This window comes from Monodon monoceros, unplaced genomic scaffold, assembly GCF_005190385.1.
Source record: "Monodon monoceros isolate NGI ecotype Baffin Bay Population unplaced genomic scaffold, NGI_Narwhal_1 Super_Scaffold_13, whole genome shotgun sequence".
Classification (NCBI taxonomy): Eukaryota; Metazoa; Chordata; class Mammalia; order Artiodactyla; family Monodontidae; genus Monodon; species Monodon monoceros.
The window spans coordinates 47,255,673-47,397,434 of NW_021703769.1; the positions used below are offsets into that span (position 1 = coordinate 47,255,673).

The following is a 141,762-nucleotide window of genomic DNA, read 5'->3' on the forward strand; positions in this document are numbered from 1 at the left end:
AAACAAGCAAATGCAAATATTTTCCCTCCTTTTTATCAAAAAAGCAGCATAATATATGCACTGAAATAGCTTTTAATTATCTCATGTCTAATGATGTCATTTTTCCTGTTCTTGATGTGTTTGTAGGAATTTTAATAAGTTCTTACATAGTCATATGTAGTTCATTTAATTCTTGTGTTATTATTTAATCTGCCACACCAGTAGATCTCTTCATTCCTGTCTTTTTTTTTGGCTGCCTTTGATCTTTGTTGCTGTGAGCGGGCTTTCTCTAGTTGTGGCAAGAGGGGGCTACTCTTTGTTGCTGTGCGCAGGCTTCTCATTGCAGTGGCTTCTCTTGTTGCAGAGCACAGGCTCTGGGTGCATGGGCTCAGTAGTTGTGGCATGCGGGCTCAATTGTTGTGGCACATGGGCTCTAGAGTGCAAGCTCAGTAGCTGTGGTGCACAGGCTTAGTTGCTCCGTGGCACGTGGGATCTTCCTGGACCAGGGCTCGAACCTGTGTCCCCTGGATTGGCAGACAGATTCTTAACCACTGCTCCACCAGGGAAGTCCCTCCTGTTGTATTTTAAACTACTGGAGGTGAAAGCTGTGTATTATTTGTCTCTGACAGTGCTTTATCTATTACAGTGCTTCCCGCATGGTCAGTAAAAGTGAGCTAAAGTGAAAAAGATGATGAACAGATCTTTGTGGAATAAATGAGTTAATATTAGGAAAACATGTGCAACGCCTATCCTTTTCCAATAGTAACCAATTTCATATTCATTGTACTTTTAAAATAGTTAAAGACATGTACAGTTTTCTCAGTTTCTTTCTGTTTGGAATGGGTTTTTGTTGTTGTTTTATTTTGTTGTTGTTTTGCATTTTAAGGATAGGCTGATAGTATTTGGGAACTTGGAAAAAGATAAGTATAAAAGTCATATCAGGGCTTCCCTGGTGGCACAGTGGTTAAGAATCCGCCTGCCAATGCAGAGGACACGGGTTCAACCCCTGGTCCGGGAAGATCCCACATGCTGTGGAGCAACTAAGCCTGTGCACTACAACTACTGAGCCTGTGCTCTAGAGCCCGCAAGCCACAACCACTGAGCTCACGTGCCACAACTACTACAGCCCGCGCCTAGAGCCCTGCTCCACAACAAAGAGAAGCCACCGCAATGAGAAGCCCACGCACTGCAAAGAAGAGTAGACCCCACTCTCCACAACTAGAGAAAGCCCGTGTGCAGCAACGAAGACCCAACGCAGCCAAAAATAAAATAAATAAAATAAATAAAATTTTAAAATTATAAATAAATAAATAAAATAAAAATACCATACACTTAAATAAAATAAATTTATTAAAAAAATCATATCAGAACATCATTCAAACCTAACATATATAAATAGCTTCCTCAAAAAAATGAGTCAAGGTTTAGTATATTTCTTACAAGGAACGGGCTTACATTCTTATTTGGGAACTTTTTGTGAGGAACACGAAGGCATAAGGCAAAGAGAGCATAAATCAAACCAACGTGGGGACAAAAGAAAGAATGAGATGTCCCCAGGAAGTCTGTTAGAAGCTAAATGGCACACAGAGCTCCTGCTTCACGATGGCTCCGGTATGAATTTTAATCTGTGCTCTTTACAGTCCATGGTAAGGTTTTCCTTTAGGAGTGGTCTGCAGTAAGGAAGGTCTAATCCCTTCCCAATGCCATGAGGGGGTTATAGGTCCTTTTAAAAACCTTTTTCCTCTTGGGGAAAACAGTCGCTTGTTCTTCTCATGCAGCTGCATTTTCACCAAGCAGGACAAAACGCAATCCTGAATTTGGTGGATTCCAAACATCATCACCCCCTTTATTATCAACAGCAAATATTTATCTAGGGCAGGGACCTCATCTTTGCTCTCGTGCCCCTGGAGCCTAGCACCGTGTCCTGTCTGTGTTTGTCGAGCCAAGATAAGAAACCTGCTTCCAAGGAACCAACAGTTGACGGTGAACCTTAGCTCCTTGTACACCATTATACAAATCAGATTAAAATAATTTTAAAATCTTAAGCATTTTAAAACATGGGGGTATTACACAAGTAAAAGTGCAAATCTTAAGTTAGCAGCTTAATGAACTTTTACAAATGAATGCATTTGCAAAGCCACCACCCAGATCAGAACAGAGCACATTTCTAACACCCCAGAGGCCTTCTTTATGTCGCCCCAAGAGGATATGACTTGTATCCTCTTAGATTAATCTTGCCTGTTTTTTGAACACTATAGAAATGGAATTTTACAATGTATTCTCTTTTGGGTCCTGCCTCTTTCACTTACCACTCTGTGAGCTTCATCTTTGCCATTGCATGTACCAGTACTTAGTGCTTTTTCAGTGCTGAGTAGTTTTCCATAGTACGAACATACTGCAATTTACACACCCATTCTCCTGAGCGGGCACTTGGGAAGCTCCCAGTTTAGGCTGTCATAAATAAAGAATGTTATGAACATTCTCATACATATCTTTTTTAAAAATTCTGTTTATTTATTTGATGACTTTTTTGTGTGTTTGTACCATTTTATGAATCTTAACATGTGTGTAGATTTATACAACCACAATACAGTCCCATCACCCCAAAGAACTCTGTGCTACCCCTCACCTCTCAACCCTGACAGCCACTGATTTAGTCTCCACCACTACAGTTGTGTCCATTTGAGAATGTCATATAGATGGAATTACATAGTACGGAACCACTGGAGACCGGCTTCTTTCACTCACGTAATTACTTTGATATCCATCAACAGTACATCCCTTTTCATTTGCTGACAGGTTACATGCCTTTTGATGGACATCAACACTCAATTCTACTGGGTATATTTGCAGGAGTGGAATGGCTTGATCAGATTTTCTTCCTATGTTGAACTTTAGTAGGTACAGCTAAATATTTTTCCAAAGTGGTGGAGCCAGCAACGCAGGCGATTCCAATTGCTCCCTGTCTTCACCAGCTTGTGGGAACATTCTGCTTAGTCTGATTGTACGCGTTAGCCATTCTTGTAGGTGGGAATGTAAATTAGGTTTTACAGTTTGTCCTAAATCATAGAAAGATTTAGTCATCTTCTGTAGCAGATGCTCTTGGTGCCCTGCCCCAGTCTCCTGGGATCCCTGTTACTGTCCCCCTGCTGCTGCAGGTGCTGTTGCTAAAGGTTCATACCTGCAACTTTATCCAGGGCTTGCCCTTGGACCATGAGAGCTGCCACGCAGTTTTCATCCGCCCCCCACCCCCGACCACGCCTCCACCCCAAACACACATACACTCTGGGGTGGTCGCAGCCAGGGGTGCAAAAGGCCGGTTCCCTTGCCGCAAGGATTCCCAATGTTGCAGTTTATACTTCAGTGCTCCGCACAGGATCGGGCTGAGACTGACTTCACCTGAAACCACGTTCATGTTTGTGTCTCCTGCTCCCCTCACCGCCTTACAGGCTTGTCCTCTGAGCACTCCCAATAAAGCACACGGACAAGAACCCTCCATTTTCAGCTCTGCTTCTGCTTCTAGGGACCCTGACCCAAGACAGCTTTGCAGTGGTTATTTCTCCGTCCTCTGCCCCCAAAGGGTCTGCTTTCTGTTTTACTGTCTTCTTAGAAAAACTGGACATTTGATTACAACTGATAGAAAAACCGGATAAGCAGTAGCTTAAACAAACAAGTGTTTGTCTGTTTATTTTCTCAAGCATCAATGTGACAAGTGCCAGTTAAGCTGCATGTTTCCACGCAGAACTATGAGAAAAATGAAATTACCCTTGACCATCTCACTTGCTCTCCAGGACCCCCTGCCCGTGTGGGTCCCTCCTTCTACTTGCTTTCCCTCCGTGAGTCCCCATGATCTCTGAACGTTCACTCCATTTTCAAACAGTACCCCCTGAGAATTTTCAGGTTCTTGGGGTGCTTCAAAGACTTTGCACACAAGAATTACTATCTTATGCCAAACAATTGAATTTTTTAAAATCCTGAAATCGTTATCAGGAGGTAAATTAATAACTAGTCAGTTAATTTCATTAAACTGTTCACAACATCCATCTAGCTCTTTCTCTTTGTAGGAAGTGATTAAAGAAATTCATCCATACTCAGGTGTTAATGACATTCACTAATTCAATTAGTGTTTGTAGGGGGCCTGATCCATGCTCTAAACTAGGTGGGGCGGTTACAAAATGAACAATATATTGGCCTCTCTTCTAAAGACCCTGCATGCACATGTTTCATTACATTTTTCACTCTACTGTAATTGTCAGTTTGCTGGTTTATCTCGCCCATTAGATTGTATGCTTCTTGAGGGCAAAGACTGTGTTTATCTCTGTGTTTCTATAACTAGCGTAGTGCCTGGAACATCCCATACACATGTGCCAAAAGCAGAGTCACAGAGAAGGATGAGGGGGGACAGAGAAAGAGAGGCAAGAAGGGGCAGGGTGGGTTAAAGATGGCCACCCATTCTTTGCAGTTTTCCCACTGAGACCCTCAAATCCCCTTTTCACATGAGGTGGTCTTGTGACGTGCTTGTACCAATAAAATGGGGCATACGTGATGCAATTCCAGGCCTAAGTTCTAAGAAGGTCAGGCAGCTTCTGCTTTTGCTGCCTGTGGGAAGTTAGCCCCCTGTTAGAAGTCCAACTATCCTGAGGCTACCATGCTGTCAGGAAGCCCAAGATAACCTCATGGAGAGGCCACGCAGAGCAGAATGGAGGGAACCCAGCCAAGAACAAGGACTGAAGTCTAGACTTTACGACCTCAGATTTTTTTTTTTTTTTCGGTACGCGGGCCTCTCACTGTTGTGGCCTCTCCCGTTGCGGAGCACAGGCTCCGGACGCGCAGGCTCAGCGGCCATGGCTCACGGGCCCAGCCGCTCCGCGGCATGTGGAATCCTCCCGGACCGGGGCACGAACCCGTGTCCCCTGCATCGGCAGGCGGACTCTCAACCACTGCGCCACCAGGGAAGCCCATCCAGGTGAAGCCCCAGATATCACAGAACACAGACGAGCTGTTCCCACTGTGCTGCCATCAAGTTCCTGACCCACAAAATCGTGTTCAAGCAAAATGGTGTCTTAAGCCCCTAAGTGTGGGGATGGTTTGTTGCACAGCAAAAGATACCTGAAACGGGAAGTATTCACCAGCAAAAGGACAATTTATTGCTTCATCATTCTCAGTAGCTTTTACTCGATTCAAGATATGCCTGTGAAAAGAGAGCAATTCTTAGTACAAAGTAAAAGTTGTAATAGTGGAGATGTTTTCGGGCAGAGAAGAATTTTCTGACACATTCCTCGTATCCTATGAAGGGTAAGGCGTGCCTTAGTTGGTCATATTGGATGCCTTGATCAGGGCTAGGAGGGAAGCTGGGGAGCCCCCTGCACGTGTTGAAACTCAGTTACCTACCCCCGTCGGTCGGGGAGCTCAGGTCAACGAATGACGCAGGTCAGTGACAGCAGGTAGGGAACAGTGGGAACAGTGGACTGGGAACCACCTGCACTCAACTCCAGCCAATCATGGTCTTGAAGGAACATGGTCTTGAAGATCCTGCGTTGCTGGATCTTCCATTTTTCCCCAAAGCAAAATAGCCAGATTTTTATATGAAATCTCCAGATTTTATATCTGGGCTATAAAATATGTTGGGCTTTCCACTTGAGCTCCCCAGTCCAGTGAATGAGAGCACTGGATGAGGTGCCAAACTCATCATACATTGCACATGTGTCTCTCCAGGCATCCTATGACTTTTGAGAATGAAAAGTGGTCTATGTGCTTCTCAGCAAAGTCCAACTGGATCAGAATCAGTGCTTGAAGTTCTAAGTGTTGGTGAGACATGGAGCAACCACATCTAATGGGTATGTGAACTGGTACAACCACTTTGGAGAACGGTTTGGCAATAAATACTAAGACTGAGCTTGTACCTGCCCCATCCCTGTGGCCTAGCAATGCCACTCCAGGGTAAACACCCAAGAGAAATGCAATATATGTTCACCAAGAGACGTGTATAGAAATGTGCACAGAAGCACTATTGGTAGTAGTCAAATACTGGAAACAAATAGTGTCCATCAATGCTAGGATGGATAAACAAAGCATTGATCAAGAAAGTATTACAGGGCTTCCCTGGTGGCGCAGTGGTTGAGAGTCTGCCTGCCGATGCAGGGGACACCGGTTCGTGCCCCGGTCCGGGAAGATCCCACATACCGCGGAGTGGCTGGGCCCGTGAGCCATGGCCACTGAGCCTGCGCGTCCGGAGCCTGTGCTCTGCAACGGGAGAGGCCGCAGCAGTGAGAGGCCCGCGTACCACAAAAAAACAAAAAAAAAAAAAAAGAGAGAGAGAGTATTACACAACAATGCAAACACACACACACACACACACACACACATACACAAATACCCACATACAATAGAAATGTATTGCATGTTCACTGCATGAAAAAAACATAGATAAATCTCACAAACAAAATGTTGAGTGAAAGAATTAGACATGGAAGAAACCATACAGTATGGTATACATTATATGAGGGTTCTGGTTTCCCCACATTTCCACCAACACTTGTCATATAAAGTTCAAAAATAGGCAAAATTAATCTATGATTTAGGCTGATAGAGGTTACTCTTGACAGGACTGAGTGTAAGGGGGCTTCTGGTGCCCTGGTCATGTTTTGTTACTTGTCTATGAGCTGGATACATGGATGTATTCAATTTGTAAAAAATTCACTGAGCTATACATTTTTGATTTGTACACTTTTCTATATGTATGTTGTATTTCAATCAAATTTTTAAAAAGCAAGATTTGAAAAATGTAGCACTTCTCTTTTGATCTGGGGCAAGCCTCTAGCTACCTGGCCTGGACACGTAGCGTGAGAGAACCTTTGTTTTCTTAAGTATCTAGAAAATACTGCCGTGCTCTGGGACGGCTGCTAACTGTCCTCTCTGATTTCTTCTCCGTCGTCCTGGATACAGGGCAGCCTAACTGGCCTCTCATTTCCCAGTCTCTCATCCTGGGCCAGTCGGAAGTCGGCAGATGTGAAGGATGTGAGCAGCTTTCTAGTTACCTACAGCTTACAACGAGCAACATGCTGTGGCTTTCTCAGGTGCCTCAATGTGGAGATGGCAAGGATCCACCTTTGACCATACAGACAAAAAAGAAAAAGAAAAAGAAAAAACCCAGGGGATGGTGGAGCCACAGAATGGAAAGCAAGCAGGTCTCTGATGTCCACGTGACTCAGAATCACCCTGTCATCCTGCATGAGCTGGAATGTTGACTTGGGAGAAATGAGCCTCTTTTTCTCTTAAGTTCCTGTATTTGGGGATCACTTTGTTACAGCAGCTAATCCTCTGTCCTTTCCCAGACATTTCACAGGGCAGCTGTCCTCACATCCCCACAGGCAGCAGGGTCTTAGGGCTCAGGGGTGCAGCTGTGGAACAGCTGAATACGCCGAAGTCAGTCAGAATTACCGTGTACTCTGGGTCCTTTGAAGCCATAACCGTGGGAAGGCATTGAAAGAAATGTTGAGTGTGGATATGAGAGGTTAGAGCACTGATTCTCAAAGCAAGGCCCCCGGAACAGCAGCCACCACATCACCGGGAGCTCGTTAGAAATGCAAATTCTTGGGTCCCACCCAGATGGAATGAATCAGAGGCTCGGGGATGGGGCTCAGCAATGTATGCGTTGGTAAGCCTGCCAGGGGTTCTAATGCCCACTCCAGTTCGTGAACTACTGGTTTAGAGGGGTCAGGAAACTTTTTCTGGAAAGGGCCAGATAGTAAATATCTTAGGCTCTACAGGCCACACAGTCTCCGTGGCAGTGATTTGGCTCTGCCAGGACAGGGTGGAAGCAGCCACAGACCACATGGAAATGGGCCTTAGAGAATCAGCTAAATGCAGGACAACGTGATCTTATTTTTGAGGAAGAGAATGTCCCCCGAGTCTCCGTCTCCCCTGTGGTCAGTCTTAAAGTCTATACCAGGCACCCTCAGGGCTCCCAATTCTGAGTCCCTTATCCTCTGTGGCTGAGCCTCCACTCCAGGTTCCCTGCCTCACCCCCACCCACACCTCTAAAATCTGCTGTCTGTGAAATTCTATTACTATTATTAAAGTCTGATAGCTAAGAGCGCCACCTCTCCCAGAGGCCTTTGCATATTGACTTGGGACACCTGCTGGTGGTGGCAGGGGGGAGTCTTGTGTCCAGCGTTGGCCTGGGCTCATCTATGGGCAGGTGTTTACAGAGTACGGGAAGGCTTCCTGTCCTCGTGAAGGTGACTTCAGGGGACAGACTCCGCTTTCATGTAAATCCTGCTCTGTCTGTTTTGGGCTCAGATATTCCTGGAAGAAAAGTGGAAATCTACTGCCTTTTAAGGGTTTAGATTGTGGTGTTCAGCGGAGCTGCTGGCATCTTGTTCTGTCCTGGGTTCAGAGAACCTGCAGGGAGGAGCCCCAGTGGGACATCCTGGCCATCTCTCCTGGGCTGGGGGTGCCTGGCCTCGCAGGGATCAGGCAGGTTTTCCCTCCTGTGGAGGCAGAGAACTGTCCCCCTGACCCCCATGTCTCTCTACATAAACCTGCTAACAGCCTAGGGCCACGGGAGGCAAACATCCCCTCTCTCTCAGGAAGCTGACCTAGGGAGACCCCTTTTCTCCCCCATCTGATATCCCTGAGGAATCTTAGTCGCAAGTCAAATTGGGTTTAAACTAAATAGGGGATTCCTAGCTTATTTAAGTGAAAACATGAGGAGTAATTCTGCCTTGAAGCACAGTTTGGTTCAGGGGCTCAGATGTCACCACAGGGCCTGGCTCTTCATTCAGCCTCTGGAAGCCTCTCTGTGGGCTCTCTTTTCAGATGGCCTGGCAAGATGGCTCCAGCAAATCCAGGCTTCATCCTTGTATTGGTCAAGGTTCTCGGAAAATCAGAACCAGAACCAAGAGGATATCTACCCAGAACCAAGAGGATATCTACCCACCTATCTACACACATATGCACATCTATCTATCTATCTATCTATCCTTTTGAAACTTTAAAAGGAGAACTTATACTTCTTTTGCTTGACTCAGTGGGGTTTTTGTTTGCTTGGTTTTTTAAAATTAATTTATTTAATTAATTAATTTTTGGCTGCATTGGGTCTTCTTTGCTGCGCTCGGGCTTTCTCTAGTGGCGGCGAGCAGGGGTTACTCTTCGTTGCGGTGCATGGGCTTCTCATTGCAGTGTCTTCTCTTGTTGCAGAGCACGGGCTCTTAGGCACGTGGGCTTCAGTAGTTGTGGCACACGGGCTCAGTAGTTGTGGCTCACAGGCTCTAGAGCGCAGGCTCAGTAGTTGTGGCACACGGGCTCAGTTGCTCTGTGGCATGTGGGATCTTCCCAGACCACGGGTTGAACCTGTGTCCTCTGTATTGGCAGGCAGATTATTAACCACTGCGCCACCAGGGAAGCCCCTGTTTACTTGGTTTTTAAAACTATTTTACTATGATCTGTTTACTTTGTGGTGTCTGGATCTTCTGATTTTTTTGGTGCAGGGGCTTCAGAAATTTTTCCTTCTTTGCTTTTCTTTCTTTTTTCATAGAGTAATTTGTATAACATGGGAATTAGCTGATCTTTATGACTTAGACGCTTGAAGGATTTCACTGGTAAATTATTTGGTCCTAAGTGTTTTTTTCAAAGTATTTAAACTTTTTAAAAAGTTTTCAAAGTAGTTTTAAAGTATTTAAACTTTAAAAAAATTTTATTATAAATGTGTCTTTTTGTAAGGAGTTTGTAATTGAGTTAGAAATAGAGTACTTGTCTTTAAAGGGGAGGGGCTTACATTTTCTTATTTTAAAACATAATCTTTATTCTTCAGAGCAGTTTTGGGTTTACAGGAAAATTACAGAGATAGTACAAAGACCTCCCGTATACCCCAAGCCCAGTTTTCCTTATTATTAGTGTTGTATATGTGTGATATATTTGTTACAATTAATTAACCAATACTGATACATTATTGTTAATTAAAGTTAATATTTTATTCAGATTTCCTTGGTTTTTATGTAATGTCTTCTTTTTTTCCTTTTCCATTATGGTTATTACAGGATATTGAATATAGTTCCCTGTGCTATACAGTAGGACCTTGTTGTTTATCTATTTTATATATAGTAGTTTGTATCTGTTAATCCCAAACTCCTAATTTATCCTTCCTTCACTCCCTTTCCCCTTTGGTAACTGTAAGTTTGTTTTCTGTTTGTGAGTCTGTTTCTGTTTTGTAAATAAGTTCATTTGTATCATATTTTAGATTCCACATATAAGTGATATTATATAGTATTTGTCTCTGTCTGACTTACTTCACTTAGTATGAGAATCTCTAGGTCCATCCACATTGCTGCAAATGGCATTATTTCATTCTTTTTTATGGCTGAGTAATATTCCATTGTATGTATGTACTACATCTTCTTATCCATTCCTCTGTCGATGGATATTTATGTTGCTTCCATGTCTTCGCTATTGGAAATAGTGCTGCTATGAACATTGGGGTGCATTAGAGTTTCCTCTGGGTATATGCCCAGTAGTGGGATTGCTGGATCATACAGTAAGTCTCTTTTTAGTTTTTTAAGGAACCTCCATACTGTTCTCCATAGTGGTTGCATCAATTTACATTCCTACCAACAGTGTAGGAGGGTTCCCTTTTCTCCACACCCTCTCCAGCATTTATTATTTGTAGACTTTTTAATGATGGCCACATAATGTCCTATTTCTGTCCCAGGATCCTACCTAGGACACCACGTTGCATTCAGTTATTAGGTCTCCTTAAGCTCCTCTTGACTGTGACAGTTTCTCAGATTTTCCTTGTTTTGTGGTGCTATTGTCAGTTTTGAGGACTACAAGCAAGTATTTTGTAGAATGTTTCTTAATTGGAATTTATCTGAGGTTTTTCTCATGGTGAGGCTGGGGTTATAAGTTTTGGGGGAGGTGAAGTGCCATTTTCCTCACGTCTTATCAAGAGTGCGTATTATGCACCTGACTTATCACATTTGATGTCGATCTTGATCACCTGGATGAGATAGTGTTTATCAGGTTTCTCCACTAAAGTTACTCTTGTTTTCCTTTCTGTACTGTCCTCTTTGGGAAAAAAAAGTCACTGTGCACCCCACACTTGAGGATGGAGAGTCAGGCTTCACTTCTCTGAGGACGGTGCAGTAGCACAATACTGCCCTCCCCCCAGCTGCCCACGCCCTAGTCCCTGGAACCTGTCAATATGTCTCAGACAGCAAAGAGGAATTAAGGATGCAGAGGGGCGGAGAGAGAAAGGAGGGATCAAGGATTCTTCCTCTGGGGCTGCTGAATGAATGCCATTTATTGACATAGGGAAGGCTGGGGCAGGGACGGGGGCGGGGGGGCGGGGGAGGAGAAATTTCGAGGAAACCGTCAAGACTTTTTCAGACTTACTGTGATGGTCAGGAGACACTCAGATGGAGATACCAAATAAACAGCTGATCTGGGGGAATCTGGAACTCTAAGGAAGGTGTGGGTTGTACCTATGACTTTGAAGGTCAAGAGATTTAACAATAAGGAATGGGTGAGATCTCCTTGGGAAAGAATGCAGGTAGGGAGGTGAAAGGAGTCAGCACCAAGCTCTGAGGAAGAGTTGAGAACAAAAGCCAAGCTGGAGGGGGTTCACGGGAGGAAGAGTGAAGAGAGAGTGAAAAAGTGTAGGTACGTATTGTAGAGAACGTAGTGTGGTTCTCAAACCCAGAGGATTAGCAGAATCACCTGGAGGGCTTCTAAAGCCCAGATTCCTGGGCCCAGAGGTCTTGGGTGTCGCCTGGTGATTTGCATTTCTAACAAATTCATGGATCATGCTGATGCTGCTAGCCTGAGGACGACAGCTTGAGACCCACAGGCAAAATAAACACTTTTGATATGAATGGGCATCAGAAAACTGGAGGGCAGGAGGGATAAAGGAAGAATTTTTAAAGATTGAAGATGAAGGGTATTTGCTTGCTGATGGGAGTGATTGATAGGGTGAGAGAGATGGACGATACAGAAAAAAAGGGATAAATGAAGGGGCAAAGTCCTTGATTCTGCAAATGGGGCTGGATTTGGAGCATCATAGGGGCTTTGGCCTCTGGTAGGAGCTGGACTTTTACCCCATGGTAGCAAGTGTGCATAGGTTTGGAGGATTAGACGTGGAACATTGAGCAAGCTTGTACCAGGGAGCTTCCATAACCGCCGTAAAGAATGAAGAGTGCGTCTGGAAGCTTTTGTATTCTGTATTCTCAGGGAAGAATGAAAGCAGAGTGGAGAAGATGATGGAGGAGGTTTGAGGCAAGGGGACAATGTATGAACCTGTTGTCTTAGGGAACAAAAAGTCAATTTCCTGGACCAGCCTAATAGAACTTTCTGAAATCAGAAAAATGTTCTATAATCTGTGCTGTCCAGTATGGTACCCACTAGCCACATAAGACAACTTATATTTAACTTAATTTAAATTAAATAAAAGTAGAGATTTAGTTCCTTAACTCACTAGGCACATCTCATGCCTCAGTGGCGCATTCTTAGAGAAACAGATTTGGGCTGTGGAACTGAGTTGAAGGTGGGGCTGGGGTTTGTGAAACCAGCCGGCCCTGGTTGGTCATTTTTCTTCAGCAACGCTCACCAGTTCAGGGCCAGGGCCAGAGAAGGGGGATGATACAGGACTTTCAGGGTGGAGTTTTTCAGATTTGTAGGACAAAGGGAGAGAGGACCAAAGCATCAAGGGTACTGGGGATGGAGTGGTTACAATGCAGGAGTGTAGAGTGTCTGGTGCAGGATGTGAACAAGAAGAACACTGAAGACAAGAGGACTGTCAAATGTGTCCTCACTGTGGACAGAATAAAGCATTTATCTTACTTTATCTGTAAACTGTATCTCAGGGATACATTTTTGACATGGGGAGGCTTCTCATTATGCAACATTCCAGCTAATAAAGAAGGGATGATAGAATTAGAGGATAACAATCTATAACTCCCTAATGAAATAACAGATATAGGCGATGCTCACCAATGGCTGCTAAAACCACAAAAACGAGGGACAAGATATTTTATGCTGCTTGATGGAAGAATTCAAATGCAGTCTTGCCAAAAAACCAGCTCTGAGTCTGACCTGGCTTCTAGATCCAACAACCCCTTCACAGAACATGTTAGCTCCAGGGGGATAGAATCAGCACATCTAAATTGTGGGAAATTCTACCAGATACATGACTTGGCTTCTTGAACAAATTAATTGCAAGGGGGGAAAAAGAGATGGAGAAGAAATCTAAAAGAGATTTGTGAGACACGTCAGTAATAACTGATTGTGGTTATGTTGTTTACGATCCTTATATTTTAAGAATATGGACTAAAATACTCACAGGTGAAATTATATATCTGGGATACATTTCCAAATGAGCCCAATGGTGGGGGCATAAATAAAGGAAGAGGGGCCACTGGAGGATTAGTGGTAGCTGATGAGGGGTACTGGGGGCTTCATTATACTATTCTTTCTTTTTTTTTAATTTATTTATATTTTGGCTGTGTTGGGTCTTCATTGCTGCATGTGGGCTTTCTCTAGTTCCGGAGAACGGAGGCTACTTTTCATTGCAGTGCGTGGGTTTCTCATTGCGGTGGCTTCTCTTGTTGCAGAGCAAGAGCTCCAGGCGCTCGGGCTTCAGTTGTTGTGGCACAGAGGCTCAGTAGTAGTGGCTTGCAGGCTCTAGAGTGCAGGATCAGTAGTTGTGGTGCACGGGCTTAGTTGTTCCCCGGCATGTGGGATCTTCCCGGATCAGGGCTCGAACCAGTGTCCCCTTCATTGGCAGGCAGATTCCTAACCACTGCACTACCAGGGAAGTCCCTATACTATTCTTTCTACTTTCTGTATATTTGAAATTTTCTATCATGAAAAGGTTAAATAAAATAATCCCTCCTACACTGGATGCTCTTCCCAGATATGAACTTGTCTCTCTCCTTCCTTTCACAGCCAAGCATCTTGAAGGAATTGTCTCTGCTGTTTCTTCACATCCTTAGTTTCTGCTCACGCCTTGCACCATGCAGTCTGGATCTGCCCGTGTTCCTTTCTCAGACCTGCTCAGCCTAAGATCCTCCAAAACAGGGAACGCTCTTCTGCCCTCACTTCCCTGACACTATTGGTCACATCTTTCTTTTCAAGTTCTCCAAACCAGGACAACTAGAGTCAGACAACAAGAGCTCGTATCAGATTGGCCACATCTTGGCTTGATCTTACTGGAGAAGCGCTCTCATTCTCCATCTCCCCAACTCAAAAAATGATGATAATAATAGTGTCTGCCTGTCCTGGGTACTTACTGCCGTGTAACAATCCACCCCCAAACTGAGGAGCTTGAAACACTATTTATGATCTCCTACAGTTCTGGGGGTTAGCGGTCTCAGTCGGGCAGCGGTAGTCAGATGGTGCCCAGGGCTTAGGTTGCCTTCACTCACATGCCTGGCCCCAGATTGGAGTGGCTGGAGCAGCTGGACTTGGCCGGGCATCTCGCTTTCCCCGTGTGACCTCTCTCCATAGGTAGCTCGGGCTTCCTCTCAGGATACTTGGACTTTTTACATGCCAGCTAGCTTCCCCCAGAGTGAGCATTCAATGAGACAGGAAATAAAACTTCTCAGTCTGGAATCTGGCACAACCTCACTTCCACCATATCTATTGGTCAAAGTTATTGCAGGGCCTGCTAGGATTCCAAAGCAGGGGACTTGGTGAAGTACCAAGGAGAAAGTCTCAAAGTCATTCAGCTGTGAAACAAACCTACTCTTTATTATAAATAGACTCTCTTCCCCACGCCCTTTCTCTTTCTCTCTCTCTTAGCAGTGGCTTAAACAATACAGGGTATTTTTCTCTCATTATAAAGAATATGAAAATGAACAGTTGCAGGCATTCCTTCAGCTGCTCAAGGATTCCTTCAAAGGCCCATGCTCTTTCTTTCTGCTCTGCCAACATTGGCACATGGGCTTTCATCATTATGCTGCCGTCCTCATGGTCACAAGATGGCTGCCACACCTCCAGACATCATATCCAAGCCGAGTTCTGCTTGGGACTCCTTGGATGAAAGTATGTCACATGGCCATAACTAGCTGAAAGGGAGGCTGGGAAAGAGAGTGGAGCTTGGTACGTTACTATGCCACATGAAACTGGAGGTCTGTCACCAAGGAAAAAATGGAGAATGGATATCTAGTAGGCCACATTGTGTCAGCCATGTTTCCCTAAGTAGCTCACTGCTTGGCACTTGGTAGGTCGTAAATATGCAACAATGATGGACTGTGGCCACTGTGGATTAGAAATCAGGACTCCAGGTCACCTCCTCTAAGGGAGAGTCCCTACCCTTCACCCTGAGACAGAATTAACTACATCCTCTGCCCAGGAATATCCAGGACAGGCTTTTATCAAAGCATGTGAAAGACTTAGGACTCATTTTAAATTTACATTTCTGTCTCCTTCTTCTCGATGTGACTCTTTGAGGTCAGGAGTCCAGATTTGTTCCCCTTTGGGTCCCCATCACCTAGCAGGATGGGGAAATTAATGTGTTATTGACTTCCAGGTTTGGGGACTTTTGATAATAGACGGTCTACTTAGGAAAAGTGAAGGAAATCAGAAGACGAGAAAACAAAACAGAAGAAACATTCAGAGCCAGTCACAAAATTCTCTTGAAAATAGACTTATAAGGTGCATTAATTAGCAAGTAAAATTACTCATGCTGATTCAGTAAAAAGAAGAGTAAAACCAAAAAAAAAAAAGAAAAACCAACAACAAAAAAACCCAAAAACAACAACAACAAAAAACAAATCCAGAAGGTGGTTAAAGAGAATAGAAATTAGGAGGAAAAAGCACAAAAGAAAGGGAGAAAAGAAAGGAGAGGAGGAAAGAAGGAAGGGAAGGTGGATGTTGGTTTCCTGGGGCTGTTATAACAAATTACTACAAACTTGGTGGCTTAAACAACAGAAATGTATTCTTTCTTTCTTTCTTTTTTTAAAAAATATCTATTTATTTGGCTGTGCTGGGTCTTAGTTACTGCTCGGGGGATCTTCGTTGCTGCATCCAAACACTTAGTTGCGGCATGTGGGATCTAGTTCCCTGACCAGGGATCGAACCCAGGCCACCTGCACTGCAAGCGTGGAGTCTTAGCCACTGGACCACCAGGGAAGTCCCCAAAATATATTCTTTCACAGTTGTAGAAGCCAGAAATCTGAAATCAGTATCCCTGGGCTGAAATCAAGGTGTCAGCAAGGCCGTCCTCCCTCTGGAGTCTCCAGAGGAGACTTCTCCTGCCTCTTGCAGGTCTGGGGGCAGCTGGCGTTCCTTAGCTTGTGGCCGCATCACTCCAGTCTCTGCATCCGTGCGCGCATGGTCTCCTCCTCTGTCCGTGTGATGCCCCGCTCTGTCTCCTCTTACAGGGACACTTGTCATGGCATTTACCCTCCCCCCAGCAGATAATCCCGGATAACCTCCTCATCTGAAGATCTTTAACCTAATCACCTCTGCAGAGACCCCTTTTCCAAATAATATCACATTCCTGGTTTCTGGGGCATTTTTCAGCCGAGGAGAGGACATGGATGCGTCAGCTCCCCCACTTGAAAAGCCGCCTCCCTTTAGAACTACATTGGCCCCAAATCATTCTTTCCAACACCAGCCTGCGGTATCTTAGCTCTATGTATGCACCATCATTCCATCACATGGTGGCTGTGAGAACATGCCTCTCCTGTCCCCACCTGCGGGAGTGTGACTGGCCCTGGACCTCAGCTGCTGCTCTGAAGCAGGGGCTGCTCCAGCCGGTGACTGAGCACAGCAGGGATACTGAGGCTACCGCCGACCCCCGGGAGGCCCCTCTGAGAGGTGACTTTGGCTGAGGACTCCCTGAAGGCCTTGCTGGCTAGGCCTTAGAATTTCATGGCTGTCTAAGACCATCCACCCAGCCTCCCTCCCTCCCACTCTCTGTCACTGGGGTCCGGACTGGAGCCTGGTTGGACAGTTCTCCAAATTTTCCCAGTCCCCTCTCTTGTTTTGTTTTGTTTTGTTTTTGTTTTTTTGGCCGTACTACATGGCTGGCAGCATCTTAGTTGCCCCACCAGGGATTGAACCCAGGACCACAGGCAATGAAAGTGCCATGTCCTAACCCCTGGACCACAGGGGAATTCCCTCCTTTCCGTTTTCTCCCAGGCATATACCCTAATAAACTTTTTGCACATTTAATTCCTTCTTGGTATCTGCTTCTTAGATAATCTAGATGAACACATATTACCTACCTAATACTTATCTTTAAGTAATTCATCATTAAATAAATGTATTTAAAAAGGATATTTTAGGGCTTCCCTGGTGGCACAGTGGTTAAGAATCTGCCTGCCAAGGCAGAGGACACAGGTTCGAGCCCTGGTCTGGGAAGATCCCACATGCCGTGGAGCAACTAAGTCCATGCGCCACAACTACTGAGCCTGCGCTCTAGAGCCCACGAGCCACAATTACTGAGCCCACGTGCCACAACTACTGAAGCCTGCGTGCCTAGAGCCCGTGCTCTGCAACAAGAGAAGCCACGGCAATGAGAAGCCCGCACACCGCAACTAGAGAAAGCCCACGTGCAGCAACGAAGACCAAACGTGGCCAAAAATAAATAAATAAAATAAAATGTAAAAATAGATAAATAAATAAAAAGGAAATTTTAACTCAGCCATAAAAAAGAATGAAATTCTGCCATTTGCAACAACGTGGATGAACCTAGAGGGCATCATGCTTAGTGAAATAGGTCAGACAGAGAAAGACAAACACTGCACAATCTCACTTACATGTGGAATCTAAAAAATGAAATAAATGAATGAATATAACAAAACAGAAACAGACTCACAGATATAGAGAAGAAACTTGTGGTTACCAAGAGGGGAGGGGGAAGCAGGAAGGGGCAAGAGAGGGATAGGGGATTAAGGACTACAAACTAATATGTATATAATAGATAAGTAACAAGGGTATATTGTACAGCACAGGGAATTATAGACATCATCTTTTTTTTAAATTTAATTTAATTTTTTTACACAGCACGTTCTTATTAGTTATCTATTTTATACATATTAGTGTATATATGTCAATCCCAATCTCCCAGTTCATCCCACCACCACCCCCTTCCCTGCTTTCCCCTGGCCATCATCTTGTAATAACTTTTAATGGAGTAGAATTTGTAAAAATACTGAATCAGTATGCTGTATGCCTGAAACGAATATAACACTGTAAATCAACTATACTTCAATTTCAAAAATTAAATAAAATAATCTAATAGAATATAAAGATAAATAAATAAATAGGACATTTCACACCACTACAAGAAATAGAAAGCCAATGTCACTTGCCATAAACAGGGGGAAGGCTGAAAATATAGATAGCAATATAGACCAACAGAAGGATGCTGTTAAAGTTTAACCAGGTACCCATTGCTTGCCTGACAGAGGATCAAAGCCTGAGGTTGGCTTGCTCCTTACAGGGGAGTCTTGCCAGTACTAGAAAGGAGTTAAAGACCTATTAGCACCAAGCTGAGACTTTCTCCTGGACCTAATCAGAAAGGTCAAAGAGAATTAAAAAGAAAACAACTTTCTCACCTGGGGCTTCCATGTTCGTGTTTACCTGAGACCTGTAAATACGCCTCAAACAGTCACAGAGCCTTGCCTTGTTGAGTTCATTGCTGGGAAGCCTTGTGGTGGGAAAATTATTGAGATATTAACTTTTATTATGTTCAAGTAGTAATTTTTCCTCCATCAGTACCAATCGGGTAGATGTTCCTTGATGCTTTCTAGTCCTTGGGGAGGTCTGGCTTGAAAAAGCAAAGGCTTTTGAGGCATCTCTCTTGCAGTCTTTAAAGAAAACCTAAACTCACAAGTTGGGGGGAGAGGTGTGGATCGAGGGAGAGCAGGGAGGTTGGATCCCAGGATCCAGAAGCAATGAGGACCCTCATGCCCCTCACTGGGGACAGGCTCTAGAAGAAAAGGTAGAGAAAGTGGCTTCATGGCAAACCCACCACATTGGGATGGGAGCTTGGAGTCAGGTAAAAGAAAATAAAATTGTGACGTTGTCCCTATACCTGAGTTGTGAATCTGGATTCGTACACACCTGTAAGCATCTTAGAAGATTAGATCAGTAACTCACAATGATAATCAACTCACTCCCAAGCCATTTATCTATTTATATTTATATGGTGCCCAAATGATGGAGATTTGTTGTTTCTCATGTACATCCTTAATTTACAGAAGCATGCCCTCTGTCTCATAGGAGTAAGCTAAGAAGTCATTGTGGTCTGGTGGCCTTTGGAGACCCAGCTTGTGGTTCATGGGGAAGGGACACACTGTCTTTTCCATGAATCACAGGACAGCAGAGAAGCGAACAAGTGTCATTTTTATTAGGTATTTAGTTGAAACTCTTGGTAGAAAGTGAGAAAGCACAACTCCCACTGGCTTGAGCAAAAATACGAAAGAGAGAATTTATTCAACGTTTCCAGGGGTAGATTTGCTTCAGGCTGTCATGAGGACTCAGTCTGGCTCTCTCCATCTTTTGGCTTTGCTTTCCTCTGTGTTGGCAGCATTCTCAGGCAGCTGCTGGTGGCAAAGGTGATTGCCTGCCCCGGGCTTGTGTCGCATGCTCTCTCAATCTCAAGGGAATCAGAGTCTCAGCAACAGCTCCTGTCCAGCACTGGTTCAGTTTGGATCTCTGCCCTGTGGCCAAGTTGAAGGTTCTAATTAGCCGAGTTAAGCACCCGCCTCCCGCAGGAGGCGTAGAGTCAGCCTGTCCAGAACCGTATGTTCAGTTACTGGAAGACAGGGGAATGGATGCCCAGGGGGCAGGTGGAAACACCAGGTGGCCTCCACAGGTAGACATTGCCCTTCCCCAGACACAGGTGCGCCCAGGAGCAGGGAGAGCTCGTTAGTGTGGAAGAGACACCGAGACCCTGTTCTTGGAAGATTCTGAGTGTGTTTACAGACAGAGTAACCCTCAGGCGAGGGGGGTCCCCCGCATGGCACATCCCAGGCTAGCTGGGGACCCTGATGGACACACTGCTGGTTTCTGCTGAGCGTAGGATGGATGTTCTCGGCACCTGGTGCTTTTCTAACGAGGGGCTCGAGAGAAGGGGTCCTTGACCTTTCTAAACCTTTGCTTTCTCACTTGTGAAGTGGGTATAAAAAGAGTTTTTCTCTCCCACAGATGGTTGCTTAGTGAAACAACGTGGCTAGTGCATATTACCCAGCGTCTGGATTAGAGAAGGCATTCGATTAACATTGGTCATTGGCATTTAAACAATAGGAAAATGCTTCCTACAGGCACGTTCACAAATATAACCCCACTTTATACTCACAGTAACTGTGTGAAGTAGGTAAGAGACATGTTATCGTCCCATTTTAGGGATGAACACACTGAGGTTCAGAGAACTGAAATGACTTTGCTATGTCCCTGGAGTGTGTCAGTGGCAGAGCCATGGTCCAATGCCAAGTCCTGGTCTCTCAATGCGACCTCCCTCTCACACCCCAAATCACAATGCTGACCAGGAACACGTGGGGATGCTGAAGGACAGCCTTCCAGAACAGCATAGGCTCCTCATGCTGGTCATTAATAGTCTAGACCAGCACTGTCAGATGGAATTACATCTCGAACCACAGATGTCACGTTAAATTTTCAAGTAGCCACATTAAAAAGTAAAAAACAAAACAAAAAACCCTGAACTCTATTTTAATAATACATTTTATTTAATGCAATATATCCAAAATATTATCATTTCAACATATAAATTAATATACAAAACTATTGATGAAATATTTTGCAGTCTTTTTTTTTTTTTCCAGTAGTGTCTTCAAAGTCCAATGTGTATTTTACACTTAGAGCACATCTCAGTTCAGACCAACCACCTTTCAGGTGCTCAGCAGCCGCATATGACAAGCTGGTGGTTCTCGTTTTGGACAGTGCAGGACTAGAGGCAGATTAGGTGTCAGTTTAGGGCACCAGAAAAGCAAGAGCATGAGAGGGGCTGAGAGAAGAGAGAGAGAAGTTTCACATCCAGGAGTTTAACCAGAACCTTTCAAATTATTCTAGAAAGCAAAGATTTAAAATAAGGATACATATTTTGTGGTTCGTGTTGTTTTTATTTTGAGTTATAGTAGCGTGGGAATGAGACTTCATAATCTTGTCATTGATTGGAAGACAACCTAATGAGGTCCTGGAGACAACGCCAGTTGCAGAATAGATGACCCAAGATGTGGCAACAGACTCCACTCTAGCTTGTTTAATGCGAAAAGGAATTTATGGAAGCTTGTTAGGTAGCTCGTGGAATCTCCAGGAGACCATAGAATCAGTCTCCGAAGCGAGCCGCCAGAAACGATGCTCAGACTGCAGTTCCGGGCGTCTCCAGTAGGGGCTCTGTCGCCGTGGTCCGCGTGCCCGGGGTCCCATCCTCGCTGAGCACAGGACGGGCCTCCAGGACTCTGACCCCCGCTCCTTGTGCTAAACCCAGTGTGTGTGTGAACCCCCGGTCATGGATCCCGGGTCACAGGCTTGCACCCAGCAGCGAGAGAGTCTGAGAAAGCAATCTTCTGGCTCCCTTGTGAGGAAGTGAGACTCCTAAGGGAAAATTACCCAAAAGGGAAGGTGTGCCAAGTTACTAGCTTTCCTCAAGCAGGGCTCATGCGCGCTACATCAGCTGGTTTGGATTTTTAGTTTTAAAAATATTGTCAAACATATTACATAGACAAGAGTGTGTATAATATGTATACATGGTTAAATAACAACAACAATTATTCTCACTTCCCAGGTTGAGAAATACAGTATTACCAGTACTTTGGAATGCCTGCCCCACTCCCTGTTTATCCCACCCTAATTTCAGACCCGTTCCTCTCTCCAAGTGAGCAGCATTCACCTGACTTTTGTATCGATCATTTTCTTGCTTTGCCTACCGTTTTTTAAAATTGAGATATAACTGACATATAACATTCTATCAGTTTTAGGTGTACAATGCAGATTTGATATATGTATGTATTGCAAAATGATTGCCACAATAAATTTAGTTAACATCCATCATTACACATACTTACAGTTTTTTTCCTTGTGATCAAAACTTTTAAGATCAACTCTCTTAGCAACTTTCAATTTTTTTTAATTAAACTTTTAATTTTGAGATAATGCAGATTCACATGCAGTGGTGTACCCTTCATCCAGTTTCCCCAATGGTAAATTTTACAGAACGAGAGAGGGTGTTATCAGCAGGATATTGACACTGAGACAACCCACAGGTCTTATCCAGATCTACCCAGTTTTACCTGTACTCACTGGTGTGTGAGTGTATGTGTGTGTGTGTGTGTCTGATTCTAAACAATTGTATCACAGGTGCAGATTCGTGTATCAGCTACTACAGACACTGAGCAGTCCCATCACACAAGGATCCCTTGCTTGACCTTTTACAAATCCTTAACTCTTGACAACCAATCTTTTCTCCATTTTTATGATGCTGTCATTTCAAGAATGTTATGGGGGGCTTCCCTGGTGGTGCAGTGGTTAAGAATCCACCTGCCAGTGCAGGGGACACGGGTTCAAACCTGGCCCGGGAAGATCCCACATGCTGCGGAGCAACTAAGCCCGTGCACCACAACTACTGAGCCTGCACTCTAGAGCCCACGAGCCACAACTACTGAGCCCACATGCCACGCAACTGAAGCCCTTGTGCCTAGCGCCCATGCTCCTCAACAAGAGAAGCCACTGCAATGAGAAGCCCACACACCACAACGAAGAGTAGACCTCACTCACTGCAACTGGAGAAAGCTCGTGAACAGCAACAAAGACCCAACACAGCCAAAAATAAAAATTAATAAAATAAATAAATTTATATTAAAAAAAGTATAGGGCAAAAAATAAAAGATTTACCAAAAAAAAAAGAATGTTATGGAGCCCTAGCAAAATAATACAAAATATATAAGTAATATAAAGATGGAAAATTAATTTTTTTAAAGAGAAAATAACTAATTTCAGAGGGATCAGAGACTGAAGGGAGATTGCCCTAAATCCTTATTTTCCCATGTAAGATATTAAAAGATAATGCACTAAACTCAAATATACATAGGTATCACTGTGAGCATATTTAGTTTCTAAACTAAACAAACAAGCATAACCAGAAAAGATTTTGTTGCCTCTAAGAAACTGTCAAGGGTTACAATGGCCTTTTGGTAAGCCTGTTAGAACAACTGAAATTTTATCTTCCTGCGTTTCTTTACTACAAATAAAAATGGAATAAAAATTTTTAAAATAAAAAGTAAACAATAAGAAGAATGTTATATAAATGGAATTATACAATGGGTAACCTTTGGGATTACTTTTTTTTTCTTTTCTTTTCCCCAGCCGGGCCACACGGCATGCGGGAATCTTAGTTCCCGAACTGGGGGCCGAACCCCTGTCCCCTACAGTGGAAGCATAGAGTCTTAACAACTGGACTGCCAGTGAAGTCCCTGGGATTCCTTTTTAACTCAGCATAGTCTCTAGAGATTCTTCCAAGTCGTTGCTTGTTGCCTAATGGTTTTAACAAGTGTCTGTATTCCTAAACAATATATTGTTTACATTGATGTTTTTAAAAATCATTTGAATCTTATAGTACAATTCTTCTGTAACTTGCTTTTTTCTTTCAACAATATGCTTTTGAGATTTACTTTTGTTAATGTGTGTGTCTGTGAGCCATTCCTTTCCACTGTACAGATTTATCACCATGTGTTAATCCAATCAGTTATTGATTGTCATTTGGATTGTGTTGAGGTTTTTATTTTTTTTGAGTATGACGAATGATGCTATGATGAATATTCTTGTCTGTGACTCTTGGTGCAAAAGTGCAAGACTTTTTCTAGATTACAAAACCTGAAGTGGAATTTCTGGGTCATTTAATATGTGTATGTCCAATTTAACTAGGTAAAGTCAAACTCTTTTCCAAAATGTTTGAATCAATGTACATACACATTAGCAACGTTTGAACAATTTCATTGGTCCATATCCTCACCAACACTTAGTATTGTCAAACTTTAAAATTTTGCCAGCCTGGTAAACATAAAATTGCATTTCACTGTCATTTTAATTTGTATTTTCTTGTTTACTAATGAGATTGAGTATTTTTTATATGTTGATGAGCCATTCATGTTTTCTCTTCTGGGAGATGTCTATCCAAGTCTTTTGACATTTTTCTGTTGAGTTTGTCTTTGCATATTCATTTGTAAGAGTTCTTTATATATTCTGGATCCTAAGCATTTGTAAGATAAATGTGTTGCAAAAGTTCTCTCAGTATGTTGTTTAGCTTATTCTCTTTATTGTGCCTGTTGGTACCTTCAAAATTTTTCGGCAGTCAGACTTATCAAATTTTTTATGGTCTGTTTTTCGTTTCTTAAGAAATTCTTCTCTACCCTATATCATAAATATATTCTTTTACATTATCTAGCTCTCTATTGGGTTGGCCAAAAAGTTCGTTCGGATTTTTCCCAAACGAACTTTTTGGTCAAACCAATATATATGTATAATTATACACATATAGTTCAATGTTTAATCCACTGGAAATTGTTCTGTGTGTGTGTTAGTCAATTTCCTTTATTTTTCCCCAAATGGATAACCAAAGTTCCAGTTCCACCTATTGAATGACTCATCTTTTCCCACTGCTCTGCCATGCCTTTTCTCATAAATCAAATTTCCACATATGTGTGGGTCTGTTTCTGAACTCTCTGTTCTGTAATGGTGGTCAGCCTGTGCACCAATGTCTATCTGTGCACCAATGCACACTATTTTAATTACTACTGATGTCTGATAGAGCAAATCTATACACCTTGGTTTTTTTTCGGGAGTGTGTTGCTTATTCTTTCATATAAACTTCAGAATAATTTTGTCAGGCCCCACAAAAAGATCTTTTTCCCCCCAAGTATTTTTAAGAATTGTATTAAATCTGCAGATGAATTTGGGGATTTTTGACCTCTTTTTGACTCGGAGTCTTCCAATCCATTAGTATGGTAAATCTTTCCATTGATTAGTATCTTTTTTAATGTCTTCCAATAAAAAGTTTTCTAATTTTATCCACAAGGAACTTGCACAATATTTTTAAAAAATTTACTTCAAGGCACTTTTATTTTGGTTGCTGTTGTAAGTCAATTTTTTTATTAGACTTTTAATTTTTCTGTTACTGCCATATGGAAATGCAATTGACACAACACATATCCACTCTCACAGGCACACACATACAGATTTTATACACAACAACCTTGCTAAACTCTCTTTTTTTTTTTTTTCGGTACGCGGGCCTCTCACTGTTGTGGTCTCTCCCATTGCAGAGCACAGGCTCCGGATGCGCAGGCTCAGTGGCCATGGCTCACGGGCCCAGCCGCTCTGCGGCACGTGGAATCTTCCCGGACCGGGGCACGAACCCGTGTCCCCTGCATCGGCAGGCGGACTCTCAACTACTGCACCACCAGGGAAGCCCTAAACTCTCTTATTAATTTTAATAATTTATCTGAGGATTCTTTTGAGTTTTCCACATAGACAATCATACTGACTACAAATCATGTTGGTTTGTTATTTCCTTTATAATCCTTATACATTTATTTCTTCTTTTTTGCCTTATTGAACCTATAAGGAAGCTGGTCTAATGTTGAATGGAATGTTGAGAGCCGGCAGCTTTGTCTTGTTCTGGGATGCTGGTTCAAAGGTGAATTTGGTTTGTGAAAATTTATCTGGCTGTGGACTTATGATCTGTGCATTTTTTCTAACACTGTGTTATACTTCAATAAAATGTTTTTTAAAAATTTAAGGAATATTTTCCTGACATCCTAACCTCTCCTCGTAACTGTCTGCTCCAAGGATGCCACTGAGCAGGTTTGTACCTGTCTATTTCAATCTCACCATACATTACTGGAGAAAAGAAGTCTTAACTGAGAACACCCATGGTGCTTGCATGCTTTAGAGGAACTATCAGGGGGAGGGGGCTCAGCAGCCCCTGAGGGCAGAATGGGGAGGGTAGATGGAAATGCAGGGAAACAGATTTCCATATAGCAGAAGGAAAAGCTTTCAAGATCAGTGTTGTCTAACCAGAGAATAGGCTGCTTTTTGGAAAAATGAGCTCTCCGGCACTGGAAGTATTCAGGCAGGGCTGGCGACACACCTATCAAGGGCACTCTGCCGGGACCACCTCCTCCCCGCAATACTGGGTGAGCTCTGGACCATAGCGTGTCTTCCGTCTCTTCCAACTCCAAACTTTTGAGATTTTTAAAAAGAATTGGCTTCATTTCTTTCTTTCTTCTTTTTTTTTTTTTTTTTTTACCATTTCTTATCCTAGTTTTAGGCAATACTCTATCAATACCTCTCATAATACTTAGAAATCTGACCTTACACTAGAGAAAAGTCAACAAAGGCAAAACTGTTTCTTTGAAAATGTTAATACTGTTGATAAACCTATCTCAAGTCTGATCACACACACAAAAAAGAAAGATAACACATTAGATTTCCCTTCTTCCAAAGAAATATCCAGCAAATATCAGAATAGGCAGGCATACAACAATTGGTTGAATAAAAGTGTAATTATACCTGTTATTTTCACCTCCAATCCTCTGAAGGTTGTGTTGCATTTTGAGGTTTCTATTCTTAGATCCTATCATTCTATAATATTTCCAAATAATGGACAAAGTGTCTCAGGCACTCGGTGATCTGAAATCCAGTGAAAGGTGAAGAAGAAGAAAAAAAAGCTCTGTTAATGGGGTTTTTTTTTGTAAAATAAGGAATTTTGAATGAAGTGAAGTTTTTAAGCTTTTTATGAGATGGGACATACTTCCGTGATTTCACAGTTTTACTCTATTTTTACTTTCATTCAGCCAAGCTCTCTCTTTCTAGCAAGGCTCCAGTTTGTTGGCGGATAAAAATACATTCGCAGTCTCTCCCAGAAGCTGCGCCATCAGCCTCGTGGACGAGAAAGAAGCCTGGTCTCCTTGTGCCGCTATGGAAATGTCTTCCTCCTCCTCCCCTGGCTCACCCGGCGCAAAGTCTTTTTCCTTCTTTGTTTGTCGTTCTCAGAGAAAATCTGGAGTCCGGACAGGGAAGAGTCCAGAGAGGGTGACCCCTTGAGGGCAGCTCCGGAGGCGGGGCGCGTCTGCACCCTGAGCAGTCTGGGCCGAGCTGCGCCCCGTCTCCGAGCGCGGGGAGAGTATTCCAGCCGAGCCAAGAAATCCGTTACCAGGCTGCTGTGTCCCCAAAGGCCATTCCAGGGCGGAAGAGGACGGGGAAAACCGCTGTGTTGATCCTCCCGCCCTGTGGGCTGGGCGCGCAACGGGTCAGGTTACAGACAGGTGAGTCGGGCGGATGGGCGAGCTGCTGGCGCCAGGGCACCCCTGGCCGGCCGCGTCCCCGCAGCCCCCGGAGCTGGCACACGTCTGATCACCCCGGGAAGGGGGTGGCCGCCACGGCCGTGGAGGCGGTGCTATGCGTCCCTGGGCACACCGAGCAGAGGCCGTAGGACCCGCAGCGCGCCCCCCAAATCCCGCAACGCGGGTACAGCTGCTCTTAGAAACTTGGCATCTTTCTTTTACCAGCTCCCCTTCCTTCTCTACCCTCTCCCCCATCCTCGGCCCTCCAGGTATAAAGGTAGATGAAAACAAACAAACAAGCAAAAAACCCCAAACCCAAAATAAATACCAAGCTCTCCAGCCACCTCCCCAGTAGGGGCAGTGAGGGGATATGTAGCCCATCTTCACTGGCTTCTTGGAAAGTATTTCTCAGTCTCAGAATTTGGGGAGCAAACGGTTAGGGGAGGCAATAATGGGAGTGGGCGAGGATAAGAAATTTGTTTCAAAGCTGTGTTTGCATAGCCAGCCCTTGGCTTTTTTTCCATCGTGTTTATTTGGGGTAAGGCGACTCTTGGGGTGGAACAAGCGGACTTGTTTTTCTTAGATTGTATGGCACAAAATAACGTTCTAAAGATGCATGAATTTTAACATTTAATTTTACTGTGTTTATTTGGGGGACTGTTGTTTATGAGGGGGAGCTGAAGCTCCCAAGTTCCCTCTTTACCAGATCAGAATCCTGGGGAGTCTCCCGCGGCCTCCCCCTTCCGCACACCGAGATTTCAACAAACCCCGGGAATGATCCACAAAGTCCAGAGGAACTGAGCCATTTTCTGGCTTGCTTGTCGGAGGCGAATCCACTGGGCCGGGGTGGGGGGGGCGGGGGAGGGGGCGACTCCCGGGGGCTCCAGCTCTAGGGGGGACGCCCGGGGAGCGGACTTGGTGCTTTCCTCAAAGAGTTCGCCCTGCGGTGCCTGTGATGGGGAATGGGGCAGGGGGCTGAGAGAAAAACGTTCTTCCCTTTTTAAGAAGGGGAGGGGGGAAAGACTGAGACGTTAAATTCTTTTGCAAACATTCGTGCCGAAGGAAGGGCTGGAACAGGCAGCCCCGGCCGCCGGAACCGGTCGGACAGGTAGCGAGCTTGTTGACACCGTTATGTTGCAGGGCGCATGCTCACTCCCAAGTTTCCTGGTGCCTTTTCTATTCCACCTTATGAAACTTTTTCCTCGGCGTGGTCTCACCCGCGATTTAAGGCATAGGTGTCGCCGAGCCGGGAGGCTGGGAGTCGCCGGGCGTGCGGGGGAGAGGCCGGGCCGCGCCGCGGCGGGGGGCGGAGGGAGAGGGCCGGCCGGGCGGGAAGGTGGGCTCTGGCCGCGGGGAACCGGGGACCGAGCCGCCGCCGCCCCTAGAGGGGAGCAGCCGGGACGAGGGGCCGCAGTCCGGGGAGGGGGCCCCACGATGCCCAAAGTCTTCCTGGTGAAGAGGAGGAGCCCGGGGGTCTCGGTCCGCAGCTGGGATGAGCTCCCGGACGAGGAGAGGGCAGACACCTACATCCCAGGTGAGCGCCGCGCCGGGGCCGGGCCTGGGCGCCGGGTTCCTGGGGTGTGGGCAAGGGTGGCCGGGTCCCCTCTGCTCTACGGCCGAGGCTGGACTCTCCCCCTCCCCCATGTCCCTCTTTCAAGGGGAGGAGGAAGTCACTGAGGTGCGGGAGGACCGAGAGTGAGAGGCTGGGAACCTGGGACGCCCTGCGCCCCCTTCCCCCTAGTGGGCGCCTCTAATTGCCCGGCGGCGGGACCGTTGGCTGCAGCGCGGGCCGGGGTGGCCCGGGAAGGGGGCTAGGGGCCAGTAGGGGCAACCCTCAGTCCCACGTCCTCGTGGGGTTGCACAGGGATGGGTCAACCTTTCCGGGAATGGGTGGGTCGAGGTCAGGACCCCCGCCCCCATCCCAGGGAGAGGAAATTTGGCGCGCGGGTTCCCAGCCGCGCTGGGCCCTCTGTTCCTCGTGGGCGCTGTAACTGGGACTGAGGAGCGGCTCCCAGAACCCCGAGATCGCTCAGGAGGCCGAGTCCGGGGCTCTCTCGCCCACCCCCGCGGCGTTGCCCACTTGGCGAGGTGCCCAGGTCCGGGGCGGGGCGGCGGCGGCACCGCCCGCAGGTCAAACTGCCGCGGGCGCCCGGGCCTGACGCCGCGTGTCTGTGTGTCGGGGCGCGGCCCTCCCCTGCAGTGGGCCTGGGCCGTCTGCTCCACGACCCTCCCGAGGACTGCCGCAGCGACGGCGGCAGCAGCAGCGGCGGCGGCAGCAACAGCGCGGGGGAGCCCGGAGGCGCGGAGAGCAGCTCGTCCCCGCGCGCCCCCGAGCGCGAAACCCCCGAGCCTGGCGATGGCGAGGTCCCCGGTGGACACCTGGCGGCGAAGCACCGCCCGGTCGCCAGATCGAAAATCAAGGTACGATGTCGACTCTGCCCCCGCCGCCACCTGCACCACGCCCTGGCGTCGGGCTCCCAGGGCCGGCGCCTCTCCCTGTCGCGCCCGCCCGCGCGCCCCGGCACCCGAGCACCCAGCGCGCCCGCAGCGCAGCTCCTGCACCTGCCCCTGGGTCGCGGCCAGGGCGCCTCCCCGCGTCCTCCCGCCTGCCAGGTAGCCGGCCGCCCGCGCTGCTGCATCCCGGAGACTGGCTTCCCGCGCGGGCACAGGCCGCCCGCGTGGCCGCCGGAGCTGCCTAAAGGCTCAGGCACAGCTTCCTCCCCCCAGCAGTCCATTCTGTGCGCAGGGCCTGAGGAACACCCTGGCCGTCGGAGTTCCTGGGGTGGGAAAGAAGGGACCCCAGGCCCCGGGCTCCCCTCCTCTGAGGTGCAGTTCCTACAGCTTTGTGAATTCTGAGTTTCGCCCCCTTCCTCGAGTTCTGGAGGCAGTGGTGGTAGCTTGGCACACAGTGGGTCTTTCACAATCACAACTATTCCCCGTGCCAATTATGAAGTGCCCGTTAGACACGAGGTCTGTGCCGGGCACTTTAAACTTGTGTTTGTCAAATCTTCTTGAATTATGTTCACGGATGAACGGATTCAACTGCAAATTGGCCTACTGCCCCGCCCCCAGTGGGTTGGAGTGTTTGTTTCCCTCTATTTTCGCGCTTCAACCCCCACCCCCACCCAGCCTCCTGGAATTGTAGGCCACAGCTTATCCGGACGCCCATCTGCGCTTTCCTGTGTGGAACTGCCATGATTGCTTGCTCAAAGGTATCCGCTACCTCTAAGACTAAGCTGTCCCATTCCACTGACTCACGGGCGAAGGGAGCCTGGGAGTGGTGTTTTAGGAATCACATAACCCCAGTTCCTAGCCAGGTGGGCCTTAGTGTGAGCCTTTTCGGGCTCCAGGCCCTTGGTGTAGGTGTTAATTCTTGGGCGCTCCAGGGTGGTCCCGAAGCCCCCTGCCCAGGCACCGGGATGGGGCGGAAGCCCTAGGGTTCGCTGTGGATTGCGAAAGCCTCCTCCGTTACTTTTCCTGGGAGAGGTCTTCCCTCCCTTGTGCATATTCCTGGCTCCAGGGGCTTGGCTCCGTGGTGGGCTGGCGTGCATTTGGTTATGAATTGAGGCTAGAGGCTGGAGCTTGGAATCCTTAAGAAAGACACCTTTAAAGGATGCTGGGACTGGGTGTAGGCATCCTGCTTAGTGTTAAGTGCGCTGACGAGGTTCAAAGTCAGCTGATGGGAGGCTTTTCTGGGCCAGATGGGGTTAACTGGGAGGGACAATTTGCCTGAGGCCTGTAGCTCTGCCCTCCAGGAAATGCTACCAAGTATCCACTTGCATATTTATCATCTGGCGGAAGGACACTTTGCAACATTGTGTTCAGGTGGTCTATAGATACTTCACCCCTCTGTCCCCCAGCTGCCCAGATTGCCCTGGAGACAAGGTGGCACAGGAAAAATGTCCAGCCCCTTAACCACCATTTTAGGAGATCTCTGCCACCCCAGGCAAACAGCTCCACTGGGGCCCTGGATTAAGGGAATGAATAAACCAATCTTATTCCCAGGATCCTTGTTTTGGTGCTGACGCCAGGGGTGGGGGGGAGGGCATAGAGTTTGCTCCTCAACCCTTAACAAGGTTTCCAGAGGAGTTTTTGTTTGTTTACTGAGGCCGAAGTTCAGGTTCCCTCTCCCTCTCAGCTTCCACAAGAACTCCTGGGGTTAAGATGCTCCAAGCCTACAGAATTATCAGCTGTGGTATTGGCCATTTTCAAATGACTGGTCCAATTGCCTGTGAATTAGCACGTTGTGTAACTGTAGAGTTCTATGCCAAGTATGCTGAACTGTCTAAGAATTAGTTTCCTGACCATAAGAGGGGGAAGCCACTCAGGCATGATGCATGTTTTTCAGTGACTTGAAGACACTTACTGGACAGTTGGTTCTTAGGACCAGAGAAGGGCAGAGAGAAGCTACATCCCATCCAACAGTATGTAGTGCCTGCTGTGCACAAGGCAGCCAGGAGATAAAGATGCTGCCACCCTGGTGTTCCAGAATCTTCTGACAGTAACGGTTAGGGCTCTAGGCTCTGGTTTAGTCCCTCTGGGCCTCAGTTTCCTCGCCTGTAAAAATGGGGATAGTAATGAAACAAGTAATGAAACCTCATAGAGTTGTGAGGATAAATGAGTCAAGCGTGAAACATGGTAGGTGTCCAATAACTCTAGCTAGAATTATTTGGGTTGGTGGAGAGACACAAATACTAAATTAATTATTAACCCTATTACAGGAAAGTGAATGCTCAACTAGAAGCACAAGCAAAGATGCAGTACATTCTGAGCAGAGGAAGGTTTCTTGGTGTGGATTTGAGGGCTGTGAGAGAAGGGGGAGAGGCACGCTTTAGGGTAGTATGGGCTGAGCCCAAAGCTTGAGTAAGGACAGGACTCAGAGCTGGAGGGAGGATGGGAAATGGGCCTGGGGTCAGGGAGAGGAAGGACATGGTGAGGAACTGGACATGTAGCCAGGACAGGCTGTGATGGTAAAGGGGCCAAGCCGAGAAGTGTGGGTGCTCCCGTGGGGGCAGAGGAGGGGCTCTGGAAGGTTTTTGAGAAGGAAAACCTCATTTGGGTCCATCTCACCAGCTGTGGTTGGGGATACATTATCTGTTCTGAGCCTCAGTTCTCTGATCTGCAAAATAGAGAAATAAGCGAATCGGCCTCTCCAAAGCATTGGGCAGATTACATGAAACAATGGAGGCAACACGCTGAGCAATTTCGTGTGTGTGTGTAAACTGCCCAGTGGGGAGTTAGCCTACAGTGACTCATAGCAAGTTTTGTTAATGTCCAATACTTTGTTGCCTACAGCAGGGACAAGGGATTTACCAACTGGATTGGCTGGATTTAAGTATTTTTAAAAAACCCACCCATTTGATATTTGGAAGGTAACATAAGCCCCATCCCTAATTCCCTGCCTGTTGACTTCAGTCTCCCAAGACAGAACTGGATGTCCCAATTCCCCCCACCAGTCTTGTAACTCACTGACCATCTCCTTGGCTGACCAGACTTTTCTTCTTGACTCTAGACCCACCAAAGGCAGGGAGCATTCCTGCTGAGCTTGTATTTTCAGCACCCGGTGCAGTAATGCCTGACTCATAAGAGGACATAAGTCAACATAGAAGAGGAATACAGGCAGGGAAGGAGTCAATAGCATCTGGGGGGAAATAGGAAGCAAGACAAAAGGGGAAAATGCTTGGAATGGATGCTTGAAAAAGCTTAAATTAATTTAAAGGGGGAAAAAGGAATAGGAGAACAATGCAAGTGTTAACTGCAGCCAGCTTTTAACTGGAATATAGGTGAAGTCGGTTTTTGTGGTTGGAAGGGTCTGAATGGATTTGTTGCAGAAACAGAATCCACTGTAGCTCACTTAAGCAGACAGTGGTTAATTATGGGGTACTAAATGGGCTAAAGAGAGACCAGGCTGAGCTCCCAGGAGTGACTCCCAGAGCCACACTACAGAACTGGGCTACCTAGGGAACTGCAGCCGTGGCCTCTTTGGCTGCTGTCGTGCATCACGATGCTTCTGCTAATGCAGGGTGTGAAACAATTGCCACATACCTGCCTCGGCTCAATTAACTCAGGCCCGAAGTCAAATCTCCTGATGGTGCATGTAACTGGTGGTACCCAAGTCACATCTAAAGACCACAGATGCAAGGGATTCTGGGAAATGTAGTGTCTAGCTTTTGTAGTCTCTGCTGTACAGGAAGGCCCACCAGAGGAGCAGGAATAGAGGCTGAGCGTGTCCACCCACAGGATCTACTTCAGGGACCCTTATGTGGTCCAATCTCCTCATTTTTGTGGGGAGAAAGGTAAAGCCAGAGAGGTTTTGTTGAGTTCGTCACAGGTACTAGTGGCAAAGCCCAACCCAAGGCTCCTTATTCTTTAGCGTTGTTGTATTGCATTGTGGAAGCCACCTTTGACGCCTTAGCCATTAGCACTGACAGCCTGACATGAAGGAATTTAAGCAGTTTCTCACAGTGACATGAGACAAAACCACAGGGCTCACCCTTGCCTCTCCCACACGTCATGCCCAGACCCATGGGCCTGTCCCGGGGAAGTGCAGGCACACGTTTTGCAGACAACAAGCCCCATCAGAATCTCGGTGTGGGCACCTACAAGCCCTGTGGCCACAGGCGGGTTTCAGGTATTTGAATCTGTTTCTTCTGGATGATTAGGATATGTTCCCTTCAGCATCTCTGCATTTGGGAAGGTTCTGCATTCTGCCATGTAGTGGAGTTGTGAAGCTTAAGGAAGTAGTACATAGGAGCAGGAGGGGAATTTTTATCCTGAAGGAGCTGGGGAAATACGCTTAGCATGTTTTGAGCGCTCAGGCATAAGCACATGTGTCACTGGAAATCTCGTCTGCGCGGCCACCGGAAGGTAGCCTGCACTCACGGTAGCCTCCCACAGGAAATAGGACCATTAATTTAAGGAACTTGTCTGGTGGAAGCATCCACAGAAAATAAAGGATTTTTTTTTTTTTTTTCCTTTAGAAGTTGACAGGTAAGTGACCTTAGCCAGCTTTTGAAGTTGGTCAGAGGGCCAGCCCAGGTCCCTACCTCCCTAGATGCTCCTGAAGCCTTCAGCAGCTCTGATACAATGATGGGTTTGTTTCTGCTGCACAGGCCTGTTTTTAGAAGAACTAGAGGGGAACTTTGTGTGTTTTTTAAAATGAAAGCCGAGATCCTGCAGAAAACAGGACAGCAAATAAGAAAGCGCCAAGCTTCAGGGTTGGGGAACTGCTATCTCTCTTCATCTTTCTTGCCCTGAATTAATCTCCAGTTAGTTAATTAATCTCCAGACTGATGTCACCTCCCATCCTCGTGGTAGCTTCCTCACTTCAGTAATAAGCCTTTTGGAGAGTTAATTTTGGATTAAGGATGAGACTGTTAAGCTTTTTCTGAGTATAACAGTGTCTGGAGCGGTATACTGTAATTGAACACATTAATACTTTCCATATCAGAACACGAATATTGACACCAAATGGGTAGCTTCCACTTTTGTTGCCAAGGGAGATAGGAGCGAATGTTGGTTTTCAGAGCTATTTGGATTTCAGAGTCGCAGGTGAAGGACTAGGGGCTAGTGACTCACACTGAAGGTTGGTTCCCTTTTTCTTCCATCAGTGAGAGAAAAACTCAAAAGACAAATGGAGAAACAATGGGTTTTGACCAATTACCTTTTATTTAGGATCACAGGACTCTGGAGCTTGTCGAACTCTAAAGAGTTAGCATTTACTACAGCAACCAGTCTTTTTGTTTTTTCTTTTTTGGCTGTACCTCACAGCTTGCAAGAATCTTAGTTCCCTGACCAGGGATCGGCCCCATGCCCCCTGCAGTGGCAGTGCGGAGTCCTAACCACTGGACTGCCAGGGAAGTCCCTAGCACCCAGTCTTTTTAAAGTAGCTTTTCTTATTTAATTCCTTAACAGTCCCAAGAGGCAAGTATCATTATTGTCCACATTTTATGGGTGATGAAATTACGGCTTAGAGAGGTTGAGTAATAACTTGCCTACTTCCCAGACTGTAGGTGGTAGAGCAGGATTTGAACTTAGGAAAAGAGCTCATCTAATCCCATTTTATTATTTTTACATGTGGGAAAGTATGGCCCAGGGATATTAAATGACATCACACAGCCATCCAGGTCTAGGTTTTTATTTGATCCTCAGCATTTCTTGTCTCTCCACCCCACTCATTTTGTGACCAGGTGACAAAGATGTAACTAGTTTTGGTCTACCCCTTGCAGAGTAACAAGGTAGTTGGTTAACCCTCTTTTGGACTTCTAGGAAGTAGAGTGGTAGGTGTAAGCCTGTGTAAACATAATAAAGATGGCCCAGTGAGCAGACAGGTGACCCGAGGAGAGATTGCCGGTCCTCCAGCACATGGGGCATCATTTCAGGAATCGGGGGTGTCTTCTGTATCATGCTGCCCATCCTGGGAGAGAACACGCAGAAATGTGGCAGCTCTGGTGTTCTAGAGAGAATGTGATACATCTCTCACCGTTCCAGTGTTCTGTTGCTGCTTCACAAACAACCCCAAGTTTAGCAGCTTATAACACTTTATTATGACGTCTTCTAGTTCTGCGGATTGGCTGGCCTCAGCTGGGTGGGTCTTGCCTGGGGTTTCTCTTGTGGATGCGGTCAGATGACAGTGGGGTTGGAGTCTCCTGGGGGCTTGAACATCCAGGAGGGCTCACTCATGTGACTGGCAGTTGGTACTCTTGTCCTTTTCTAGCTACTTTATTATATGGTTATACCATCTTTTTTTTAACAAGTCCCTATTGATGGGCATATAGGTAGTTTCCAGCTTTTTGCTATCGCAGACCAAATTTCAAGGCACATGTGAAGTACACTCTGTGGATAAATTTCATGTTTAGGAATTTATCCTCCAAATATTTTTCTGAGGAATTTCTCCTTTTTTTAAAAAAAAATTGATGTGTAGTTGATTTACAATGTTGTGTTAGTTTCAGGTGTACAGCAAAGTGATTCAGTTATACATATGTCTATATACATATATGTATATGTGTGTATATATATTTTCAGATTCTTTTCCATTATAGGTTACTACAAGATATTGAATATAATTCCCTGTGCTATACAGTAAATCTTGGTTGTTTATTTTATATATAGTGGTATCTGTTAATCCCATACTCCTAATTTATCCCTCCCCCCATTCTTTCCCCTTTGGTAGCCATGTTTGTTCTCTTTGTCTTTGAGTCTGTTCCTGTTTTGTAAATAAGTTCATTTGTATTATTTTTTAGATTCCACATATAAGTGAAATATAGTATTTGTCTTTCCCTGTCTGACTTACTTCAGTTAGTATGATCATTTCTGAGTCCATCCATGTTGCTGCAAATGGCATGATTTCATTCTTTTTTATGGCTGAATAATAAGGACTCTCACCTTTCTAACGAAGGAAGTTTTCCTTCCCCTGAAAAGTGAACAAGTCTGGCAGAAGCTGGCTTCGTCAGCCATGATCTTTTTGCTGTTGAATTAACCCTCCATCTTCTTTTGAAAAGGCCCTCTTCAGACGTTCTGGATATAATTCATAAACGTCTGGAGTCTGGATTGGTCAGAAATACGTTTATAGTTGGCGAACAACCCTTCATGGGCTGGAGGGTGCACCTTATGGCAATTCTCTACATGAGCATTTTGTGTTGACTCAGTTTTCCATGTTGTGAAAAGTGGAGAAATGGGAACACTGCGTTTGCTGAGGCAATTGGAGATCTTTTATTTTTGCTCTGAGAAAACCAGAGGGAAGTTCCCCAGAGAATGGGGTGCCCTCCCTCTCCAGTCCCCTCGCCTCATTCCCTCTTTCTCCCCTGTGTTAAAAAGCTTTCTGTATCTCTCTCAGTCAGATGATCCACTGACCCTGAACTCCCTTAAATTGTCACTGATCTCCACCCCCTCTGCCCTCAAAATTTTTATTCTTTTCAAACCAAATAATGCCAGTGATTTGAGATTTCCATCCTGGACTGTAATAGGAGGTATTCATGTTACATGCTGAGCATTTTAAAAATAGGAGTTTACCAAAAGGATTAAAGTAAACAAGGGTTCAGGTTGGTACCATAGTTGGCGAGTCCTCGGGCACATGGTGCAAGACTTTCAGAAGACAGTTCTAACTTTCTTCACGTTTTTCATCAGAATTACCAGGTTCATGTGCCTCTGTTCTATCTCATTAGCCGCACTACCTCTCAAATGACCTTTATCCTGTGTAGACTTGGCCTTCAGAAGCTCACGGCATTTTGTTTGCCAAGACCTGGGCCATATTTAGTCTCTTCACATCCCTTCAAGAGAGGCAGCGACTAGAATGGGGACTGTGGATTAGCAGGAGACCATGACCTGTCCTGTGATAGGAGAGCCTTGGGCACAGCTGGGTCTCCCTCAGGCCCTGCCAGGCCCCACCCCTTCGGGGGGCAGAGGTGGGGTATGAGGCAGGAGGGTCATCAGACTCAAGCCCTGTGGTTGTCCTCCTGTATCTTCCAATGTGCCCACCCTCCCCCCGCCCTCTGACAGTCGTTGGGGGCCCTGCCCTTCTCTCCTCCCTCAGCTCTGTTTGTCAGCTACTCTCCAGGGCTCAGGCTGGCCAGGCTGGACTACACACAGTCCCCCTTTTCCCAGTGCCCTCTCTGGGATATTCCTTGCCCTTCCCCCATCTTCTTCATCGTGGCCTGGCTGAGATGTTCACCTCTCTGGGTACACTTTCCCGTGCGCCCACTGTCTGGGCTAGGCTCCCCTCCCAGCCATCCCTTGCACCTGGGGCTTCCCAGATGGCAGTGGCCTGTTGCCCGGTCTGCTCTCCGACTAGACTGGCAGCTTCTTGGGGACAAGCCATCCTGGTGCTCTGAGCACAGGCCCTGTCTCGGATCAGGCACACATCAGTGTCGGCTGAGACTAAGATGGAGCAGTGAGAATGAACTGGTGGAGGGGGCTGACTGGAAAGCCCTGTTCTGGGGTCTTCGCCTCTTGCCACCTGTGAGCCATTGCCCACCAACACTTTCTGACCATGCAGGGCCCTCATCTGCGCTTGGGGCATGGGCGGGGGAGGGCAGGAGCCTGCGCGAATGCTTGCTGGCTTCCACAAGGCGTTTAGTTGAGGAAACGTTCGTGCCTGATGGAAGCCTCTGGAATGAGTTGGAATAAAGTCCTGAACCGTGTGAGGGCCAGCCCCTCACATCTCAGGTGTGGTCCATGGACTGCACGGTGGCATCTCCTGGGAGCTGTCTAGCAATGCAGCATCCAGACTCCACAAGCCCTCCTGAATCAGAATCTGCACTTTTTTAAAAAAAATTTATTTATTTATTTTCGAATTTTATTTTATTTATTTTTATACAGCAGGTCCTTATTAGTCATCCATTTTATACACATCAGTGTATACATGTCAATCCCAATCGCCCAATTCATCACACCACCACCCCCACCCCCGCCGCTTTCCCCCCTTGGTGTCCATACGTTTGTTCTCTACATCTGTGTCTCTATTTCTGCCCTGCAAACTGGTTCATCTGTACCATTTTTCTAGGTTCCACATACATGCGTTAATATATGATATTTGTTTTTCTCTTTCTGACTGACTTCACTCTGTATGACAGTCTCTAGATCCATCCACGTCTCTACAAATGACCCAATTTCGTTCCTTTTTATGGCTGAGTAATATTCCATTGTATATATGTACCACATCTTCTTTATCCATTCGTCTGTCGACGGGCATTTAGGTTGCTTCCGTGACCTGGCTATTGTAAACAGTGCTGCAATGAACATTGGGGTGCATGTGTCTTTTTGAATTATGGTTTTCTCTGGGTATATGCCCAGTAGTGGTATTGCTGGGTGGTATGGTAGTTCTATTTTTAGTTTTTTAAGGAACCTCCATACTTTTCTCCATAGTGGTTGTATCAATTTACATTCCCACCAACAGTGCAAGAGAGAACCTGCATTTTAACAAGACCCCCAGAGGATTTGTGTGTGCACTGAGGTTTGAGAGGCACTGGTCTTAGGGGTACACAGACCAGTTTGGGCAGGGGCTGCAGTGGCTGTAGAAGCTCATCAGGGAGGGAACAGGTGAGCTGAGGCTTGGCAGAAGGCAGTAAGTACCCCAGTGGATGAAAGGAGGGTGTTTGAGACAAGGAAGGTGTTAAGCCAGGAAAAGACCAACTCTTCTTGCTAATAATGTTTGTCTGAAAATTAAGTTTTTTAGGTCCTTTTATGAATAGAATTTTGGCAGAACGGTTGGATCCATCTTCTAAAGGTTCTGATAACTAGGAAACCTTTAATGAATATATCAGATCTCGTGTTTTTCTTCACACAGTTAGAGATTCTGTTTTCTTCCTTTGAGGCAGCAAACACGGTTGAGAGAATGAACCAGGCAGTCCAGAACCTGGGATTTGGTTATAGTTTTTCTGATAACAAAGCTGTGGGATCCTGACCAAGTCACTTCCCAAGATGACCGTCTTATTTGTTCATGATTCTGGGTCAGGAACTGGGGCACGGCTGGGCTAGGCAGTTTTCCTCTGGGCCGGGTTTGTTCACTCAGCCGGTGGCAGCCCTGGCTGGGCTGGAAGGTCCAGTGAGTCTTTATTCATACCTGGCACCTCATTGCTCCTCTGCATGGCTGCTTGGGCTTCCCCACAGTATGGTGGGCTCAGGCTTCCTCATGGCTGCTGGCTTCCAAGAGGGAGGATGCAGAAGAGCTGTACCGTTTCTTAAGATCTGGAACTGACACAGGCCCTGCCCAGATCCAGGGGGAGAGGAGACAGTCTCTTGGTGGATGCTGGCCGGGAGGAAGGAATTGACTGTGGCTGTCTTTGCGGGCTCTGTGATGTTATCAGACCTAGACTCCTCTTTCCTTTCTGCTCTTCCATCCTCAGCACTGGCTTCCGCCTTGGGTCCGAGGTGGCTGTTGCTCTCCCGAGCAGGAAGGAGTAAATCAGGGGAGAGGGCACCATCCTTCCCTTTAGAGAGTGTATCTCACCAGCCAGGTGGTCCCACCCGCAGGACTTGCTGTGAGGCTGGGAAACGTAGGCGCGTAGCTGGGGGCGGGGTGCCCAGCTGGTAATCAGAGGTCTGTCCCGAGGACCAAGGGGAGCATGGGTGTGGGGGGGGTGCGGGAGCCCGAGTCAGGTCCAGCCTAGACGCACCAGGCGGTGGGCGCGCCGCCCCCACACGGGTCCTCACCCCTCTCTCTGTCCCAGTTCACCACAGGCACCTGCGGCGGCGACGCGGCGATTCACACCTGCGACCTGTGCGGCAAGGCCTTCCGCCTGCAGCGCATGCTCAACCGGCACCTCAAGTGCCACAGCCAGGTGAAGAGGCACCTGTGCAGTTTCTGCGGCAAGGGCTTCAACGACACCTTCGACCTCAAGAGGCACGTGCGCACGCACACAGGTGAGGGAGGGACGCAGCCAAGAGCCCCTGGACTTTCCCCGCAAGGAACCCAGTCGGGAGCCTGGGGCAGAGTTATGTTTCCGGAAGAATCGCGGGGCGGGGTGTTTGGGGTGGGCCGCCCGGCTCTGCCACCTGCCATTGGTGTCCCCTGGGGCCCGTGCGCCGCTCTCAGCCTGTTCTCGCCTCGGTGAGATGGGCGGCGCATCACTGGCCGGAAGTGTCCTGGGAGCTGTGATGCCCACTCGGTGCAGCCCTCGGGCCGGGCTGAGGGATGGAATGTGGTCCCCCTGGTCCCTCTGCTGGTATTTTGTGCTCCTTTCTCGGGAAGTGAGTCTGTCTCAAAATAGCATCACGTGGCTTCCTCCTGAGAGCTCAGAAAGAGAACACGCAACTGACTTAGCGCCGCCCGAGCCTCCTGCGGGGGCGGGTGGGCAAGTGTCACCCCCACCCTGAGCTTTACTCAGCGCGGGTCTGGGTCCTCACCAGCTCCCTTCCACAGACAGCCCTGGGGTGCCGGTTGGCCGCCCTCCCGCCCCCTCTGGCTGTTCGTAGACTCGGTAGTTTTGTCTAGGAAACACCTGGCCTCCAGGCTGCTCCTTGAGGGCCACACCTGTGCCAGAGCGATCCCTGGAGGAGAATTCTAAGATGCCATTTCCTTGCTAAAAAAACCTTCTCCAGGGCTTCCCTGGTGGCGCAGTGGTTAAGAGTCTGCCTGCAGATGCAGGGGACACGGGTTCGTGCCCCGGTCCGGGAAGATCCCACATGCCACGGAGCGGCTGGGCCCGTGAGCCATGGCCGCTGAGCCTGCGCGTTCCCGCAACGGGAGAGGCCACAACAGTGAGAGGCCCGCATACCGCAAAAACAAAACAAAACAAAACAAAAAAACCTTCTCCAGCTCTGGGCAGGACAGAATCCAAACTCCCCATCTTGATGGGCTCCATGTAAAGCCCCTCACAGTCTGGGTCCCATCTTCAAATCCCCATCCTGTCCCAGCCCCTCCCACCCCATCCCACTCCATCTTTTCATCCCACCCATTTCATCTCATCTAAATCCATCCCATCCTAACCATTCAGTCTTGCCCTGGTGCCACGCACTCTCCCTACAACCTCATAGAATTTACTAATTATAGTCCCGCTGATCCCATCAAGCCCTTTCCGGGTTTAGGGTTTCCCTCAGCATTTTGGGGGTGGGGTGGGAAAATGACCACTCCTCTCTCCCAGGGGGCCTCTTAGGTCCCCAGCCGCCACACAGGGCCCTTCTCAGATCCTCTGTATTCAGATTTCCTTTAAGCCCTTATCACACTTCTTTGTTCTTAGAGTGCTGGCCATGAGCTTCCTCCCTGGCCTCAGAAGGGTGTCCTCCACCCTAGAGAGTGGACTGGCATACTAAAAGGTTTTTCTTTTTCCTTTAAAAAAAACTTTTCTTAAGTGAAGTTTTCATTTAAATGTAACATACATCCAGCAAAGCACACAAATCATAAGTGCATAGTTTGAGAATGTAGGACTTTTTACAAAGCGAACACAAGCATATAACTGGCTGGAGTATTTCCAGCCCCCATAAGACACTGGCCCCTCCCTCCTGCCCCCTCTGGTCACTGTCACCTTCCCTCCAAGAGGCACCAGTAGCCTGACTTCAGTAAAAGTTTGACCTCTGTGTGGCCAGGCTGACACCTGGGTTGGGGCAGGGAGAGTGCTTAGGGAGACTGATGGTCCTGTGTGATTAGGGAGGGTCCTATAGAGGGTGAAGCGTCCTGTAGGTGGTGGAGGGTCCTGTGGGTAGTAGAGGGTCCTGTGAAGGGTGGGGGTCCTGTGGGTGATGGGGGGACCCCTGGTTATCAATGGACCCATTACGTGACTGCAAAGCTGGGCTTCTAGGCAACTAGAGGCAAAGCTGGAGGAAATTGGGGACCACTCATGCCGTCATTTGTCGTTGGTTGTCCTGGAGAGTTTCTCAGCTTTTCCTCTCTATCTGAGGGTGTCCTTGAGGACATGGCCTATTTCTTCTGCAACTCCTCACCTGGTGGGCTCTGTGGTCACTCCCCCACAGAGTGAAGGGGGCTTGGGGAGCATTGTGGGCTGTTGGTACCTTCAGTTGGAGTAAACATGGAGCTTCCTCATCTGTGACTGAGTTAATTCTCCACTAGTAGAAATATTAGGGACTGACTGCTCTCAGGGAAGAGTTTGTAAGAGCTTGCACTGTTGGTCACACAGTGGTTAAGCACTCTGGATCTGAGCTAGCTGATTCTGCAACCTTGTCGAAATTACTTATCTTTTTGCCTTAGTGTGTCCATCTCTAAAATGGGCAAGGATTTATTACCTATCACCTAAGTGATGGCTGCGAGGTTTCAGGGCAATAATGGCATATAAAGTGCTTCACAAATTGTAAGCACTTAGTAATTATGAGCTATTAGTGGTGGTAAATGTTGAAATAGTTGGCAGAGTTTTCCTGGGGCCCTGCGGTGTGGCAGGCTTGAAGACTCACCTCTGTGCTTGTGGAGAGCTCAGCCAACATAGGGAGAAAGAACCCAAACCCCTGACTGTGACCCAAGGAAACCAGCAGGTGTGCCAGACAGAAGAAAAAGTGGCGAATGCTGGTGGGGAGGCCCGGAAGTTGCATTGTTGCTGTTAGGGGCACCAGGGAGGCTTCTCAGAGGAGGTGTCCTTTTGGCTGAGCCTTGAAGAGTGAGCAGGATTTTCACAGTTGGACGGGGAGGGAAGGGCATTGCAGATGGGGAATGTCTTAGTTTGGGTTCCCCCAGAAACAGACCCTGACACGAGGATTTGGGTGAAGCCGTTTATTTGGGAGATGGTCCCAGGGGCACAGTGAGGGGATGAGGAGAGGAGACAGAGGGAAGGAGACTCAGTGAGAGCTAGTTACTTACTGAGTGGGTTACCACTGGGAGCAACTGGGGCTCAAGCCCCCTGGGGGTCCTCTGAATGCACACAGTGCACCCCAGAATTGCTCCAGGGGCAGGAAGTGGGGTATTTATCCATCAACTCCCATCCTTCCTTGTTTGGGGGTCCATTCTGGGACCCTTTGCTCCTAGGCACTTCCTCCCCGAAGCCCCTTGCAGACCTCACGTTTCCGGGGAGCAACATCGGGCAGGAGCGGCAGGAAGCCACTGGCCTCCTGGGACTGTCCGAGCCGGCCTGGTGGGAGGCTGAGGGGTTCGGTGTGGGGGGGTAGCAGTGTCTGCCAGGGAGAACAAGGCTTAGCGGTGGGGGGGCGTGGGGGGGGTCGTTGGCAGAGACGGGAGAGCCTGTGGAGGCTTGCACAGCTTCCTCAGGTGGTAGCGAGCTCAGAATGGTGGCTTTTCTGCAGGCCAGGCCCTCGGCTTTATCCTGTTGTGTCCAACAGCCCCGAGGAGCCCCGAGCCCTTGTTACCCGCAGTTCACAGGTGAGGAGCTGGGGACGGCTGGCCTTCCTGAGTCCAGGTCCCCCGCTTTCCACAGGCCCCTTCTCTGTCTCCGCCCCTCAGTACTGTGCTCACTCAGCATCCTTCCCGAGGCTGGGCCTTACCAGCCGCCCCGGTTCAGTTTCTAGAAGCCAGCTTGCTCTGCAAGAGGCGAGATAGAGAGGAACTCGGGCCGGGCACAAACCGCACCCTCCAGCCTGGGCGTTATAGTGGGTTGCTGAGGAGTCTGAGCATGTGTTCAGTGGTGCCAGCATGTCCTCTGGCCACAGAGTGAGCAGAAAGGGGGTGGCCTGCACCCCGCCCCACCCCCACCCCCAAGGCCCTGGGCTCCTTCATCTCCTACTCCTCAAAGATGAAACTTCTAGTGACTCTTAAAGGAGGGGCTGAAAATCACCGGGTTGCTGAATAAAAATGCCTTCCACCTGATGCTTCCCCAAAGGGCATCATGCACTTTATCCCGTGAGGGGCGAGGCTGGCACTCAGGAGTCATTTAGGACTGGAACCCTGCAGCCTCTCTGCGCACGGGGAGCTCTGGGTCCGCGGAAGGTGGCTGGTCCGATTGAGATGTGTGGTTACGTGTAAAACAGACCCTAGATTTCAAAGGCTTAATGCAAAATAAGAACGTAATATATATCAATTTTTAATGTTGATTTCATGTTGAAGTGGTAATATTTTGAATATATTGGGTTAAACAAAAGGTATCCTTAAAATAATTTCACCTGTTTCTACTTATTTTAATGAGGCTACTGGACATTTTAAAATTACAAAATGGCTTGCATTTTAATCTCTGTTGGATAGCTCTAAGGTCATTGAATCTACAGTTAATGATTTAAAAATTTTTTTATTATAATTTTGACTCTTAAAGTGACCAACAAATAGCATTATGGAAATGTCTTGAACCTATTTTCCCTCTGGTTCATTTTATTTATTTAATTGGCCGTGCCTCCAGGCATGTGGGATCTTAGTTCCCCGACCAAGGATCGAACCCGTGCCCCCTGCAGTGGAAGTGGGGAGCCCTAACAATTTGAACAGTCAGGGAATTCCCTGTTTCGTTTTTGTCTTGTTTTGGTTTGTTTGGAGTATAATTGCTTTACAATGTTGTGTTAGTTTCTGCTGTACAATGAGGTGAATCAGCTCTATGTATACCTATATCCCCTCCCTCTTGGACCTCCCTCCCACCACCCCCCATCCCACCCATCTAGGTCGTCACAGAGCACCGAGCTGAGCTCCCTGTGCTTTATAGCAGGTTCCCACTGGCTATCTATTCTACACGTTGGTAGTGTATATAAGTCAATTCTAATCTCCCAACTGTAGAGATGTGGATGGACCTAGCGTCTGTCATACAGAGTGAAGTGAGCCGGAAAGAGAAACAAATATCGTATATTAATGCAGATATGTGGAATCTGGAAAAATGGTACAGATGAACCTATTTGCAGGGCAGGAATAGAGATGCAGATGTAGAGAACGGAGATGTGGACGCGGGAGGAAGGGGAGGGTGGGACGAATTCCCTGGTTTATTTTCTGATGGAGATGTGCCTCCAGGTAATAATGACCAGGAAGAGGAGTCAAAACATTGCTGACAAACTGGCTGGTGGCAAACGGAAAAAAGGGGCCCCAGCTCTGGGGATGCCCCTCTGCGGGAGCTGGAGGGACAGGCCTGGCCTCCTGGCGCCAGAGGCCTGCCCTGCAAGCTCTGAGCTCGATAATCAGTAAAAAGAGCAAAAATCTGGGCTCCTCAGACCTTTCTGTAGTTCATGTGTACCACCTCACTGGCTCCAAAAGATCTCACCAGAATTCTGGGAATTCAGTTTTGCCTTTGATGGAGACGTGAATGTTGGCTTTTGGCTCTTGACAATTACAAGTAAATGTTGTGTTTGGACCAGAAGCAAAGATGTGGACAGTGTTCTCACAACTACAGTAGGCAGATGAGTGAAGGTTATGGTTGCTCCCAGTCCGGTTGGGCCAGACCATGACTAATTTGAAGACTTACCTGGGATCCCAGGACCCTTCTTTTGAGAACTGCAGCGACAGTGTTGATGAGGTGGGCAAAGACGTGGGACCGGGGATCGGGATTAATCCCCTCCCCCACGTCTCCTCCTGAGAGAGTGGGGCCTCTAAGGAAAGACTCAGAACACAAGGAAACTTCTTGGAAAAGGTCCAGGGAAACCGGAGCCTGGAAATGTCTTACCTTAATATTCAAGCAGATGAAAGAAAAGATTAAGACTTCTTTTCTGGATATGACTTCACCAAGGAAAGAGTAGATCAGAGAGGTGTGTGTGTGTGTGTGTGTGTGTGTGTGTGTGTGTGTGTGTGTGTGCGTGCGCGCCCGTTCCAGTGCCCGTTCCTCGGAGAAGGGGGCATCCAGGAACTGTTAGCTGCCAACATAGGTGACAGCTGGGGAGTGAAGTACTGGCCCAGAAAAGGGGGTCCTGATGGGGGACCAAGAGGGTCCACTGCACACATAATAGAGGGAATTGCTCTATTTAAGTGGAGTTGACAGGGTCACTTAGGCCAATGTGTGAAATTACGGCTGTTGACCCACCTCAGGACAAAATAGAGACGGGGGGTGGGAGGGATGAGCTTTCAAGACAGGATTGTATATTCAGTTCATAGCCCGTGAAAAACGTCACGGGCCTGGTTTTACAGAATATTCTTCTGGATTTGTTCACGTGTTTTAGGTTGAGCCAGCTGGCCATCCAGGGAAGGAGAGAGTTTGCTGGGGGCAGGGTGTGGGTGGGGGAAATCTGTCATTTAGATTCCAACAACCAGCAGGTGCCAAACTCAGCACTGAGTGTCTCCCCCCTCGCTGCCCAGGGACCCCGGCGCCAGTGGCACCTGGGGGCGTGGTGAACGTTTACTGTGGTGTCAGGTGTAGTCTGGGCGTTGTTCGCCACCGTGACCAGGTGTGCCAGGCTCATCAGACAAGTACAGCTTGCATTGAATGCATTTTATTTTTCTCGTATGTAAAGCGACTACTTATTTTGTAAAAGACTTCAGTCAATATACAGACTACAGAGGAGAAAGCCTGCGCTGCTGTAACCAGTCGAAAAGGGCACACATACGTGCGGGGTCCCCCGCTCGGTTTGTGAGGGCTCCAGGGGGGCATAACTCGGGTTGGTGATAACTTTACGACCCTGACTAGAGTAAAGGAGTTGGTTCGAGGTGCGCCTGCTATTCCTACGGAAGCTTCTGAGTTCCACGGAGGGAGGCTGAGGAATTCAGATCTGAGGTCCGGGCAGTGGGGAGGGGGCTCTGGCCGGAGCGCAGGGTCTGCCCTGCCCCCCTTGGTGGGGCCCTCGGGCCTTATCTTCCATCTGGGCCACATTGAGAAGGAGGAGAAGGCAAACAAATCCCATCTTGATTGAAGAAGAGGAAACAATGGTGTCTGTTTGGAGCCTACGGGGAAGGGTTGATTGGACTGGGAAAAATGCAGGCTGGGAGAAGTTTGGAGCGGGGCGGGTGGGAGAAAAGAATAGAGTTACCTCCACCCCGAGGGAGCTGAATGCTGCCTTGTAGGGTGGCCTCCTTCACTCACCAAACTCTCCCCTCTTTTATATTGACTGACTTTTTAGCTACAAAAAATAATATTGAAAGGGAAGAATGAAAGAAAGAAAAAAAGAAGCCTCCTCTCCACGCCAAGCCCTAGTTCCACTCCTGAAAGCAAGGCACCACTTAATTTTTTTTCCCCAGAAGTTTTTAACACACATTGCTTTTTTCGTGCACTATCTATCCTGGAGATTGTTTCCCATCTGCAGAGGTAGACATACATCACTCTTTTGAATAGTTGTTAGAGCGTTTCTTAATATGAGATTATGACGTAATTTCAAATATGGAGGCACTGTCATTTTTTTCTCTTGCCCCAAATGATGACACTTATTTACATTTTCAGGGTCGGTTTTTTTCTTTCCTCCTTCCCTCCTTGCCTCCTTCCCTCCCTCCCTCCCTCCCTTCCTTCCTTCCTTCCTCTCTTTCTCTGTCTCTCTCTTTTAATTTTAGACAAGACTACCACAGATATTCTTGTAAATCCTTTGCCTACTTGTGTGAGTCTTTCTGCAGATAATTTCCCTGAAGTGGGCCAAAGGGTAGACCCATTATGATGTTTATGGGGTGGTCACATTGCCTCCCGAAGAGTTTGTCCTAAATGTCCAGTCCCACAAGGAGGCCTGCAGAGAGCTGTCCATGTTTGGATAAAGTTCAGTAAAGGAGACTTAGCTACAGCAAGCAGAGAGCGCCAATGACAAAGACTTTTCTTTGGGGATGAGTGACATGAAGCTTGATTTGGTAGTAGGAATAGAACATTTGAAAAGAAGAGACTCTTTGTGATAACCCAACACACAGTATTTTCTGCTCGAGGTGATACAGACCCGCAGCACGGTAGTCTGGAGGGTGGACGGGGAAGGAAGTCTGTCCCCTCCTCTCTCCACCAGCTGCCTAGGAACGACATTTTAAAAAATTAGCCTTTAAAAAAATTATTTTTTTAAGTTGAAGTATAGTTGATTTACAGTGTTGTGTTAGTTTCTGGCGTACAGCAAAGTGATTCAGTTATACATATGTGTATATATATTCTTTTCCATGCTCTTTTCCATTATGATTTATTATAGGAAAAATTATCCTTTTTTATTGTAAAATAGATAATGAACAAAGAGGTGTACATATAGATACAGTTTAAAGACAGATACTAAATATTCACATACCCACCAGCCAGCCAGCTTCTGAATAGAGCGTATTTGCGTTCTGTTGACCTGGACTGTAAGCTGTTGGAGCTGCATCCTGTTGAGTATTCAGTGTGCGCTGCATCCTTTGCTTGTGAGATCTCGGTTAATCCTCAGAGCAGCCTTACAAGGGGTATCAATTATTATCCCCATTTTACAGGTGTGGAAACTGAGGTGTGGACTGAGTTAATGCGTGGCTGATGGGTGGTGCCTGGGTTTCCAGTGGCCTTGGACTCTGTTACTGTGTAGGTGTCAGTAGGTTAATGATGCTGGTGCGGGGATGGTTCCGGGATCCCACTCCAGGCTCGGACAAGATTGGCTTTTGCTCGAGAGCGCCCACGTCCAGGACAGGTGAGGCCCAATGTCAGGGAGGCCTTGGTATCTGTCCCCCTCATCTGGGGCTCCTCCCTGGCCCCCTTCATCCCCTGCTCCCCGAGTTTGGGGGAGAGGAGGACTCCAGGAGGGAGGGACTTGTTCCCCAGCCCAGAAAGAGTCACCAAGAGACAGCTGCTGGGTGACCATGTCTGCCTGCACCAGCGAGCGAGGGATGAATGTGGTGTTTGCAGAGCGGGGTGGGGAGGGTAGGTTTGCAAAAGTCAGAATTAACTGCCATAACTGGAGGTGTGGGGACCTCCTGTCTACCCTGCTCCACCCCCCGCAGTCATCCTCATCCTAGCCGTCATCTGCACGGCGCAGGGCTCTGAAACCCTCTAGCCCTGGCTATCCAGGCTTTGCTGGGTGCTGTGCCCGTAGGATTCGGCTGAGCTGCGGAATGAAGAGAGGAAGGAGACGTGACCGTGCGAGTGGACTTGGCCCTGGCCCGATGCCCTCCGCAAGGGGCAGGGCTCAGGCAAAGCCATGCAGCCCTGTCCGCATCACCTTCTCAGGTCACCGTTGGGAGTGGGGACCCCCAGGAGCAGGATTTGAAGCGTCCACTTCCAGAATCCAGGTTAAAGCCTGGTGTCAGTGTGCTGGTTTCCCCACCGGTTGAGTTTGGATGTTTTAAAATAGTCGAGGGCTGTTTCCAGTCACCCTTGAAAGGAGCAGCTGACCTCTGGGTGAATTTCTGTCTTGATGAGCTTCGGGTCTGAAGTCGGGTTGCTGCTTGATCAGCCAGAGGTGGTGGGAACCAGCTGCCATGTGGACGCAGAGGCCTGGTTAACACAAAGCCCCTTGTGGCCCAGACATGCAACCTACGTGGTGTATTCCTTTGGAGAGGCCTCACGGCCCCTACGTTTGTAGAAAACTAGCCCCAAGATGTGACCTTTCTTTTCCTGGGCCAGTAGGATTCATTCATTCATTCATTCAAAAATTATTTACTGAGCACCTATTAGGAATTCTCTGCTGGTACAGTGGTTAAGGCTCCACGCTTCCACTGCCGAGCGCCCAGGTTCGATCCCTGGTCAGAGAACTAAGATCCCACGAGCCACGTGGTGTGGCCAAAAACAAAATAATAAAATAAAAAATAAAAATGATTTACTGAGCACCTATTATGCGCCAAGTGCTGAGGATTATAAAGGAGTTTCTTTTAGCAGTTTTTCTGAAACATGTGGAATATAATACAGGCCTGCTTTCTGCGTGGGTGGGCTGGAGGAACACCCCACCACGGCATTGAGCTAACACAATTCTTTTCACATGAACGTTAGAGGAAAGGATGGGAGCTTCTGGATGTGGACAGGAAGAAAAGTGGAAGCGACTCGATTTTTTCAGGTGGTTGAACGAGGGTGGGGGGAGTATTTTTTTCCATTTTGACTTCCTTTGTCATCTGTGTACTTAAAAAACTTCATGAACAGACATAGGTCTCCCGGCCCCCCACCACGCGCCACCAGTGAGGAACTGGGGACGTTTAACCTTGAAGAGAGGACTTGGGGGGGCCTGGCTGCCTCAGACACCCCAAGTGCCGTCCTAAGTCTTTACCACGCGTTGCTTCAGACCTGTGACTCCAGCATGAGCAGCCTCGGCAGCACTTGGGAACCTGTGAGAAATGCAGATTCTCATCCCCACCCCGGAACCAGATCCGCCAGCAGGGGGGCCCGGAATCTGTGTTTTGACAAGCCCTCTAGGTGGTTCTGTTTCGGGCTCACATTTGAGAAACACTGCTTTCGCTTGGATCAGGACGTCTGGCGTGGGGCCCGAGGCTCTGCGCTTCCAACGAGCTCCTAGGTGATGTGATGTGAGGTGGACGACACCTTAGTACCAGGTCGTACAAGGCAGCATCATGTGATGGGAGGGTGTGGGCTGGAGCAGGGCTTCCTCAGTCTCTACAGTTTTTAAAAGATGGGATTTGGGTGCAGCTGTACAACAAAACACCACGGTGCTCTTAAAAAGGAATGAGACCAAGCTGTAAGCACCAATATGGGAAAATCTCCAGGAATATTTATTTCTTGAAGTATAGTTGATTTACAATGTTGTGTTAATTTCTGTTGTACAGCAAAGTGATTCAGTTATTTATATATATATATATATATATATATATATATATATATATACATTCTTTTTTTGATATTCTTTTCCATTATGGTTTATCATAGGGTATTGAATATAGTTCTCTGTGCTATACAGTAGGACCTTGTTTTTTACCCATCTTATATATAATAGCTTACATCTGCTGACCCCAACCTCCCACTCCATCCCTCCCCCAACCCCCTCCGCCTTGGCAACCACCAGTCTGTTCTCTATGTCTGTGATTCTGTTTCTGTTTCATGGATAGGTTCATTTGTGTCATATTTTAGATTCCACATATAAGTGATATCATACGATATTTGTTTCTCTGTCTGGCTTACTTCACTTAGTATGATAATCTCTGTGTCCATCCATGTTGCTGCAAATGGCATCATTTCATTCTTTTTTATGCCTGCGTGATATTCCATTGTATATATGCACCACATCTTCTTTACCCATTCATCTGTCGATGGACATTTAGGCTGCTTCCATGTCTTGGCTATTGTGCATAATGCTACTATGAACATAGGGGTACATGTATCTTTTTAAATTATAGTTTTGTCTGGATGTATGCCCAAGAGTGGGATTGCTGGATCACGTGGTAATTTTATTTTTCGTTTCCTGAGGAACCTCCATACTGTTCTCCACAGTGGCTGCACCAACTTACGTTCCCACCAACAGTGCAGGAGGTTCCGTTTTCTCCACACCCTCTCCGGCATTTATTGTTTGTAGACTTTTAAATGATGGCCATTCTGATCAGTGTGTTACGGTGCACCAGGAATATTGTTAAGCGAGAAAAGTAGATTTTGAAAATATCTTTTGATAATAGCTTGCTTCCGTTAAAGCCAGGATAGTAAAATCATGATAAAACCCATTATTGCATAAATAAACTAAGCATTTTAGAATGTGAATTTTAATACACCTGTTTTTCAATTTTTCACTATTCTTTCAGCAACTCGAACGTTCTTGGGGAAAAAAAATTAACCGTTAAAAAAACAAATAAAAACGTCTACATGGGGATGCACATTTTCCCTTTCGCCTCAAGCTCCAACATGACTCCATGCAGCCCTGGTGGATCCTGTCCTTACTTAAATTTTTGATAACTTGTTCATCATGGATTTTTTTGTATGTATTTTAATTTTGAAAATATTTATCTTGATTGATGTTTTCACATACTCTTAAATTTTGAGCCTAAAGCTTTGGGGATTACTGCGGGCAGTGGACCTCTTGGCCTCTGGGCTCTGAGATGCTCTGAGAGCTGGCAGCCCGCTCTGTTCCACGGACCCCGAACACAGCATTCACCCTCTCTGGGCTTCCGTGCTCATGGGACACTATATGCTTCCTTGAATCCCCCCCGACTTTAGAGCCTGAGATACACCTACTGAGGTCTCCTTACCTAAGTTCCCGTCTCACACTGTCGGGTGCCCACGGTGGGCATGGGCATGACTGTGGTTTGATTGGCTGAGCTCCCTGCTCATATGGTACCTGTGGCCTCTCCATCTGGAAGGCAGGCCCCACTCATGGTAGCTCACTTTTAAAGCCAGCAGGAGATCTAGGTTGGAAATGGTTTCCTAACTGTAGCCGACGCCATCAGTGTCCTGTGACCCCTGCCATTTCTGGGCACACCCGTCCATGTCGTGGCTGCCCACACCTGCAGCCCAGCCTGAGGGTGTCCTTGCTGGAGGCCACTCTACCCCAAGGCAGGCTGTACATGCTGGGGAGAGAGAACCTGTCCCACCCAGGGTGCTCTCCGCGGTGCTACTGGAGCAGGCGAACAAAGACTCCAGCTCCCGAGGGCCAGGGTAACTGGGAGGTGTGTGTTGCTCTGTCCCGCACCTTGTCTGGCCACGTGGACTCTGGATGCCCACAGTGGTGACTGGCTGGATGACCCCTCTCCCCCTTGTCATCATCATCTTCCCTCCCCTGCAGCTGGGGAGTCACCTCCCACTTTTCATGGGGTCACCGTTCCTGAGGGCAACCTCCCAAATAACTCCTTTTCCAGTGAAACCCAAACTAAAATGAAAACAAGGTTTACTCTGCCCGCTTTGAAACCCAGACATTAAGGCAGGCGAGTGGTCGTGTTTTGCTGTATGCATCCTTTTTTATTATGTTTGCTCTGTGGACAGTTTTGTCTCCTGCCTTAACATTTTCCTCATGTTTCTCATCCTTGGGCATGATGATTTTTTTTTTTCCCCTCAGCCCCTGGCAATGATTTTTCTATTGTTTCTGAGAGTTTGACTTTTCTGTATCTAAGTGACACCACGCACTATTCGTCTTTCTCTGTCTGGCTTATCTCACTGAACATAATGTCCTCAAGGTCCATCCATGTTGTTGCAAATGGTAGGATTTCCTCTTTCTCCTGGCTGAATAATAATCCATTGTAGATATATACCACACCTCTTTTATCCATTCATTTGTTGGTGGACACTTAAGTTGTTTCCATGTCCTGGCGATGGTGAATAGTGCCACAGTGGACATGGCTGTGGAGATATCTCTCTGAGATCCTGTTTTTATTTCCTTTGGATAAATACTCACAGTGGGATTGCTCGATCCTACAGAAAGGTCTGTCTTTAAGTTTTCGAGGAACCTCCGTACTGTTTGCCACAGTGGCTGCACCAATTTACATTCCCACCAACAGTGCACAAGGGTCCCCTTTTCTCCACACCCTCGCCCGCATTTGTTACCTTTTGTCTATTTGATAATGGCCATTCTGACAGGTGTGAGGTGATCTCTCCTTTCTATGTGGTTGTGATTTGCATTTTTCTGATGATTGGTGATGGTGAACATCTTCTCATGTGTCTGTCGGCCCTTTGTACATCTTTGGAAAAATGCCTGTTCGGTTCCTCTGCCCATTTTTGAATTGTGTTGTTGGTTTTTTGCCGTTGGGTGGTGCAGGATGACTTTTAATGGCTTCATAGTGGGAGGCTCTGGCTGGGCTGTGACCGACCGTTGCTGTGTCTGCCCCTCACCCTGCAGGCATTCGCCCCTACAAATGTGACGTCTGCCACAAAGCCTTCACCCAGCGTTGCTCCTTGGAATCCCACCTGAAGAAGATCCATGGGGTGCAGCAGCAGTATGCCTACAAGCAGCGCCGGGACAAGCTGTACGTCTGCGAAGACTGTGGCTACACGGGCCCCACCCAGGAGGACCTGTACCTGCATGTGAATGGTGCCCACCCGGGCAGCGCGTTCCTCAAAAAGACATCCAAGAAACTGGCAGCCCTCTTGCAAAACAAGCTGACATCCACGCTCCAGGGCAATGCCAACCTGAGCGAGGAGGAGGAGAAGTAGGAGAGGGCGTGGATGCCAATGCTGCCACGTGTCCACAGATTCCCAGTCTTGAGGGCCCCCTGACCCACGGGCTCTTTCTAAGTCCAAGTGTTCCGTCCATCTCTCTGTCCTCTGGGGGCCTTGATGGGGGGCTCCGTTCCAAGGCTCTCAGTGATAACAGTGGCTTCAGACCCCCCGTAACCCGTATCCTCAGGAACACTGTCACATGAATGAAAGCTTGTGGATGGTTATGATCACCGTCTGGGGTTTGGGTTTTTTTTTTTGTTTGTTTTGTTTTGTTTTTTTTAGGATTTTCACACATGGAGGCAGGGGTGTTCTTAAGAGACACCCCTTGGACAGATTGATATGGTGCCTTGAAATAAAAGTACTTCCACTTGAAATGCTCCTCCAGCAGGGAAAATGAATCCTATTATTCTGAAAGAGTTAGCAGGAATTATTTTAATAAAGGAAACGTCCTGGTGACATTTTCCTGATCAGAATGAAACAGGAGAGCGTTGACCTGTAGCTCCCTGTCCAGGGCATATCGTGGGACCTTCGACTTCAGGTTATTTGGGGGTTGATGTTTTGTACTAGTGGGTGGGTTTGAAGAAGGGCATGTTGAGCGTTGGGTAAAGGTAAACAGACAGCTGGTGACAAGACAGCCCCACACGTGGCTGCCAGGCAGAGGCGCTGGGCTCAGCTTGGCAGGCGGCTCACAGATGCTCTTTGGGCCAGGGTGTTGCTGCAGAGATGCTCTGGCCTCCAGGACCGGGCCTGCTGGCTGAAGGCCATCCCCCCTCCGTGAGTCCAGCACCAGGGACATCGTGGACATCGCGGGGCCGAGGCTGGAGCATGAGGAGACCCTGGGGGCCCTCAGTGCCCCTGCAGGGGGGCGGGGGGGGAGGTGATGGCGGCGTCAGCATCTCCTTCCGGGCATGTGACTGCTGCGCGAGGTGACCTTTGGCCACCTGCACCTTCTCGTGTGGGAGGTTAACAATAAAGCCGACGGGGGGATGGGGCGAGTGTGTGAGGTGGTCTCCAGGGTCTTTCTGTGCCTGCAGGGGCTGGAGGAAGGACCTAGAACTCTCAGGAGCCTCTGTGGCCGGGAGGGATTGAATTGTAGGAGGTGTGGATCAGCTGTGCTTGGGCGCTGACGGGGCGGTGCGCGCGGGCTCATTTCCACTCTGAAAGTCAAGGAAGTCTTTCTTTGGGAACGTTTGGATGGTGAGGCCATTTTCTTTCTTATTTCCTCCCTCCCATCCGCTATCCTCCCTTGCTCCTCTCCTCCCCTGCCCCCTTCCTTCCCACCTTCTCTCCCTACTTCTCCCCCCTGCCCCCTCCCCTGCCACCACTGTGGGCAGGGCCTCATGTCAGGATCCGGGCAGTTTAAGTGGTACATCCCGTATAACTCAACATTTCTTTGCTGAGTCAGCACTTTTCTTTCGGAAGGAAGGAAGGGAGAGAGGGAGGAAATAAACCCTCTTTCCGAGCACCTACGATGCACCGGGCACTGAACCAGGCACCCCTCGCTGCATGATGTCCTCTAGAGCACTCCTGGGGGGTCAGCATTCCTGTGCCAGGTGGTTGGGGGCAGGGGAGGCAACCACAGAGGCCGTCGGCCGGGCTGGCCGCTGGAGGAAGGGTCCTGGGCCCCTAAGTCTGGTCAGAACTCCTTTTTCCCTCCCTTTCCCCACCCTCCCTTCAAAAAGGAAAGACAAGGCCTCAGGTCCAGCGTTGGCTACACAAGAGGCAAACGTGAGACTAGGGCAGGCTTTGGGGGATCCTCACCCCTCCGGCTTCTCTGAAGGTAAGACTCAGTGCTGCGGGCCAGCCTGAGGGGCCACCATGGGTCCTGCTCTGCTGCATCTGAAGGTCTGGATGTTTGGGCCGAGGCTGCAGTTCCACGCGGTCTAAATGGCCACGTTCGAGCATCAGCGGTGGCAGGGTTGCCCTTGGGACCCACAGTGGCATGTGGGGTGTGGTGGTTGCCCAGTGCAGCCTCAAGGGACACAGCCAGTGCTGAGGGCTCAGCCCTGGTCCAGTGGGCAAACTGGGTTGTGTCTCAGCAGTTGATAGAGGGGAGAGAGGCTAGAAGGTGGCTGATTTGCCTTCCTCAGTTACCTGGCATTCCTGTAAAGGAATATCTCAATGACTGGCTGGGCCAGCTGGCCTGTGGCCGGTTTTGCATAGGGAATTGTGAACTAGCTGACGTGGTGTTCTCTTTAGGGTCAGATTTTTATTAAACAGAACTCTTCTGGTGGCATGTGACAGAAACTCAGTTTAAAATGACTTTAACAGAAGAAAAGAATGTATTAGTTGTAACGTCTAGGGTTTTTCCAGCTTCAGGGGTGGCTGGATCTAGGTGCTTAAATCATATCCTTTATCTTTCTGTCTTTTATCCAGTTTTCCTCCAGGTGGCTTCTTTCTCAGGCAGATTCAAGTGGGGGCTGGATGGCCATCCACTGCTCTGGACGTCTGTGCAGCAGCCAGCAGAAGGGGGGTTTATCTTTTAGCCAAAGATCCTGGGCTGATGCTTCCTGTGTCTGACTGGCCCCGTCTGTCTCTTGTCATCATCTCTCCCCTCCAACCCTAGCCAATCACTGTGCTCTGCTGGCCCAGGCCTGAGCCACGTGCTCCTGCCTCCTCCGAAGCAGGGCTGGAGAGAGCAGGCTGGCTACACCTCTGGCTTGGGAGGGATGGGAAAGTGCTTCCCCGGCAGAAAGCAGGGTGCAGTGCCCAGGGAGGAAATGGAGGTTGGGTAGGTGTACCAGCTAAGACAAGGCACAGCTGCTGGAACAAAGACTCCCAGCATGTGGTATGGCTTAAAGAAGAGAGAAGGGTGTTTCTTCCTCACCTAGCGGCTCTGGGTTGGCAGGTAGTTCTCCTCCATACAATCACTCAGGGACTGGGACCTCTTTTTTTTTTTTTTTTAATAAATGTATTTATTTATTTTTGGCTGCTTTGGGTCTTCGTTGCTGCACGCGGGCTCTCTCTAGTTGCGGTGAGCGGGGGCTACTCTTCGTTGCGGTGCACGGGCTTCTCGTGGCGGTGGCTTCTCTTGTTGGGGAGCACAGGCTCTAGGCGTGCAGGCTTCTGTAGTTGTGGCACGGGCTCAGTAGTTGTGGCTCGTGGGCTCTAGAGTGCAGGCTCAGTAGTTGTGGCGCACGGGCTTAGTTGCTTCGCGGTATGTGGGATCTTCCTGGACCAGGGCTCGAACCCGTGTGCCCTACGTTGGCAGGCAGATGCTTAACCACTGTGCCACCAGGGAAGTCCTGGAACCTCTTTCATCTGTTGCCCTGGGACCTTGTGAACATGTGCATGGTTGGAGCTGGGGTTCTGGTTTTCAGCCAGTAAGAATTGTTCTGGTTTGGTTTCCTCCAGAAGCTGCTTCTGAGTCAAGAGTTCAAGTTCAAGTTGCTGGCTTAGCAGGTGATCCCAGAAAGCAACAGATGTAGGGAGGTGGGGAAGTGGGACAGGAAGAGAAAGACAACGAATGCAAGGGCTGTAACCGGAGAAGTTACTGATGTGGGCAGTTGGAGCTTAATCCAAGAGGGGATTGCTGGGAGACTGTTCCCCCACAGGAGGGGCATAGCAAGCCATGGTCCACTAGCTCCCCATGCCTGGGGGTTTGGTTGAGGGTGCTGGCACTAGAGGCATTCCTTTCTGGGCGCTTCCAACCTGCCCTGTGCACTGGCCAGGCATGCTTCCTGTGCCAGGAAAAGCCCTCAGGCAGAGTTCAAGGGCTTGGCCGTGAGCAATCTTATGTACCAGCCACATACAGCAGATGCCGAGGGGACATGGATGGGGCAGCCCTGGGTCTGGTACAGGTGTGGACGCGTCACACGCACCCTCTGAAGCTGCTGCCCGGACGTGGCACACAGCCCTTCCACTCACATTCCAGGGTGAGGATTTTGCCATGTTACCTGGCGGACAGAAAAATGCAGCTTCTCAGCCACAGGCTCTTGTATGCCAGAGCGGGGGACGGATTATGGGAGCAACTCTGCGGTCTCTGGTGTGGCAGGCAGAGCCAGCTGACGATCACCCGAGCCTCTGACCCCCTCCTCCTCCCAACCCTGTTTGTTTGTCCTGCTCTCAGCCAGTTGTCAGGAAATTCAGCTACAGTCTCCAGGGTCATGATTTAGGGCACTGGTTCTCAGGTTGGCAGCCCTGGAACCTTAAGTCTGTAAGTGGTGAGGGTGGAGATGGATGAGCTATTGTCAATATCTTCTGTCCCTCATTGGAAACCATCTACTAGCCAGTACCAAGTCTACCCAGCAACGTCTTTGCTTTTGGTTGGTGTTAGGTCAGCACCTAGTATGGAAACTGATTCTTGTGCTCATCAGAAGTGCCCCTGGTGGTTTGTTTCAGAGAGAGGGATCTGTTATCAACCTATGTGCTTTAGTTGGTTGATGTCTTAGGTTGGGTTCCTTGAAGCAGCAGTGATTTACTGGGGGAGGCTCTCAGGAGAAACCAATGAGGAGGTGAGGGATGCAAGTTACAACAGAGAGAAACCAGGCAAGGCTGTGGGTTCCGCTGGAGTCTAGCCTCAGCCCGATCCCAGGGGGAGCTCTGGAGTGTGAGGTGCCATAGACAGTGTCCCACCGCGAGGCCAGGGGCCGGCCGTTGGCTGTGGCTTATCCCTGGGCCGGGGAGGGGGAAGGCAGGACCACCGGCTGTTCAGCAGCCAACCCTTTTGGAACCTGGGGGTGGTTCACGTGGAGGTTTCCAGGGTGAGGGAGGGAGAAATCACAGGAGTGGATTCTTAGGGCTGAAGGAGATTTGAGGTCCAATAGCTATACTTTGATAAGGGCCCTCTTTGGGAGCTAAAGGAGTGAATCACTTACTGCAAATTATGTGGTGTTTGGGGGGGGAAATAAAAAATGTTTTTAGATGTATGCAGAGAAATGTCTTCCCCCCAGATTCGCTTCTCATCTGCCAGACCTCCTCTGCTGTCGTCATCAGCCACTCTTAGCTTCTTGTGCACCTTTCTTGAGTTTCTTTACTCACACAGAAGCAAATAGGAATATATGTATCCTTGTTCCCCACTGCTGTTTTTAAAATTAACGTATAGCATTATGCATACTCTTCGGAACCTTGCATTTTTCTTTTTTGAATTTTATTTATTTTTTATTGAAGTATAGTTCATTTACAGTGTTGTGTTGGTTTCTGGTGTACAGCAAAGTGATTCAGTTATACCTATATATTCTTTTTCATATTCTTTTCCATTACAGTTCATTAAAAGATATTGAATATAGTTCCCTGTGCTATACAATAGGACCGTGTTGTTTATCTATTTTATATATAGTAGTTTGTATCTGCTAATCCCAAACCCCTAATTTATCCTTCCGCCCTCCATTTTTCTTTTAATAATACATCTAGTAGCTCTTTCCATAGTAGTACAAAAAAGTGATCTCATTCTTCTTTATAGCTATCTGTTATTGTATTGTATGGATGTACCATAACTTAGGTTATCTGTCTTCTACTGATGGACATTTATGTTGTTTCCAAAGTTTTGCTACTACGAAGAATGCTACAGTGAGTAACTCTGTACATTTGTGATTTCACATATGTGCAGACATATATCTGTGGGATAAATTCCCAGAAATGCAACTGTTAGGGCTAAGGGTGGACCTGCCATAACATTGATCAATATGGCCCAATTGCCCAGCATGGAGACATACCAATTTGATTAGCAGTCCCACCAACAAAGTGTGAGACGGCCCTTCTCCCCACCACCCTGCTGACCTTATATTGCCATGGTTTGGGATTTGGACCAATCTGATAGGGAGAAATAGTTTCTCAGTGTAATTTTGTTTTACGTTTTTCTTATTCTGTGTGAAAGAGGTTACATAGCTTTTCACATGATTAAGGGCTGTTTGTAGTTCCTTTTCCTGGGAGCTGCCCAAATGCCCAGTTTTCTGTGGGGTGGTTGGTCTTTTTTTCTGCCCAACCTGTAGGAATTTGTTTGTTTTGAATATATCGGGAAGTTTTGTTCTTTGTGGTCGAAGTTGCTGGTTTTCTCCCTGATCATCGTCATTTATTCTTCAATTTTGCTCATGCTGTTTTTTTTGTTTTGTTTTTTGTTTTTGGGCCAAGCAGAAGTTTTGTGATGTTTATGTAGTTTGAATTGATCCACCTTTTTCTTTTATGGCTGCTGGAGACCGAGTCATACTTAGAAAGGCCTTCCCACTCCAAGGTTGTACCGGAATCCTGTCATGCTTTTTTCTAGGACTTTAACGGTTTCATTTTATCACGTATAAATCTTTGATCCATTTGGACTATTTCCTGGCGTATAGTGGGAGGTATGGATCCAACTTTATCATTTTCCAGATGGCTGACAAGAGATATTTTTTAACAGGGAGCTGGTCCAAAACACACCAGAAAACGCTGTCTTCAGGAAAAGGTCTTATGCCTCAGCAGAAGGTATTGCAAATTATAGTGAGGAGCAGTTTTCTTTAATTAGCAGAGATTCATTTGTTCAGCGAGTATTAACTGAGCGCCCACTGTGTGTTCGGTACTTTTCTAAATACTGAGGCTGGAAGAAATGGACCCAAGTCCTTGCTCTCCGGGAGCGCCTATTCTACTGGGGGGAGACAGATAAGAAATAAGCAAATATAGACTGTGTTATTTTGTTTTCTGATTTTTTTGGGTTTTTTGGCTGCACTGTGCAGCTTGTGGGATCTTAGTTCCCCGACCAGGGGTTGGATCCAGGCCCAGGGCAGTGAAAGCACCAAGTCCTAACCACTGGACCGCCAGGGAATTCCCCTATGTTAACTAGTATAGAAAAAATAAAATTTGGTGTTCCAGTTACTATGGCTATAAAAACTGTGTCAAAACTTCGGGGCTCTCTGGGGCAGGCATTGGGACAGGGTACAGCACAGGGGCAAAGGGGATGGCTCTCCTCTGCTCCAGGGCGTCTGGGCCCGTGGACTGTCTGAGGGCTTGTTCACTCGTGCATCTGGGGGCCGATGCTGGCTGTCACCTGGGGTCTGGATTCCCCTCGCTGTGGGCCTCTCCTTACAGGGTCTCTCTGTGGGTTTCCTCCAACGTGGTGGGTTCCCAGGGGCGTGTTCTGAAGCCTCCGGAGTCCTGCAGGGTCACTTCTGCCGCATTTTATGTCAGAAGCGAGTCCCTAAGGCTGGTTCACATTGAGGGGAGGGAAATGAGTCTCCCTTTTGATGGGAGGAGTGGTTCTAGAAGAGCTTATGGGAACCATCCATGTTGCTACGGCCCTTTTTAGAAAATGGAATCTGCCACCTACAGCAAGGAGGCTGGGACCAGGATGGACAGGCGATGTTGGTGGGGAGTGTTGGTGTTTTGTTTTTGGGGGGCAGGGACGTGTGGCCTGGAAGAGGTGAGGACAGAGGGAAGAGCAAAGGCCGAGGCCGGGAAGCAGGAGCACGTGCAGCCTGCCTGAGAGCAGGGGGTGAGGAGAGCTGGGGCGAGTGTTGACAGGTCAGGGAGGTTGGGGGCAGCAGGCAGCCACTGCAGGTGGTCTGAAGACATCAGCTTTTCTTCTGAATGAATCAGGAAACCATTGAGAGCTTTGAGCTGAAGAGTAACGATCTCACTTAGGTTTGAGCGGACTGGCTGTGGCTGCTGTGGGAACAGATTTGGAGGTGGGAGGCCTGGGTGGAGGTGGGGAGGCCAGCTAGGAGGCCACTGCAGAAATGCATTACACAAGGAACGTTTGGACCAGGGTGATGGTGGAGGGAGGTGGCAGGAATGTCCAGATGCCAGATATGTTTTTTTTTTTCGGTTCGCGGGCCTCTCACTGTTGTGGCCTTTCCCGTTGCGGAGCACAGGCTCCGGATGCACAAGCTCAGCGGCCATGGATCACGGGCCCAGCCGCTCCGCGGCATGTGGGATCTTCCCGGACCAGGGCACGAACCCGTGTCCCCTGCATTGGCAGGCGGACTCTCAACCACTGCGCCACCGGAAGCCCCGGATGTGTTTTTGAAAGTAGTGCTAATGGGGTTTATTGATGAGTTGGACGTGGGTTATCGACAGACCATACAGCTTTCTTTGTCTGGGGCAGTTCCAGCATATATATGAACGACACGATCATCACCCTGGTGATGAGAAAGAGAGAGGAGTCAAGGATGGCTCCAGAGTTTTTGTGCAAGCGTCGCAGTGCCACTTACTGAGGTGGGGCCGACCAAGCGAGAGGAGCTGGGTTGGGGAAGGGTGGGGTCAGGAGTTCTGGTTTTGAGCTTTTCAAGCTGCTGGTGAGCCATCCACGTTGCCTGGGAAGGTGGGAGCTCCCTCCTGAGGTCGGAGGTGGAGATGGGAACCTGAGCCTCGCTGGAGCAGAGAGCGAGAAGCCACAAGGCTGGATGCTGTCCTTCCAGCGAAGAGAAGCACCGCGGGCACGTGGGCACGCCGGCGTGGAGGTTAGGGAGTGAAGGGGGGACCCAGTGATGGGGACTTAAAAGGAGCTGTCATCGGACAGGAGGGACGCGGTGGAGGCAGTGGGGCGGGTGCACCTTCACAGGTGTTTTCCGTCACCGGTGGGCACCTGCTCATCCCTTTGAACGAAAATCTTTCTCAGTTGTGTGTATTTCCTCATCTTCAACGAAGGACTGTGAACACAATCCGATCTGTTACGAGTGACCTGGTCACTTTATAAACGTCGCCTGTGGTCACACCGTTTGTGTGCAAGCCTTGGCGAGGCGCCGTGGCCCACCGGCTGCTTGTTCCCGTGCCCTGCAGCCCAGGCCGTCCCACCTGCCGCTGCTCGAAGCATCTGCCCTCCCCCGGCCGTCACTTTCTCCTTGTCCTCTCACCGCGCCTCTTGCTTTCATCCAGGACTTGTCTGATGACCGGCTCGTGGGGCACCCTGGAATCACAGGTGACGCGGGGGCTGTCCTGTGACCTTTGGTCCCTGTTTAGGCTGCTTTCCTTACCTCTTTATTTTCCCTGGATAATTGCTTCCTGGAACGTGACTTTTGGATAAGCGGAGTGAACTGTAAAAGTTATTCTGATTCACCTGGTTATACAGCAGCAACTAACATAACAGTGTAAAGCAATTATACCTCAATAACGATGTTAAAAAAAAAGTTATTCTGCTGCCAACTTAATTATGTTGTTCACTGTTTACTAGGCAGCCCCACCCCACGTGTCTCAAATGTCGTGTTAGACCCGGGGTGGGGGGCTGCAGGGAGTGACCCATCAGTTCACTCGTACAAGTATTAGTCATGGGCCTACAGACAAAGCAGGCAAAAAACCCTACCTGTCTGTTTACAGTACATTTTGATTTACAGAAGGTAGGACATAGATAAATTAGTGAAACATGGAGCGTGTAGGGGGCGCTCAGTGCTGTGGAGTCACACAGCAGAGAAGGTGCCTGCGAGAGCCGGGTGGTGGGGGGCTGTGGGTGAAACAGGTGGTCCTGGGCCTTGGTGGGAAGGTGACGGGGAGTCTGCACCCAAAAGCTTGGGATCCAGTAGCATCGAGATCACATGACTGTTGTGGGCCACGGCATGTCTGGTGCTTCCCGTCACGCTGAGGTCAACTCCCTGCTCCCCTTCCATGGCCCGCAGGCCTCCCCCTGACCCCGTGGCCCAGAGCTCAGCTCCAGCCTCGGTGACTTTGCTTTCCTCTCACACCCCAGGCACAGTCCTGCCTCAGGACATTTGCACGCCCTTGACTGCAACATGCCTCTCCTTCACTTTATTCTGGTCTCTGCTCGAATGTTGCACAATCGATGAGGCCTTCTGGGTGGCCGGCCCCCAGTGCTCTGCCCCCTGTGCAGCCCCCTCCCACGCCGAATCTGTGTTGACCCCGTGACACTAACTAACACTGTGTCAGACGTGATGCTGTGCTACTCCAGGCCTAAGCCTAAAGATGGCCTGGCAGCTTCTGCTTTTGAATTTGGGGAGCCTTGAGCTGCCACGTAAGATGTCCGACTACCCTGCTGGAAAGGCTGTGGGAAAGGCCACATGGACAGGCCACCCAGAGAGGGAACAGCCCTGAGCCTGCATGGAGAGAGGGGCCCAGTTCTCCCGATATCCCAGCAGAGCCCTGGCTTCTCGCCATCCTGCCAGGACACAGATGTGTGAATGAATCACCCTGGTTGTTCCCACCCAGGGAAGCCTCAGATGACTGTAGCCCCAGCGAAACTCCACGGGGTGGGGGGTGGGGGAGGGGGCAGAAGAACCACCCAGCTGAGCCCAGTCAGTCCACAGAATCTTTTTTTTTTTTTTTAACATCTTTATTGGGGTATAATTGCTTTACAATGGTGTGTTAGTTTCTGCTTTATAACAAAGTGAATCAGTTATACATATGTTCCCATATCTCTTCCCTCTTGCGTCTCCCTCCCTCCCACCCTCCCTATCCCACCCCTCCAGGCGGTCACAAAGCACCGAGCTGATATCCCTGAGTCCACAGAATCTTGAACGATAATAAATTGATTGTTTTCATCACTTAGTTTTGATGAGGCTGCAAATAACTGGAACCCTGCCCCTGGCCACCCACTCAAATTGCAGCCTCTGTCTCTATTTCCTTTCTTCTGCATTATTTTTCTTCACAGCCCTTAAATTTCCTGACATTTATACATGCATTTGTTTACTATCCATCTCTCCCACTGCCCTGCAATCTCCATGAGGTGGGAATTTTGTTCGTTCTGCTCACTGCTTTATCCCTGGAGCTGAGGACAGTGGCTGGTTCATAACAAGCCCTCCATACATACTTATTGAATGGATGAGTGGATTAGTATCCCCTCTTCTGAGATCAAAATGGCCTTGGTTTTAGAATGACCCTTTTCCTCTAAGAAAAAAAATCCAATCCCCAGCTCATAAGGGCACACACTGTTCTGTGAGTACCTCCTGTAACTGACCTTAGGCATGAGAATCTGCACATTTTTATTGAACTCCTGCTACATGGAAGACTGCTTGGAAAACTAACATATAAACATTTAAAAATAAAACAGCAACTTTAAACGAATCCAGTTGTGTGTTTGGAGAATCCCCTGTGTTCCCAAAGGGGACAAGAAGCAGTAGGTGATGGGAAGCCAGCCAGAGGAAGGGGCGGAGGTACCAGGCACCACGTACCAGGTAGGAGATGCATGGAGGGCTGCTCATGCCTCCCAGGGCCCGCCCTGCACACCCCGCCACGGAATAATCCCCCGGAGAGGCCTCTCGGGCCCCAGAGTCCGGCCTCCTCTGCAGAGGGCCTGAGTCCTGCGGCTGCCACCACGGTCCACACAGTTGCTATTTCGGGTCTCTCCTTGGTTCCATCCGCCTGACGTTTTCTCATCGGATTCCAAGCCCAGTGCACCATTTTAGCTGACGTGGGGGAGTGTTTCGTGGGGACAGCAGATGGATGGGATGACAGCTAGCAGGCTGGTGAGGACAGCTGGGAAGTGCTCCTCCTGTGCCCGAGCTGTTGGCTGTGCACGTGCCCATTGGAGTCTGGCTGTGCCTTGGGAGCAGCAGCCTGTGCTGGGGACGCCGTGCGAGCTGCTTCCATGTCCTGTACTGCTAAGCATGCTCGTCCATTCATCCAGTCGACCAACTAACTTACGGATTGACCCAGCAGCACACCTGAGACAGTGGCTTATTTGCCCCCAGGAAGTGTGAGGTGGTTGTGGGGAAGTGAAACATAAGAGAAGAAAGCCCGGGGTTAACCGGGAGCAGGTTACCGCTGTGGGCAACCGGGCCTCAGCCCCACTGCGGGGCTCAGGGCACCCCAAGGGGTGGGGAAGCTGGGCTCTTCACCCACCACCTCCTATGCTTCACTGGCTGAGGGTGGACCCCCGGGCGTTACCCTCGTGGAATTCGGTCTGCCTGCAGCCCAACGAAACCTCCAGGCAGAAGTTCTCAGGTTCTTACTAAGATGCCTTAGTCAGCTTGGGCTGGTACAACAAAGTACCATAAATAGGGTAGCTTAGAAACAACAGAGATGTATTTCTCACAGTTCTGGAGGCTGCAAGTCCAAGATCAGCGTGGTAGCATGGTTGGGTTCTAGTGAGGGTCCTTTTCCGGGTTGTAGACAAATTCTCGCCAAATTCTTGTGTCCTCACATGGCAGGAAGAAAGCAAGCCAGCTCTTCTTCCTGTAAGGCCACTAATTCCATCATGAGGGCTCCACCCTCATGACCTAATCACCTGCCAAAGGCCTCACTTCCAAACAACATCGCTTTGGGATTGAGGCTTCAACATACGAGTTTGAGGGGACACGGCCCATGCACCCTGGTTTCGAACAGCGAGCGCTGAGGGGACGCGGACAGGGCGAGGCGGGGTTTGCTACACCGACCAGCACTGCCTGCGCGTCCGCTGCACGTGAGGTGTGGTGCCAGACCTGGGGGTAGAAGAAACACAAACCGTCTAGTGGGGGCAGTGGCTGTATGAGCAGATGAGGTGGACACTAACGCAGAGGCCTGGTTCAGACACCACGGGAGGCAGACCACACTGAGGGCCGCGAGGAGCTTCGCAGGGCAGGGGACGTGAGCCACCTCTTGACAGCCGCATGAAGTTCAGGGTCATGTGCGTGTGGTCAGCCGCTCACAGCGTCTCTGCCTCACGTGGCGGCTGCCTTCTGTGAGGCTGGACGGCTGGGATACTTGCTCCCCCAGGCATTCAGCAAAGGGGGCTGGACTCAGGCAGCCCCACATCCCAGGGTGACACCTTTGGTGCCAGGTGGGGAGGGACAGCAGCCCAGTGGCCCTGGTGACCAATCAGAGGGTCCTGGCATTGGAAGTGGTCGGAGAGGCCCCTGGCCCTGCCTCCTTGCCCAAGTCGTGTCTGGCTAGCTCCTTGCTTTTAAGACCACACGGGTGGGGAGTGTGCCCACGCTTTGTCACCTGTGCCAGTGATTAAGGAGCAGACCATCCCTTCCTTGTGCCCACTTTTTCATGCCTGGCCTCAGGGAATATCCTTATGACCTGCTCTGTTTACACAGTAGCTTACAGATTAAGAAGCAAAGTGACATACACGCTCATGATCGGTTCTTACAGCCACTCCGTAAGGCAGGTAAGAAGTTATTAGCTTTGGGAAATCAAGGTTTCCCAAATGCCAACGGATGGGCCCGAGGTGACGTAGCCAGGACGTGGCAGGTCCAGGAGGCACACCCGGGTCCTTGTCCCATGTGTCTCCCTCGTTTTAGAGCCCCCCAGAGGCCCAAGGGCCGTCACGAGGGTGGGAGGGGGCTAAACAGGCCATTCTCTCCCTCTGGTCTCTGGTCGGGCCTCAGCATTTCCCAGATGGCTTGAGACCATATTGTGTGCTGCCCATGTGCTGCTCTAAATAACACGAGCACGCAGTGAAAAAGGCCTCTTTTCTCTCCGTATTGAGAAGAAAACCGCTGTAGGCTGTACCTTTTGGCCCTTCTTTTGCTCGAATACCTTCTTTAACCAAGAGAAAGCAGGCCTCAGATTTGGCCTTCGGAAAGCAAGGGAACTGAGTTAGAATGAATAGCACTGTTTTGTTTTTCTTGTATTTATTATATGGCTGCCTTCTGTTTACAGCAAGTCATAGCTGTTTTTCAAGGTGGTAGTGAGATACAGTTTGCTTTTGAAATAAATTTCTTTAAATAAGAAGGGTGAACCTGTTGAAAGAAAAACATCGTGTAAATAATTGTCTAAGTGGGGACCTCCCTGGTGGCACAGTGGTTAAGAGTCCGCCTGCCAATGCAGGGGACACGGGTTCGAGCCCTGGCCCGGGAAGATCCCATATGCTGTGGAGCAACTAAGCCTGCGCACCGCAATGAAGAGTAGCCCCCGCTCGCTGCAACTAGAGAAAGCCTGCGCACAGCGCCAAAGACCCAACGCAGCCAAAGATAAATAAATACAATAAATAAATTTATTTTTAAAAAATTGTCTAATGGCCCTCACATATGGTAAAAGACCTGGTGGTGGCACAGGAGTGACTGAAGTTTAGGAAATACTCGTATCCAATAGAGATTAAACGTCTTCATTATTCATAACAATAAAACAGCTACTACTGAGTATCGGTTATATGCCAGGGACTTTAAATTTGTTATTTCTAATCTTTATAAAAACCCTATGAAGTAGTTATTTTTTTAAATAATCTTTTACTTTTCATTTTTTATTTTATTTTTTGGCTGCATTGGGTCTTTGTTGCTGAGCATGGGCTTTTTCTAGTTTCAGCAAGTGGGGGCTACTCTTCGTTGCAGTGCGCAGGCTTCTCATTGTGGTGGCTTCTCTTGTTGCAGAGCATGGGCTCTAGGCACGCGGGCTTCAGTAGTTGTGGCGTGTGGGCTCAGTAGTTGTGGAGCGTGGGCTCTAGAGTGTGTGCAGACTCAGTAGTTGTGGCACACAGGCTTCATTGCTCCGCAGCATGTGGGATCTTCCCAGACCAGGGATCGAACCCATGATTCCTTGCATTGGCAGGTGGATTCTTAACCACTGGACCACCAGGGAAGTCCTAGACTTTGTTTTCTTTTTTTAACTTTCACTATCCCATTCATTTAGTGACAGTACTGACTTAAAGACATGTTATATGACATTTCAGCAACACTGCTTTTTTGACACCCTTAATCTTCCGTGGAACATTTCTGTACAGATCCATTAACAGGTATCTCTGTCTTTGATGAACAGTATCTAACATTTTCGTGCACTCATCTTCCTCAGCTGTGATCTTAGAACTCTTCACAGCAGACAGTCCAAGGCCCTGGCTTGGAAGGACGTTTCACTGGGGCTCAGCTCAGCCCTCGGAGGCAGTTTGCGGGCGCATCTCTGACGCCTACCTGCTCCTGAGCCTTCTCCCCTGGAGGATGAGGGTCGCTCAAGGAAAGCCTGCCCGGCTGGAGCCACAGAATCCCGCCACTTTATAAACAGCCTCGTTCCTAATCTACCTCCCTGCTCCTTTCTGAGCCAGCGACCCAGTCCACTGGCTGGAAGATTCTGTCCAGAACTGTGCAGACGGGTCTCCATGCCGCTGCACCAGGAAAAGTGAGGACAAAATCACAAGCTGCCTCAAAAGGGGAGAAGAGAAGAACTCTCACGCAGTTGCTTCAATTCAAACCAGCTGTGAGTGACTAAAATGCCCAGTTTATCCCAAGGTATACGTGGGTCCACTCACATTTGGCTCTAGGCCCCCAACTGCAGTCCACTTCTCCCACCACTAGATGGCAATCCCGTTTTTTAAAATTAATTAATTTATTTATGTATTTATTTTTGGCTGCGTTGGGTCTTCGCTGCTGCGTGCGGGCCTTCTTTAATTGCGTCCAGCGGGGGCTGCTCTTCGTTGCGGTGCGCGGGCTTCTTATTGCAGTGGCTTTTCGTTGCAGAGCACGGGCTCCAGGTGTGCAGGCTTCAGTAGTTGTGGCACGCAGGCTCAGTAGTTGTGGTGCACGGGCTTAGTTGCTCCGCGGCATGTGGGATCTTCCTGGAGCAGGGCTCGAACCCGTGTCCCCTGCATTGGCAGGCGGGTTCTTAACCACTGTGCCACCAGGGAAGCCCGGCAATCGTGGGTTTTTTTTTGGTTTTGTTTTTGGTTTTGCGGTACGCGGGCCTCTCACCGTTGTGGACTCTCCCGTTGCGGCCTCTCCCGTTGCGGAGCGCAGGCTCCAGACGCGCAGGCTCAGCAGTCATGGCTCACGGGCCTAGCCGCTCCATGGTATGTGGGATCTTCCTGGAGCGGGGCACGAACCTGTGTCCCCTGCATCGGCAGGCGGACTCCCAACCACTGCGCCACCAGGGAAGCCTGTCGGCAATCGTGTTTTAAAGCAGATTTTATTCAAGCAATAACACTGTTGAAGTTAAAAAGTAAAAAATAACTGTTTTCACCCCATTATGTTGGAATAAGTCTTAAACCCTTTTGTGAGTGAAGATGAGGGAAAGCAGGACGTTTCAGCAGCCACTGGTGGGCGCGTGAGCTGACATCGCACTTGTCGGGGGACTGGGCAGTGATGCTCACGCCCTGCACGTCCTGGGACCTGGCAGACATGGCAGGTCTCACCCTTGATAAGGACGAGGATGGCCAACATGTACTGTGTTCCTGCTGTGTGCCAGGCACGAAGCCTCATTTAATCCCCACAACTCTAAGAAGTACTATTATTTCCCCTCAATTTACAAATGAGGAAGTCAGCCGCAGAAAGGTCAGGTAACTCGCCCAAGGTCACAGAGCTCGCAAGTGGCAGAGCCACAATCCACACCCTGCTTCCACTGCGCTGCACACGGCTCGTGTTCCAGGAAACAGGTACACCTGGGGGTGCTCACTGAAGCACTGTCTGCAGCAGGGAAACACTGTTGATCTAACAGCCCACGGGCGAGACCGTAAAGCACAAGGGGACAAGGCAGGGTGCTTGGGAGCCGTGCGCTAGATTTAGTGGCGGTCAACCTGGATGATCTCAGAGACTGATGTTGAGACACAGCAGTAAAAACCAAACACAGAAATTAGAGCTGTGTTATTCATGACGACCAGCACAGGTATAAGTAGTAAGACTATAAAAGGATACGCTCGAAATAGCGCACCCCGTTTATGATGGTGTTTGTCTCAGGGGAGAGGCAAGTGGGATTAGGGAAAACGGCTTTTATCTGTAGTGTCTATTATCTTTTTTCTCTCTCTCTTCCTCCCTCCCTCTTGAGCAAAAAGGAAAAAACTCAAACCCTACTCTAACTCAGAAAAGCATTTTATGATTGATCTTCACAAACACATTTCTTTTTTAAAATATTTATTTGGCTGCGCCGCGTCTTAACTGTGGCATGCAGGGTCTTAGTTGCGGCATGCAGGGTCTTAGTTAAGGCATGTGGGATCTAGTTCCTCGACCAGGGATTTAACCCGGGCCCCCTGCACTGGGAGCGTGGAGTCTTACTCACTGGACTGCAGGGAAGTCCCCACAAACGCAATTCTTACACCTGACAGCTGTGACTGTCAAGGCAACAGGTGAGCCTTTGCTCAGGCAGGGTATCTCCCCAGAGATTCCCTCAGGCTCCCTCCTCGGGTGTAAATAGCTCATGAGTTCAGCAGGTTAGGCCTCCAGCCACAGCACATCTTTGTTAACCTGGAAAAGAAGGATGGAGGGAAAGGAAGGGAGCCCGGGAGTCAGTTCTGCCTTTTACTTAGTAATTGGTTTGCTTTAAGACAGTGCTTCTCTTTAGGACACCAGCTCCAAACAACTGAAGTGTTTCTTTAAACATAAAAGTTCCAACTGTTCCCTTGCTTCGCTTTTTGTGTGTAGGAGGAGGGTAGGGTAGGTTACAATCAAATGTTTAATTGCTCAGGTGGAAAGGTCAGTGATTAAAACAAATTTCCCCCCTCCAACTTCTTCTAAAGCTGTAGGCAAATTGGTTACCTAGAAACACAATGACTTATGACTAACCGGCCTCCTGTATTGACCAGGGTCAACACATATGAAACCATAGGTCATTCGTTGACAAGTTTTCCTAGAACTCTGAAAGGTTTATAGAGGTTAATGTTCCCAGATTAACGGGGGCTAATGGCTCTGAACAAGAAGCCAGGTCTGAGGGGAAAAAAATCGAAAACTGGTTTTTAGTGCCAGCATGGAGCTTTTGCCAGCTGCCAAATGCATTAATAAGAATGTGTAGGGAATTCCCTGGTGGTCCAGTGGTTAGGACTCTGCACTTTCACTGCTGGGGCCTGGGTTCAATCCCTAGTCGGGGAACTAAGATCCCACGAGCCACACAGCCGGGGGGCGGGGGGGTGGCAGGGCGGGGAAGAAGTGTAGAATTGCAGAGGAAAGGTGGAATAGCTTGGCGTGCAGATTAGCTTTGACTCTAACGGATTGCCTCACAGCTCAGGACAGTAAGGCTCTGTTCTGCACTTCTGTGAGGAGGCCTCAGAAAAGCAATCTATACTTCCTTTTACAAATACTCTAATTATCCTGTTGCAAATCCTGTTTCCCTTCCCTGGAGTTTAATATGCCACATCGCTTAGGGGAACAAATGGTTCCAAGTATTAGGAACACCCACGATAGTTCTGGAAGAGCTGTGACTCCGTGAGAAACTTCCTCTTCTGCCGTAGTAGCGAGACAAGCTCTTTTCAGTTGACCTCCCCCGCTCAGGGGACTGAGAGCCTCCTTCACTGGTGAGCCTGAGGCGTGTGGTGGATGCAGGGAGGAACCGGTGCAGTTCCGGAGGCCTTAACTGTTTTCACTCCCACCACACCTTCCCGGTCGGTTGGACTGAGGGTCTTTCATGGAACAATTCGCGCCACCTCAGCTTGGGAGACTTGGGACAGAGTGACAGGTCCGAGGTGTGTTTATCTTAAGCCGAGAGAACCTGCTGGGTCTGGGCTCCCCAACTCTAGGGTGAGGCTTGGTGGAGCAGTGGTCACACCTGCTGGGACAACTCCGAATGCTCTCACTTGGTTTCTGACTTTGGAAATTACAGGCTACAGGAATATACGCTGCTTGAAAAATATGTGAGGTGTGTGGAGTCAACACCAGGTCTCCCTCAATCCTCCCCCCTCCTACCCGAAGCTTACTTTCCGTGTGAGGTGACCGTGGTCAAGGGCACCTCCTTCGTGTGTGCATGTACATACAACACACCCCAGAGCTACTGGGTCAATGGTAAAATTCTGAATTTAGAAACAAAATCTAAACAATTCCAGGTTTGTGAAATCACTCTAAATGCACAAATTTAAATGAAAAGCAAAACCAAAAGCCTCATTCCTTAATCACATCTTATATTTTATTTCTTATAATTAATGGCTAACGAAGGAAAAAAGTGTTTGTAGCACCCTACTATTTTAAGACAGCAACTGTAACTTAAATGCTAATCTACTCCATAAAACAGGGAGCCTTCCCCCAGGGCTGTAGTGGGCGTTTATTAAGTCTCCCGAACCCAGGGGCAACTAGTCAGTTTTATTACTTATTAAACATAGGAAAAAATTACATGTTATTATTGTTTCCCATAGCTGGAAAATTCCACAAACAATACATTTTCTACATGTACACAATCCCTTGACTCAAACCAGAAGCTAGCTACCAAAATACCTACAATTACGATTCTCAGACTGGAGCCTGGCTGCTTCTGAGGGTTATTTGGTGGGATGCCAAGGGGCATTGCCCACGATAATGTGAGTGTGCTCCATCTGTCCAGAGAGCAATGTCTACTTGAGGCTAAGGAATCATGTTTATTTTTCAAAAATGTCAAATGGAAGCTTTTTCCCCCAAATTAAATACAGGGAACCACATACATAAAACAAGTTTTAGGAGCCGGCACTGGCAGCAGTAGTTGGCTGATACAAATTCTCACTGCACACATACCCCAGGGGTGCGCACAGCCCTCCCCCCCCGGCGTACCCAGGGGAAATGCTTGGCACACCAAGCCTCACCGCCCTGAATCTCTCAGTTCAAAGACTGGGCGCCCTGCCTGGGACACAGAAAGGTCTATGGGGGTCCAAGAGCCGCCAACATTGTGCCAGTGTTGCTTGCCTTTTTTTCGGGTAAATGCTAGTCAGAGGTAGCAGAGCTGGTCTTTTATGTGCTAAAGTCCAGCTCTTTAAATTTAACTTTTCTGGCTTTGCCTTTTTGGTTGCAATAAATTTCAACAAATTACTAGTTCTGCTTGTGTTACTGCAGCTCTCAGACCCTGTGGCACCTCGTTCCAGATCACAGGAAACAGCGATACATGTTCCCAAACTCTGAGAAAGCCCTGAACGTTCCCACACAGCTTCCTGCCCTTTAATCTAGTTTCTGAATATTCTGGTTCTTTTCCTTCTTTGTATATTCTTCTAGTCGAAGAAGCCACTTTGCCCAGTACTGGGAGCAGAGCTCTGCGTCCATGAAATGTGGGTGGGCAGGGGACCCGTCTTTGTAGGCAACCACGATCAAGCCGCACTGAACCTAGGAAGGAACACAGGGCAATTCCAGCATCTCCACCGTAGCAAGAGAGTTGAGGTCCATTTCCTTCTTACTCCAGGGTACACTCAGAACAAAACAATCTACAGTAACAGCTCCTAACTCAATTTCTAAGGCGGGTTGATGAAAGACTGGCCCAGGATACACAAGAACACAAAGATGACAGTTAAGATGCTAAAGAATGGACTGTGATCGTTAAAGATTAACAACAACAAAAAGCCCAGGAAGAGGGGGAAAGTGCTTTCTGAAGTGGTAGAAGGACAGCAACAGAGTAAGCAGTGGGTTACAAACAGAATAAAACCCTAAGGAGGGAAGGAGCTATAACCCAGCATCGAGCAAAGCTTTAAGTAAGCAGAGGCTCCGCATCCTGACCTGAAAGCTGTAGTTGATGTCATGGTTTATGGCACCAACATACGCCACGACTTGCAGCGGGTTGTCAAATGTATTTTGGATGAAAGGCTTTCGCTTCTCCGATGTCTTCCAATCAATCACACACAGCTTGCCCCTAAAGAGAAACCAAAGGAAGCCCTTGAAGGTAACAGTGCACACTAAAACGCTATTAGGCTAAGCCTCTTCTTACACATAGTTTGCTACTTGTCACCCAACGACTTGCTTCTATTCCCCACATTCCAAGAAGTCAGCTCTCCTGAGCTTTACTTAGGGTTGAAGAGGTGTGACGTTCTCTTTCCTTTGAGCCCCTCATTCAGGTCAGCCACGAGGTATGACGGAAGATGCTTCCTAAGTGCACCCATGGGAGCTGCAGGTGCGGGCCCCGGTGCGAGTGCTGGGAAACAACTTCTCCAGCACAAGCTTCTAAACTTTCTAGACGTTTCTTTGGACCTCCATGGTTTAACAGTTGACAAGGGAATTGAAACTATTATTACCTTAGTTAATTTGGCTTCAAACGTCTATCAGAACGAACCACAACAGACCAGTAGCAAAGTCCCCATCGTTAAAGGACTAAGCATCGTGGTGCCTCAGAAACCAAAGCTGGAGTTCAAACCCATCAACACTTAACAGGCACCAACTATATGCAGAAATATAAATAAGAAGACCTGGTCCCTGTCCTAAAAGTTTACACACAGGGTAGGGATATTCCTATTAGGGATATTGGGAAAATAGAAAAATTCCTGCCACTTTTTTTTAGTTAAATAACCAGTACATCCCCCACCCCCACCCCATCCCGGTGGACTTTTACACTTGCCAAGCACAGATGTCAAAAGGGCCGCAGGGTGGGTGCACTGAGAACCGGTGATTCTCACAGGGCTCTATCTGCTCACTTCAGCTTCAAAACCAGCAGTGTAGAGGGAGATCTGTACAGAGTTACCTTCCTGTCACCGTAGCACTAGATTACAACTTATGCAAGGTATTTATAAAATCTATAAAGTCTAGAATAGCACCGTCTAAAGAAATAAAATGCGAGCTACACACATTATTTACAATTTTCTAGTAGCTACATCCAAAAAGAAAAAAAAAAGTGAAATTTTAATATTTTATTTACCCCAACATATCCAAAATATCATTTCAATATATAATTAATATTAAAAAGTTATTAATGAGATATTTTACATTCTCTTTTGTACAAAGTCATTGAAATCTAGTTTGTATATTTACAGCATACCTCTGTTTGGACTGGCCACAGTCACGTGCTTAATGATGGCCTTTTATGGCTAAAGGCTACTCTACTGGACGGTGCAGGTATAGAGGTAACATGTCATCTTTATAACTGTTTTCTATTGCTGTAGAGCTTGACAATCTATGCAAATGAAGAGAGGGCCCCAGCATCCCCACGGCACTACCATTCCCAGTTCTCTCTCTTGAAAAAAATCAAAATAACCCTACAGTAAAGACTTCTGCCACGTACCACTGTTTCTAGCAATGTACTATAACTTGTAGAACTTAATAACATGGAAAAAAACTTAGTAGTATAAACCCAAATTAAAATTGTAATGAGACTGTCCACAAATAGCTCTTTAACAAATAAAAAGAGCTAATTTATTTTGCTCAGCCTAATTTATTTTGAAATGCAGGCTGAAATGACAAAACAGTGTTAAAACGCGTGTTCCCTGTGGCCCCGCAATTTCCCTTTTAGGTCTGTACCATAGAGCAACGGTTTGCTATCCTGGGTGCAAGTGACACATGCCTGGAAAATTTAAGAAGTATTCACGCCCAGGCCTACTTCAGATCAACGGAATTTATCCAAACCTCACATATCATTCACCAAAACAAACAAACCAACGAACCCGTGCGCCTGCAGAGAGAAACTCACGACAGAATAGGAAGAGACACGGTCATTGCTGTAGTTTGTAACTGAAAAACTAGAATAACCTGAGTGCTCCCAACAGGGAACTGGATATGGTTCATTCATACCCAACAGCAGTTAAAAAGAGAGAATAGGATCAAGAGAGAATAGGATCAAAATGATGTTGCTAACATTTACTGAGTAGATAGTGTGCATTTTAAGTACCATACAGGGAATGTCTCATTTAACGTCTATAACAAACCTATGAGGTAGGTACTATTATTTGCCCTATTTTACAGATAAACAAATTGAGGTACAGAGAAGCCAAAGCCAAGTAAGTAGCCCAGGGTTAAGAAGAAAAGCCAGAAACCAAACTCAGGCAGCCTGTCTCCAGAGCCCAGTAACTTTTAACTAGAGTTCCAAGGGTTTCACTCACAGATTTTCCCCTTATCCTGTTGTATCGCTCATATGCTTTTTTCTTTCCTTTTTTTGGGAATAGGGGTATCTGCAGGTTATATCTACCCTTGAAATCTGGAGTAAGTGGTGAAAACAGTAACAGAGCAGCAATAAAAGCCACGGGAAGCTTTATTAAGCTCAGAGTTCCTATCCATGTCAAACATGGCCTGGAAGCCAGGCAAAGAGTTGATTTTCAGGGCCAACAGATCAAGGTGCTATTTTTAGGGAAACAGGAAGGAGAATGCAGGAATCAAATTGGATCTCATGGCTGGTACTTTGCTAGGGGTGGGTGGGGGGAGGGGAGGAGAACATGCTGGAAAAAAGGCCATCCTAGGGATACTGGAAAGTTGTTACCTTTTCTCCACGAAACACTTTGACTTCGGAATGTAGATTTACAAGGATGAGATGGCTCTTACCTGATGTGACTTTATAGAGGCCACACCTTGAAGCAGGAATTAAAAGGAAAAACTAGCATTGGAAGGGAACCATGTGTCCCACCCAGAATGAATTCACCTCCACACTTGATGTAAAAAATTGAATACTTACTGATAATCAGCTACACAGTCCAGCAGACCTACATACTTTAGGGTCTCATGTTTAACAGCGCTTTCCAGAGCCTGCACTCCACTGACATCTCTCAGAACATGCTGGATACTTTGGATGTAGCCAGATTTGAGGAGATTTTCATCAGGCTCTTTTAAGTTCCTCTGGGGTGACAGTATGCTTTCCAAGGCTTCATGAAACCGTTTCCCTTGTAAAAACATGTCTGAAAAGAAAATCAGGGGAAAAGGAAAACAACAGCAATAACAAAAAAACCCCAAACAAAGCTAATACTAACGAACAGATACTCTATAAAACTCTCAACGATCAAATTAAAAATTACATGAATTACCTTTAAGTGACAACCCCTAAGACACCGTATTTCAGCCTCTTGTGAAATACACTAAGAATGCACTTTGAAAACAAAAGGGACTAGTAGAGCTTAGATAATAAAATAGATTAAAATGAAGTATTTCTAGTAGCATTAGGTCAAAGCTAGAATTGAAGATCTGGGCTTATAGGACCACACCTAGTGAATTCACACAGAATTTAAGAGTGAATTTAAGTGTCCGTTTAATTTAGGTAACCAGTAAGTTAACTAGCTGTGATAAATATTAGGGAACTGTGCTTGTTTACAGTTCTTTTTACAACCAAATCTTAATTATGAACATAGGTGGAGGCATCCTTTTACCAACAGGCTTAGTGACTGGCAAAGAGTGAAAATCAAGGCACACACAAATTAATGTTGTAGGATTTGGGGCAGAGGGGAGGAAAATATATGACGTTCTTCTCCTGCACTTTCTTTTAGGGCAAGAACAGCCTACGACAGTGGCTCTGTCCTGAATTTTTTTTTCCTCGTACACTTTTTTTTTTTTTTTGGCCTTCATGTAGCATGTGGGTTCTTGGTTCCCTGACCAGCGATCAAACCCGTGCCCCTTGCAATGGAAGCGTGGAGTCTTAACCACTGGACCACCAGGGAAGTCCCTTCTCATACACTTTTAAGAAAAGAGGACACAAACATATTCAACAAATGCAAGAAACACTACATATTCACTTGACTTTTGATAAGGGAAGGAGAGAAAGAAAGAAAAAGAGGGTATTGCTATGCTAAGCAGTGGCCTTGGTGCTTTCAAACTGTTAACTTTCAAACACAACAACCTGGCAAGATAAGGATCATCACCCCCATTTTAATGAAGAAGGCCTAGGCAGTGCTGTTAATCTGCCTCAAAGCAAAATGCTGGCCTGGGGCCTGGCACCAGAGCCTAAGGTCATTCTGGTCCCTCACACAGCAGAGTGAGAGATGAAAAATCAGGGACCATCAGGAAGATACACACAGAAACAGAGCAGGAGATATACATGCTTGGAGACAGACCCACAGAAAATGAGGAAAACCATCTCATCTAATGAGGTAATATCAAACCATATTACCTTTGTCAAGTATTTTTTACAAAGATTTTGAAAGGTCAGTTCTACCATTGGCAAAAAGTGGAATTGCTTCAGGGAGATTACTTGGAAAGTGAAGTGAAATTCAACTGAGGAAATAAGTTATTCTACTCCAAATTTACTTGGCTTAATTGGACTTATTAGCACATAAAAGGCCTACAAATTTAAGACTTATGGAATTAAAACCTAGGGAAAAGAAGAGCAGTATTTATCTACAGACTAGTTTTACTGAAGCAGAACACAAACATATTAAAAACATGAAGGAAAAAAATTTGTTTATCAACAGCCAAGCAAATAGACAACTCATTCCCCACTGCAGTCTTAACCCCAGGGAGGTCTTCATATTTAAGGGGCAACAAACATGGGATCTGGGTTACAGAATCCCTTAGGATTGTAAAGCTGAGAACATTAAACGTGATTAAACTTGTGAAAATAAATCTTAAAAGATTCAAGAGTTATCGCAGATAGCATCAAGTCAGAGTATTCACTCAATAAATTAAAGGAATAAAAGTGAAATGTTTTCAAGTCCCAGTAAATAAACCGTATTAAAAAAAAAACAAACATGAGTTTCCTATATTCTGACTGACAGCGTGGATATTTTAGAATTTAAAAAGTCAGTGTAGGACTTCCCTGGTGGCGCAGTGGTTAAGAATTCGCCTGCCAACGCAGGGAACACAGGTTCGAGCCCTGGCCGGGGAAGATCCCACATGCTGTGGAGCAACGAAGCCCGTGCGCCACAACTACTGAGCCTTTGCTCTAGAGCCCTCAAGCCACAACTACTGAGCCCACGTGCTACAACTACTGAAGCCTGTGTGCCTAGAGCCCGTGATTCGCAACAAGAGAAGCCACTGCAATGAGAAGCCCGCGCACCGCAATGAAGAGTAGCCCCCGCACACCGCAACTAGAGAAAGCCCACGCGCAGCAATGAAGACCCAACGCAGCCAAAAGTAAATAAAATAAATAAATTTATATAAAAATAAAAGGTAATTAGCTCCTGCATATAGTCCTTGCCCCAGGGAGCCAAGGAATTTACATGGGGCTCCGGCCTTGACCATTTTTGCCATGTCCAAGTGCCACCTAAATACTTAATATTTTTTCTTTAAAACACGTGACCACAGGTTTAATGTGTTACGCATACACACAGGTTTTTTCTAAGATGCCTCAAAATAGTGCATTGCTCTTAAATTAAAAATTAAAGTTCTTGTGTACCACGAGGGGTACATGTACTGCTCTCTGGGAAGCATGGCCTAAGGAATGCTCAGTGTAAAACTTAGCTTCAACAACTATAATCCTGATGGGGGACCAGCTAATTCTCCTGTACCATTGGTCTTTTCTTTCATCTTGCTTTTGAATGCAATCTAGTTTAAGAAAGCTATTCTCCTCACTTGTCTAAGAAGTTAGTGAGTTAGGAGTTGAAGGCTGAAGTTTATCAATTCTCAGTTCCTAATGAAGAACGTCCGATCATCTCAATTTACTAAGACCTAAATACAGATCACATGTTCTGGCTTTTTGCCCATCTTTAAATTTATGAGTCAGTCTCTGCTGATAAGCAGAGCAAGGGGGTATTTACTAGATTCTGAACAGAATGCCTAGCAAACAACTAGAATTCCATTATGAAGCGATTGACTCTCCCATAATCAAACGAAACAGGCAATTCTAATACTTAAGTTTGTAGCTTATAAAATAAATGAATTTCATACATCTTTAGTCAAAGTACTTGATCTCTGTGCTTCAATTTTATCTGTGAAATGGGGTAATAGTATCTGTGCTTCCTAGAGTTGTCATGAGGATGAGTTAATATATAAAAAATGCTGTTAATACTAATTATCATTTGAAAGTAGTTCCTCACTAGTTAACGTTAGAAAAAGAACAACTCATCCTTTTGACACTGGTGCTCTGTATTCTGGAAAACATAATAACCATACAGAATCAGGATTAAGAAAATTACTTGAAGTATATTCTGCAAAGCCATCCTCTCCCAGTTCCAGAATCATCCGACGTTTCCACCTCTCCAAACAGGAAATCTGTTCTGAGGTCATGGTCTGCTGAAGGATTCGGGTCACACTTGGTATCGTATTCCTTTGCAAAGGGATTTTCAAAGGAATTGTAGGATCACTTGTTGCATTTGGTTTTCCGCTTTTCTCTGGATTGAAGAGAGGACACCAGTTTCGTGGAACTCCTGCTTCTTCTTGCTTTGGGGCCTTACACTTCCTCACAGGTCCGTAGAGTAAAGCATCTTCCTCAAACAAAGACTGTGGCGCCTGAGCATGGCCTCTGAATGACAAGACAGACCTTACTAAATCAGAGTACTTTTCTTGGTCCACTTCTTCATAGGGGTTCACTTTTTTCTTCCGGCCACACAAATAAGAGGAAGTGGAGAAGACCACACGGGGGGCTGGTTCTACAGAAAACCCCTTTGAACTTTTAAGCCGCCTGCAGATGGTCTGAAATACCTTCATCTTCAGATTTTTTTCACTTCCCTCTAGTCTACTTGTAATGTCGAGGACCTTTTTAATTTTCGCTTTCCTATCAAAGAGAAAAGTGGTGTTAGATATCAAATGTGTTAAATATTTGAACCATCAAAGCGAAAGCTGCAACAGTGTGATATTGCACATTAAAATTGTATTCGGTACGCTTTTTCGACATGTTTAACAGAGGAAAACAAACCTGACTCCATACTGAATCTATTACTTTAGCTCTAACCTTTGTGCCCTGTTGCAGGGGGCTTAGTTTTTTCTGCTCTGCACCTTTTGGAAAAGTACGTTGCCTATAGCCTGAAATACACAGGAGAATCCATTCTCAAGGCTCTGACCTTTAAAGGTATTAACACTTTTCCAATCACATAGAGATTAAAAAGTTGCAGAACAGAAAATAACGATCTTGTTGCAGGTATATAGGAACACTGTGACCAGACCTGCGTGGACAGCTGTAAGAACAAAGGATTCTGGCACCAAGAAGTGGGCAACAAGCAGCCACACCCCCTCCCCTTTTAGTATAAAAGAAGCCTGAACTCTAACTGGGGAAGATAGTTCTTTGGGACACAAGTCCACCATCTTCTCTGGCTGCTGGCTTTCTGAATAAGGTCTCTATACTTTGCCCTAACAGCTCATCTGTCAATTTACTGGCTTGTCCTGCAGCCGAGCTTGGACTCGGTAATACTCGGACAAAACTATTTCTAAAGGACCGGCACCTATTAAACGTGAAGTAGACAGCTTGGGGCCACATGTCCCCAGCTATGGAGCCATGTGCCGGCCACGAAGGTAGGCGTGTGTGAGACAAAGAAACACAGGACGCTCGAGGGGCGGCGACAGGCAGTTAACAGTGCCTCCACTCATCCCTAAACACCAGATTCTCTGCTACGTATCCTGCGTGGAGAGTTCTCATCTAACCCCTCACACCCTCCAAGGTGGGCACCACTGCGACCCGGCCCGCTCAAGACGCGGCACTCGCGCTCCTGAAGGGTCCCCATTGACCTGCCGGCCAGAGACCATCAGCAGGGCCCACCGCCCAATCCCCGCTCCGGCGGAGGCGCAGCCCCAGCGGGGACAGGACGGCGGCGGCCCCTCGGGCGGGCGTCAGAGTTAGGGCGGGCCAGCAGGGGAGGTACCTCGGAAGCCGGCGCGCTCTGCTAGGTCCAGGGCGCGACAATCCCGCGAGCAGTTACTTTCGTCAGTCCCGCGCTTTGCTCCAGACTTAGGCCCCGCCCCAGGCACAGCGGCCCCAGCATACACTGCGGTGCTCACGCCCCACCCCAGCCCCTCGTGCACCTCAGTGGACACTCGAGCGATCCGTGGGGAGACCCTCCCCGCACGCAGAAGCGCGGGCGCCTCCAAATCTCGCCTTCTCTCTCTCTCACGAGATTTCGTTTACGTCAGAGCTCGTCGCCATCTTGGACTCTGACTGAATAATAAATTCCCTCCCCCCAAGAGCGCGCAGCCTTTCTTGAGAAGCGCCTCGTTGGGAGAGTGTCAGGGGCACCGCGTCCTTGTGGCGGCTGGTGGTTGGCGGCTTCTGCGTGGCTCGGAGCGAGGGTAGGCCCCGCGTAGCTTCTTTGCCCGGCTCCAAGATGGACGGCAGCGGGGACGGGGGAGGCTGCCCTGGGGGAGCACGTGGGGCGCCGCTCGCCTTTCCTGGGGCTGCTGGGACGGTGGAGGAGTCGCGAGGCCTCCCGCCGCCGTCGGGCAGAGAGGCTGGCGGAGGCGGGGCCGCGGCCGCCCCCGACACGAGCCCTGGCGGCGGCGGCGGCCCAGCCTCTTCTCTCCTCGCACAGCCAGGCGGCCACGCTCGAGGCCCGCGTCGCCATGGCCGCGGTTCCCGAGTTGCTGCAGCAGCAGGAGGAGGACCGCAGCAAGGTGAGGCCCTGGCCGCCCTCGGCCCCCGGGCTGGGAGGCCCCGGCGGTCACCCAGACTCCCACGCTCCTTGCCCTGGTTCCCGGGAGGGGCTCGCGGGGCAGGGGCCGGAGACGCGGGAGCGCGCGCTCGGCGTGGAAAGTTGCTAAAACTTCTCGGGGGAGACCGCGCAGTGCACGCGTGACCCGCTTTGCAGCAAACGACGGAGCTCGAAACCGTACCCCAGCCCCTCCAAAATACTGGGGAGGTTCAGTCGAGTCAGGTATCGAGAGTGTCTCTTGCAACTTCATAAGCGCTCAGTGCACCGCTCCGGGAGGGAGTGCTGTCATTTTTAGGAGGTGCTCAAATAGTTGAACTTAAGTTTAGCTCTTAAGATTTGCGTGTTGATGTAAGGTACCCCCATGCCGCTTGGATCTTGAGGTCTAAAAGGTGACTAATGCAGTCAATTTATGTCGCCATAACCAATTGAAGATTGAGGTAAGCCTCCACTTTGATTGGTCCTTTACTTATAAGTTAGTTTGAAATATACAGGGGTTGGTATGAGCCGCAACGTTTTGTGCAGAATCGTCAACAGAAACGTTTTTCTAACAGAAAATCAAAATAACTAATCTAGAAATTCGAGGCGCTCTGACATTTAAGTAACGTGGAAGGCATTCTTAAGAAATCAAAGGCATTTTTGATCCACAGCTCTTTGGAGAGACCTTTTCATCTAGTGGTGCTAAAGGTCGCACACGGCTGCGGGATTGTTCAGCAAGGGGGTCACTGCTGTATTAGTTACTGAAATGAAGCGTGAGGATAGGGTCTTGGTTGGGGTATTTTTATTTCTTTCAAAGTGGAAAGAAGTAATTTTTTTTCCTTCCCTAAAGCCGGAAGTGGGAACTTGAGAACCATTCTTTCTAGAACATTCCAAAGGTAGTTTTCTCTCTAGACGTTTAGATGGCTGAATAGAAATTTGGGTAGATGGATTCCCCCCCACCCCATCCCCTACCTTCCATCTTCTTTCTTGGTCCAGAATTTATTTTAGACAGCTCTTTAAAACTTCAACCGATCTTCCTATTTGTTAGTATAGTATACCTGTGGTTGGTTTTTAAAATAACTTCCCCACCATCCTGATCCTTGAGCAAAAGAGGATTCTGAAGGCTCCTGGTTTTAGTGACTACAGGAAAGGATTATATAGAATTGTCTTCCTGCTTTTCTTTTAATTGCAGAAATAAGGAAATAGTAAACTTAATAAAATATTACTGTAACACGTGGCTTCATTTTTCTTCCTGGTATCTGATACTAGTCCTGGGATGTGGATCAAGTCTAGATGATTTTTACTGTTCACCAAAGGGGAGTTTGGGACAAGAGTGGAATAACAGGAGGGCAAATCTTGGGCAAACTGTTCTCTTGCTGTAATTCAACTTTGTTAGTTAACTGAAATATTTTACGTTTTTGCTGAAAATGTAAGTTTAAACTTTCTGATTGCTTTGGAATTTCCATGAGGATAGGGGTTCTTGAGGTTTAGACCTGCTAATAAGGCAGGGAACATAATTAATTCTTGAGGATTTTGAGTGCTCCTGCAGAAGTTTTGGCTGGTTCAGCAAAACAGGAGTACTGGCCTATATCCGGTAGCTTGGCACTTCCATTTAGTCATATCCTTTTGAGCTGAAGGTGTTGATTTGTCTCCTTTCCCAGAAAGCAGTTGCATGATTAATTTGTTCTTTAACTAGTCCTCTACTGATGGGAAAGATGGTGTTCTGGTCTTTAAATTTAGAAAAGTAAGGTTTTGCTAAGTCGAGCCCCTGAGAAATTTAACTGAACCTTTAACACCATTAGGCCGCATCTTCACGATAAAGAAACTGGTGTAGTGCAGTCCCCGCCTGCCTCTCGCACTGGCTGCATCAACATTCTAAGGTGTCTGGAGTTTTTAAAGGTGGGGGGGAGAAATGGAGATTATGCAGAACCTTGTTCCCATAAGGTATTTACCCAGGCTTCCTGTTTGCCAAATGGTCCTTTAAACAGTGGGCATCGCGTTTAGGCTCCCACTCACAGACTCGGTGTATGTCTATTGTGATGAGTCTTGGTCCTGTTAGTCTTGCCAACCTACGGCAAATGGAGTGTGAGTCCTGATTGTCTCCTGGGATTTTTATTCTTAACTTGTTAGTGGACTGAAGCAAATGATCACACAGGAGAATCTGTAAGGGCCCTCCCCAGCCTAGTGCTGTTACTTTCACCTTAACTTTCACTAGTTGGTTACATGGGCTTTGGGTGGACAGTGTTTCCTTCCCAGAGCCAGTCATTAATGTTTTACATTTATGCTGCTGCTCTGGTTTGCAGATTGTTAACTGGTGTGGAAGTTGTCTCTAGGGACACCACTCTCCACCAGCTTAGATGAAGAGTGTTAAAATTTATGTTAGTGTAGGAACAGTCCTGAATTTTCACCAATACTGCAGCAAGTCCAGAGTAACTGATTCGTGTGGACTGAAGTTTTGTACTATGTTTATGGCTTGACTTCTTAAATTCGGGAAGTGTGGCTTCTCAAAGCTGCCCAAGCCTTAGTTCTGGATCAGTAACTTGCAGACAGTGTCTTAAGATCCCCATTTGTGAATACTACTATAGCAGGTCATGATCTGCCCACTTTTTTTTTTTTTTTGTCTGTAGGAAGAAATGGCTTAGGGCAACTATGAGAGAATTTTCTGGATTCTGAGATCCAAATTCTCATTTGCTATGAGACATAGTAAGTGACTAACATCTAATGTAGAGCTTCAGTTTAAACCAGGGTTTCTTAACCTGAGCATTACTGATTGACATTTTGGGCTTGATAATTTTTTGTTGTGGGGAATTGTCCTTCCTGCATATTGTAGCAGTATTCCTGGCCTTTATTGGGTGACTGTAGCTCCCTTCCCTTCATCAGTGACAGTCAAAAATAAATGCAGACACTGTCAAATGTCCCTTGGTTGAGAATCACCAATTTAAACTTTCTAAAATGGTGTGATATGGGTGGGTCAGATCGTTGACTGTCTTTGGTAGAATTAGCCTTCCCCCCAGTATTGAGGAGCCTTACCAAAAAATGGTAAAGGGTTCTGGGCAGTTGAGAGTTACAAACTCTGCTGTGTTTACCATGTTGGAGTTCACTGCCCCCTTTGGACAGTGGAAACCTGAGGCTCGGATGCCACAGTACTCACAAAGCATTGTGGGGCAGAATTGAAGATCACTGAGAAATGTGCTACAGGGTGGAACTTGGTTTAAAAATCCTGCTTTTTTGCTCTGTTGTCCTGATTGCTTGAGGATATTAGGATGTACTTCTGTGGGTCAGTAGTACCACTGGCCAGTGGTGAAAGGCACATACAGTGACGTTAGGCTGTATTTAGGGAAACAACCTTTTAATGAACCCAGTTATTCAGAGAAAAGTATTTTTGGGCTTTATAAGTTCTGCCTTTTATTTTTGAAATAGCGAAGGGATAGTGGGAAATCTTGTCTTGAATGAATAGCAAATTTGTTTTTTACAGGTTCAAATTGAGAAGTTTCTCTACATCTTTACATGAGAAACTAGCTCCCCCCCCCCCAAAAGAAAAAAAAAATACTTCACCTCCAACACCTGTATATTTTTTGATTGGCCATTGAGTTAACTCTTAAGAGAGATTTCCCCCTAAAAGGGGGATATGGAATTTCTCAACTGTTTCATACCCCAAAGGCAAACTGTAAATACACAGGGAGGAGTGAAGTTGTAGTTTGAGGTTCAGGAGAGACTGAACTTTAGTTTAGAGATTGGGTTCTTGGCTTGACTCCCCCCCTTCCTTTTAGAAATTTGGTGTCACTTTTTCAGGCACTGCTATATGGTCCGGAGAGAAAAGTGTAGTTTTCTCAAAATAGTTGCTTATGTTAATCTGTGGTATGCGTTTTCTGCCAGAAGAGTTTATGGTTTACTTGTTTTTGAGGGGCAGAGCCCTAAGCCTTTGGGTCTAGTTAGTGTAAATGGTGAGGAGCACAAATGCAAATGTCACCAGCCTTAAGGCTTTCACCTGATCTTTAATGAAGAGCAGTACAAAGCTTACATGTTGTGCTAGTGGGGACCAGGTATCTGGTGAGGGATGAAGGGCTGAAATATTTATATCTGAAAGATCTGCGAAATGTGTGGTGCCTCTGACTAGCGTACAAGGAATCCCACCAGGAAGCAGGCAAGCTTTTCTTCTCTCCACGCTGCCATTTGTATCTTTAACTCATGACACAAGCTCAAGCTCAGCTCCATCCACGTTGCTGAATCATCTTTGTTGGTGAAGGTAAATTTTATTCTCAAATCTTTTTCTATTTTATCTTGGGTTGATCATAAAGTAAGACTGCTTTGTAGTAAGGAGCTGTGGACTTGATAGACCAGGAACTTTTGGAAGGGAGACTTGATGAAATCTAGTAGTAGGTGAGGGGCTTTAGCTTTGAATGGAGGAAATTAGTTTTTTGTTTGTGGCAGCTGCTTCCTCTGTAGCAGTGGTATGTTGATTCCCAATAGAATTTCTGTGCTAGATCATTATAGATCATGTGGTTCAGCGTTTCACTTTGTGAACTCCTGAAAATAATCCAGGTATCTTGCAATTAGATGGATTGTAATTAGATGAATGTCACAATGAATTTTATTTTAGCCAATAATTCAACTTAATCTCTTTCTGGTTCCATGTTGGGATTCCACTGGCTCGTGGGCTTGCAGCCTTGTGAAATGATGATTCAGTTTATCCATTCGCTGAGTGCGCTGCACTGACCTTCTTCCAAGCCTGGATTTCTGTTCTAGGAACTCTGGGCTGCGTAACCTCCAAATGCCCTGCAGTCTGCAGTGTTCTACTGTGGACAGCTTGTGTGTTGGTGGACTACCGGTAAGAGTGGTTGGTGTCAGCAGGGATGGGTCCCTGTGGGTCTCATCTCACCAAGATGAGTGGTGGAAATCTGATCACTTGCTGCAGCTCTTTATCTAGTTGTTAAGCTTGTGGCTAATTTCCATAACTATTATCTATGTTAGTAGACTGAGATCTAGAAGTCTTTGGTTCTGTTGTCCTTGAGGACTATGATATGATACTGGCAGGGCTGAATTATAGGAAGGGGGGAGCCGGGGGGGGGGGAGATGAGCACATATACCTGTAAAAGCAGCTCATGTATTGCACACAGTCAGTTCAATTGTTTTTTATGCACCAGTGCCTCAGGGATAAGTGGGATAGAACACAGACAAGTTTTGGTTACCTTCAGGGTGGGAGGAGATAGTGAGAAATAATTCAGTACCATTACAGTATTTGAGCCATAAAGAGGGGTTTGGAGAAAGATACAGTATTAGAATTTCTTACAGAGCACTTCCTTCCTGTGAGCTGAAACAGTAACAAAGTAATATGTTTCATAAGTATGTATCATGTGAGTCAGTTTTCAGAAATTACTGCAAATCCAGTGTGTCTGCCGCAGAGCATTTTTGGATTTATTTCCTCACTAGTGAGTATTGGATTAGGTAAGGTATCCGTACCTGTCTAGCTGAAATATGGCCTGGTTGTTTCTTGCCTGTTCTGGCTCCATGCTGTTTACAGACCATTCAAAGATTATTTGTCATATTGGCCCTCTCCCTGGTAGGGGTCTTTAGTACCTTAGCCATTGGGTGAAGGGAAAGCAAAGCAGAATCCTTAGGAGAGAAACAGTTTGAAGGAGAGGCACACTGATGTAGCATGTGCTGGTTAAGTACATTTCTGCTTCGGTACTGGAGAATGGAAAGTCATTTCAGTGTATACATGCAGGCTTTTCTTCTATCTGCAGTAGTTTCCTTGCAACATTCAAATTAAGATGGAAATATAGGGGCTGGCGTATTCAATTTCTTGCATGTATACAAAACTGGTTAGACTTACGTGGCTATTCACCTAGACGCTATTCTAGCAGATCAGAGTGACTGTGGAGATGATTTCTTCTCATTGTGTTTGTCATTTGGCTATATGGCAGTAATGTAAACTGGAGTCTGCAGCTGCCATAACATTTTTTATACTTTATGTATCTTCTTCTGTGGGTTCTGAATTTCTGAATCTGGCTTTCTGTGTCGTCCAGCCACAGAGGTGCTCTTTGCCATCTGTGTGCCACTTAACCTTTTGAAGAGGAGGCTTTGCAATGGCGTTAAATTAAAGTTGTGTACCAAAGTGAGTCATAAGTGAGATCTGGACCAAAAGTGGTCTTTAGCAGCTCAGAGCTTTGCAGATCTGTCCTGTGGCCAGTGTCAGGTGCCCCAGCTGGGAGGCTGATGAACAAGTGAGGGAATGCACAGGGATTGATTTAGTTTTTCTCCTTTTCAGCTCTCTTACCAAGCCTTCAGATTTCTTAAAACAGTTAAAATTTTGTTTTCTAAATGAAGCGATGCTTGTTTACCCCCTTTTCTTGTCACAAAGATCACTGTAATCCTTACTGTAAGGATTAGTCTGATAAGGAAGTATATTGGGGACTGAAACTCCATCTAAAACTTGGAGTATGTGATGTAGTGGTTTCTTTGGAAATCTACAAAAGAAAGTCTGTTTTAAAACAACATTGCACATTGGAGAGTAAATGTGTTTTAAATTTGATTCTCACTAGTGACCTAAGGGAATGGGAAAGGGAAAGTTAACGTGCCTAAGGTTAGACTCTGTTCTGAAGCCTGCCTCTCCTGCCTGCCTCTCCCCACTGCTTTAAACAGCTGTCCCAGTCATTTTGACACCTGTGGCCCAGGTCAGACAGTGTTGGCCAACAGGGCTAAGGCAGCACTCTGGGCACTTACTTAGGCTAGGGGGCAGAGATGGTGAGTGGGCGAAAGTGTATGGAGGCGTGTCACCCACTCGCTGTACCCTCCACCCTGTTGATTATTTAGCAAGTACTGTGCCATGGGGCTATGGAGTGTTGGTTCTGTTGACCAAGCAGAAAAAGGAATGCTGAGCTTTTAATCACAGTTGATACTTCCGGAGTGAGGAGACAGTGCTGACTTAGAAGCTTTAAACATTTCACAACTTTTTACTCCTTGGTGATTTATGGGCTTCATTATCTGGAGGGTTATCTTGCTGCAATACAAGAAAGTTCCTTTGACTTGTGAATAGGGATCATTTGAGTTGGTGATGGTCTGCATACTCAGAATTTTGCCACCATCCTTTTTCAGACAATTCTTTGAGGCCCAAATGCAGACTTTTTCCGTGTTATCTGTTGTGGGTTTCTTTCTTTTTTTTTTAATTGTTTTCGTGGTGGGGTGGGAGTGTTTATCATGTCAGGTGGTGGGATTGTTGAGTCCCTTCCTAGGGTGGTATATTTAGGCAAAAGTGATTACTGCTGGAGAAGCTGGGTGCTTGGCATCTTGTTATAGTGCACAGTCTTTCCAAACCTCTAGTGGTTTTTGTTATTTTGTGTTCTCATCACACTCTTAGACTAAAAAACAAAATATCTTTGCTGACAAGAAGATAGTAACACAGTGAATAACCTGGGCTGTTACTTCTGTATGGTTGGAGGTGTGGGAAAGAGGTGACATCTGATGTTCGCTGGTGAAGTCCATTGCCGCTTTGACTGGTGCTTCAATGAGCCCCGTTTACTAGATTACATTCCCCTTGGGTCTTCTAACCCTAATTCCCAAGGCAGTCCTTGTGGTGCTCACAGGCTCACTGGGCTGGGAGTGAGTTAAAATGGAATTGACAGTATGTTCAGAAATTGAGAGACTGCTGGAAACCAGGATTTGTGACCTCGTTAGGAAATGGAATCTCAGGAAACATGGCTCTTGTTGCTGAACTCAGGGAAATGCACCTTAGACACGGTCCGTGGGCCGGCCCCATCTTTCCACCAGTAACCTGACCCACTTTATTCGTGTACTGACTCTTGACGTGTACAAACATGAGATCAGTGGGGTGGCCAGTATTCTCTGCAGTCAAATTTAGTGTATATTTTGAGGTCTTTTTAAATGCTGCATTTGCCCAGTGATAAATTATCAGAAGGAAGGAAGCTTTTATCAGAAATATGTCAGAGAGTCACAGCTGTGATAAAATGAAGTATCCCTGACCTTGAAGCTTTATCTTTCTTTGCAGAGATTTCATAAATGGACATGTGAAAATTAAGCCAAACAAGCAAATATTTCATAGGAGTCATCACGAGTTCACTTGGAAGATGTATTTAGGTTGACATGTAAGGAACTGTTAAGTATATTGTGATCTTAAAATACTTGATGTTAAAAATCAAGTTCGGGTGGCAAGAACGTGAGCCTTAGTTCTTAGAGGAAAGCCATTGTTCTAAGGGCTCACTCTGGTTTTTGCAATTAAAATTTTTTTCTTGGTCACAGTGCTGAAGGAAAAAGGGAAGTACTGACAGTTTCTGAGATACTACAAAGGAGAGAGAAGTAATCCATGTGTTCTTAGAGAATATGTTTAATCTTTTCATACCTAATAGAACCAGTTTTTCTATTTTCAGAAGTTCATCAGTCTTTGGTCTTTTTATTTTGAAGAAAGGAATTCAAAGGGAAATTTAAAGGGAAATACTCAGGATTCCCTGTTCTCTCATCCTCTTAACTCCAGTCTTCACTTGGCATTTTCCTTAATAGTCTAGAGGGTTCTGGCAACTTTAGCACTAGTTTACAATTGGGGGCTGGGGGAAGGATGAGATGTTTAATCCCTGCAATCTCTTATTTGTGTCAGGCCTTCAGATCCACTGTCAGCTTGTCTGTCTTAAGAATGAAAGAAATTATCATATTTTAGATTCAGTAGGAAAGCTTTTTTTTTAAGGAAGACCATTTTAACCACTTTTTCCTAACAGTCCACTTCTTCCAAGAATTCTTTTTAAACAGTCAAAACTGGAGTTGGATATTATTTTCCTCTGAGTTTCCAACTAGCAAAAATCATTTACTTTTGTTTCCAGGGCAGTGCTCACACTTCTTCCTTATGTGTAATTGCAGTGGAATTCTGATAATTAAGGCCTGTGTTGGTTTTTACAATTCACTTCTTGTGTCTAGATTTCTCATCTCCTTGACAGTCCCTGAATATCAATAGGTCCACTCTTGAGTGGATTTTTACCTCTCCATGCAAGATCCCATACCACCTGACTGTTCTCTGTACTTCCAAGTTTTCCCAGCCTCTAACTTTCAGATATACGTACAGTCTGTTAACGCCTCTTGAATGTTCTTGTAATTTGGGTATTTATGTAAATAAGAAGTTCAAGATTTCATTTTATCCAGTTGAAGCCTTCTTATTCTTAGTACAGTTCTTCAATTATTTGGTTAAATGTATTTTTCATGTACACATAAAGTATGTAATGTACATGATATTAGAATTATATAGTTGCTTTGTTTAGATTACAGGAATTCGCTGGACCCACCCATGCATTTAAGAGCAGGTTTCCCCACAGTTTCAAATACTATCTCAACTTTGTTCTAAATAGAACAATAGAAGTCTTGTATAGACTGCTTTTTAATTACTAGCTCCCCATTTTTGGAAGGATACTTTTTAGGACTAAAATGAACTTGAGACTAATAGCCAAAAAATGTATTTCAGCTGAGATCTGTGTCAGTGGACCTGAATGTTGATCCCTCGCTTCAGATTGACATACCTGATGCACTCAGTGAGAGGGATAAAGTCAAATTTACGGTGCACACCAAGGTAAGTGACAGAATGACTTCAGTAATAAAAACAGTGCCAGGTTGCAGCCTTGTTATTCACAGTGGGTGTGAGAAGAGACCTAGTGACCTGAGTGTAGTGTGGCACTCCTGCTAAGTGAGGCCCCTCCCTCCACTTGCTCCTAGTAAGCATCAGATGAGTGCTCTTCTTACAGCATTTTCTACTGTGGTGGAGCCCTGGGGCTGTGGGCTTTGCTGGTGTTTAGTGTGGCTTGTGCTCTGCTCCGTGGGGAAGCAAACCAGACAGAGCGACAGAGCTGGAGCCACCTGCCACAGAACTCCACCTTTGTTTGTAATTTGCATGCGTGGGAAGTGCTTGCTTTTCCCATATTTACTAAGTTCTTGGCTGTCACCCCACCTATTATGATTCAGAAGAGGTTTTTTTCTTCCAGATTTTTAAAAAAATTTACTTTGAAGTATAACTGATTAATAATGTTGTGTTAATTTTTCTCCAGATTTTTAATTTGACAAAAGCAATATGCCAATCTGTGAAAAATATAGAAAGTTTAATTCCTTGGGATCTTTTCAGGAACATTTTTAGCCTCCTTTCTCCTTCCATACTAGTTAAAATATATTGAGTGCTTGTCTTATGCCAGGCACTTTTGTAAAGGGTTTACATGGGCTTAATTTTCTCTTTCTAACAATCTTATGGTATTCTGTTATCCCCATTTTACAGGTGAGGAACTGAGGTACAGGTTTAAATGAAGTAAATGGCTGAGGCACAATTTGAGTCAGGAAGTTTGAAGCTAGAGCTCTTGGTTTATGCCATCTCCAGCATAATATTGGTAATATGTTGTCTATGAGGTCCTCTCCCACGAGGTTTTCTCTGTGTACCTTGGTGGCTTGGTGGTATTAACATACCTGTCACTCAGGCATCGTGAGGCCTACGTGATTATGTCTGTTTGAGTTGACCTGAAAGGTGGAGTTTTGTGACTAGAATTCCGTAAAGAACGTGTTGAATCTTAGCTTTGTTCTTTATTGGATCTCATTAAAAAACTGGATGTTCTGTTATGCAGAATTTTCCCATAGTGCACTGCATGAAACCCAAGTCACTTTATCTGAAAATAGTAGTTAACAGTCACTTCTTTTTTCTTTACAGACCACGCTGCCCACGTTTCAGAGCCCAGAGTTTTCTGTTACAAGGCAACATGAAGACTTTGTGTGGCTACATGACACTCTTATTGAAACTACAGACTACGCTGGGCTTATTGTAAGTACATTTTGGGTAATCAGATAATTACTGAAGCCAATTTCTTCTACCTTGCTGTTCATTTTGTTTTGAGAGACTTTTACCCACTTTTTTTTATAATAGGTTGTGAAAAAAGTCTGATTTCATTTGTCAACTAGAGTATGTGTTAGCTATTACTGGTAAAATCTAAAGTATGTGAAAATAGCGTTTTAGCTGTAAGATGAAGCATAGTCTTATATTCTGTACAATAAAAGAGAGTAAGCAGTTTCATGGTGTAAAGTCTTGTCTACCTTTGGGTTTAGCATTTCTCTGGCATTTCCTTTCAGCCATCAAGTGGAATTGATCTCTGGTGGTAGTGTGTGCTGGGTTTCTCAGGTGTGTTCTGCTGAAGGCGTAAAGGGGGCAGTTGTCTTTGTGCTTGGCCCTTGAGAGTTAATGCGTGGCTCTGGGAAGAGACTTAGCTGATTTTATTTATTTTTATTTTTTGGTTGCACTGTGCAGCTCGCAGGATCTTAGTTCCCCAACCAGGGATTGAACCCGCGCCCTCGACAGTGAAAGCGCAGAGTCCTAACCGCTGGACTGCCAGGGAAGTCCCTTAGCCGATTTTAAGGGAGAGAGAAACATGGCTTTTCCTGCCAGGCCAGCTGAAGAATCTGGCCAAATAGTTAAACAAAATCAGTACTGAAGCTTTTAAGAATGTCCACACAAAATTAGAATCTTTTATCCTCTGGAATAAATTCCTTTATAAATCCAGAGATTATTACCTTCATCGTACTTCACTGGCTGCATTTTAGCATTGATTGTAATATATAAATTAAACTGACAGTTGAAGCAGGATAAACTGTCATACCTACCAACTGTCCAGTGATTAACCGAACAAATGATTACAGTCAAAGTGAGTGCCCGTTGTAGGGAACACTTCTTTTAAATGGCCGAAAGGAATAAGGTTAAGAGAAAAGTGCAAGTTGATTTTCAGGCAGCCCCACTGGGCTCCCTGCCTCCTTTGCACAGGCACTGAGTTGCACATCTCGGGGGCAAGAACCCTCATGAGTTACTGCCTTGACTGCAGATTCCGCCCGCGCCTGCAAAGCCTGACTTCGACGGCCCTCGAGAGAAGATGCAGAAACTGGGAGAGGGTGAAGGGTCTATGACCAAAGAAGAATTTGCCAAGATGAAGCAAGAGCTGGAAGCGTAAGTGCATTTTCTTGATGGGGGCTCTACCCTTTGAGAATAAAAGTGGTGATGTGTGCAGAAACGAGAATCTGACAGCTAATTTCAGTTAGTTACCTGGCTATTGTCTTCTCAAACCACATTTTCCAGAGTGTGGGTGAAGGGGCCTGGTTTTTGTACTTTAGACATTGATTCCCTGGGGACTGCTGACGCTGAGTAGATGGTGGTTCTATCTGTAGATCATGCTTGTCATGGAGTGTTGGTCTGGCATAAAGTGAAGAACTAAACGTTTGTCTTTATATATAAACAAGTCTTCAGGCTGTGATAATCTACAAAACTTTCTTCCCTGAAGTTTGTTTACTGGAAGTATAGTTGAAACTAGATGGCAGTGAGTGCTGCTACAAAGAAGCATTCTAAGAATAGCCACAGCTATGGCTCTTTTAATCTGGTTGTAATTCTTTCAAAGAAAAATGGATTCTTTATTCTGTATCATAGTTGGAGGTTTGCATACAGTTTCTTATGACGCCATCCTTGCACTTCTTTCCGTTGGCTCCCTCCCTTCTTCGGGGTCCATCTCAGCGAGTCTCTTCAGCATGCTGCCACAGGTCCATTAGCCTGGTACCCCGTGGACAGCTCTGAGGATAGAGCGCTGAACACAACAGACAAGTTCCTACTGTTGGGAAGTTTAGAGTCATCTCTAGTGTGTAGATTAAGATGAAGCCACTTAGTAGTTTCTGATGGTTCCAGGCTTTGTTAGACTCACTGCCGTGTACATGGCTGCAAAATTAAAGGGTTTTCATGGTTATAAAGAAGCCAGTGTTTTGTGCTTAAGTACACGTGGATTTGGGCTTCACAGATGTACCCTATCAACTCTGGTTATATCGCTTCCCCTTTCGGTGGCTGTTCCACAGATTCCAAAACGAGAACTGCCTTATTACCTAGTTGGATGCTACATTATACCAAGCTGCTTTGGGTCCAGTTGAGGTGTTCTGCATGGCTGCAGGAGCAGCGCAGTGAGGTCCCGGGGAGCAGTGTTGGGTGGTCAGGAGCTGAGGCCTTGTGCGCTTCTCTTCCAGTGAGTATCTCGCGGTCTTCAAGAAGACTGTGTCTTCCCATGAAGTCTTTCTTCAGCGGCTCTCCTCTCACCCTGTTCTCAGTAAAGATCGCAACTTTCACATTTTCCTGGAGTATGATCAAGATGTAAGGCATTTTTATTCCATTTCCATGATCCAGTTAAAATGTACAAAGAATATACTTGATATATTTTCTAAAAAATTGACTTTCAAGGTTGAGTTTCTTATCAACACAACAGAAACCTTTCTTAGATGCTCCTCCCCTTGCCTACCTCCCCCAGGGCAATAGATCCAACGTGTAAGGCATTTTTATAAAATGTTGCATGTAAATATTTTGACCTTTTTCCCCTCAGTTAAGCTTGGGATTATTCAAAATAATTTAAGTTGATCCACATTTGTTTTATTCATTGAAAGGGAGACATATGCTTGCTTTTTTTACAAAAATACGTTACATTTCTTGCTGTTTAATATGTATGAGGCAAGCCCTGACCTAGACATTTCCTCACAGGTCTTCTAACCAGTGAATAATCAGCATAACAGCACAGTAATTCTATCAAGAATTTAAAGGCACTAAGACTTGATATTGATACCTAGATAGTTTTTCACAATATCTCCTAAGTCACACTTTTAGAATTACAACCTGTGCTTAGATTTAGCTGTTTATTTGATATTTTAGATCTGTTGTTAACGATGGAATTAGAGGTATCTTAAGTGTATACTTATACTAGTAAACAGTTACTTGGAATGTGTTCAGGACTCGATGGGAAATATATGTACCGTTAACTGTTTTGGATTTCTCCTTAGCTAAGTGTTAGGCGGAAAAATACCAAAGAGATGTTTGGTGGCTTTTTCAAAAGTGTGGTGAAAAGTGCTGATGAAGTTCTTTTTTCAGGAGTTAAGGTAAGTGGCCTCTAGCTGTTTGAGAAAATTCTTCTCTTTGTGTGAATAGGTGACCTTTTGTTTCTTCAGAATAGATATTTGTGAAACAAATGGTATTAGCTTCTCAAAAATGTAAATAATTTTTTTCAAATTTGGTTATTTTTATCTGCTTATTGAATTTTCACTTATTTTCCAAAAATACTCTCTTCTTTCCCAGGAGAAGGGATAAGAACCTTTCCACACTTAAATCTTCATTTTCTCCTTTTCTGTAAGGAGAGGTTATTCAGTTATTTTTTAAAAAAAATAAGCTACAAAACCAGTATTTCATGCTATTCTCCCGAATTGCACTGTCCCTGGTAGCCCCAGCCTCAGGTGGCAGTAGAGCACTTGACAGATGCAGTTGGCTGGTGTAATAAAGGAACTGAATTTTATGTTTTGTTTACATGCTGGATTTCAAGGACTTGATAGGAAGAAAGAACCATAAAATATGGGTTTTACCTGTTTCTTTTTATAATGTGGTTACTACAAAAGTTTTAAGCGGCACGTGTAGCTCACATGTTTCTATTGGACAGTGCTGTTCTAGAACATCAAATAAATGTACAAGTTTCTCACTAGCCTTGTAGGTGTGGTTTATTTCTTCACTCCTCAGCGCCCCTCCCTTCTACCATAACAGTTACTGTCTGGTGTCTGACTTTGCCACTTCAGGGCTTGAGTAGGGAGCCCAGGGTGTAGGTGCTGAGAAACACAGGGCGTTGTCAGAAATGTGGAAGCTCTGGGGCTGTCTCTGGCACAGCTGAAGGTGTGCTGTCCCCACGCATTGCGGGGGCATTTGGCATCCCATGTCAGTGCCCACCAGATGCCAGCGTTGCCTCCCAGTCTGGAACCGAACACGTTTGGCAGGTGCAGGTATCCGAGGCGAGGGAGCCACCCACTGGGCGGAACCACTGCTCTAGCGGAATTGCTGGAGGTTAGAGAGGATGCTGAGTTTTACTGGGCTGTGCTAAATGGCTCTTCAAAATGGTTCTCTCTGTTGACATTTCCTGCCAGCATTTCACTTTTCCTAATCCCAGGTATAAAAAGTGCATTTCAAAAAAAAATTATTTTTATTTCCCTAGTCTTTAGGGGTTAAACTTCTTATGCATAAGGTTATTTTTTTAGTGTTTTTTTCTAATATAAAATACATATTTGTAAGAAGTTTTGCTTCTTAGACCTCTTTTTTCCTTCCCTTTAGGAAGTAGATGACTTCTTTGAGCAAGAGAAGCATTTCCTCAGTAACTATTACGATAGGATCAAGGGTTCCTGTGCAAAGGCTGACAGAATGACCAGCGCTCATAAAAGTAAATACTTTTGCCCATTAGCCCCTTAGTCTGCTAATGTGCCAGCTCTGCTCACATAAAAGGGCTATCCTTGTTCCTGCAGATGTAGCAGACGATTACATCCACACCGCAGCCTGCTTGCATAGCCTGGCTTTAGAAGAGCCCACGGTCATCAAAAAGTAAGTTTTTGTTGGAAAACATTTTCTCTAATCCCCTAATTGAAAACTGTTGGGTGGTAAAATGGGTAATGACTACACAGGTTCAGTTCCGCTCTTGAGCCAAGCCCATCTCGGGTGGACCATAGTCTCCAGCACTCACTTTATACTATACACCCTCTGAACATAAATACTTGTAAGACGTTTGTAGGGGACTCAGGGCACTTCTGTACCAAACGTGATAGTTGTTGTCAAAGCCTTTATTTCTGTCAAACTTACATGTGTCTGTTGTTGATTCTTTTGATTTTGGAATTGTCTTTGAGAGAAGTTTGCTTTGTGTTTTCTGGCAAATGGTGCTTGCGCTTTACTCGGTAATGCCCTGGGCTGACTTGAAGAGATTTGGTTAAGGTAGCCATAAGGGTAAAGTAATGACCCCAGTCTGATTTTGAGCATTTTTTTATATTAATTTTTCACAGTTTCTTCATTCTAGTTATTTCTGGTGTGAGATGGTATAGTTGGCCCCTTTCATGTCTGTGGGTTCTGCATCTACAGCTTCAAACAATTGCAGATCGAAAATACTTGTTTTTAAATTCCAGAAAGTTCCAAAAAGCAAAACTTGAATTTGCTGTGCATCAGCAACTATTTGCGTAGCATTTATGGTGTACTTACAACTATTTACATAGCATTTATGGTGTACTTACAACTATTTACATAGCATTTACATTTTACGCGTGATAAGGAATCTAGAGATGAGTTAACATATACAGGAGTGTGTGTGTGCATTATATGCAAGTACACCATATAGATAAGGGACTTGATCAACTGTGGATTTTAGTCTCTGTGCAGGGTGGGCACTGTATCCTGGAACCACCCCTCACTGTTACTGTCAAATGACTGTGTTCTACTTACACCTAGGCTTGGTCTAGGGGGCGTTAGTATTTCAGACTTGAAAATGGGAGTCAGGCTGATGGCAGAACCAAGACAAACTAGTAGCGTATTTATGGCTTAGAACCTGACCTTGGCTAACACAAGTTTAACAGCGGATAAAAACTTGGGGACACAGGTTCTGCACAGCAAGGTGGCTGAGGGGCAGCAAGAGAGACCAATGCTGGTGAGTGCGGCACTGGAAATGTGCTCGGTTTCGTAACCATCTTCTCTGCTAGTTTGGGCCACTTGTGATGAAAGCATTGCTTTGATAAGTTAATTATAAAGCGCCACAGACTAGGACTCCTGAATTTGCCCATTCATGTCTTAGAGCATTGATAAGATCATATTTCATACATGATTTAAGACTGTAAGCCAAAATCGTGTATATTTGCAGGTACCTATTGAAGGCGGCTGAGCTATTTGAAAAACTTAGGGTAAGGATTTTTATGTTGGTCTTCAAGGTATGTGTTTTATAATCTGTAGATTTCTGCTTAGATGACGGTGGCCTTTGATTTTTTAACAGAAAGTAGAGAGTCGAGTCTCCTCAGATGAAGACTTAAAGCTGACAGAGCTCCTCCGATACTACATGCTCAACATAGAGGCTGCTAAGGTGAGGGAGTTCTCCCAGAAGAGGTCTGATGATACCGATGTATTCTCTTTGTTAAAAATGAAAGAAGATGGGAATTTGTCAGGATTGTTCATGTAAGTGATGTCAGCCTAAATAAAGAAGTAAACTGAGGCAAGCTCGAGTTTCTTCAGGAGTAGCAGAGGAGTTGCATGCAGTGTGGGAAACACTGTAGCAAGCCACAGGAGAGTCCATTGAGGGTGTGGGGTGGGATGTATTTTGGGGCAAGGAGTGCAAAGAGGAAGAGTCTTTGGCAGTAAGATGGTTGGCGTGAGGGAGCTGGTCCCCAGCAGTAAGCTCATTGGCTGGTGTTCACTGGTCAGGAGGTAAGTCTGGGTCTCCTGTATATCAGGTGTTTGTGGGAAATCAGTCTCTCAGTTCTTAAGTTGTGTAGTTATATTCTGAGGGTGCGGGTGTGTATCCTCCAGTTCCGTTTTAGATTGAAATCATCTCACAGTGACGTGCCTTTTTTGTGACATTGTGTCCTTAGTTTGCATTGCTTAGGAACTTAGGGGCAGTAGGGCTGGTGCCGAGTAGACAGGTAATGGCTTGGGAGATTATATGCTGTTGGATGCAGAGATAACCGGACACATGCCAAAGGGGCTATTTCTGAGGCAGAAAAGGCTTTGGGGTTGTGATCTTTTATTGAATTGCAGTTGTCACTGCAGCCTTTGAGTCATAGAGAGCATTACTTAACCAAAAGCAAGGCGAAGTGGTCAGCAGAATGACCTTTGGGAATGGAACGTGCATTCTTCACTGTCTACACTGTCCTGAAGAAAAATGTTTAAATTATTTTTATATGAAATATACTAAACCTGGCAGCATAAAATTAGGTAAGGAAAATACCTAATGGGAAAATGTCATCAGGAAGTAGAAATTCATTCTTTCCCCCATAGTTTAGTTTTATTTTAGGTGACTTGTCTTGTGACATGTTTTCTTAGAGAAAAAAAATCCTGTAGTCGTCACTGTTTGGTTCCTTCTCTTGATCCGTATAAAGAATGCTGGAAAGGCCGTCAGCAATGCATTAAGCACTGCTATTACCAGCCTAATGTTGAGATTTAAAGCGGGGGCGGTGCAGGAGGTGGTTGATGTCTGACATTTTAGGCAGTGCCCCAAGGTACTTGTCTGTTTTTTAGAGTACTTCAGATAGTCTTCCTGTTCTGTTCTAGAGGTTTTTCGGTATTGGTTTAACTACCATGCGTCACATCTGTTAATTTTCTTCTCAGGATCTCTTATACAGACGCACTAAAGCCCTCATTGACTATGAGAATTCAAACAAGGCGTTGGATAAGGCCCGGTTAAAAAGCAAAGATGTCAAGCTGGCTGAGGCACACCAGCAGGAATGCTGCCAGAAATTTGAACAGCTTTCTGAATCTGCAAAAGAAGGTTGAGTGGGGCCACTTTTTATTTACTTTTTGCTTTTTATTAGGAAATAATCTGAAGCTTACAGAGAGAAGTTGCACAAATGGTACAGAGAACACCCATACATCCTCTGCCTTGTCACTTGCACACGTACATGTGCTCCTACTTGTGTGATTTTATAAACATATCTGGGTTTTTTTTTTTTTTTTAACCATTTGAGATTAAGTTGTATCTTTCTTAGTCGTTTTATCCCTGAAAACTTCGCTGTGTTTCTCTTACATCCCTACAGTACAGTTACCAACTTTGGTAACCTTTGATACAATACAGAGTTGTCCTCTCCCCCTCTCCTCCAGGTCAGCACTTGGTGCTGTCTGTCCTTTATTAACACAAGCCTTCCCTTCTCTCCCATATTTTTTTTTTTATCATCTTCATTAGACCCATGGATTCCTGTTTTCAAAAAGTTTTAAAATTCATGACTGTACGAAGTTATTTTGGTGTTCCTACTGTCCAGACTGAGCCAGTGAGAGCGCCCTTAAAGCTGGCATGGCCTTATGACACCCCCGTATTTTTGAGGATTAGATGTTTTGTGCTACTCTTAGACCTTTTCTACTCCAGCCATGAAAATCGCCATTTCTTCCAGGAGCCCAGATTGAGTGCTACGTGTGCTCATTTCTTCTGGGGTGCCTCTGCTTCTAGACCTTTCAGCCAACAGTGGGGAAATATCAGGATGTGTGCATACACTTATATACTCTTCAGGGATCATGAGTCTGTGATAATGACTCAGTTGTATTCCATCTCCACAGGGTTGGTTCTTGCCTTCTACCATGCCAGAGTAAGGGGCTTTTAAAATATAATTTAGGACTTCCCTGGTGGTCCAGTGATTAAGACCCTGTGCTTCCAATGCAGGGGGCACAGGTTCAATCCCTGGTCAGGGAACTAAGATCCCGCATGCCACGCAGCATGGCCAAAAAAATAAAATTGGGAGATGGTGTACCATGTCCATTGAACATGAGTGTACTCTAGATAGTCTTTTCCTTAGTGGGAATCTCCCTGCCCTGAAGTTCTTAGGGGCCATGGAACATGCCAGAGCAAAAAGTAAAGACTGTGTCTTCCAGAATGTGAATGTAAATTAGAGTGGACACTTGATTCACCCTCAAAACACCCTCCCCCTTCAAACTCAGGTTTCCATGTGGAATCCGTATCTCATTATAAGACTGTTTCCTCAGAACTTCCCCCTCCTCTGTGGCGCTGCAGTCCTGGTGTATCTGGAAACGCTCTGCTCCTTTGTCTTGGCTTCTCTCTGTTCAGGACTCCGGTGCCCTCACTGAGGGACAGGGCTTCTCTGTACGTCTTTGCAAATGGCCTGCAGACATGCTCCCATGGCTGCCCTTTGTATTCTTTCAGAGGAACCTCTTTCTCGCTGCACTGTAGTTTAAATAAAAATTCTAGCTTTTTTTAAAAAAAACAGCTAATTTAAATTTATAAGGAAAAAGAACACTTCAAAACTACTGAGTTGAAATCTTAGGTTATTATATAGGCCAGAGTTTAGTGGCTTTGAGAATTTTTTTAAAGAGAAGCCACAAAGCTTTACAATGGTGCCAGATTAGGCTTGTCTCTATTGCCCAAGGTTTGTCCCTTTGTTGTTTGATCTTACCCTCCTTATTCAAAATGTAAGCCTGGGTGTACACTATTTAAAAGTGCAGTACTCTGTAGAATAATGAGATAAATGGCTCCTAGCCTGTTTGTCTTAGGTTGAGGTTCTAAGGTTGTGGCTGAATTGATGGGAACTCTTGCAGAAGCACAGGGCAGTGGGCAGGTGTCCTGGGAGACAGATGGGTCAGTCTGGAGTTCTGGTCCTGGAGGGAAGGAGAAGAGCTTATTTTGACATCTGACAAAACCAGCCTGATGTATCCGAGTTACTATCGTTAACATCACTGTACATTTTTTGAGTTTTTATTTTTTAATGTGGCTGCTTGTATTACATTTCTGTTGGATGGTGCTGTGTAGACAGGATACAGGACTCTGAGCACCAGCTTAAGCTAAGGGAGGATTTTGATTACAGGAATGATGGTGAGAGCTGCAGGGTGGAGCCTGAGTTCACAAGTGTGTGGAAGGAATCAGAGGGAGTCTGATAGGACAGTGATCCTGAATTTTCATGATGGATATAGACACAAAGGTGGCATGTTCTGTAGAAATAGCCACAAAAAAGCAGTTTTCAAAGTTTAAAAATGATCCATAAAAAAGGTCATTGGTGCAAGTATGTGTGGCCCACTACCTCCCTAGCCCACCCTCCACAAGCACTGGTTCCTAGAGGGAAAGGGCAAGGCAGCTCAACTCAGAAACCTCCAGGTGTTCAGGGGCCATTCTTGGTGACTGGGGGTGTGTTCCAATGGCAGAGATAACAAAAATGTGAGAAAATGTGGTGTAGGGTACCAAAGCTTTGGAGATCATTTTATTTGTAAAAATGGTATTTGGAAGTTAAAGATGAAGATTGTTCTGTTTTTCTTGGTAAACTTTGCTTTGTAGAGCTAATCAATTTCAAACGAAAGAGAGTGGCAGCATTTAGGAAGAATCTGATTGAAATGTCTGAACTGGAAATAAAGCATGCCAGGGTAAGTGTTATCTTCAAACTAAGTCAACTTTGGGGGGTCTTTTTCAAGTTATTTACCAATTCACTATTCCACTGTCATCAAGCAGATGGCATTTGCTTTGTGGTTTTAATCCCCTGAGGTGTGGGTGGGAGCCACTTGTCAGAGTATTTTTTCCACTGCAAAGCAAAACTCCGTATGTCTTGATGAAATACTGCTTTTTGGGAAGAGCATTCTTGGTGGCGGTTACCCAGCTTCTCTCTTGACGTCCTTGTGGGCCACACCCTGAAGGAGTTTTTCCAGTAATTTGTGAGCATCCATCATAGCATTTATAAGCTCTTCGTTATCTGGAGTTTTCATGGAAGATTTTTTTTTTAAATAGTTTTCTAATTTGCTAAGTGTCTTCTGATATTAATTCCCTTTTGGTTTAAAAAGGAGGAAAACTTCCTCATAATGTCTGTAGCATAATTTAGCCCAGAAAAGATGGAGAACAGTGGTTCTCAGTGCTAGAGCATATTAGAATCCTACTGGGGAGCTCTTAGGGAATTTTTGTTTTTGTTTTTGTTTGTGCCCAGGCTCATTCACTCAGGGTTTCTGGGCTCTTTGGGTGGTTCCTGGGTACAGCAGATACTGAGCCTCAGGGTGCTGTCTGAGCCAGGGCAGTCAGGTCACTGTCACTGGCCATCTGTGCTGGTTAAAGCAGGAAGACTGAACGTTTGTATGTATTTTGAATTCCTTTATTTTGACCACAACAGAGATGCTTACTCACTTGCCTCTTTAAGTCCTGCTGTGTATATGACCTTTTAAATTGGAGTTTTAAAGTATCATTTATGGGTCATTTATGATAGTGTTCTGAGTATTCTAGGTTTTTTGAATTCCTTTAAAGTGAGTACTTTGTACAGTATTTCCTGCCAAGTCCTATGTGAATATTTATCATTTGTAATCTCATTTATAATCTCACCCATAACTACTTTTTAACAACTTTTTATCCAGTATTTCCAAGGCTTTCAAATACCACATTTAGGTTAAGTCACATGAGTGGGATTGGCATGATTGCAGTGGGAGCAAACCTGGGGTGTGGGGTGGAGGTGCTGAAGTGCTGACCAGCCCTTCTGAGGGTGAGGAAATCCCCAACGTGAAATTGGGATGAGGGGAATTGTGGTTCAGGGGTCATTGGATGAAAAACAAGTACCCGGCCAGATGTCTTGTGACAAGTGAAGTCGGTGGGTCTGAGGTCCATGCCTCACCAGTGCCCCGACGTCTGTCTTCTAGAACAACGTCTCCCTCCTGCAGAGCTGCATCGACTTGTTCAAGAACAACTGAACGAAGGACGTGAATGTGAAGAAAGCCCGCATCACTTGCACTCAGATCATTACCACGGAAGATTTATTACCTTTGGTTTTAGTTTAAAATTATGTGAATAAATATTTTGATTTCTAAAGATCTTAACACTTAACCATGTTGGTTCAAAAATATTTCTATTGCATGCTACTTCGACATAACTAATCTTTATGCATTTAATACCTCAGAGTGGGTAGAATCTAAGTACTGGGTTCTCCTCTAATTTGTCTTTCGTAATTAAGAAAGGGTGCGGGAATCTTGCGCCTTCTGGAGTCTGTGTAAGCAGTGGTCTGGTATACACTGCCTCGCTGTTCCCTGTGCCCATGCCCCTACAAACCGGTTACTTTAGGGTAGGTGCCAATTATAACAGATGAGTCAGCCGCTTGTTACAGGTAAGGGACATTCCATCTCTTCATTAGGTAATTTCCCCTTCTTACTCTCCTGGTTCTTTAAGCACCTTGAGTTGTTTGTACTATAACAAGAGCAAGAAAAATCTCATATCTTTATATACACCCTTTGCAACTCCATTTTTGTAGTTGGGAGATAAATATTTGAGGGAAGAGAAGCATCTTAAGGGTATAAGAACAAGTAATAAGGCCTAATTTAGAAGGTGGCCAGATCTACATTAAGAAAGATGTGAACCCCCTACCTAATGGGGGGAGGGCCGGTATGTGTGTTTGGACTTTTTATAAAGTGTACAATAAAATAATCCATGCTCTACTATGGAGTGTTTTTGTGGGAAACAAGGCCAGGTGCGCCCTGAGACTGCACTTGCAGCTAAGCCTTGGGGATGGTGAGGGCTTTGGTATCTGCCAAGCGTTGTCCCAGCCTCTGTTCTAATCTTAACAGTTTAGAAGACTACAGACCTGTCTTTAAGGGTATATCTGTCCCATCATCGGTGTGACTGAGCCTTAAGGTGGTGCCTGCCAGGTTTATGTCTGTCTTTTGTAATTATTCGAAAGGTACTTTGAGACTATGTAAAAAGTTTACTTCCTTTAGCCTGTGTTTTAATCAGCTGTAACTGGTGTGAGGGTTGTAAAACTCTGGCTTTGGACACCATAGGTGACTTTTTCTGATGTTAAACTGATGCTGAAGTCTTGCCCTCCCAGCCAGTTACAGTGACTGAAATTTACTAAACGAGCCTAGACACAGTAATTCCTGCTCCCTTCACGTAAAGCGTTTGGGAGGGAGGCGTGGTGCCGGAAGCGAGTGCATTTAAACAAGCTGTGCTCCAGTCTGGGTTCCTAAGCACATCTCGGTTCCCGCACACCTGTCACCCCCAGATCCCCCACAGTAACACAGGCGTCATGTGGCGTTGGGGTGTGCGACTCTGCCTAGTGTGACTGGGTCACAGCTGGTCCCAGGAGTTCTGGCTATGGCTCGCCTTGCCTCAGCCCTTGACTGGGGGCCACTTTGGACTAGGTCTGTTGCTGGATGTGAAACAGGTGGTTGGGACGCTGGGGTCCAAGTCCCGGCCCTGCTTGGTGGCTAAGGGGGCACCCTTCTGAACCAGACAGATCTGTAAGGTGCAGCAGTGCTTTAAACTAGGTGCCCCTCAAGTTAATTTTATACGAGTGATCTCAGAGTGTTTGTGTTTACCTTCTGCACTAAAGTCCTCATGGACCTGCTGGTCATTCGTGAAACTGCACGGGGTTCTGGGCGGGTGAGGGTGTTTCTAGTCCTCCCCTTCCCTGCCCGCGTCGGCCAGTGGAGCCATTGCTGCCTCTGCAAACCTGGGCTCTTCCTGAGGAGCCAGGCGACCTGGCTAAGAGGGAGCCAACGACCTGATGCAGGAAGGCAAGGCTCGCTGTGGGACTGGGTGCTGACATCTGTGTGCCGCCTGGGGGGCGGCGGAGGGTGCAGACCCAAGGGAGGGGCTACCTTGTGCAGCCTCAGCAGGAGGAGAGCCAAGTGGGAAACTTACAGCTGCCCAGGCACCTTCCAGGGGCACAGGTGGGCACAGAGCATTCTAAAATGCTTTTCCTCAAGCCCATGGGTGAATTGGGGCCACTTCTGAGTGATGTGTGGGAGACTTTTGTTGGGGTGTTCTGAAAGCTTCAGTGAGTGTGCTGTAGGGTTGAGGATTGCTCTGAGAGACCTGGTAGCTAGTGACCCTTCTGTACCACATACAGCGCGTGTCAGGTGCTGCCTTCGAGGTTCATCTGAGGTGATGCCTAGACCCAGCTGTAAGATGTGGTTTCCATTTGGAAGTCACCTTGCACCGTCAACTTCCACCTGTAGGGGCAGAGTCACCCAGATCCCACACGTGCCCTCAGCTTGTGGGACAGAGGGGCAGCACGGTGTCTGCTGAGTTGTTTCCGATGGTCTCTTCCCAGAGCAGCAGCCCTCTCTGGGTGACCCAAGACACTCTCTGTTGCTGAGGCTGCTCCTTGCGTTCTGGGACTGGTGTCAGACAGACGGGAGGTAATGGGTTCAGAGCTGGGCCGTGTGACAAGTCTGGAAGGAAGGCCGGGAGCACCACAGCTGGGCAGGGGCCGGTTGTGAACTTGAGAGACAGCTGGGAGCTGAGCGGTCCAGGAGGAGCCTCCCCCAGCCCTGTTCCCCATGCCCCTCAAAACAGATGCATGGCTCCCCTTGCTTGGGTGGGCAGAGCAAAGTGACTCCTTATTGCAGGTTTAGTTTGTTGCCATTCAAAAGGCATTTAATTTCTGTTTTTAATTTTTACTTCTGACTACCAAAAAGGAATTCAGACAATACAAACTAAACTAGGAAGTAAAAATCCTATTTTACCACATCCCATAAAAGTCAGTTAATATGTTTTTGATTTTCCCCCTACCTATGTAGGTAGTGTATTTTACAGTTCCGGATGCCAGAGTAGGGCTTGGTTTCTGGAGGTTCCTAACTGTTGAGTTCCTTCTCTCTCCCTTTGGAATGGTCTCCGTGGTCCAGAGGCCTGAACACCTTTTGCTTCTTTGTCTTTCCACTGCCAGTCCCACCAGAAAGAGGGCAGGACCCCCGGAAGTCAAGTGTGGAGGAAGTGAGGGTTTCTTGGCCTTCCCACCCTCGGGCGTCTCTTCAGCAATCTTTTTTCCCGGTCCTGCAGTCTTCACTTGTTAAACCAAAGACTTACATAGCCATTTTAGGAAGATTTTAATTTTAATTGGGTCTTACTTTCATGCTTTACAAAACCTCTTTTTAAAGCTTGTTAAATTGTGAGACCTGTAATCTTCAAAACACTCAGGAAAAAGGAGAGCCCATAATCCCAGCCCACAGCCATTTTATTTCTGATGGCTGCCTTCCAGCTCTTGCATTAATTCATCTGGTGCACCCTCAGCTGAAGGAGGATTTTTTAGCATCAGTCAAAGGGGAGAGGCTTGCGGGGTCGGGATAGGATTTCTGCTGAAGCTTGCTGCACAGATCATGTAGTGGAAGGCTGGCCAGATGCTTAACGTTTCAGGAACTGTTTACTGACCTATTTTTTAACTGCCACGTTGCAGACTCTTGTCATTTTGGTGGAGTTTGGAGATGGAATGGAGATTGTGTGTCTGTACTTTGCCATGTCCCCTCACACTGCAGAATCACAGGAGGGGACTCTGCCTGCTCTGGAGGATCAACCTAAGACAGGGCAAGATTGCTGGACAGCAAGTTAAAACGCTGCTGCTGGGCTTAGGCTAGTACCAATTTCCCCAGATTCAGGCCTGGTACACGTGCTAATTCCTGGCCTAGTGGTGGGAGTCCCAACGCCACAGTGGCCTGTCCTGTCTGGGGAAGGGAGGTTCCTGCAAAGCAGCTGAGCAGGTCGCTCGAGGGTGAGTCAGCCTTTGGCTCCAACAGAGGCTCTTGGGGCCCCCCTGTCCTCGGGGTTGATCGTATCACGAGCCCATTTGGTCTTGTTGGGAGGCATGCGGCATGGATTTGGGGGCAGAAGAAGTGGCCAGAGGAGGAGGGGGAGGAAAAGGGAAGCAGCCGGTGAGCGCCCACAAACAGGTGATGGATAAAGCTCATGTCGAGAGGGAAACTCTGGAAACGCCTGCTCAGAAGCCTGTGGGCTTGCACAAGTGTTTTTTCTGGAGTCTGGTTTTTGCCTTTGGGCCCGTTCACACCGCCTGCAAAGCGCTTGTCCCACTGAGGGGGGCGGGGACAGGCCAGCGTGGGATGCTGTCACAAGGGTCCTTGTTGGGTAAGCAGAGAGGAGGTGGGCAGGGGCCGGGATTGTCAGGGAGTCTCCGCATCACCAGCACTGGCAGCCACTTGCTGGACGAGCTCACGGTCCCCCACTTCACTCCTGACGTTTCAGTTTAAAACCTGAATCTGATCATTACCCTCATCCACAAAACACCCTTTCAGGATGCCCCCATCTGATGCAACATAAAGGCACAAGTCCTTCCAACGACTGCAAGACCCCACCTGATTTGTAGACCCCACCCTGAGGTGGTATTTTCCAAAGGTGTCCACGTCCCCTGTGTGCTTCTGTAATGTGACTGCCTGGCACAGGAATTTACTTCCCCTCCCCTTGAACCTGGGCTGGCTTTGGTGACATGTTTGTAATCCATAGAATGGGACAGAGTGACACCGTGGGTGGGGTGGGGGTGGAACTTCCCGGTAGGGACCAGAGGAAGCCTTGCTCGCTCTCTTGCCTCTGGTCTCTGTCTCTCTCTGTCTCCAGCTTCTGTGCTGGGAGAAGCCAAGCCACATGCAGGAGGTCACGGGCCCCAGCTAAGCCCAGCCTTCAAGCCATCCCAGCCCAGGAAGCAGACAATAGAACTTTCCGTGTGATGGGAAGGTTCTGTCTGTGTGGTCTAGCGAGGTGCCTGTCGGCCACATGGTAGTTCTGGTGTAGAGAAAACACAGAACACCCTGTCAAATTGTTTCTGAATTCAACACTACTTATTTAGTGTTAAGTATGTCTCATGCAATATTTGGAATATATTTATACCAAAACAATTATGTGTTGTTTTTCAGATATCCAAATTTACTGGGCATCCTGCATTTTTATTTGCAAAGCTTGGCACCCGGAATGCAGCTAGTACAACTGAGGAAGTGACTTTTTTTTTTTCTTTCCCACAGCTTGTGGGATCTTGGTTCCCCAGCCAGGGATCGAACCTGGGCCACGACGGTGAAAGTACCGAGTCCTAACCACTGGACTGTCAGGGACTTAGCAAGAAGTGACTTTTCAATTTTTAAAAATTTGAATAAACAGCCACATGTTTCTGGTGGCTACTGTATTGGCCAGTGTCCTCTAGAGAAAGCCAGGTCCAGTCATTCACCTCAGGACAGTTGCGGCTCCCTGGCTGAGGCCCCAGACGATGTGTAACAGAGACAAGCTGTCCCCCTAGGCCCTGAGTCCTTGACCCACAGAATCCCTGAGTGCGGTAAGATGGTGCTTGTTTCATGTGCTAAATTTGTGGTCATTTGTAGCTGGAACTCCCTCAGTCCCCCAGGAACCCAGCTCACTTCCACCCCGGGCCCTGAGCTGGAATGTTCTCCCACACGCCCTTGGCTCCTTCCCTCACATGCTTCCCATCTTTGCTCAGATCTTGCCTTTCATTGAGGCCTCCCTCACCATCCTACTTAATTCCTGATCTACTTTACCTACTTTATTGAAAAAATGTTCACAAACCTCTCCATCTTTACTCTTGATATGTTCAGCTCATTTTCTGTCTCTCTTTGCTGGACTGTGAGCTCAAGGAGGCTGGGCAGGGCTCCACACCTTTTCTGTTCCCTCACGTGCCTGGACGCCTGGAACAGTGCCTGCCATGCAGTGGGTCCTTGGCAGACGTCTGTGGAAGGAGTGACCACTGCTTAGTGGAGAGGCAGGGCTGTCTTTCCAAACGCCCTCGAGTATTCAGCACGGCTGATTGCTGACCCTAGATTCCCTGTAGGTGTAAGGTTTTGTTCTGTTACCAGCATTCATTCAACAAACACCGTATGCCATGTACTGTCCCAGGCCCTGGGGCTGCAAAGGTGGCTGTGACAGATGAGGGCCCTGACCTCAAGTAGCCTCTGTTCTAGGAGGGTGGGGATCTGGGAGGGCGACTCCAAATCGGCCACTTGGTGTTGGTGACACGAACCAAGGAGTTGTAGCCGCTTTCACAGGCCTGGTCTAGTCTCAACCTGCTGTTGGTGTGGGAGATTTTTAAATGCTGATGCCTGGGCCCACTCCCAAGGTTCTGATTTCAGTGCTGGGGGGTACAGCCCCAGTGCTGGCAGTTCACAGCACTCACCGTGGTTCTGATGGAGAGGCAGGATCAGAACCACTTGTTTAGGTGGATCCCTGGTCATTGCCTGTGAGGTTCTCATAAGCCCCATTTCACAGATGAGGAAAATGAGGCTCAGCCGGGCACACAGGTCAAAGGGTCCCTCCGGCAGCCCCTTGGCTCCTCCCCTACAGTGAGGGGACAGGGTCTGCCCAGAAGGCGGAAGCCGAGGCTGGGGTGCCCTGGGCTTCAGAGGGGCCCTCAACCCCCCAGGAGGTAGGTAACCCCTCCGCAGGGCCTGGGCTCACACTGCACAGCTCACCAGCCTAACGAGAGGCTCTCTGAACCGCCCACTCCCTCTCTGTGTTTTGCTCACTGCCCTTCCCTCTAATTTTGTTGTCTCCCCAGCAGTGTCCCAAGGCCTGGGGGCTCCATTTGCAGTAGGAGGCCCATCCGTGCCTTAGTGAAGGGACTGCTTTCCTGCTGGCTGACCCCTCTGGGCGAGAGCGGAGGGGGACAGCGGCTGTTTGCAGAGCCTTGCAAGGGGTGGGAAGATCTGTTGTGAACAGTTTAGAGTAGGGGGCAGCGGCCCCTCCATCCACCCAGTGCTGTTCTAAGTGCCTTTTCAGACACTTGTTAGAAACCACAGCGTTGGTAAAGAGCAGGGGCAGGACAGCTTGTGCCCAGCGTCTGGCTCTGGGTGGTACCGTCTCCTGTGTCACTGCGTTGTGTTGGGGTTTAACTTCTCTTGCTCATTTGCCTTCGGGGCTTGTTTCTCTGCCTGGACTGTGTCTCCTGTGGGTAAGGACTCTGTGACGCTTCCACGTCATCCAGGCCGAGTTATCTACCTCCCTCCCATCAGCGGTGACAGGGGTTCCGCTCCCGAAGCTCAGGCCTCTGCACATGTGCGCAGGGACGGGGGACAGGGTGGGGCTTGCTCTGAGCACAGTAGAGGGTCCAGCTGGGGAGGTATGGGCCCCCGCACATACCTGAGATGCTGGAATATCAGTGTCATCTCGGATGAATGTCATAGCTCCGACTAGCTGGAGGGGCTGTGAGGACCGAGGGAGATGGTCCACGCAAAGCCTTGAGCGGCGCAGTCAGTGCTTCACAAAAGTGAGGTCGTCCTGTTATCCATCCTGCCATCTCCTGGCTGAGGGCCGTGCACACAGCAGACTCCCAATCACTGCTGTTTGTTCCACTGGTTTGGAGCCACTTTCCTTGGGGCTAATTCTAGGAGTTCCAGCTCCGCCAGAGTTCATATCTCAGGCGCCTGCAGGGCAGCCAGAGGCAACAGGCTTTACTCTGGCCAAGTGGCCTAGACCTGCTCCCCAGACTGGAGCTGCCCTCCGAGAATACTGTGTACACACAGGGGCCTTTGCGGGCAAAGGCCCTTAGCCAGGTGGGCTCGGAAAACCTTGCGTTCAGCCTGGAGATGGAGAGTCAGCCACGTGAGCCCTCCTCCTGGCCCTGCTCTCCTCTGACACAGCCACTGGGGAGCCACTCTTTGGTCTCTGTCCCGCACGGCACTGCAGGTACCCTGGGTTCAACCCTGGCCACCAAGGCCACCTGTTGCTGTTGCTGCACATACAGCTGGCCCTGTGCCCCCGGGCCTGGCTGCTCTCCTGGGAGGGACCCCACCCAGAGAGGGGCAGGAGCTGGGGGGTCCTTGGCCCTCGGTGGGATGAGTTAGAGGTGGGTCCACAGTCCCAGACCCCACTCACCTCCACACCCCCTTCCAGGGCTTCCCGGGCCACATCCCAAATACAACATGCCCAAGTCCTCCCCGTACGCTTGGGAAGAGCCCGAACCACGGCAAACAGGATGGAGCGCCCACCCGGGAACTCCAGAGACTTGCCCTCGGTGCTTTTCCTCCCAAATTACTAGGACAACCCCGAGGTGCCCATGGGGGTGGGAGGGAGATTGAGGTGCAGGTGGCAGCAGCCCCGAGGCTGCAGGGGACCCCCTCCTTGCCCCTCTTCCTTAGTCTCTGAAGCTCTCGGTGTAGAGGGACCCCAGGCCAAAGTCGAAGACCCCTGTGGTGTGCTTCACGTTAAACAATGCTGAGGTCAGCGTCATGAGGCACTGGGGTTGTTGGAACTTCTTCTGCGGGGAGGGCAGGTCAGGCCCCAGTGCAGCTTGGGGCAGAAGAAAAGGCTCCAGCGCGGTCTCATGACCAGGGTTCCAGTGGGTCCCTGGGCTAGGAGGCAGGAGGTACCTCTGTCCAGTGGTCTGAGGGAGCTCTGGGCAAGATGTGCCTTGAAATACCCCCATCTCCTTTGGCAAGTCACTCAGACCCCAGTTTCCCCTCTGAAAAATAGAGGTGGGAGTGTCCCCAGTGGTGGATGGAGGGAAAGGAGACCAATAGATGGTGTGGTAAAGGGACCGTTCGAATGCAAAGACCAGGGCAGTGAGAATCCAGAGCAAGGCGGGCCAATGGGGGGCTGCAGGCATGAAGCCACCAAGGGTGGTGCAGAGCCAGCTGGGCAGGAATCACTGTCCTTGCCCTTGTGGAGCTTTAATCTACTGTGAGTGTTGGGGTGAGAGAGACAGTAAGCAAACAAGCAGGCACTTAAAGAAGCAAGGTGATGGCGCTCTGGTGAGGTACACATCTGGGAGGGTGAGTGGGGGTGGACCTGCTGAGGTGGCCTCACCGAGCAGAGACCTGAGGACAATGAGAGAGAAAGGCATGTGGGTATCTGGGGAAGAGGGTCCAGGCCGAGGAAAGAGCAAGGGCAAAGGTTGCAAGGTCGGGGCATTTTTGGTGAGTATATCTGTTAGCTAGTGCTGTGTAACAGCCACCCCAGCACCTAGTAGCTTAAAATAGCAGCTGTTTATTTCTACTGGCTGGACCCAGCAGTGCAGTTTTTCTGGTAGCTGGGCTTACTCAACTGCCTGAGGTCAGCGGCCAGGCCGGCTGGGGTGGGGGGCTTCAGATAGCCTCCACTGGGGTGAGTGTTCTCGGCTCCCGGCCCCCAGCAGGCCTTACCCAGCTTGTGCTCGTGGCCGCTGGACAAGCTTCCAGGAGAGCAAGTCTGGGCTTGGAACAGGCACGGTCACTTCGGACATGTTTTGTCAACATATAAGATTCAAGGGGAGGGCAAATCGATCCAATTTTTGATAGCAGGTGCTGCAAAGATTGCGGCCACGTTTGCAATTTACTATAATCCTGCACATTGTAGGTGAGAAGCCAGGGCTCAGAGAGAAAAAGGCACAAGTGACTCTCCCAAGGCCATGTGACCATGGAGATTCCAACCCAGCCTGTGTAATGTTGTGGTTGGTGCCTTTTCTCATGCAAACTGCCTCTTGCCCCCCAAGTTCCTTAAACTGATTTTTAATGTCCCCCAAATTACATGTTAAGTCACTGAGTGGCAGGACGGAGAGGTGAGACACCCACACAGCCTTCCAGCCTTCTGCACAAGTGTGGGTCCCCCACCCCACCCCAAACACACTCACTCTCTCCCTTCCTCTCTCGCAAGTACTTTTTCGGGGGGTGGCTTTATTTAAGACTTTATTTTTTAGAGCAGTTTTAGGCTCAGAGGAAAAGTGAGGGAAGGTAATGGCTGGTGTCTTCTCCATCTCACGTGGGAATAAAGAAGAAAAGAGTGGCCACAAGCAGGTCCAATCTCTATGAGGGTCAGAGAATCTGGAGATATTTACCTTTTTTATTATAAGTAATCAGAACAGGCTTATGGAATAATGACACTGCCAGTGACACCTTGGAGGCCAGGTTTAGGTGGAACTTAAACCCCAGAGTGAGGATTCAGACGGCAGGTAATAGGGAGCCGTTGAGGGTTTGAGCAGGGAAGTGGGCACGTGCGAGGAAGGGCAGGTGTCCATGGCTGGGCAGGGGAGGGGTCTGCAATTCTAGGCAAAGGAAGTGGGAGTGCTGGGCCAGGGATACACCCGTGTGAGGGGAGTGGAGCCTGGGGTGGCTGGGGGTGGACACGGGAGCTGCCAGCAAGCCCGTTAGGGGGCGTCTGGTGAGCGAAAGGGATGGGCAGGAGATGCAGCCCTCACGGAAGGTGAGACCCGGGTCAGGAGGGGGTGGGCGGGGTGACAGGTGCTGGCTTTTGCTTCCCCAGCTGCTCCCTCCTCTGGGAGGAACCCCCCCCCATCCCAGGAGCCTCTCCCCCACTCCCAGGCCTGCCCTCCTGCTAGGGCTGCCCCCATGCCTGGTGAGGCTGAAGCCCTGAGGTCCGGCCTGGGTGAGCTTCTCCCCTGACCTGGGCAGGCCGATGGGGGACGGCCCTGGGACTTGGAGGACCAGCTCCTTGTCTGTTAGAGCTGCCGGGTGGAGGTGGGCAGTGTGGTGCTGCAGAGCTATCCCTGAGGCTGTGGCTCCAGCACCCGTGTCCGTGCTGCTGTGGGGCCTCCGGGGGTCGTGGTCAGTCACACTCGCCGTGGCCAGTGCCGGGAGAGAGGGCCAGGGCTGGGGGCCGAGGACAGGCAGGGACTCCTTCCTGGGCTGGAGGCAGAGGTTGAGACCCCCGTGGCCCAGAGGAGTCATCTGTACAATCTGGGTGGGGGGAGGGAAAGACGTTCCCAGTCAAAGGGTGGAAGCGGCTGGCTGTTCCCGGGGGCTAGGAGAGGTGAAGCCAGGGCTCCGCTTCCTCCCTCACTGCCCCTCACCCGCCTTGCAGCCAAAGGAAGCCGTGCCCACCCTTCCCGCTCTGGACTTCGACTTACTCTTCTGTGAAATGGGTCTAACCGGCCTCATGCCTGAACCGGCATCAGAATCACCAGGGAAGGTGCTAAAAATGCACAGTCCCAGGCTTCACCTCTGAGTGTATGGAGGGGCCCGGGGGGCCCAGGAATGTGCATTTTTACCCAGCGCCCCAGGGGCCTCTGATGAGAGCCCTGTACCCACACACTGAGAAGCTCCCCTGACCCTGAGAATGCTGGTAGGCCTTTTGGACCCGGGACCCATGAAGCACCCGCTGAAGCAGGACTGTGTTTACCCAGGACCTTCTAGGCCTGGCACTCATCCTAGACCAGGGACAGCCCCTTGGGCTATGCCTTTGCCCCTGGTGTGGCTCCCATCCTGGCCACTGACCCCAAGTCCCCCAGGAGCATCAGCTGAAAGACATCGAGGACGTGTGTGAGGACCCCTCTCCAACGCCCTGGGGAGAGGACCTCAGTGGCCTGGGGATCCTGAGAGCTCTCTCCAGGGGACCCTTTCTAAGCCAGGCTCCCTCTGCAGCCTCAGCCTCCTGGCCTTGTGCTGCTCTTCACCTTGGTCAATATTTATTCCTCAAACAGGCTGGTATTTACTTAAAGGGCGGCAGCAGACATGGCAGCCCTCGCCTCCTTGCCCTCTGCTTCCCTGTCCTTCCTTGGGGGCTCCCCCTTCTCTGCGAGCAGGCTCCCTGGGCCCAGCATGGCTTTCCCAGGTCACTCGACTCCACCTCGAACCTGTCCTCTGGCTCCACACATGTCGGGTCTGGTCCACGGGCCTAGAAGTGAGGTCCTGAGAATATTCTAAATGTCCCAAACTGCTCCTGGCTGCAACATGGGCTCCTGATCCCAGTTCGAACAAGCCACGTAGAGGTTGTGGTGAAAGGACGTGTTGTCTGAAACAGTTTTGCACGTTATTTTCCAGGAAATCAGCTCCTGGCCTTGGCGGATGCCGTGCACAGGCCTGGGAGACCCCAGTGGGGAGCCCAGAGCTGCGAACGCTGTTGGTAAATGTGTGACCGGCCCTCGGACAGGCCACCAAACATTTTTTCTGCCAAGTTTATTCAGATGCGATCCTGCAATTTTTGCCTCCTCTGAACCTGGGGGGCGCATTGCAGAGAGAAAAGGCCTTGGCTCTTACCTCCCCACTCACACGCGGCAGAATATTTTGAGGTCTGTCGTCCCAGTTTTGAGCATTGCTCCGATCAGCACAGGTGTGGCGATTGTTCCTTTTCTAAGAAGGACATTGCTGGCAAACTGGACATTGGCTGCTGTTTTCTAAACTTTTCATTTTGAACTACATGTCAAAAAGTAGGAGTAAAACATAGTAAGTATAGTATTAAAGTTGCAAAAACAGTACAGAAAGTTTCCTGTCCTCCTCTCCCAACTTCCCCAAACTTACAAACCCGCAGCCTAGAGATCAAAGCCAGGAGGTTAGCTCTCATCCTAACACCCTTAATCCAACCCAAGACCCTGCGTGAACCTCACCAGCTTTTCCACGAACGTCCTTCTTGGCTCCAGAAGGATGCATCCGGGATCCCGCCCGTGCATTTGGTTGTTCTGCATCTCTGCTGCTTTGCTATCAGCAACAGTCCCTAAGTTGTTCCTTGTCTGCCCAGACCCGGATACCCGCGAGGAGTGTTGACCGACACCCCTGAGCCCAGGCTTTGTGGGGTCCTCATGCCTGGGTGGAGGGCGTACATCTGGCAAGGGCACCGCTGCCGTGGAGCTCCGGACCTGGGGCCACGGGGTCACGATGCTGGTTTGTGCAGCGATGCCTGGCTCTCTGGTCAAGTGGTCCTGAGGGGCTTTTCCTCTGTAAGGTTATATTCACCTCCCATCCCCACCCCCAGCCCCATCGACAGACATCTCAGGAGAAATTCCTTGAGGCCATGCAGATGCCTTTTCTCCTTAAACCTTTCAAGATTCTAGCCTCCATCAGATCTTGTCTGCAGCGTCACTTCTTTGGCTTCCCCTCCCTCACTCCCTCCCTCCTTCCTTCCACATGTGTTGATTGGATTTCCACTGCAAGAAAGAGCTGTCCCAGGACCTATTGTATAGCGTAGGGAACTCTACTCAATACTCTGTAATGGCCTATGTGGGAAAAGAATCTACAAAAGAGTGGATATATGTATATATATATATATATATATATATATATAACTGATTCACTTTGCTGTACACCTGAAACTAACGCAACATTGTAAATCAACTATACCACAATAAAAATTAAAAAATTAAAAAAGAAAGAGCTGTCCCTTCTGCTCCGACTTATTTAATCAAATACTTATTTATATCTGTGTGGACTTAGGGATATTTTATTCTGTGGGTGATAATCTGATACTATCATTTTTTATTTTATTGTTCACATTTCTCAGCCCTGGCTGCTGGGAGCTCCTTCAGGGCCCCTGTACCCTTTGGACCAGCCCCGTGTTTTCTGGTTCCCCTCGGTTTTCTAGGATTTGCTGCCGCCCTCACTCGGCTAATTATTAGATATTCTCCTTGGGTTCTGTGGGCTATTGAGGCCACAGGTCACATCTTCTGTTTGAATCAATTATGGGCCAGATTATACCTAAAACATATATCTTAGTTGTTTGGTGTGTTGGCAGAGCTGGGTCTTTGCAGAAATCCCCACCATTTGGAGGTTGGAAGTTGTGATTGTTGTGTCGGGAGCCATTCAAACCAGGTAGGACCTAGTTTGGCTCCAAATTATTGTCTTTTATGGTTTCTGTTCCTTCTACCTTAGAGTCCCCCCAGGGAGCCCCTAGGGTTCAAAAGCTGGAGAACACCCAAGCCATGCTGACCAGGAACTCCCTTTGCGTGGCAGACAGAAAGTGCCAAGATATCATGATGATAACCTTGACCTTTGTCTACGAGCTTTGACTGAGCTTACCAACAACTGAGAATGTTGTTGGAAGGGAGGTCCTTCATTTGGGTCCCTCAGAAGCTGACCTTGTTATAACGATTCAAGGGCAAGGCCTTTCTGTGGGAAGTGATCTCGGGGGTGTGGGGAGGTGAGACAGGGAGAGAAGGGCAGCCATTGCTCTATTATTATTGTATTATTATTGTATAATCAAGCAAATCATCACCATGAGCAACTGGACTTCAGTCCTGCTGGAGAGCCTGGGAGACAGTGTGGAATTCATACCTGAGTTCTCCAGCCCCTCAGGAGCAGGGGTGCTTATATACCGATTCCCGTTAGTTTGGGTTGATGGCTGCTCCTGGGCGTGTTCATTCTCTAGTTCTTCTAAGGATGCAGGCAGAGCAGGCTATGGTGGCTGGAGAAAGTCCTCAGGCAAAGTTGTGCCCAGGAATGGTGAGGGTCTACAGGTTACGGGCAGGACACCCATAGCATCCACTCCAGGCATAGCCCCATTCTACAGGTGAAGAAACTGAGGTACAGAGAAGCTAAGTGACTTATCTGGGGTCTAGAAACAGTACTGAGAGCTGGCACTTGAAGATATGAATTTGGGTGAGGACAGTTCTAAGTCTCCACCGAACACCCTAGAGCCTTCTCCTTTTGCCCCTGCTTCTCACGGCAGGTTCCTCCTCTGCAGCCCTCTTGCTAGCCTGGAAACTGCCTCCCAGGCTGGGCAGGGTGTGTGTTTGTGATGGTTCCGCCTAGTGTCTTGGTAGTTGCAGGTTCGATGTTTGAGTTGGTTGGGGAAAAGCCCCTGCATTATTTCAGGAGGCTTGAGTTATGTCAACCCCTCCAATAAACAGTGTTAAAAGATTAGGTGAATAGACAGAAGAAACGCCTGGCTTCTTATTGACTTAGACTGTCGGGCTGATGGATAGTCCGCTGTCTCTGGCCCCAGGCAGCCCCTCTGACGGCTCCAGAAGAGGGAACCGAGTCACGCTTCGTGTGTCCCAGCTCTGCACTGTTCCCCTGGCCCTCCTGACCTCCTGCATCTAGTTCCTGTTTCATGTTCTCACTACTCCTCCGGCCCTTCCTGTATTCCCAGCCTGTTCTCCTGGTGAACTCTTGGGCCTGGGCTTTCGTTCTGAGTCCGGAAGGTGGGGACCTGGGCTTTGCCAATAAATATCCGTGGATGTGGGGCCCGGGTGCAGCCCCCGCCTCCATTACCCACAGGAGGAAATTTAAAGAGGAAATTACCCTCGCCTGGTCCCCCTCCTAGGACTGCCTAGGGCTTCAAAGAAGATGAGGTGACAAAAGGGTTGTCACAACCCAGGGCCTGGCTGACTTCCTGGCCTGCAAGGAACGGAAAGGGACAATAACCATATAAAAAGAAGCTCTGGGACTTCTCCGGTGGCCCAGTGGTTGAGTCTGCCTTCCAATGCAGGACACGTGGGTTTGATCCCTGGTCAGGTAACTAAGATCCCACATGCCCTTGGGGCAATTAAGCCCGCGCAACACAACTACTGAGCCCGTGGGCCACAACTAGAGAGAAGCCCATGCGCTGCAACCAGGAGCCTACCCGCTGCAGTGGAGGATCCCAACGAAGAACACGTGGTGGCAACTAAGACCCGACACAGCCAAAAATAAAATAATTAAATATTTTTAAAAAACAAACAATCTAAAAAGAAGCTCCACCTCACCGGTTTTCAGGAACATATGAATTAAAAATACTAGTGAAGGTGCTTCCCTGGTGGCACAGTGGTTAAGAATCCGCCTGCCAATGCAGGGGACACGGGTTCGATCCCTGGTCTGGGAAGATCCCACATGCTGCAGAGCAACTAAGCCCGTGTGCCACAACTGCTGAAGCCTGCGTTCTGCAACTACTGAAGCCCGCGCGCCTACAGCCCGGGCTCCGCAACAACAGAAGCCACCATGATGAGAAGCCTGCGTACCGCAATAAACAGTAGCCCCTGCTTGCCGCAACTAGAGAAAGCCCGCGCGCAGCAGTGAAGACCCAGCGCAGAAAATAAATAAATTCTTAAAAAAAAATACTAGTGAATTAAAGAGGCAAGTTGAGACTATCTATTGCAATAAAAAAATGTCCAGGGCTTCCCTGGTGGCACAGTGGTTGAGAGTCCGCCTGCCGATGCAGGGGACACGGGTTCGTGCCCCGGTCCAGGAAGATACTACATGCCGCGGAGCGGCTGGGCCCGTGAGCCATGGCCACTGAGCCTGCACGTCCGGAGCCTGTGCTCCGCAACGAGAGAGGCCACAACAATGACAGGCCCGCGTACGGCAAAAAAAAAAAAAAAAAAAAAAAGTCCACATCCTATAACCCAGAGAATCACGTCTTCGAATCTGTGGGACAGAGACCCTTGAGCAGGAGGGTAAGGTCTTGGGTGTGCGTGAGGTTGTTCACAAAAGCAGGGCTTCTCAGCGGTCCTGGGCTAACTCTAGCCTTTATTTCCAATCTGTCACAAACTCATACATTTTTGCTTTTACAGTAAAAATGAATCACTAGATAAAGTTTTAAAAATGAAAGGCTTACAAAATACAAGCCCGTGATTTTTATTGTGAGATTTGACATAACATCACTGCTAAAACGCTCTAAAAGTTTCTCAGTATTTACCACTCCCTCCCACCCCCCTGCCTCACAACTCGGGGTCAGCCCTGGTTGCTGGACCACAGACTCTGAGTCATGATGCTCAGCGGTGCTGCTTGCAAAACAAACTGGAAAGAGCTTAAATACTTATCAATAGAAGAATGACTATATAAACATGTTATGTCCATAGCATAAAATCCGTGTAGTAGTAAGAAATAAAGATGGGAGATTTATAAGACCTGACGTGCAAAGGTGGCTGAGACATGTTATTGAGTAGAAAAAGGATATACAGTTTTCTCAAGTGTTAAATGTAAAAAAGAAAATCTGCAGTAAAACAATGCTCTATGTTTTCTATGGGCTTGTGAATATGTATGAAAATGTATAGAAAAGGGACTGGAAACGCATCCCTCTGGTACAGGCACACCTCGTTTTGTCGCACTTCACTTGATTGCACTTTGCAGATATCGCATGTTTTACAATATTCACAAAAATTCAAGGTTTGTGCCAACCCCACGTTGAGCAAGTCTATTGGTGCCACTTTTCCAACAGCATTTGCTCACCTCGTGTCTCTGCGTCACATTTTGGTAATTCTGGCAATATTTCAAACTTTTTCATTATTATCATATTTGTGATGGTGATCTGTGATCAGTGACCTTTGATGTTACTATTGCAAAAAGATTATGACTCCTTGAAGTCTCAGATGAGAGTTATTTTTTAGCAAGAAAGTACTTTTTAATTAAGGTGTGTACATTGTTTTTTGGACTTAATGCCATCACACACTTAATAGACTCCAGTAGAGTGTAAACATAGCTTTATGAGCACTGGGAAACCAAAAAGTTCATCTGACTTGCTTTATTTTATTTATTTATTTTTTTCTTTGCGGTACGCAGGCCTCTCACTGCTGTGGCCTCTCCCGTTGTGGAGCACAGGCTCCGGACGTGCAGGCTCAGCGGCCATGGTCCACGGTCCCAGCCACTCCGCAGCATGTGGGATCCTCCCGGACCGGGGCACGAACCCGTGTCCCCTGCATCGGCAGGCGGACTCTCAACCACTGCACCACCAGGGAAGCCCCTGACTTGCTTTATTGCTGTAGCCTGGAACCGAACCTGCAAGGTCTGCCTGTATTGGGAATGCTGGGTAAAGGCAGAATCTTTTGTAAGGGCTTAATTTTTATGAAAAGAATGCATCCAAATATTACTCGTATAATTAAAAAACATGACATTTAGGCAATGTTGATCTAAGGCAGGCAAGTTACACTGGAAAGTGAATTTTCCAGACTCCGCCCCACCTCCCAACCGAGGGATAAAGCACTCACTCTGCCATGCAGGTGAAATGTGGACTAGACAACAGTAAGAGTCAGGTGTGAACTCCCGTGAAGAAGGCACAGTTGCAGACTGAGAGGCTGGGAGGGGACTGGCTTGTTGGTTGTACATGAGCCTTTTGTGAGGTGGCAGAGGAGAGAATTTAGATTTTAGGTTCAAACACAGAGTAAAATTCTAGCACCTGACGTCTGAGTTGAGGGTAGACCGAGCACAGGTATTAGTGTCGGCTCCTTCCTGAATCCAAGTGACAGTAAAGGGAGAGAAACCCTACAGAGACAAGAAGCTGGAAGGGCTGTTACTTGACTGAGCAGCCAGGACACAGGGATCCATAGTGGCCGGCAGTGGGGAAGTGGAAAGTACTGACACCAAAGGACCCCAGAGACACTCCTGTTTTCTCCTTCTCTGGGTTCTTCCACCCTAGAGTCCTGACATTCGTGATGATTTACATTTATATGAATCTTTCAATAGGAAAATCACTTCCTTTCATTCTGGTCATTTTGTTGTATAATTTCCTTGATAATCTCCTGCCCCACTGTTTTTCTCTGTTCTTTTGTCTGGAACTCATCTTAGCTGGATGTCAGACCACCTGGATGAATGCTGTATTTTTCTAACGTTTTCTTTCCTAGTTTCCAGGTTATCATGTTTTGTTGCCATTCTACTTTTGGAAAATGTCATTGACTTTATCTCCTGATAATTCAACTGGAATTTTTTCAATTAAACTTTATTTTGAGATAATTGTGGACGCACATGTAGTTGGAAGAAGTAATACAGAGTGATCCTGTGTACATGGGGAGGGCTCTCATGTTGAGCTGTTATAGCCACACCCACTTGCCTCCTGCAGCCATTTCCTCCTTTTATATATATATATATATTTATTTATTTTTGGCTGCGTTGGGTCTTTGTTGCTGTGCGCAGGCTTTCTCTAGTTGTGGCGAGGGGGGGGCTACTCTTTGTTGCAGTGCGCGGGCTTCTCATTGTGGTGGCTTCTGTTGTTGCAGAGCACGGGCTCTAGGTGCACGGGATCAGTAGCTGTGCACGTGGGCTTAGCTGCTCCGTGGCATGTGGGATCTTCCCGGACCAGGGATCGAACCCATGTCCCCTGCATTGGCAGGCAGGTTCTTAACAACTGAGCCACCAGGGAAGCCCAGCCATTCCCTCCTTAATCCATTTCTATAATTTTGCCATTTCAACAATGGAATCATAAATGGAATCACACAATGTGTAATCTTTTGCAATTGGCTTTTGAAAAACTTTTTGTTTTTTTTAAATATTTTATTTTTATTGGAGTATAGTTGATTTACAGTTTGTTATATAGGTGTATAGCAAAGTGATTCAGTTATACATATATTCATTCTTCTTTAGATTTCTTTTCACAATTGGTGTTTTTTTTTCACTCAGCATTCTGGAGATTCATCCTGGTTACGGCTCATGTCAATAGTTTGTTCCTGTTTATTGCTGAGCAGTAGTCCATGGTATGGATGTACTACTGTTGCTTTAACTATTTGCCCCTAAAGGAATTTGGGTTGTTTCCAGTTTTTGGCTATTACAAATAAGGCTGCTATAAACATTCACGTGCTAGTTTATGTCTGAACATAAGTTTTCATTTCTCTGAGATGATTTACCCACAGTGCAATTTCTGGCTCATATGGGAGTTGCATGTTTAGATTTTCCAAGACCCAGTTGGGCTGTTCCATTTCACATTCCCTCCAACAATGTAGGAGGGATTCATTTACTCCACATCCTTGCCAGCATTTGGTGTTGTCACTATTATTATTTTAGACTTCTGATAAATGTGTATTGATATCTCATAGTGGTTTCAAACTGCGTTTCCCTGATGGCTGATAACGTTGAGCATCTTTTCAACTGCTTACGTGCTATCCGTATGTCCTCTTCAGAAATCTCTCTTCATGTCTTTTGCCCATTTTCTAATTGTATTGTTTGTTTTTCTTATTGTTGAGTTTTGAGAGTTCTTTATATACACAAAATAATGGTTCTTTGTTGGATACATGGTTTGCAAATATTTTTTCCCCACTCTGTACCTTGTCTTTCTACCTTTTAACAGGATCTTTCATAGAGCAAAAGTTTTTAATTTTGGTGTTCAATTTACTGATTTTTCCTTTTATGAATAGCGCTTTTAGTATCAAGTATAAGCCCTAGGTCCTAGAGATTTTCTCCTATGCATATTTCTAAAAGTTTTATAGTTTCACATTTTACCTTTAAGTCAGCAATCCATTTGGAGTTAATTTTTGTATTAAATGTGGGGTTTAGGTTGATGATAATTTTTTTTGCCTGTGGGTGTCTAATTGCTCCTATAGGAAAGGCTCTCTTTCCTTCATTGAACTGCTTTGGCACCTTCGTAAGAAATCAGTTGGGCAAGTCTGTGTGCATTTATTTTTGAATATTCTACTCTGTTCCATTGGCCTATATGTATATTCCTCTGCCAATACCATACATCCTTGATAATTGCAGGCTTACAGCAAGTCTTGAAATCTGATAGGCTGATTCCTCTCTTTTTGTTTATCTTTCTCATGACTCTTTTAGCTATGCTAGTTTCTTTGCCTTTCATTATAAGTTTAAAAATAATCTTGTCTGTATCTAAAAAAAAAAAACCCTTTTCTGGGAATTTGATAGGGTTTGCTTTAAACCTGTATATCAATTTGTCAAGAACTGACGTCTTAGCTATGTTGGGTATTCTAATCCACCATCATACTATGTCTCTCCATTTATTTAGATCTGCTTTCATTTCTTTCACTTGCATGTTGTCACTTTAGCATACAGATCTCGAACAAGTTTTGTTAGACGTGTACTCTTGAGTATTTCCTTTTCTTTTTGTGCAATTGTAAATGGTATTGTATTTTTAATTTTGGAGTCCACTGTTCATTACTAGAACATGGAAATACAATGGATTTTTATATGTTTAACTTGTGTCCTGAGATCTTGTTGAGCTCACTTATTAGTTCTAGAATTGTTTTCTCAGATTCCTTGGGATTTTCTACATAGATAGTCATGTTCTCTGCAAACAGGAACAATTTTTTTCTTCCACTCATATGCATTTTACTCCTTCCTACTTTTTTTGTTTCTTTTGTTTTCGTATTTGCCTTATTGCACTGACTAGAACTTACAGCACGATGCTGAATACAAGTTGTGAGAGCCTTTACTTGCCCTTTTTCCTGCTCTTACGGGGCAAACATTCAGTCTTTTGCCGTTAAGTATATCATTAGTGGTAGATTTTTTGGGTAGATTCCTTTTTCAAGTTAAGTTCCTCTCTATTTCTATTTTTCTAAGAGCTTTTTTTTACAAATCGTAAATGGATGTTGAATTTTGGCAAATGCTTTTTTCCGCATTGATTGATATGATTATGTGATTTTTCTTCTTAAGACTGTCAGTATGGTGGATTGCATTGATAGATTTTTAAAATATTGAACCAAACTTGCATTCAAATATTTTATTGTTTGAAATAAATCTTACTTGGTCAATATGTATTGTTCATTTTATATATGACTGACTTTTCTTGCTAATACGTTGTTAAGGGTTTTTGCATCTATGTTCATTAGGGATATTGGTCTCTAGTTTTCTTTTCTGTACTATCTTTGTCTGGTTTTGGTGTCAGGATAATACTAGCTTCATAAAATGTACTCCCTACTTTTCTATTTTGCCTGTGGATGTCTAATTGCTCCTGTAAAAGTACTCCCTACTTTTGTATTTTCTGGAAGACATTGTATAAAATTGGTGTTAAGCCTTCCTTAAATACTTTATAAAATTATCCAGTGAAAACATCTAGGCCTGGGAATTTCTTCTTTTTCTTCTTTTTTTTTTTTTGGCCATGCCGCACGGCATGCAGAATCTTAGCTCCCCGACCCGGGATTGAACCCATGCCCCCTGCAGTGGAAGCACAGAGTCCTAACCACTGGACCACCAGGGATTTCCTGTCTACTTAATTTTTTGAGGGACTGCCATACTGTTTTCCACAGCTGCTGTGCCTTTTTACATTCCCACCAGCCACCTCATTTCAGTGAGGAGGTAGAAGCTATCAGATCCAAACAGACTCACCCTCCCTGCCTCAGACTATGTTCATTCATTCACACCACCTTCTGCTTCTCCTTGTTTGCTACAACCAAGGAGACGTACCTGCTGCCAGTCAGGTATGTCTATCCCTTCATCTGTTTCCACCCTCCCCATCCCCCGGCTCCGCACCCCACCTCTGGCCAATTTAAGGATGTTATGACTTCCTTCACTGAGCCAATTTCCCTCCCCGTCATCATCCTGATCTACTGCATCATTTACATCTGCATTCAAGTCGATGGAGTATTTTCCATCTTTTAAAAACTCTCCCTTCAGAAGCTCACATCATCTATGTGGTATTCCTGCCAAAAATGTTTAACCTGAATCCAGTCATGAGGAAACAATCAGATAAATCCAGTATGGGGACAGGCAACGTGACAAGTGGCCTGAACTCTTCAAGCATGTCAGTGCCCTGAAAGACAAGAAAAAGGCCAGGGACTGTTTCCGATTAAAGTATGGAAACCTGACAACAAAAGGGAAGGAGTGAACCTCAGTTGGATCCAGGACCAGGAAATAGAAAGCAGCTATAAAGGCCGTGTCTGGACTTCTGGGGAAACGTAAATATGGTCTGTTTCCTAGATGATGTTACCGATTCAATGTTAAATTTCTTTGGGTGGGATGTGGCATTGAGGTCATGTAGGAGAATGGCCTTGTTCCTAGGAAAGGCATGCTGTGGTATTTAGGCGTATCTGCAACTTTATTTCCAGTGATTCACCCCAAAATGAATATGTGTGTGTGTGTGGAAAGTAAATGAGGCAGAATGTTAACAAATGATGAATTTAGGTGAAGGGTGAAGAGCTGTGCGTTGTACTCTTCCTTCAACTTTCTGCAGGTTTGAAGTTTTTCACAATAATATGTTGAGCAGAAGAGAATCAATCCTTTATCCATATCTGCCTGTAGCTGCACCCAGTTGATCCAACCTTCTGGATAGAGTCTTGACACTCAGCTTGCACACCCTTCCGCCCATTCTTCCATCGGTCCTTGGTCCATATCTGCCTGTAGCTGCACCCAGTTGATCCAACCTTCTGGATAGAGTCACTGACACTCAAGCTTCCACTCCCCACCCCGCTCCGTCCATTCATCCCTTGGTCCATCCCAGTGGGCTTCTGCCAATCATTGCACTGGAGTTGCCTCGTCCAGGTCCTGACCGCCTCCGTGCTGCCCACCCTATGGGCCGTGTCCCACCCGGGAGGCCACTTCCTTCTCCAAATCCTCTTGTCTCTCAGCCTCGGCGACACCCGCCTCTTCTGGTTTCCCTTCTGCCTGGTTGGAGTCTTCTTGCACTTCCTCACTTGCTCCCTTTGCTCTACCCAATCTCTAAAGTCTGGGTTCCTAGGAGCTCAGGCTCTTTCTTCTTTAAATCTCTCTTCAGGTGATTCATTGATTCCTATGGACTTAAAAACTGAATTTGTTCTAATGATGCCCAAATATACCTCCAGTCTGGATCTTTCCTACCACTTGACAGCTCTTTTTTTTTTTTTTAACTCATTCTCTTGGTTTTTTAAAATTAATTAATATTTTATTGAAGTACAGCTGATTTACAATGTTGTGTTAATTTCTGTTGCACAGCGAAGTGCTTCAGTTATACATACATATATATATATACATTCTTTTTTTAAAATATTCTTTTCCGTTATGCTTTATCATAGGATATTGAATATAGTTCTCTGTGCTCTACAGCAGGACATTTTTTTTTTGTGGTACGCGGGCCTCTCACTGTTGTGGCCTCTCCCGTTGTGGAGCACAGGCTCCAGACACGCAGGCTCAGCGGCTATGGCTCACGGGCCCAACCACCACTCTGCGGCATGTGGGATCTTCCCGGACTGGGACACGAACCCGTGTCCCCTGCATCAGGCAGGCGGACTCTCAACTGCTGCGCCACCAGGGAAGCCCCAGCAGGACCTTTAACAACTCTTATTTGACATCGCTCCTTGGCTATTTCACAGACATCTCAAGTTTAACTTTTACTTATCTGTTGATCCGTTGAGCACATATTGAGCACCCACTGTGTACTAGGCAACTGCTCGAAACACCGGGGAAGCACAGGAAGAAGGGCCAGTTATGGCTACACCATTGGAGTCATTCTCATTGGGAGACAGATGACAGGCAAATAAGAAAGGATTTGAGGGTGGTAAGGGCTCTGAAGAGAATAAATGATAAAGGTGGATGTGTTAGAGGCTGCATGGGTGGACTTATATTTTGGGTGATCAGAGGTGTATTTTGAGGGAGGTGCATTTAAATGGAGATCAGGATGAGAAGATTTGAGATGAGGAGTCTAGGTAGAGGACATGGTTAGTTTAGATGCCTTCAGGTGGGACTGGGTTTGGCGTGTTCTGGAAGTGAGATGTGTCCCCACAACCAGAACCTTGATCCTTTTCCTCTCTGGTTTGTATTTTAAAATTTCAGGGCATTTAAGACCCTCTCGTCAACTCTATCTGAAAAACCTTGAACTGACCTTGAATTTCTATTTTGGGATCTTCTTTTATTTATTTATTATTTATTTATTTATTGGCTGCATCACGTCTTAGTTGCGGCATGCGGGATCTTTCGTGGTGGCATGTGGACTCTTTGTTGCGGTGCAAGGGTTTCTCTCTGGTTGTGGCGTGTGGGCTTAGCTGCTCCACGGCATGTGGGATCTTCCCCAACCACGGCTCGAACCGGTGTCCCCTGCATTGCAAGGTGAATTCTTAACCACTGGACCACGAGGGAAGTCCCTTTGAGATCTTCTTCAGATCAAGAATGGCTCCCTCTCTGAGCTAGAAAGTACTTTGATCCTTTTATGGGCAACAAGTCAGAATGTCAGGACAAGATGCAGGTGTCCGTCAGAGTTTCACCCATCCTGTTACCCATGTGCAAAGCCCAAATAATCACCTGACATCTGCTTAAAGGGGGAAGGCTTCCATTGTCCGCTGGGTCTTGGAGACCCACCTCCACCCCACCCACTGTCCTCTGCAGCTGCCCTTGTGTTCCTGGTGACCAGAGGGGAACAATGAGAGACGGTCTTGGGACTTACAGCTGAGATGTTGCTGAAGTGTCCCTCCCAGCAAAGTGGAAAGGGTGACCTGATTCTTAAAACCTTTCTGGGTAGAAGTTGCAGCCAATGATGATAAAATCTTTGCACTTCCCTCAGGGTGGATTCTATTAAGCCTTGCTAATGAGGCAAAAATCCATCTTTTCTTAATAGGGGGTTGAAACTAATCCTTAAATAGATTGGAAACGTACTTAGACCTAAATTTTTTTTGAATGGGCAATGCATTCCTATCTTTCTAAAATTTAAAAAAATGTGCCCAAATTGTTTTCCTTATACCCCTGTCCCCAGCCTCCCTATTCCCACCTGCCTCCATCCCCACCCTACAAATGCATAACCGTTATTATCCACTCAGAACCCCAGAGTTGGTATAAACATTATTTTAAACTGAAGATGTTTGTGATTCAACAGATACAGAAAGAAGTCTTCCTAGAGCTTCCTGTATCTGACTAAAGGCATAAACTTCTGAGAAATGAGGGCCACCATAAATTTCCTTTTGGGGGCAGCTTCTACTTCCAGGAGAGAAACCAAGAATAAACCTCCCAAAAATCCCCTCTTGGGAGGGTTTCACGGCCATGAAGAAAATGAAAAGACCTGCATGAACAAACACTGTCACAAACTTTCTCATCGCTGGTTTGTTTTCCTAAAAACCCATTTGTCTTTCCTAAAGAAACCTATTTGTTCTCCTATAGAAGTCTCTTTTCTCCCCCTCCATTTCCCCTACTAAGTTAGGTATATAAGTAGATAAGGCCCAAATTCGAAAGACTACTTTGTTACTCATCATTGGGCACTCTTGCATGTATGAATAAATAAACCCTGCCTTTTCTCTTGCTACTCTGTCTTTTGTCAGCTTAATTTGCAGGCCCCAATCACAAACCTAAGAAGGTGGAGGAAACGTTTCCTCCCTGGCACTTGCAAAGACTTTTGCAGGGTATATATAAATATAGCCACAAGTCGTTTCGTGGACATTTGTTTTTATTGCTCTCTGGGAAAGATCTGAGTGGATTTGCTGGGTCTTAGGGTAGGTGTATGTTTAATGTTAAAAGAAACTCCAGAATTTCTTCAAGTGGTTGTACAATTTTCAATTCCTGCCAGCAGGGTGTGAGAGTTCCAGGTGCCCTCCATTCTGTCAACACTTGGTATTGGAAGTCTTTAATTTTAGCCATTCTAGTGGGTGTTATGTGGTATTTTGCCTTTCCCGGATGACTAATGATGCCGAGCATCTTTTCATGTGGTTGTTGGCCATCTGTATATCCTCTCTGAAGGGCCTACTCATGCCTTTTGGCCATTTTTTTTCATTGAGTTGTTTGCCTTCCTACCAATGAGGTGTACAGGTACTTTCTATATTCTAAATGCAACTCTTTTTCCAGGTATATGTGTTGTGACTCTTTTCTCCCAGCCTGTGGTCTGTCTTTTCAGAAAAGAATGCTTTAATCATCTGAGCCTGACCATGCTCCCACCCTCCCCAAGTGCTGGTCTCCCTGCCCTTCCCACTCCTCTGGACTCACTTCAATCCTTTTCTTTCCTGCTGTGCAGATCAGCTGGCTCAGCTCCTCTCTCTAACCTTGCACAAAACCCTTTTGGGGATCAATTAAAAAAAAAAAAAGGGTCAGCCTTCCTTAGAAAGAAGACATGTCTCCCTGCCCGCCCCCCCACCCCCCAGCTCTCTCTTCCAGCCTATCCCTGTCTCATGCCCAGCCCCGCCCAGACCCTCTTCTTCATTCCATTTACTCCTCGATTTCCCTGCCCTTGCTTCCCATCTATCTTGGACCAAAGATTAACCTTTGAGGATAAAATTAGGCTTTTCCCCCAGCTGAGACTTTTATGCAAAATGTTCTACCAGAAACCTCTTCAGGTCCAGGAGTGCCAGAAGAAACTCTCAGGGATGGGAAAGTAACTCCTGCCACAGCAGGAACCCCACATTGCAGTTTTACGGGGTGAAAAGGAGCCCCAGGAACAAATTGCACTTTTTCTTCTGTCACATTCTCACCTGTGTGGGCCTCCTGCCCAGGTGTGCCCCTCCTGCCAGGTTCGATGATGAAAGTCCATGGAAGCGCTTATTAACCCTCACCTGCATCAGAGTCACTCACCTGTGTAGCTTTTAATCTCCCCTCCCCCATCCCCCTCCCCCTCCCACCTCCTAGAGCTTGGCTCTAAGCTTTAGACAGACAGTGGTGGTTCCCAAAGTGTGGTCCCCAGAACAGCAGCGTCTGTACCACCTGGGAACCTGTTAGAAATGTGAACTTCTAACTGCAGCAGTGGCCCTCACACTTGACCATGTGTCAGAATCACTGGGAGGGCTTCTTAGAACAGTTACCACAGAGATTGCCAGGGCCAGCTCCAGAATCCAGGAGGTCAGAGTGGGCCTGAGAATTTGCACTTCTGACAAGCTCCTGCTTCAGGAACACGCTCTGAGTATCACTGCGCTAGGGAGTCTGATTCGGTTGCTCTGGGCTGGGGTGGTCCTGGCATCCTACATTTCAAAGCTCCCTGTGATTCTGACATGCAGCCAAAGTTGAGAAGCCCTGGTCCACGGGCTGGGGTGCGACACGGCTGAAGCCGCACAATTCCAGCAGAAAAAGTGTTTTATTGGACCTCCCTGGTGGCACAGTGGTTAAGAATCCGCCTGCCAATGCAGGGGACATGGGTTCGAGCCCTGGTCAGGGAAGATGCCACATGCCACGGAGTAACTAAGCCCGTGCACCACAACTACTGAGCCCACACCACAACTACTGAAGCCCACGCACCTAGAGCCCGTGCTCTGCAACAAGAGAAGCCACCGCAATGAGAAGCCCGCGCACCACAACAAAGAGTAGCCCCCGCTCACTTCAACTAGAGAAAGCTCACGTGCAGCAACAAAGACCCAACGTAGCAAATAAATAAATAAATAAATGAAGAAATGTGTATTAAAAAAAAAAGTGTTTTATTTATTTAAAAATTTTTTTACATTAAAGTATAGTTGATTGACAGAAAAGGTGTTTTAAATACAGGACCCTCCTAAAGCATTTCTTCCTTTGTCTAATCTTTTTTTTTTTTTTTTTCTCGGTACATGGGCCTCTCACTGCTGTGGCCCCTCCCGTCGCGGAGCACAGGCTCCAGACGCGCAGGCTCAGCGGCCATGGCTCACGGGCCCAGCCGCTCCGCAGCACGTAAGATCCTCCCGGACCGGGGCATGAACCCGCGTCCCCTGCATCAGCAGGCGGACTCCCAACCACTGCGCCACCAGGGAGGCCCCCTTTGTCTAACCTTTCCTTGCAGGCCAGCCCTGCGTGTCTAGTTTGCTCAGGGCCCCGTAAGTTTCCACTAAAGTCCAGCAGGGCCGTCTCCGAGGCTCTGAGCAGGCCTGGCTCCGGGGGTGCAGGGCTGCGCCGGCAGCACTCAACCCCAGGTGCTTGGGAGCTGTTGGAGGACAACTCCAGGGAGTGAGTCCATTGAGAGCTCTGGGAGGGGCTGCAGCCCGCTTGGCTGGAAAGGGACACATCCCTTTTGGTGCTAGGTGAGCAGTAAGGATGGAAACTGTTGCCAAGGGCCTGGGAACTGTGACTGTGTTTGAGACTGTTCTTTTAAACCCCCAGGGGATGTGGTCATGGTATTTCATGTAAGCTTTTGATGTTCAGCCACGCTTCTGTCAAGTGTGGTCACCAAGACCTTTGATTGCTTTTACGCTTTTATTGAGGCATAATCTACACACGGTAAAATGCACAAATCTTAGGTGGACAGTTTGATGAATTTTTACCTGTGTCTACACCCGTGTGACCACCACCCAGATCAGCACAGAGGACATTCCATCATCCAGTGAGTCACCTCAAGCCCTCTTCCCAGTCGCCACCTCCCACCGCCCCAGCAGGCGGCTGCTATTCTGACCCCAGCGCCATGGATGAGGTTTTTTTTTTTATTATTTGGTTGTGCTGGGTCTCAGTTGCAGCTTGCGGGCTCCTTAGTTGTGGCATGTGAACTCTTAGTTGTGGCATGCATATGGGATCTAGTTCCTTGACCAGGGATCGAACCCAGGTCCCCTGCATTGGGAGCGCAGAGTCTTAACTACTGCGCCTCCAGGGAAGTCCCCCTGGTGAGTTTTGCCTGTCGAACTCCATATGAATTTAGTGATACGGGATGTGCTCTGGTTTCTTTCCCTGAACATTGTTTTTGAGATTCATCCATATTATCACATGTAAGAGCAGTTCGGTCATTTCCCTTCAGTGCTGTACATGATATTTCTCCATTCGTCCACTGATGGGCACTTGGGTTATGTTTAGGATCTGGGTATTCGCAGTTCAGCTGTGATGTGCATTTCTGGACATGGCCTTTGTGGTGCACGAACACCCTCCTTTCCTTTGGGTTTATCCCCAGGAGTGGAACTGCTTGGTTGTATGTTAAGTGTATGTTTAACTTTAATTATTATTATTTTGTTAAAAAAATTTATTTAGTTGCTCCGGGTCTTAGTTGCAGCAGGCAGTCTCCTCAGTTACAGCATGCGAACTCTTAGTTGCGGTATGGGGGATTTAGTTCCCTGATTAGGGATCGAACCCGGGCCCCCTGCATTGGGAGCACGAAGTCTTATCCACTGCGCCACCAAGGAAGTCCCTGTTTAACTTGAACAGAAATTGCCCGACAGTTCTCTGCAGTGCTTGGACCAATCCACACTCCCACTGACAGTGTGTGCTACTCCCCAGCCTCACCCACCCTGGACATTTCCAGAGGTTTGGCTTTAGCCATTCTGGTGAGGGTGCAGTCAGAGCACTCGTAGTTTTAATTTGTATTTCCCTGTAACCATTGATGTTGAGCATCTTCTCATGTTTCCCAGCCATTTGGATAGTCCCCTGTCCAAGTCGTTTGCACATTGGGTATGGGTATCTGAGACCTTTTAATTTAGGTAAAAGTGTCGTGAAATAGTGCCTTACTTATGCCAGGAATTGAGAGGGGGCCCAAGTGGGCTTGTGAAGAGGAGGATGAGATAGAAGGGCCCTTTGTAATGAGTCTGCCCCCGGCCCCAGAAGCTCACCGATCTGTCTCCCCAGCACCTAGAACAGGACCACGCACAAGCCTGGAACCCAGTGAAACTCATCAAATAGGGGGACCATCCTTTGTTTTATGTCGGAGGGCGGGCTGTTTTGGATCTTGCAATAAATGATATTCTCCATTCTCCACTCTTCCATCCCCGTGTAGCTAGGCCAGACCCTGTGTCCCCTCCAGTTCTGGACAGCGACCTATAAGCAGCCTTAGGCCACCAGATCATTAATACAGCCCTGACTCAGACCTGTTGATCGGCTTGCTTGGATCCCATGAAAAGCCTCCCCAATAACTGGGGGTCCTCTGCAGTGCCCTGGGATTGCATCACTATCCATACTCCGATTTCTTCACGGTCAAGATTCGCATCCAATAGCCCAGGGCTCCCAGCACCTGGACCCCAGAAGAGACGTCAGAGACCACAGGCTGCCCTCCCCAGCCCAGGTCTTTGTGGAGCATTTACTCGGCCCAGGGTGCTTTCCAGATTAGGGATGAGCTTTGGATGCGTTGTGTTCTTTTGTGTGCAGGGCTCAGATAAGCAGCCGCCAGCTCATTTCCTTTGCCACCTGGCTCCCATGCGGCCGAGTCCGTATTTGTGAACTGAATGGATAAATGAATGGTTTGGGATTTGATTCATCTCCCGATCATTCCTGCCACCTTGGGCCAAAGGAAAAACCAGGAATGTCTTTTCATGTTTTTTTCATGTTTTACCAGAGACTCAAAAATTTTGACATCTTGTTCTTGATGATTTCATAAAGTTCTAACCACCCTTGATTATTGAACACTCTTGTGTCAGCTAAGTGTCTGAAACAGTAAATCCTGTTTCTCCATTGGCTTCTTAATATAAAGGATGGGGGCTTCCCTGGTGGCGCAGTGGTTAAGAATCTGCCTGTCAATGCAGGGGACACGGGTTCGAGCCCTGGTCCAGGAAGATCCCACATGCCGCGGAGCAACTGAGCCCATGCGCCACAACTACTGAGCCTGCGCTCTAGAGCCCATGAGCCACAACTACTAAAGCCCTCGTGCCTAGAGCCTGTGCTCCACAAGAAGAGAAGCCACCGCAATGAGAAGCCCACGCACGGCAATGAAGAGTAGCCCCCGCTTGCCGCAACTAGAGAAAGCCCGCGCGCAGCAACGAAGACCCAATGCAGCCAAAAATAGATAAATACATAAATAAATAAAAATTAAAAAAAAAAGAAGGATGTGTCCAATTGGGAAAAAAATGATAAAAGGATTAAATGATCAGTGGTGCAGTTCTGGAATCCTCAGAATCAATCAATCAGTCAATTATTTAAGTGACTAATTTTTTTTTTTAATATCAAGACCAAGCTTTATTAGGAAGTTACATAATCATCACGTCAGAATATCAAAGGCAGAAACCTATATGCCCATTTTGATAAATGACTGGAAAATTCGTGCCATTTACCGGTTTTAGATTTTTAGAAATTGAGTAAGTAACATTTATTATGTATCTTCTTGGTGTCAGGCATTGTGTTAGGCATGAGGTATATGATACTGGAGGTTTCAGTCTGGCGATGGATGGATTCTCTGACTCAGGGTCTGCTCCTGGAGTCTCATCCCTGATCTTATCCAGATATGGAATTTCTCCCACACTTGTGTATTCCCTGATACCTCAGTGATGGCTGTTCCACCCCAGCCTCTGGCCTGTTTCCAGTGTCTGATTGTGCTAGGTTGTAATCCCATGTGTTGCCAGTAGGGGCCTCCCTTCTAACACCTGATGTTTCACGGCTGAAAATGTTGGCTTCTATTTGACAAATGAGAACAAGGTAAAAGCACACTTCGTGGGTTTGAAGTTTCATTTCTTTACTTTTTTAAAGTTAACTTGGAATGAAGAGTGACCGTGGGTAGTGAAGGGCATGTAAAATTTTTTGGACTAGTGCTGTTCAACAGAACTTTTGGAAATTTGCTCTACAATCTGTCCTATGCGATTTCAGTAGCCACCAGCCACGTGAAACTGTTGAGTGCTTGACACGTGGCTGGTGTGACTGAGAAACTGAATTTTAAATGTTATTTAATTTTAATTTATACGTAAATAGCCACACATGCCCAAGGGTCACAGTTTTAGAATAATTTTTGTTTCTGTCATTTCAGCAAAGGAGAAACCAGAGAGGAAATGCAGGAAGAGCACAGTGGCCAGTTAAGGCTCCTGCTCTCCAGGTGAGGGTTCTGCTTCAGGTTAGTTTATTGTCAAGACGGTGGTGCCAGAGAGATTTGGGAGTCAGTTCTGCCCTTGCCACTTAACAGCTGCTGTGGTTTGGGGCAAGCAAGTTCATCTCTCGTAGCCACAGTTCCTTCATCTGTAAATTGGGGCTAATAATAAATACCGACCTCAGGACTCTCGTGAAGAGCCGGTGAAGTGCAGCCTCAGGGCAGCGCCCGCAGACAGTTAAGTGCAGCCCCTGCCGGCAATGATGACGGTGCAGCGGCGACAGACACCTAGCTCTGAGCTGGTCTCCCTGCTCAGGGTCCCTAAAGGGGCTGCATCAGGGTGAGGACACAGTCCAAGGTTAAGAACGTCAAGTGACTGGGCTAGCCAGGAGTCTCCTAGGAGTCAGGCAGCTGTGTCAACTTCATTCTCTGGTGGTCAAATCAAAGGGCAGACCAGGGGGCTCCTGGGGTGTTCACCCCCACCTGTGCTTTCTGGACGGTTAACCCCTACAGGGCCTCTGCCCACCCCCTTCCTCTCATCCTGGTCCAGCAGACTGGTTGCCTCTGCCTGTCTGGGTTATGTTAACCATCTTTTACAAGAGGGCTTTTTGGGTCATACTGATGGGGGTCCTCCCCAGATGCAGCCACCCCATTCTGAGTCCTGAGTGCTCGGGGCCCTAACACACGTGTATGTGTGTGAGATGGTGGGGATTTCCTTTAGAGCAGCGTGGCTTGGAAATCAAGCAAGCTGGTTTAATATGCAGAGCTCTGGGGGGCCTGGGAGTCTGCAGTTCTAACAGGCTCTCAGGTGGTGCCACCTCGCTGATCCCAGCGCCACACACAATAGGGAGATTCTCATCAGTGGTTCCCAAAGTCTTGTCCTGAGGGGCAGGAGGCGCGTCCCCTGACAAGTGACTTGTTAGGAATGCAGGCTCTCGGGCCCCACCCAGACCGACTGAATCAGAAACCCTGGCGTGGAACCCAGAAATCTGCGCTTTATCAGGCCTCACTGGAGACTCAGATGCAGCTCAAGTTTGGGAACCGCCGTCCTCAGTCGCTGGTTCTCAAACGTGGCTGCTCTTTGGAATCACCTGTTTCCAGTTGATTGTTTTTCTTTATTTTTTGATTTGTTTTCAATTGTTTCTTTTATTTTTATATTTAGAAATCAGCGTGATGGCGGTATAATTCCCTGGGGAGTTTAAACAAGTCAGTTGCTTGGGCACCAACCCGGGAGATCCTGGTTTGATTGTTCTGGAATGCAGCCGGGGTGGGGGTGGGGTCTTAATCGTTGTCTTTCTGGATGGGATGTAGGGTCGATTTTTTAAAGTCTTGGCTACTCAATAGAATTACCTAGAGAGCTTTCCAAGCACAGGTGCTTGGGTTCCCCCACCAGAGATTCTAATCTAGGGTGTTTCCTCAGCGTGGAGTTTTTAGGGCTTCTGAGGGTGAGAACCACTGCTGTGATGGAGGGAATCCAGGATCCCCCGTGGAGGGGAATTCCTGCTCTGCAGCAGGGTAGGGAAAGGCCTTTTTGTCTTCATTAGCGAAAGGGATCCTGAGACAGTCCCAAACGGAAATTCTGACAGTCAGCGGGGAATTGTGGGTGAGAGAGGGATGAGGAGGAAGAGGTTCTCGTCAGAGAACTAAAGGCACAGACACGGAAAGGACAGCCCCAGGGGCTGACGGGCCTGCGGTGCCTGAGGTTTGTGGGATTTTTTCCCTTTTAATTTCAACATAATTTCAGGCTTATAGAAAAATCACAAGAATAGAACAAAGAACTTGTTTTTTACTCTTCGCCCACATTCTCTGTGTGTGTGTGTGTGTGTGTGTGTGTGTGTGTGTTGGTTTTGTTTTTTCTGAGTCATATGAGAATAAGTTGCAGATAGGATACCCTTTACCTCCCAAAGCTTCAGCTGTATAATTCCAAAAAATACAAAAGCCATTCTCTTCTAGAACTACAGTGCGTTTACCCCACTCAGGAAACTTCTATCAATCCAGTGATGTAATATCAGACCTTATTCAGATTCAGATTTCACCAATTGTCCCAATACCTTCCTTCTAAACAAAAGGATATCCAGGATCACGGGATCACAAGTTGCCTGTGGTTGTGTCTCCTCCAGTCTGGAGCTGTTCCTCAGGCTTTCTTTGTCTTTCACAACACTGACAGTTTTTTTTTTTTTTTTTAAGATATATATATATTTTAACGCTTTTCTTTTTTAAAAAATTTATTTATTTTATGTATTTATTTTTGGCTGCATTGGGTCTTCGTTGCTGTGCATGGGCTTTCTCTAGTTGCGGCGAGCAGGGGCTACTCTTCGTTGCAGTGCGCGGTCTTCTCCTTGCAGTGGCTTCTCTCGTTGCAAAGCACAGGCTCTAGGCGTGCGGGCTTCAGTAGTTGTGGCACGTGGGCTCTCGAGCGCAAGCTCAGTAGTTGTGGCGCACGGGCTTAGTTGCTCCGTGACATGTGGGAATCTTCCCGGTCCAGGGCTCGAACCCGTGTCCCGTGCATTGGCAGGCAGATTCTTAACCACTGCACCACCAGGGAAGTCCTGTTTTTTTGTAAATCAACAACTCTTGTTAGATTTGTGAAAGAAGTAAGGCCACAGGGCAAACTGCTGCCCCCGCATCGGAGGCACCGACAGGTAAGTGCAGAGAATCACGGCTCCAGGAGCAGAAAGCTACACAGGAACCAGGGCTGGGGAAGGGAACCGGAATGGAAATTGACGAATTGCCGGGGGCTCAGTGTAGACCGGGCTGAGAGTTGAAACTCCAGAGGGGGCCCAGTTCAAGAGGGGTCCTCACCTGTTTGTGAATTACCCCCAGAAGCCCAATCTGCTCTCAGAAGTGAATGTTGGGGGAAAACTCCCCTTGTGCTTCCAGCTGGGGAGGAGGAAAGGAGCCATTGTCATCACTGACAGTTTTGAAGAGTGAGAGCAGGTTATGCTATAGACTGTCCCTCAGTTTGGGTCTGTCTGATGTTTCCTCCTATATTAGGGACGGGGTGGCACGTTCTTAGTGCATCGTATCAGAACGTGAGGGTAATTTCTTGGTTTGGGAGATTGTAGAGCAAATTTGGGTTATAAATATTTCCCAGTGAGAAGGAAAATCAAGGCACATAGAGGGAGGCTGGTGTGGTTTACACAAGCATCTGTGATTAGCTCAAATGTTCAAAGGACGGAGCAAAGGTCCAAAGGCAGAGGACTCAAACCAGAGAGGCAGGAAATAGAATAATGGCTGAAAAACTGACGCTCAGTATGAGCTGAGGCTGCGAAAAATGCGGAGGTCACCAGGGCTTTTAGGTGGCTTGCTTAAAAAACACAATTGGTTTTTCTGTCAATAAAAAAATAGAATGTGTTTATTGTGGAAAATCCAGGAAGCATAGAGAAGAAAGAGCTACTCCCTCAGTCCTACAACCAGCTGGATCACTGCTGGTATTTTAGCACATTTTCTCCCAGCCTCCAGAAAGGGTGTCTAAAGCCGTGCTTGGAGCCTGAAACGAGCAAGATAAAGAAGGGCGAAGTCTGTCTGCTGGAGGAGGTGATGTCACGCTGGTGGAGGTTGGTGAGAGAGGCTGCCTGTGTGTCCACCTCTCTCAGCGGGGACATCTGTGAGCTGGGAGGGGGGGCGGAGTCCAGGAGGAGGTGGAGTGTGCATTTGGGACCCAGAGCTACTGCCTTGGTCTTTGCAAACCTCAGAGGCTGGTTCCAAAAGTTTGGGTCTGGGCAAATATTTCACTGATTTGTAAAAATAAAAGCGGAGAGGCAGGGTGTGTGATGGTGGGGGTGGTCCTAACTCGGGACTGAGCTGTGTGCACTTAAATTCAGACTGGGGAGGCCCCGGGGGTGGGGGGAGCAGGCAGGGAGCTTTTGTCACCCAAAATAGCCTTCACAACCTCCATCCAGGTGGGTATTGCTTATTCCTGTTTTACAGACAAGGAAACTGAGACTCAAAGGTAGGTGATGTGTCAGACCCCATAAGTGCCCCACCCAGGTCCTTGCTCACCCAGAGGTCACCCCCGAGAGTCCCATATGTGCTGATGGCTTCCTGCATCTCTGTACAGGGTGTTCTCTGGCCCTTAGCATGGGGGGTGGAGTTAACACCCCAAGAGTGACCCTCAACAAGGGAGTTGATGGTGAATACACCAACTTGTTTGCTCCTTGCTGAGACAATTTTTTTTAATTGTGGTAAAAAAACATTATGTAAGATTTACCATCTTAACCATTTTTAAGTTTCCAGTGTTACCTGCGTGCACCTTGCTGTGCAACAGGTTTCTAGAACTTTTCATCCTGCAAAACTGAAACCCTATACCCATTGAACAGCTCCTGTTCCCCTCCCCCAGCCCCTGGTAACCACCATTC

The 141,762-nt window shown here is 47.2% G+C and overlaps 3 protein-coding genes and 1 non-coding gene across 7 annotated transcripts; 3 read left to right on the forward strand and 1 right to left on the reverse strand.

The window, feature by feature from the left end:
* Window positions 1–27,140: 27,140 nt before the first annotated feature.
* On the forward strand, window positions 27,141–54,926 carry OVOL2 (ovo like zinc finger 2). Of its 2 annotated transcripts, XM_029221410.1 has the most exons (4): window positions 28,366–28,818; window positions 29,485–29,705; window positions 40,451–40,643; window positions 54,189–54,926. In XM_029221410.1, the coding sequence occupies exons 1-4, from the start codon at window positions 28,416–28,418 to the stop codon at window positions 54,500–54,502; spliced, it is 1,131 nt and encodes a 376-aa protein (XP_029077243.1). In that variant the 5' UTR covers window positions 28,366–28,415; the 3' UTR covers window positions 54,503–54,926. The 2 variants fall into 2 exon arrangements, with proteins under 2 accessions (XP_029077244.1, XP_029077243.1); XM_029221411.1 differs by lacking the exons at window positions 28,366–28,818; window positions 29,485–29,705 and adding an exon at window positions 27,141–27,266.
* Window positions 54,927–73,079: 18,153 nt separating this feature from the next.
* On the reverse strand, window positions 73,080–82,774 carry MGME1 (mitochondrial genome maintenance exonuclease 1). 2 transcript variants are annotated; one of them, XM_029221879.1, is made up of 5 exons: window positions 82,714–82,774; window positions 80,895–81,472; window positions 77,510–77,729; window positions 74,638–74,770; window positions 73,080–74,250 (listed from the first exon to the last, which is right to left on the reverse strand). In XM_029221879.1, the coding sequence occupies exons 2-5, from the start codon at window positions 81,403–81,405 to the stop codon at window positions 74,089–74,091; spliced, it is 1,026 nt and encodes a 341-aa protein (XP_029077712.1). In that variant the 5' UTR covers window positions 81,406–81,472; window positions 82,714–82,774; the 3' UTR covers window positions 73,080–74,088. The 2 variants fall into 2 exon arrangements, with proteins under 2 accessions (XP_029077712.1, XP_029077710.1); XM_029221877.1 differs by lacking the exon at window positions 82,714–82,774 and adding an exon at window positions 82,554–82,681.
* Window positions 82,775–82,829: 55 nt separating this feature from the next.
* Window positions 82,830–106,273, forward strand: SNX5 (sorting nexin 5). Of its 2 annotated transcripts, XM_029221122.1 has the most exons (14): window positions 82,830–82,977; window positions 83,217–83,298; window positions 92,773–92,877; window positions 93,994–94,104; window positions 95,153–95,274; window positions 96,330–96,453; window positions 97,131–97,226; window positions 98,437–98,542; window positions 98,625–98,700; window positions 99,998–100,037; window positions 100,127–100,213; window positions 101,455–101,614; window positions 104,117–104,202; window positions 105,451–106,273. In XM_029221122.1, exons 2-14 carry the CDS (start codon window positions 83,248–83,250, stop codon window positions 105,499–105,501), a joined length of 1,215 nt encoding a protein of 404 aa, XP_029076955.1. In that variant the 5' UTR covers window positions 82,830–82,977; window positions 83,217–83,247; the 3' UTR covers window positions 105,502–106,273. The 2 variants fall into 2 exon arrangements, with proteins under 2 accessions (XP_029076955.1, XP_029076954.1); XM_029221121.1 differs by having other exon boundaries at window positions 82,884–83,298; window positions 105,451–106,258.
* LOC114895084 lies at window positions 87,982–88,218 on the forward strand. The gene has a single exon (XR_003793397.1). It is a non-coding gene; the product is annotated as a small nucleolar RNA SNORD17 (small nucleolar RNA).
* Window positions 106,274–141,762: the final 35,489 nt, after the last annotated feature.

Bases quoted from the DNA above. Each gene is read 5' to 3' on its own strand.
- OVOL2 (XM_029221410.1), top strand. From the start codon at position 28,416: ATGTTGCAGGGCGCATGCTCACTCCCAAGTTTCCTGGTGCCTTTTCTA. The intron at 29,706-40,450 runs GTACGATGTCGA...TCTCTGTCCCAG, and splicing joins TCGCCAGATCGAAAATCAAG to TTCACCACAGGCACCTGCGG. The intron at 40,644-54,188 runs GTGAGGGAGGGA...CTCACCCTGCAG, and splicing joins GCACGTGCGCACGCACACAG to GCATTCGCCCCTACAAATGT.
- MGME1 (XM_029221879.1), bottom strand. From the start codon at position 81,405: ATGAAGGTATTTCAGACCATCTGCAGGCGGCTTAAAAGTTCAAAGGGG. The intron at 77,730-80,894 runs GTAATTTTCTTA...TTTTCTTTTCAG, and splicing joins CTTTGCAGAATATACTTCAA to ACATGTTTTTACAAGGGAAA. The intron at 74,771-77,509 runs GTAAGTATTCAA...GTTTCTCTTTAG, and splicing joins GACTGTGTAGCTGATTATCA to GGGCAAGCTGTGTGTGATTG.
- SNX5 (XM_029221122.1), top strand. From the start codon at position 83,248: ATGGCCGCGGTTCCCGAGTTGCTGCAGCAGCAGGAGGAGGACCGCAGC. The intron at 100,214-101,454 runs GTGAGGGAGTTC...TTTTCTTCTCAG, and splicing joins TCAACATAGAGGCTGCTAAG to GATCTCTTATACAGACGCAC. The intron at 101,615-104,116 runs GTTGAGTGGGGC...TTTGCTTTGTAG, and splicing joins TTCTGAATCTGCAAAAGAAG to AGCTAATCAATTTCAAACGA.